Genomic DNA, 144179 nt, shown 5'->3' on the forward strand with positions numbered 1-144179 from the left:
CTATCTTAGTGTTTCATACTCTTCCCACGAGATCGTGCACGGTGGCTATCGCGAAGTCCCAGCTTGATTGGCAGGAAGCGTCCCTGAGCCGATGTTAAGTGGAGGTCAAATTGATTGGTTCCCCCCGTGCTAGCTCGGGGCAATGGAGTGATCACCTCCTTGGGGTTGAGCATTATAAGGGGGAGGAGGCACTCCTTGTAGGTGAGCATCGGAGGTGATAAGGGGTGCTCCCTGTTGCTGAGAGCTCCGTGGTGGTAGGCATGTTTCGACGCCTTGAGAGAGAGTTTGTCGATGTCAACGGGTGTTTGCCATTCTTAAGTTGACTTTTTGTCTTGCATTTCCCACAGACGGCGCCAATTGTTGTCGTCAAAATACAACAATCTTTTTTTAATTGAGGATAGATGCAAGAGTCTCGGGAGTCGTGCCTTCACTGATGAGAATCTTGATAAGCAACTGGATCTAGTAGAGGTTCAGATCTGGTAATCCAATAGAGCTGATGGTCTGACAAGGCTGATGATCTGGTGGCCCAAGATGACCGAATGACCTGAGGCCGACGAGTGGCCTTGATGACCGAGTGACCTAAGGGCGACGAGTGGCCTTAATGATCGAGTGACCTGAGGGCGACGAGTGGCCTTGATGACCGAGTGACCTGAGGGCGACGAGTGGCCTACAAAACGAGAGCACCGTTAGGACGCGGGTGGGGGTCCCCGCGCAAACCCTCCGATGATTAAGTCAGATCTCAAGAAAATACGAAATAATGCTTCAATCACTCAAAATTGCGCACCTCGTGAAGAAAAGGGGAGCTTATATTTATAGCGGAGGGTGACGAAGGCCTCGCGATATTTTCGGCGAGAATCTCGTGGCCCATTCTGGGGATTTCGGAGCTCATTTGGCTGATGAGAGAGGGTCCACTCGGTTGAAACGAGTGGACTGCCAAAAAGTGGCAAATTCGGGGGTCACTGGGCATGACCAAGTGACCCCCCACTCGGTCATGCTCCCGAGTGGGACCTCTTAGCCTAACCAAGTGGACCCCACTCGGCTAGGTCGAGATGGGGCGAGTGGCCACTCGGCACAACCGAGTAGACCCCCACTCGGTTGTGCCGAGGAAGGGGTGGCCACTAGGCTAACCAAGTGGCCTCCACTTGGCTAACTGAGTGGCACCCCCACTTGGTTATGCCGAGTGGGTCTTCTTCGACCCCTTGCCTCTGCTTTTTCCCATCGAATTTAGGTCCACGCTTGATCGAATACCCATTTCACCTTCCTGGGTACATCATAACGTAAATAGATGTTCCATCAGGAATCACATCTAATGCCACAAGCTAAAAGCCTCTACCAGTCCCCACTCTTGGGTCAATAGAATAGGCTCATTCCCGCATTAGCCACCACGTTCACCCAGAACAGGCTTTTAGAGTAGGCTCGTTAGCCACCACGTTCATTTTCTCGAGATGGTACTGGATCACCCAACCACAACCCTTTAAAAACTCTATCCACCGTCGTTACCCTGCATTCGAATCCCTCTAAAGGAACAGGCACCTCAAGCAATTATGAAGACCTCAAACTTTTCACATAGCGCTGCCATAACACGCTCACTACTGCATCCATATCCACATCAACAAGGGCAGAGTTCAAGACAATCAAATCAGAGCCAATTGCTCATAATTTCTGGGGTGTACAACAATTTGCATACCAAGCCGAAGGTTAGGTCAATAACCAGAATAAAATTTCCCTTCCACAAAGGCCAAGTATGGTAACCACAATCCCTTTGCTTGCTATTATGGGAAAACATATTTCCTAAGCAAGCTCACAACACATCACATGCCCACATCGGGAAAATATACCACTCATAGTTACAACCAACCCCGACCCACGTATGACATTACCATTTCATCACCCCCTTTCCAAACCCCTGAATTCCCCAAGCCCACTCAGCACACGATGCAACACTTATACTCCTAGTACCGACACTTTTTCAAGCTCGAATTCTCTCGAGGAGAACAAGTCGGATATTGGTTCATAAATACAATCACAAACTCATATAAGTATGATTTGAACACCTCAATCATTAACTCACAAGGGTACAGGTGCGTTAATCCCAAATACCATCACCAGATACTCATAATAACATGATCTAGAGTAATCTTGTTACATCTTCCTTTCCACTCTTAATTACATTCCTTAAAGTCACAAACCATACTCAAAATTACAACTTCCTACTTAGCATCCATTCTTTTCCAAATTATAGGTTGATACATTTATCATCATACCTTAAATGATGTGAATGGGCTAACCGTTGATCTCATTACCCAAATATCCTCGAGATGGACATAAGAATTCCATGAACTAGACTTACCTCAATTCCGTAATTATTGATTCCAAAGTCCAAAATTCTTAGAATCCTCAAGATTCCCAAATGTATCATGTTCTGGCAAAATAGTTTTTTTTTTTTATACTGGATTTTGATAAACCATTTACAAAAAAATAACCACTAAACTCGGTTAGTCTCCCAAGGCTCCAAATTTATCAACCCTCTACAAAAAGTTGTAGATAAAGAATCATATATGGAAATGTCCCCAAAATCTAGTAAGTCATTCAAGATTTTCTAGCATAGGTTAATTTTGCCAAATAACTAGAATACTTACTCTTCCAAGTCCCGTCTTGTAAGATAATAGGCATCTCCCAAACGATTATTACCTAGAATCCTCGAGATTCCAAATTCATCAACTCCTACAAACTAACCATTGGTATGAGACTCTAATGAACCCTATATGGGAATACTTCCAAATACAATTAGTTTCCCAAGACCTCAAATCCGTCAATTTCCTACAAACAGTTGTTGATAAGAAATTCTAACAAACCATTTATGGAAATGTTTCCAAAAATCTCGTGCATTACCTAAGATTATAACATGGGGTCTTAGAAATACTTGTACTTCATCGTTTGCTTACTTACCCGTTGGACTAACCATAGTCGTCGGGAACAACCTCAAACGTCACGTAACCTATCCTGTCACCAAACAACTTAAAGGTTAGTAACAATGAACACCATCACCCTTATATTATAGACATCTCATATTGCTACTTTATCCTTTTAAATCCCAAAAGTAGCCCTATTACCTATCCTGAAATCCAAAAGTCTGCAAAAGTTAGTAACATCAAATATATCTCTTGAATCCCGAAATTTCTATAGGAAATAAGATAGTTCCCCAAGATCCTCAAATTAACATAGGGTCTTAATGACCTTAATTCCCTACATTCCTCAAGTTTCAAGAATTCTCATAAATAATTTGACTCAAAAAATAACCTCTTGAGATCCTTGAGACTTAGTTCCATCAAGTTTATGCAAAATATTAGTTAATCTTACCTCCCAACAATTCTTTGAAAATCAAATGATCAAACGATCTCCTTAGCACCCAATAAACCTTAAATAAACTTCCATATAAAGGATTCTATCTTCCTTTAATAATTTAATTAGTCTTTCCCAAGATTTATCAAATAACCAAATACTTACTTGCATCTTGCCCAACTTACGTACTTGTCAAATCTTGTTGTCCTTAACAGGGATAACCTCAAACAACGAGTAGCCTATCCTGTCATCAAAACTCGAAGATCAATAATAGGAAAACATCATACAATTCTATTTATGTTTACTCGCATTTATACACTTGAATAGACTCCTCATTTCACTATTTTGTCGATCCGAGCACATCTACATACAATCCTTTGTCTCGCAAAACCAAAAATAATTCTTCCTTGGTTTTTAATCTATACCTGCCATAGATCAAAACATCCTCAAAGTTAGTCAACTCAAATCTAATTCAAAACTGCAAAGCCACCACAACCCATAATATCCTCAAAATTAATCAATCACACTTAAATAAGAACCATATATTCTAGCTCTGATACCAACTGTAACGCCCCACTTTTCCAAATATGCAATAACTTGAAATATAATTAAGACATCATTTACGGGCGTTATGGAAACCCTTACCAACAGAAGCATTGGATTGAACCTGCAAGTTTAACCAGAGCTAAATAAAGGGGTTTGCACTAGATTTCCTTTACAAGTATAAGAAATGCATACAACTTTCAATAAATGCAAAAGACGCAACTCACTACTTGAACTTACAACTGCAACACATGCCCAAACTAGCGAATAAACCCTTATCATGGAAGCCTCCCTATATGACATTCAAAGTGCATCAATTGAGATATTGCCCATGCTCGTACATCAAAGCTACAATCCTTAGTACAACCATCAGACACTCACACACTTATTACAAGCTCGAGCATCCTTATTACAATACACTACTTGGATTACATAGGTACGTAATGAAATAAAAACCCGGATCTAGCCAAGCATCACCTCCTTGCCCACGTTTGAATTGGAACCTGCAACACTTGATACTTTTGATAAAGCTAGGACGTTGAATGTCCCAGGGGTATGAAACACCCAAGTTAGATAATTACATCTAAGTGAGTGACTCAGAAAAGGAAAGTACATGCGTGCAAATGTAATAATGCCATTATGAAATCCACCCCTGTGGTAGCAATGCCAGGGTGTTGCAATCACAATCGTGGTCATCATAGTCACCCCTTAGCTCACCGCAAGAGCACGAGTTCTTCCATGATGGCCCAATAACTAGCCACAGTCACCAACATAAACATGATATGACAAAGCAGAAAGAATATGCATAACCAAGGGAAAATATGACATGTAAACCACCAAGGCATGATATGCAATCCATCATGCATACAAGTGAAGAAAAAAATGCTCAAAGTGTCACAAAATATGCAAGAATCACTCACCTTGATCGTTTCCCTTCGATAGCACTGTTTATAGCCCGGTTTCGAGCACTAGGGTTGTTTCTGCAGAAATCACGGATTTCAATGAACAAAACCTTAAATATTTCTCCATGGGGATTGTAGATAATTAAATTATGAGAATTATGGTAAAAATTACAGGCCAAACAGAGGCCGGACGCACCCTCACGCGCCCCCGGAAGGGTGGTCATGCGCCTTCTCCTTCCTTATTACGGATTTTGCAACCTAAGATTAAAAATGCTATAACTTGCTCATTTTTTATCCGATTTGCTCTCCGTTTGAACCTACAGACTCCTCTTTTCGTGATCTACGACCCTATGGAAAGAAATTAGAATTACCTTTTCGAATTCCCTTCTGTTTTTGCAGCTTTCCGACCAGGTGTCTCTATCTTCCCTTCTTTGCTTTTTCTTTGGATTTCTTTCTTTCCTTGTTTTCTTTCTCACACTTTAGCTTCATGTGGCCTCTCCTCCTCCTCTTTATATAGCTTCTCAAATCCCAAATCTTCAAGATTTCTCTTAGCCCCTAAGTTACCTCATTTTCTACCCTAACAATCATTACATTCTTTGATTTTTCTCCTTCTTTGGTTCTATCTTCCAAAGCAAGCCTCCATTTCTTCCAATCCAAAGCCTCCAAATATACCCTCACATGGCCTTTAGGATAAACACTATTATCTTTTTCTTTTGTAAGCCAATCCTAGTCTTCCAAGTTAAGTCTTCCAAGTTATGTCATCTTAGACTTTTAGAGTAAAATCAATCATTACAACCATTCTTCCTTTCCAAGCTAACCTTACAACTTTCAAGCTAACCCATTCCAAGACTTTTGGTGTAAGATTAATTATTACAACCATAAGACTTTAAGACTTTAGGGAAAATTTCTCAAATCCAATCCCATCTCTCCAACTCATATCTTCTAGGATAAGGAATCATCATTGCAATCATTTCCTTTATTACGTTAATGCCCTGAGTCAAAATACCATTCATTTTGCTACTATAATTTCCATTACAACATCCAAGCTTTATATCAAATTCTAGGGTATTACATTACTTGTCACAATTTACCAAAACAAACTAACATGACGGATTGGGGCTTCATAGGCTCAAGGTCGAAAAAAAGGGTAAACACAAAATTTAACCCACAAAAAATTCAAACTCTAAATCTGAATTGATGCAAATCACCTAAACAATACCCACAAAACATCCAAATCGTGCACAAAAGATTCCTCAATTTTGTTTTAACTTAACAAAACCAAAACCAAAAAATTATTCAAAACAGATTAATCCAAGAAAAAACACACCCAAAATCAATCCAAACACCCAAACCAATTACCCAAAGCCCAAAATTATTACACTAAACTTTGACTAAGAACTAGGGGTGAGCACAACTTCGATTAAACCGAAGTAACTGAACTGAACCGATATTTTTTTCAAAATTATTGCACTAAGCTTTGACCAAGAACTAGAGGTGAGCATAACTTCGGCTAAACTGAAGTAACCGAATCGAACCGATATTTTTTTCAAAATTATTACACTAAACTTTGACCAAAAACTAGGGGTGAGCATAACTTCGGTTGGTTCGGCTATTTTTTTTCAAAATTTCGATTCGGTTAAATTTTTTGGAAAGTTCAATTTTCGGTGTTCAGTTTGATTTTTTGTTTGAAATAATCAAAATAACTGAATCGAACTAAAGTTACAAAAATGATGTCATTTTGGGTTTATTATAAAAGCAAAGTGAAAATATGCCACACAGTCACAAACACAGAAGAGAAGACCTAGATTAAAAGGCGGAAGGACAGAACTGATCCTTCCATTCGCTCAACCCTCACCTTTCTATCGTCTCCGACTCTCCGGCATGGAGGCACCAACACCCTCTCTGATGCTGACGTTAACGTCGCGGCACCTGAGGCAGAGACTCTTATGAAGGATCATGAACGAGGAAACAAAGCATGCAACGGAAGCGTTTTAAAATCAAAAAACGTTCCTCGTATTGATAAGAATCTAGGAGACTTACTTTTGCGGCGGATTACCGGACGGAATGGAGCGATGGGAGCTTCTTCGCGTTGTGGAGACGACGGCTGTCCTGCTAGCCTTCGGCTCCGTCGCATCAGAACTCAAATGCACCCTTTCGATCTTCCGGAGTATGACTCGAACTCGTGGCCTCTCTTCGGTGAAGAAGAATGAAAAACGACTTAGATGAAAAAACAACCAAAGAGAGATATATATAGGGAGAACCCTAGGGTTAAAACCCTAGTGGGCCAAACCCTAATGGGCCAAGATCATTTAATTAATATCTAACTGGGTTAGCCCAATTAATTAATTAAAAACCCTAATGAACTATTATTTTATTCTAGCCCAATGGACCATTCTGAATAAAATAATTCTCTCTCAATGTAATTCATCCAACAAGCCAAATGTATTAAAAAATACATGAGTTACATCGAGCTACCCCGGGGACCAAAAGACAAATTATTCACGGCTACTAAAATGACCAAAATATCCCTGCTACCTAGTAGCTATATTTTGTCATTCTAAGTGTTCCAACTATCACCATATGGTAACACTGACCCCACGAATAATTTTGCATATGCCATGTCTTTGACCTACTAGTGTAATGACGAAAATACCCCTCTGCGTAACACCCATCATTTAGAAAGGAATAATGTACTAACACCTTTCTAAATGACTTCTACCATCCTTAGATCACTAGTCCAATAATCCGTGACTACTCGAATGTACTTGCTTATCACTGGGAGCTACCCAGAAGCACACACTCTTAAGTCATGTTCCCAGGGCCCTGGATTATTCGATTATTCTTGGACAATCACAAGGGGGTGAATCACAGAAACTATCTTGTATTAGTCTGTCTTAGCTAATTAGAAACCATACTCCCAACTCAAAAGGATATTGATCTTTGATAGACCTCACCTACAATGAATCTAAGAATATAGCTTTAGGTTCACTAGACCACCAACTAATACTCAAGTATTAGAGTACTCGTCCACGTAGTAGCAGTGATAGACTAGCTCCATGATAATTAGTACTTTGTCATTAGCTTCTATCACAGGTCCACTCTACGCATTCCAAATGCGCTTGTACAATTAGAGTAAACGGACTGTTTACTGGCTAAGGCAAGCCATCCTCCATTAGGATCTATTGCACAATGATCTTATCATGATAGAATGCCCAGTTCTATCAAAAGATCAAGAGTTATATTTTCTTACTTATTAAGTACCCATGATTCATGCCTAACTGTAAAGAACGACCCATCACATGAATCACTTACTTAATAGCATGGACACCTTTCCAACAATTAAATGCAAATAATATATGTGCCATAAACTGAATAAAAGAAACATCATTACCATAAATTAAACAAAACGTGTCTTTAGGGCATACATTTCCAACATCTTACTCACCTGGAACTTCAAGATTGGACTGATATGGACACGAGATGCCAAGAGAGACCAAGACCGATAGAGAGAGAGACCCTTCGAGTCCATCGCCATCAATGTCACCTCCGCCTTCAATGCCTTTCCCTTTGCCATCACCAGTCGGCCACCCCTCACCTTTCTCTTTGCTGATCGTCATCCCCTTCGTCAGACCTAGACCAATGCCTTTCCCTTCGCCAATCGCCGTCCCTTCGTCTCCTTGTTTCTTCCTTTCTTTGTGCTTGGACGATCGACCCATACCAACGATGACCGATCGTCGACAGAGGTTAGTATTGACAATTAGGTTAGGGTTTTGTAAGATTTTTCAATTTTTTGACTTTCAATGAGATTAGTTTCTTGATGTATTTCTTCATTTGCATTATGCATTTTTTATTTGTATTTCCTTCGTTTGCACAAATGGATTTGTGTTCTCTCAACCTCTCGTTTGTATTTCCTTCAGATCTTTCTCACTGTAAATGGTTTTGCATTTTTCTGTATCAATGGATGTTGTTCTTGTATTTCATTTATGCAAATCTCATTTTTGTAAATTGGTTTGTTTCTATACCAATTTATGGTTTTGCACAATCGATTATCGATTATCGGTTTGATTAACTTAATTTAGATTTTGATTATTTCTGTTTTGGTTAGTTTGGTTAATTGGAATTAATTGACCGATTTGGTTTGATTATTACATACAGTTCAGTTCGATTTGATTAATATTTTTTAATCGATTGCACACCCCTATCAAAAACTAAGAATTGTCCTCTTCCACCCTCAAGCCCAGAATGCGTGACGTCATTTTTTGGAAAGCTCAACTCATGGTTCACAACTTCCTCCTTTAGGCGGCAATCGGCGACAAGCGAGTCAAAATAATCAGTGATATGGCTTTCTGATGGTGTGGACTAATGGCAATAATGCACGGTGACAGTGGTCTGGCTGCAATCATGATGATTTCCTTCCTTCTCAAATCTAATCGGTAGTGAGCAAACAATAGTGGTGGACCTTTCTCATGTAGTTGGCTGTGCAATGATCGTTGGCAAATCAACGACGGTGGTCGACGATCTGGTTGGTCGACAAGTCCTTCCTGCGGTGGCAGCTTCTTCCCTGCGGCGGCTGACGATCCAGTTGGTCAGCAAATCCTTTTCCACAAACCAGCAACAAGGAAACACGATGTTTTCGTGTTCTATACACCACCCTACAATATCTTTCCCCCGCCTTTTTTTTTATATATAATTTTCTCCAACAAACAATTTTTGGAAAAGGGCAATCTCACAACCAAATCCAATCAAGACTTTGATGCCACTTGTTAGGATCAATCGTGCAACTTGACAACAAAAACATAAATCAAATAAAAAAAATAACGATGCCCAAAATATTGATTTTTTTCCATTCAACCTCCAATGTTTATAATTCCTACATAAGAAAAGTTAGGGAAAGCAAATCAATTTTATGACTTTAGATAATTGATTGCACCACACATTGAGATTCTATTTATAGGTAACAAAGCTCGAGTTATGCTGGGATTAGAATTCTTTTAAACCTATCCTAATTCCCTAATTAGACTTCTTATGAAATTAGAATTAATGGGAGAAAAAAAAATTCTATAAAATTATCTCTAATTTAAACTAAAGAGATAAGAATACAATCACAAATAAAAAAGAATTTAAGAAATTATCTCAACAGATTAAAAGTTGAAAAGATGGTAGTAAGCAACACGACTAAGAAGTGGAAAGGACAGAGATTCTTTGGTGGAGGGGTTTTGGTTTAACCATCTCATTGCCATGCGACACTTGCTAGCTACTACTATTCCATATATTATTTTTATTTGAATGCAAGAACCAATAGTTTGTAGTTGGCGAAGTACTAATGTGCCCATGATAATTTGCCCGCTCTGCCACATGTGGGGCGCCGATTGGCCAAGGGAATTAGAGAGGATAATCTCAGTAGCATATAAGAGGATGGATGCCATCTGGCTGTTCTTGATTTGTCTATTTTGAAGAGGACCAGAATATTCACGTGGGGCGGGCAGCCCAAATGGCAAAACCTATAAGACAAGGAAATGGTCGTTCACAAAATCTCCTCTAATCCCTTCTCCACCAATTATCATCTATCTCTCACGTGGGACTGTTTGGCCCACCCCACCATCCCCCTATTTCCTCTCTTTTCCACGGTTATATATTCTGATCTTTCATCCTATTCATCATCATGAATTCATGATCCACGATCATATATATATATATATATATATAATTTTACACCTTCTAGCTCTTCTTCAACAACTTCCTTTAATCTCATCAATATATATCAGTTTCTTCGGTCTCATCAGTTTCTGCTATATATATATATCATATCTCGTTAAATTAAGATCAGAGATATATAGTATAAGCTTATATATATCATGGGAGACTCCTCTGCTAATTCATATATACATATGGTACGCACGTAATTGAAATAAAGTTGTTGTTGTTGTTGTTGTTGTTTCATTTTACTTATTTATTTTTTATGTTTGGCTGGCTATATTTGAACTTAAATATTCTTTTCTACTGTTATTTGTACATGTATATGTATATATGCAGGTGCAACACTTGATAGAGAAGTGCCTGATCTTCCACATGAGCAAAGAGGAGTGCATGGAAGTCCTATCCAAACATGCAAGTATTGAACCGGTCATCACTTCAACAGGTTCCGTTTCTTTTTTCTTTTGTTCTGTTTTTCTCCTATGGAAATTCATTTCGTTTCCAATCACATACTCATACTATTCATGCACATGCACAAACACTCAAGCTTCGTTTTGCTTGGAAACCTAATTACAAGCAAAGCTAGTAGGACAGTGAACGGAAGAAACTTGTACAGAAAGCAATTAAACTCAAATGGAGAAAACCCAACCACCAAATACAATCGTAGATGTATGTGTGTGTGTGTGTGTGTGTGTGTGTGCAAAGAGATGCCGTAGATCATGTTGTATAGTCTGGAAATCATGTTTCCATATTAGGCAAGCTAGCTAGCTAGCTACTTCAGCTGTCAACTAGCAAATTTTATCGAGGCAGTCTCAGATTTAGTTTCTTTTGTACAATAATTCTATCCGTTGGCATACGTACATGGTTCAAGTGCCTTAGCAAGACTAAGAAAGTTGGTCCATGCGGCCTGGGTTAAGATCAAACTAGCTATAAGACTGCAAGCACATATCTATATATATATATATATATATCTATGTATCCGATGCTTCTAATTAGACCAGAAAATTAATGAAGAAAACCTTAATTAGCTATTGGAATGACCTTTTGCTATGAAATTTTATGTGATCATGTTATTGATCAAATTCCCCATGCAGTATGGAACGAGTTAGAGAAAGAGAACAAAGAATTCTTCGAGGCCTACTCCCAATCTCAAACCAAAGAAGACAGGATGTCTGAGGCAGAAGCTAGCGAAATGATTCAGAGAATGATATCCGATCATTCATCAAAAGATTCGAAGGACACCTAAATGTCATGCTGCGTGAATATATTATAGCTAGAAAGAAGATCATATTTGGATTCAACTGGGCTCTCAATTTGTTTTGTAATAAGACATACGTATAGACATGCCTAGTACGATCCTAGTGGTCCTCACCTAGATGATCCAATGGCCAAATGATGATATGGTACTTGGACTAAGCTGTCCAACACCTGGAGAATCTTCCCGTTTCATCGTTATTTGCTGAGAAGTTTGGCTCTAGTGCTGTCTTGTAGCGTTTCATTGCTGAGGATCCAATGTGATGTACGGGCCCAATCGCAATATATATATAAATAAAAAGCATGAAAACGGGGAGTAGCTGTGTGTGTGTGTGTAAACGTCGCAGTCATGCACTTTTTTTTTTCTTGATGTTTTTTGGCCTGTAGAGGAGATGATAGGCAGATGTTTCGTATGGGTAAAACTGGAAGTTAAGAGAGAAAGTAAAGTTGTAAGGAATAAAATTGTTAGAAATTTACGATGATTAAAACTGTAAAGAGATTGAACTTATATATAATATGATGTGTTGGATATAGACTGCTATAAGAGAGTAGATATAAGGAATACATATGCATACAAACTCCTACATTGATCACAGTAAATAATTATTGTTGTTTGAATGCTGCAATAATATTTAAATGTCAAGAACTTATCTTCAAGCCGTTAAGACTATAAAAAATAAAATGATCAAAGAGTACAAGACATTCTTTGTATAAATATTTTGATATTTAAGTCAGATTCTTGAAAATGGTGATGAATTTGCAAAACCTTTGAATCAAAATTAGTACACCTTTCTAAATATAGGTTCACCTATTTATTGGGAGTTTAGACACTTGTGATAAGTATCCCTACATATATATATATATTGGGGTATGTTAGAAAAATTAAAGTCAAAAATTCAAAAAATCCAAGAAATACCCAAGAAAGCTGAAGACCCAGATGGCCTCAAAGAGTCTTTCGGGCAAGAGTCTCCAAAAGACTCTAAAGGGTTTTCGGGCCAACCATACCCCTAAGCTGATCAGACCCCCTAAGCACAAGACTCATTCGGAGTGTGTTCCGTCCCAAAGTCACCTAATGACTCCAAAATGTCTTCGAGAAAGCCAAGCCCTTAACACCACAAAAAAATTAATTTTTTGCGGTGGTTCTTTTGCGGTGGTTTTAAAAATCGCTGCAAAACATGGTGCTTTGCGGCGGTTTCGAAATCGCGGCAAAATATGGTTTTTGCGACGATTTTTTTAAAATTTTGCGGCAGTTTCATAAAATCGTCACAAAATTCAGTAAAACATTTAATTTTGCGACGGTTTTCAAAATACAGTCTCTAAATTTAAAAAATAATTAAATAATTAAAAAATTAAATTCAATTTCGCGGTGATTTTTGAGAAACCGTCGCTAAATTCAAAAAATTAATAATTCAAAATTACAAATAAAATAATATTTGCGGTGGTTTTCAAAAACCGTCGCAAAATTCATTAAAAAATTAAATTTATCAGTGGTTTTCGAAAAATTGTCGATAAATTCAAAAAATTATATAATTCAAAATTAAAATTAAATTAACATTTACGACGATTTTTATAAACCGTCGCAAAATTCATTAAAAAAATTAAATTTTACTTAAGAAAATAATTAAAAATTAAATTAATAAAAATAAATTTAAAATTGATTTAAATTAATAGCAAAATTCATTTAAAATTTAATTTTAAAAAATAAAAATAAATTTAACAAAATTTTAATAATTTTTAAAATATATATAAAATCTTCTTTTTTATTTTTAATCAATTAATTTATTTAATTTAACTCAATTAATTTATTTTTAATTTATTCCATTATTCTTTTAAAAAATAATCAGTCAATAAATGTTTTTAATATATATTAAAAAATATAAAATATAATTCTGAAAATTAATTGTTAGATTAGTATATAATATATATATTTGCATATATGTCAAGGGGTGCTTCGCAGATTAGGAGGTTCGCACGCGCGCGCGTACTTAAGATCTTGGTTCAAAACTTGGGGAGAAGAAGGTGCTGGGATTTAATTTCCAGCATCCCCACGTGGCGCGCAAGGCCAGCGCAAGCAATTAAATTTTTAATTTTAGCGACGGTTTTAAAACCACAGCTAAAATTAAAAAAATTAATTTTTTATTAATTTTCTCGACGGTTTTGAAACCGCCGTTAAAATTAAAAATTTATTTTTTTTTTATTAATTTTCTCGGCTATTTTGAAACCGTCGCTAAAATTAAATTTTTTTTTTTAAATTTTTTGTGGCAGTTTCAAAATTGCCGCTTGATTGATGATGAAAAATGCAAAATTTGTTATGTTCTTATTACCTCCTAATCTATTTGATCGACTTAAAATCTCCAGAATTGCTTGTTGCAGTCCAAAAGAAGGAAAAGAGATGAAAGAATGACTCATACTCTCCAAAGGCATGATTGAAAGAGGAATAAAAAGTCAAGAAATAAAGGTGTTCTAATAAAAGTCAAAGCCATTCGAATGAGTCTTCAAAGGTATTCAAATATCGAGCAAAACAGAAGAAAGCTGCTGTAACGCCCCGCTCCCACTTACGGGTGTTACTCGTGAACAATTACCCGAATTGTCCACCTGCCCGGTCTTTGATGAAGGGTGGACCATGTTTCAAGAAGAAACGCCCTAGGTGGGAACTAGGCTCGTCCTTCCCTTCCCTTAAACCCCAGGATTTACTAGCAAAATTGGGCTTCAAACCACACCGCGTTTGGTTAAAAAGAAACCTCGCGAAGACGCTCAATCATCATTTTCTCATTTGAATTCAATTCTTTTCTGACCAAGAATTTTATCGGGCTCCAAAAATCACCATTTAAACCAAACCATTGATGGATCACCAATTTTGGAGAAAAACTCATCATTTTCAAATTTTCGGCATTAATCTCCAAAATGCCCTAAAATTCCCTTTATTTTGAAAATTCCTCTGGGGCCCAAATTCAATTAAGAAATGCCCCAAAATTTCCCAAAATTTCAAATTTTTTTAAAAGAATTTGGCCAGCGGGGCCCGCTGGCACGCCTGGGGCCCCACTGGGCGCTGGCCGCGCATGCCCCCGCGCGCGCGGCTGCACACCTGCCCACGCGCGACCGCCTGCTCGCACGCGCGATCGCGGCAGCCCGCGCGCGTGCGGCCGCCCATGCGGCCCTGCCCGCGCGCAGGCTGCAGCCTACTACTGCTGATTCAAAAAAAAAACCCTTTTTTTTTTTTTTTTTCTCTTGGGCTTCCCAACCCAATTTTTCCAGAATTTAAATTAAATAAATAAAATTCACTTTCTTTTCATTTTAGCCTCTTTCTTTCAAGATTAAGGCTTAAACCATGCTCTTTGAATATTTCACAACATACACCAAATTTTTCCTTCCATTTCACACATGAGCCTTACACATCCTATTGTCGCTCACATAACAACCTCCAAATAAATCTCACACATGATTAAATACAACAAATGGCTCTCCTAGCCATAAAGTCACAATTAAAATAACCATATGCCTAGGCTTCTTTAAGCCTTAACCTTACAACAAAAATAAATGTAATATACTCCAAGAGCTTCCAATCACAAGCTTGCAACTTTCCCTTTTCTCTTGCCATTAAAACCTACAAGGGGAGGATAAAACCTCATGAGCTCAAAAGCTCAGTAAGGGTGCATATGCAAAGTAAATACAAGCATAACAAATTTATGTAATGGCAAATGTGTACTACCCGGTATTACATGGTGTTGAAATAAATAATTTTTGGATTATTTTGTCAGGACCTCGGGTGGTCAGGAAAGCCAAGGGTCAATCTCGAGAAATTAATTAATAAACTTTGTCGAATTGGCGGCTGGGAGTGCCTCGGGACTTGGATGTACAGGGAAGAAGGCAAGAGATTGACGAGCGTCTCAAGATGAGATTAATGACGCTGGAAGCAGTCCGATCGGGAATAATTTTCGGAATAAATTCTATATAAGCCCGAATGGGTGCCAATATCAAATAGGCGGAGGGGACCTCCTAGAAGCTAAGGGGACCCTAGGGGTGGTTCGATTTTCTGAGTAAGGCAACCCTTAAGCGTTTTCGGGTCAAATTAAGGTCCCATGCAGGCGCAGGGACAAAATTGGCTTTATCGAGTAAAAGTCAAATTATTAATTTTGGAGAATTAATGTTTTAGTGGCTTGTGGGAAATTAATTAAAATCTTGGGAGGGTCCAAGTGTAATTATAAAATCCCCTAAGTGCAATTATCAATTTTCTTAAGTGGAATTAGGGAATAATTGAGGGATTCATGTGTGAATTATATATAAATATATATATATACATATATGGACGTGTGCAGGCGAGGAAGCTTCCTTGAAGCTTCATGAGTCCTCTACCATTTGAAATGGCCGAACAGATGAGAGTGGGGTTAGAGAAGAAATGAGAGAGAGCATTGAGAGAGAGATCGAGGCCGCGAGGGTGGCTGGCCGATGATCGAGCAGCAAGCAACGATTAAAAAGCAGGGGCGCTGCAGGTAGCGGATGGCTGGAAGAGGAAGCCAATGTGATGGCTGCCATGGCCGATGTGAGGCGGAGCAGAGGCAGACCAGCGAGGGAGCGGATGAGCTCGGGAGAGAGCCTTGCCGAGTGTATGTGAGCTTGTGCGAGAGAGAGTGTGTGAGAGAAAAGCTAAATGGCAACCGGTCATGGCAGTCGCTGCCATGGCCAACACTTAAAGCAGCGGTCGTGGCCGAGACAGGGGTAGCCATGGCGCGCTCAGCGGTAGGTGGTGCTGCCAGGAGGAAGAGGGCGGCCAGTAATGGAAGCAGTAGCAGCTCGAGGGCGGCCAATGGCAGTCGACGCTACTACCAGACGTCGCCCATGGTGGCTGGAAGCGACCGAGTAGCAGGAGCTGCTGTGCGCGGCGGTGCTGTGTGCAGGTCGGAGGCGCTCGCGGGGGGAGCCGTGGCTACTCGCAGCGGGAGGCGGCGTTGTCGGCCAATAGCAGCGGCCGGCGAAGCAAGGCAGCAGCTGGAGGAGGCCGCCATGCGTGAGGAAGAAGAAGGGAGACGCGCGCAGAGGAGAGGCGCGGAGAAGAAGATGAACAGGGGAGAAAAGAAAAGAAAAGAAAAGAAAAGAAAAATATGGAAAATGGGAGAAATAGCCAAAAATTCCAGAAAAATTAGGGAAAGTTTTGGAAATAAGTTTGGGGCCCGAGGAACGTGCTGGAAGCCGAGAATGAGGTTTGGGCGCAAGATTTGCGGCCAAAGAAGCAATGCCGGATGAGCTTTTTCTCGATATCTTCTCCAAAATTAATTGAGGTAAATTGAGTTAATTCTTCCTTAACTAATTTCATTAAATGAGATAATGAATTGTGTAGTATTGGTTGGATAAAACCCTGTGTTGGGGTTATTTGAAATCTTGTTGATGGATGATTTTGGCGATGTGCGGCGTAGTTGAGGGCATTGGTTAAATGCCGGATGTTAATGGAGTTGGGGTTTTGTGTGTTTTGCATCTAGGTTTGACCGGGGAGGCAGTGATCCTAGAGGAACTAAAGGTTCGGGCTGGAGTTCGTGCCGAGGCGGAGTTGAGGCTTCGAGCCAGGTAAGGGATGGCCCCATGTGGAGGTGGCCTTGCAAGTTGGTAAATATGTTTGATAATATTTTTATGTTGTATTGGCACGTAGTGGTTATATCTTGTGTGATGCAAGACCTAGTGGACCTATGGCCATATGGAGGACTAGTGAGGTGGGGGCTGATAGGTTGATGCCTCAAACCTTAGTGGGTTGTGAGGATGAATGGACCTAGCCTCATTTGCATGCATTTGGCATACATAAACATGATTATATTCATATTTACATGCATTGCACCCTTACTGAGTCTTTATGACTCATGAGGTTTTACCTCATGTGTAGATGTAGCAAGTCCAGATGCAAGCAGGGACGGTGCTAGGAGGCTGTTGTGGCAATTAGCTTGTTGCCTGAGATGTGTTGTTGTGAAATCTCTTGTAATTTTTATATGTATTCATGTAATTGAATGTAAACGATATTGAGCACTAGATGTATTTAATTGTTGAAATCATCGTAGTGTGATAAATGATTGTGAGATTGTTCGTGGTATATGGCTTAGTTGGAGAAGCCGAGTTTCGGACCGAGTAAGATTAGCAAGGTATGTTCTCATAAATCCCCAATACTCAGCGAAATATTTGTTATGCTAGCCTTGTGCCTGGGTCACCTCTGGCTTGCTATGGGGCGAGCTGAAGAGAGGTGAAGCTCACTCGGGTTTCGGGTCTCGGTCCGCTGAGTTTTTCCTTGTTTGTGTTGAGACCAATTCTTGAGTGGAGCGAAGGGATGGACGAAGCCTAGTTCCCACCTAGGGCGTTTCCTGTTGAAACATAGTCCACCCCTTCAGTTGCGGTTCGTCGGGTGAGTAATCCGATCGATTATTTACCGGTAGCGCCCGTAAGTGGGAGCGGGTCGTTACAAAATGCATGCAAGCATGGTTAGGTTATTCCATCCTCACAACCCAACATGGTTTGAGGCATCAACCTACCACTTTTCCCCACCCCCATGGCCATAGGTCTTATGTACAATAAAACATGCAAAGAGATACATACAAATTTATGCAACCTACTTACAATGCAATGCAAGGCCTCCACCACTTGGGGCCATCCCTTACCTTAACAATCTTCTCTTTGAAGCTTTAAATCTTCTTCTCAAGAGAGCTTCCCCATCCTCTTCTCCCATCTAGGATGACATTAAAACAAAAACTCACTTTCCTTGCATATAAGAACACTAAGTAGAGAAGAGAAGAATGGAACTTACCTTGATTTGATCTTCATTTCTTCTCCATTCTTTCATTTTCTCCCTTTCTTCTTCTTGGAAGACAACTCTTCCTTCCTCTCATTTTCTTTCTCTCTTTGAAATGGCAAAACTTGAGACAAGGGCTTACTTTCCCTTTAAATACTACTCTTATCTTGAAATCTCAATTTCAAGACTTGATCTTAGCCCTTGATTTCCATTTGCTTTTTGAAAGAAAATCCCAACCACACAAGAAAGCACAATCCATGTGCTTTGGTCTTGATTACTCTCATCCATTGGATTTTATTCACTTTATAAGAGAAGATCTCAACCTTAAAATTAAAGCACAATCCAAGTGCCTTTGAAAGATTTAATCTCAACCACTCATCTCTTAAAATTTGGCAATCCATGCCATTTCTTCTCTTTGAATCCTCACCTTTGGATTCATTCTACTTCTCAAGAATGCATCTAAGCCCTTAGATCACTTGCATTTTTCATTTATTTCTCATTTACTTAAATGAGACTATTTTACATGAGAGACCACTTGAAAGACATAATACTTTCTTTTTCATTTAAATAAATCCCACAATTTTCCAAGCATTAATGGGTGACCATTTTCCCATTTTTCATTAGATTTATTTAAATCTCATATTTTCCAAGGCATTAATGGTGACCATTTACCATTTTCTTTTGGATTTACTTTAATCCATATAATTATGCCTCTCATTAAATGCTTACAAGACCAATTATCATATCTTTTGCATTTAATTAATTCCTTCTCCAACTCATAAATCCACATATATAGTTTCTCTTAAATTTCCAAGATTATGCCAAGTGTCACTCTAAGACACAAACTTGGCTTCTAATTCTTGATTTTGGTCATCCATGTGGCATTACCACATTAATTCACCAACTTAGGAAAAATATAATTATTCTCCCCAAATAAATTAATATCCACCATTTTCCCTATTTTCCATAATTAATTTCCTTTATGGAATCACTCCAAATCACCAAAATTCTCATTTCATGAATTATTAATCCCATATCTCCACATAAACACAAATTTGGGATTTAATTCACTTACTCACCTAATTCCACATAGGAATTATTTCTAATTTTCCAAAATACCCTTTTTATTGGATTTTTCTATCCAATTTACCAAAATACCATTCTCATGGGCATTCTCAATCTCAAGGATCATCACTTCCTCAAGGGCATTTTTGAAAGTTTACTTACTTCCTTTCCTGTTCTCTTAACACCGGTTACACCGGGTGTTACAGCTGCTCAAACATTCGAATAAATCATTCAGACATTCGAATATGCAAGATATCGGGTATGTATTCGGATAAGTTTGGCCTAATTCGAATAAGAAGTAACAAAACTCAAGATCTCCAGATAAGATTGTGCATATTCGAATAAAAGCCAAGTCATTCGAATGAGCCGAGCACGAGAAGAAATTCGGATAAGCACATCGTTTGGAAGCAGTGAAGATATATTCGAATAAAAGCCAAGTCATTCGAATGAAGTTGAAGAAGAAAGGAAATCTATTCGAATGAAGGCTGAGTAATTCGAATAAGAAGCAACCCAAGGAATTCCATATTCGAATACTTCCCTGGTCATCCGAATGCAATGAAGAAGTCAAGAGAAAAATTAGAAATTCATTCGAATAAAAGTACTGTTGCATTCGAATGACCGAGAAAATCGCCGTGTAAGGAACAGTAAAGCATGAAATTCATTCGAATAGGACTAAAATTCATTCGAATGACCCGATTAGCCAAAAGAAACTCAGTACGCATTCGAATATCTCTGCTAGTATATTCGAATGAGCATCCGAACAAAAAATTCTGACATGCGCAAATACACGCGATGGCTCTAAGGTAAATTTAACCAACTTTTTGAACAACTTTTGAACAAATGGTCCCCACTTCCATGCGCCATAAGCTTAAAAAGGGACCAACATTCTTTGGAATCAAAGGTTGGAGAGAGCAGAGGATACTAAGAAAAACAACACAAAAAAAGACGAAGATCATTGGAAAGTAGAGAGTTTTTTTTTTCCTTTTGTTTGTTTCTCTCGCTTTTGTTCTTGTCTGTATTTCTTTCTTTGCGAATACCACTTCAGTTACTCTAGTTGTTCTTGCTAATTCTGAGCTTTGTATTACAAGTCCATCTTAATTTCTGTTTCAAGTTGTAATTCGTTTCAGTAATCAATACAGCAGTAGTTTACCAAATTCTTATCTGTTGTCTCAATTTATTTTCTTTACGAATCTCATATTCATCTGTAGAGATTAGTATTAGTCGTGCACTTCCTATGAAGATGTGTGGCTAATTCGATTCTTGGGTTAAGGCAAAGATGGTGCCCAAAGCCATTGATGAATCAATATAGCAGAACTCCATATGTCAAAGTAACCAAAGCAAAAGCAGTTTGGGAAATGTTATTAACGAAAACCTCAGGCTTGGATTGGTTCGTACGCCTAACTTAGAGTCTCCATGCCATGTATGGGGGCTGCTTGACCTGGAAACGTTCTCATACCCAAGCCCCGAGCGATTATTTTGTCAAAACGTTATTTATACACTGATTTATGATAGCTGCTTACCATAGAGTCTCCATGCCATGTATGGAGGTTGTTTGAACAAAGAGTTATCATCATCTCAGTAGTACATTTAACGGTTGAAAACCCGAGCTATGTGAGCTGCTAGTTACATCACAGAAAGCTATATGGTGAATCAGTTGGGTTTGGCACCAGATTTGTCTTGACCCAAGACGTCTCCATTTCCAGATTACAGTTATATCACATTTAGTTTGATCTCATTTTATTATTCCATTAATCAAAAGAACTGGTGTGGTTATCTCCTTCCATGAGTAATCTCCCTGTGAGTTGACCCGGTCTTGCCCGGAAAAATTACATATAAATTTTCTGCTACAATCACACTCGTGCACTGGGGAGTCTAAACGCCTCATCCTATCTGTGAACATAATTAGTTGCTAAATCAGCTGAATTAGTGAAAGAAAAATACGAAAAGTGATAAATGCAGGGTGAGCGATGCAGCAAATTTGGGCGCCGTTGCCGGGGAGATTAAGGTAAGCCAAATAATCATCCCTAGTCCTTTTTTTCTTTTACTTCTGTTCTTTAATTTCCCTTCTCTGTCAGTTTGGTCTGGTGTATGAGACTTAGATCCGGTAGAGTGGTTGAACAAGTGTTACATTCAGAAAGTACTCCATCTGATTTTGAGTTTTCATTGCCACACTTATTTATGGCTCAACCAAACAACATGTCTGAACATGGGAGTGACCATGGTGATCCTGATCCTGTTGATCAGGAATTGATTAGACCTCTTAGAGAGTACCTTCACCCTCCAAGGCAGACAACACCCTCGTGTATCATCCTTCCCATAAATCACCATAGGTTCAATTTCAAACCTGGCACAATCCAATTGTTGCCCACATTCCATGGTATGGATTCTGAAAATCCATATACTCATATGAAAGAATTCGAGGAAGTATGTAGCACTTGCATGGACCATACAGTAAACGAGGATGTTGTAAGGTTAAAACTTTTCCCATTCTCACTGAAAGATAAGGCAAAAATGTGGTTAGGCACTCTCCTACCTAGATCTATAGGAACCTGGAGAGAAATGCAAGCAACTTTCTTAAAAAAATATTTTCCTGCCAATAGAACCGCTACTCTTCAAAGACAAATCATGAACTTTGCCTGTAAATCGAGTGAAAATTTTGCCCAAGCGTGGGATAGATTCAAAGATCTTCTCCACACTTGTCCGCACCACGCCTTTGAGCAATGGCGAGTGGTCAGTTTCTTTTATGACTCACTCACGCCCCAATTAAAAATGTTAGTTTCTACAATGTGTAATGTTAGTTTCTACAATGTGTAATGGAGAATTCTATGAGAAAACTCCAGAAGCAGCTTTTCACTTCTTTGACACATTGGCTAAAAATACAAGAAATTGGGAAGTTGGCCCAACATCTTCATTTGATCTAAGGGAAAATCCACAACAAAGAGGTAGATACCAGTTGAATGAGAATGATGATCTAAATGCAAGACTAACTGCCTTAACAAAAAAAGTTGAAAACATGGAGCCCAAAAAGGTACAATCTGTTAAACAAGTAGAAGTGAAATGTGCTGTGTGTTTAACAATGGATCATGCAACTGAAGAATGCCCTACTCTACCTGCTTTCAAGGAGGTATTGTATGGGCAGACTAATAACAATAATTCACACAATTTTGAGGGAAGACAGAATCAAAATCAAAGTGGAACCTATTACGGGAACAATCAAAACTACAATTCATACCATCCCAATAATAGGAATCACCCCAATTTTTCATGGAGACATGATTCTGGAAGTCATTCTCAAAACTCCTTCCCTACACATCAACAATCCTTCCAACAAAATCAAGGTTCTTCATCCAATACTTACCAACCTCATCACAGGAGATCTTTGGAAGATACCTTGCATCAGTTCATTCAAAATCAAACAGGCATCAACAATCAGGTTGCCCAGCTTACAAAGAATCAAGAGCAAACAAATAGAGCCGTGGAGGATATGAGAAGCCAGATAACAAAGTTAACCCAAACACTAAGTGTGAGAGAACCTGGAAGATTCCCTTCTCAAACCAACCCTAACCCAGTTAGGCAAACAAATCAGGTGGAATCTTCTAGTGGTGAAAGTAATGCACATGAACAAGTCCAATCTGTGACTATCCTAAGAAGTGGAAAGGTGATTGAAAAACCAAATGATCTTAGGATAAGCCAAACTGTTGTTGAGGAAGAGAAAGCAGAAGGACAGGAGCCAACCTTAGAGAAAAATGAAAACAATGAAAAAGAAAAAAACAAGCAAAAACAAAAAGAAGATGGAAAAGGTAAGGACATTGAAAGAGAAAGTCAATATCATCCTAAACCTCCCTTTCCTCAAAGATTGAGTGTTACAAAAAAGCAACAACAAAATGCTGACATATATGAGGTGTTTAAACAAGTAAGGATCAATATTCCACTCTTGGATGCGATCTAACTAACACGCTCATATGCGAAATTCCTAAAAGATCTTTGCACTGTAAAGAGAAAAGTGAACGTGCATGGAAAAGCATTTCTGACTGAGCAAGTGAGCTCCATTTTGCAATTTAAGACTCCTCCCAAATACAAGGACCCAGGCTGTCCAACCATCTCATGCATAATAGGAAGCTAGAAGGTTGATCAGGCACTCTTAGATTTAGGAGCAAGTGTCAACCTATTGCCTTATAGTGTCTATCAACAGTTGGGTTTGGGAGAACTTAAGCCTACCAGAGTCACTCTGCAACTGGTAGACAGATCAATCAAAGTTCCTAGGGGTATTGTGGAAGATGTCTTAGTTCAGGTGGATAAATTCTACTTCCCAGTAGACTTCATAGTTCTAGACACTCAACTCCATCATGGTCCACAACCACCTGTTCCTGTCATCTTGGGGAGACCATTCCTAGCAACTTCCAATGCAATCATTAACTGTAGGAATGGAGTTTTGAAACTGTCGTTTGGAAACATGACTGTGGAGATGAATATTTTCAGAATTTCCAAACAACAGTACACTGAAAGTGAGATAGAAGAGGTAGATTTGATTCAAACTCTGTCTGAAGAGTATTTTGAGAAAGAATTTGTCACTCAAACTGTGAAAGGAGATAATCGTTTGGAGGATATCAGAAAGGAAAGTGAGATGCCCTTGACTCAATGGATTCCTAAGCTAAAGCCTGTAGAACCGTTGAACAAACCATCAACCTCTGTGAGTTATCCACCCATTCCTGAAAAGAAGCCACTGCCATTTGAGTTGAAGTATACCTTTCTAGGAGAAGCAGAGACATACCCAGTAGTCATTTCTTCCAGCCTAAGTACCCAACAAGAAGTGCAGTTGATGAAAGTACTGAGAGCACACAAGAAGGCTTTAGGATGGACCATATCAGACTTGCATGGAATTAGCCCTCTAATTTGCACCCATAGGATCTTCTTAGAAGAAAATTCAAAACCAGTGAGGCAAATACAGAGAAGGCTGAATCCTAATATGAAAGAAGTGCTCAAATTACTGGATGCAGGTATTATTTATCCAATATCTGATTCAAAATGGGTTAGTCCAACTCAGGTCGTTCCTAAATGGTCTGGAGTTACTGTGGTGAAAAATGAGAAGAATGAGTTAGTCCCGATCCGCCTCCAAACAGGTTGGCGTGTGTGCATAGACTATAGAAAACTCAACTCCATGACCAGAAAGGACCATTTTCCTCTCCCGTTTCTGGACCAAACACTTGAAAGGATAGCAGGTCAAGCATTCTACTGTTTTTTGGATGGATATTCAGGATATAATCAGATTGACGTAGCACTGGAAGATCAAGAGAAAACAACCTTCACCTGCCCTTTTGGGACATTTGCATATAAACGTATGCCATTTGGATTATGTAATGCTCCTGCCACCTTTCAAAGGTGTATGATGAGTATCTTTAGTGAAATGGATGAACATATTGTAGAGGTGTTTATGGATGACTTCTCTGTCTATGGAAGTAGCTTTGACTTGTGTTTAAAAAATCTGGAGAAAGTTTTGATTCGTTGTGAGGAGACTCACCTTGTGCTCAATTGGGAAAAATGCCACTTCATGGTTAACTAAGGCATTGTCTTAGGACACATAGTCTCATCTAGGGGTCTAGAAGTGGACAAGGCCAAAGTTGAAGCCATTCAGAAGCTTCCAGCCCCTAGAAATGTCAAGGACATTAGATCTTTTCTTGGTCACGCTGGCTTTTATAGGAAATTTATTGCCTCATTTAGCACAGTAGAAAGACCCTTGTGTTGTCTGTTGTCTCAGGACGTTCCATTCGAGTGGACCCTAAATTGTCAAAGTGCCTTTGAGAAGCTGAAACATGCACTTATCACTGCACCCATCATACATCCTCCTGACTGGACTTTACCTTTCGAACTAATGTGTGATGCGAGTGATTATGCCATAGGGGTTGTGTTAGGACAGAGCAAAGAGAAGAAGCCCCATGTCATTTACTATGCTAGCAGAACCTTAAATGAAGCCCAGAGAAATTACACTACCACAGAAAAAGAATTGTTGGCTGTGGTGTTTGCATTGGATAAATTTAGGTCATATTTGATAGGATCAAAGGTGATTGTGTACACAGATCACGCTACTTTGAAATATCTGCTCACCAAGCAAAATACCAAGCCATGCCTCATTAGGTGGATTCTGCTCCTCCAAGAGTTCCACATAGAAATTAAGGATAAGAAGGGAGTAGAAAATGTTATAGCTGACCATCTGTCTAGAATCCCAGGTCAGGATCTTACTGAGGGTTCCATTCCTGATAATTTTCCTAATGAACATCTTCTTCATGTGAGTACATTGTCTTCTGCCCCTTGGTACGCTGACATAGCTAATTATTTAGCTGTAGGTATAGTTCCCAGTCATTGGACCAAGCCAGATAGACAAAAGTTTTTCAGGAAGGTCAAAACATTTTTCTGGGATGAACCATATCTGTTTAAATATTGTGCTAATCAAATTGTGCGAAGATGCATTCTAGAACATGAGCAACATAGTGTTATGAACTTCTGTCACACCCTTACTTGTGGAGGTCATTTCTCTACCCGGAAAACCATAGCAAAAATCCTACAAAGTGGATTTTACTGGCCTACCATGTTTAGGGGTGTACACCAGTTTTGCTTGTCATGTGATAGATGCCAGAGGTTAGGAAGTCTGACAAAAAAGAGTATGATGCCTTTGCAGCCCATTCTGGTTCTTGAAATTTTTTATTGTTGGGGAATAGATTTTATGGGCCCTTTTGTTAACTCGCTTGGTTATGAATACATCCTTCTTGCTGTAGACTATGTTTCCAAGTGGGTTGAGGCAATCCCAACAAGGACAAATGATCACAGGATAGTGGTAAAATTTTTCAAAGAAAACATTTTCAGTAGGTTTGGAATGCCTCGTGCCATCATCAGTGATGGGGGTTCTCATTTCTGTAACAAGCCAGTGGCAGAATTAATGAAAAAGTATGGGGTAGTTCATAAGGTCTCAACGCCATACCACCCTCAGACAAATGGCCAGGCAGAATTGGCAAATAGGGAGATCAGGCGCATTTTAGAAAAAACTGTCAATTCCAACCGAAAGGATTGGTCTTTGAGGTTGATCGATGCTCTTTGGGCCTATAGGACTGCACATAAAACCATATTGGGCATGTCTCCCTATCGACTGGTTTATGGAAAACCATGTCATCTGCTAGTAGAGGTTGAGCACAAAGCTTACTGGGCCATCAGGAAGATGAATGAAAGTTTAGAAGAGGTGGAACTTAACAGAAAGATGCAACTGAATGAGCTTGAGGAACTTAGAAACGAGGCATTTGAGAATGCCAAGTTTTCTAAGATGCACATGAAGAAATTACATGACCAGCACATTAACAGGAAAAATTTTTGTATAGGTCAACATGTGCTACTTTACGATTCAAGGCTCCATCTGTTTCCTGGAAAACTCAAGTCAAGGTGGACTGGGCCCTTCAAAATTCGTTCCATCTCAGCTCATGGTGTATTTGATATTGAAAATCTCCAATCTGGTCAGATTCTCAAAGTGAATGGACAACGTCTGAAACCATACTATGAATCTTTGAATGAACAGGAGGAGAGAATGGACCTTACAGAACCACCCATTGGGTAGTGGTTAATTAAAAAAAATATATATATATAAAAAAAGGGGGAAATTAATGTTTTGCTTTCATGAACTGTTATCACTCTTTATCTTGATTTTAGTATTGAAGCAAGCTCACGGATCCACACATGCAATGAAGGCTACTAGTAACATCCAAGTAAGCAATTGGACCTTTGTGTTCAAAGTTGTTTATGAAGATCTCCAGGTATTCCTTATATCCTCGTTTTTAAGAATTGTTCAAAGCAAGTTGGGTGGGATAAAGGTATGCCTGAACTGTTGTGTTGATCCTTGCTCATTTAATGACATTCTGTGTGGGTTTGAATTTTGTGTTTAGGTGTTTGGAAATGTATAAAAAAAAAAAAAAATTGGTTTTGTTGTTATTCGAATTCTGTATCCAGATGAGCTTAGTCATTTGAATGCGTTGTAAACCATTCGAATGACCGGTGAGCTGTTAAAGAAAGCAAGAGAGCATTCAAATAGCCTCTGTTGTATTCGAATATGTTCAAAATTCATTCGAATGAAAGTACTGTTGCATTCGAATAGCTGGCCAAATTCCTTCACAAATGAAATTACTGTTTAAAATTCATTCGAATGAATTTCTCTATACTCAAAATTCATTCGAATGAATCTGCTATTTCTTTAAAAAATTGAAGCCAGCATTCGAATATCCTCAAGTTCATTCGAATAACCTACCCTTCATCCGAATCCATTTCTAACATCCGAATATAGTTTCAATTAGTTAATTTGCCCTAAAAAAAATAATAATAAAAAAAATAAAATATATATATATAAAATAATAATAATAATAATAATAAATGTGTTCAAAGTTATTCGAATGAAGATTTTTGCATTCGAATGATCGTTCTATTCAATGCCCTCTTTGAGAGTGTGCTGTCAGATTCATTCGAATGACACTCATAGTTTTTCGAATGACCAAGAAATCCGTTCGAATGAAAGTACTGTTGCATTCGAATGAGTGGCTCAAATCCTTCGATAAGCCAAGTTACTGTTTAAAATTCTTTCGAATGAATTTTTCCACATTCGAATGAGGCGTCTGGCCCTTTAAAAGCTTTCAGCGAACATTCGCATTCTCTCTCTCTCTCTCATTCGAATCCCCTTCTACCCATTGTTCTGAGACCCGAGCTATCATTCGAATTGCCCAGCTTCCATTCGAATATGTCCCTATCATTCGTATAACCCCAGTATCATTCGAATGATGCTCCTGTTAACCTCATAACTATCCCTGAAATCCGAATCGACGCCCCCCCTTTAAAGATGGAAACCTCTCCTTAATCGGTACGATCATTCATTCATCCACCCGAACCCTTCCTATATATCTTGTTACCTTGTTCTAAACGCCTTCATTCATCATCCATTGCATCTATCCGAAGATCAGTCCGGTTTCGTACAAGGAAGAATAGTCCGCAAGCATTCGAATAGGGGGTCGCTGCATTCGAATATTCTAGGAAGAGAACAGCCGAGAGGTAAGAGTTGTTCCCATTGTTTAAATTCGAATTTAATTGATTGGATGAAGGAGTTGTTGTGAAGAGGGAGTGAAGGAGATCAGTGTATCAAAGAAAGGATTGGTTGGGAAGTTGAAAGAAGAAGAAAAGAGAGGAACCAGTTTGTGCCTACCAACTGTTCGATAAAATCCCAGAACCAACTCCCTAGACCAAACAACCCTCAAATTAACATGTCTCCAAAGCAAAAATGCCCCAAGGCCGTAGGAGAAAGCTCTAGGGCCTCAAAGAGGCAGAAAGGAAAAGAACCCGCTGCCACCCCAACCATAGATTTGAACCCTGCATATTCCAATATCAGGTTCATTAGCCCCGCGGCTGAAAAGAATTATGTTGAGAGGTATGCTGAGAGGCCAGTGCTTTGTGAGAGGGGAATTATGCTTGAACGATTTGAAGAACCCCCATGTGATTTGTTGTCATTGATTATTGCCAAAGGATGGCAAACTTGGGTTAAGTTTCAACACAAGGCCATAGTTCCCTTAGTCAAAGAATTTTACTCAAATATAACCAGTGACAGAGATGACTCGGGAAATAGGTGCTTGATCACTGAAGTAAGAAAAGTGAAAATAGAGTTAAAGCCCTCTGATATTTCTGAAACCTTCCAAATCCCAAGAGAGGCATCACCAAGAGACGTTGAGGAGGCAAGTGTAGACTTAGGAAAAGAAAATCTGGCTAGGCTGTTGACAGAGGCAGATGATGCTTTTTGGTTAAGTCCTACCCTCCCAAAGAAGAATTTGTCCCCTAAATGCATCATCCTACATAGGCTTCTGTGTTCTCACTTCATGCCCCACGCATTCACTGGCAGTGTTTCGGTTAAGCAAGCCACATTCATGGGAAAGATGATCCTGGGAGTACACATAGACTTAGCCAAGCACATTTTTGATACCATAAACCTAGTGGCCAAGCATGGACATGGGGGTGGAGGACTACCCTTTGGGGGATTGATTACCTATTTTGTACTAAGGCACGGGGTAAAAGAGAAGGTAACTTTTGAAGTCATCGAGCCAATGGATAGGATCAGCCTAGCATCTACACGAAGGAGCAGTGGGCAGTTAAAGAGGCTTGAAGCAACAACACCCGAGAAAGGAGAGGCATCAGGCAGGCAGGTTGAAGCACAAGAAGGACCAACTCAAGAACCGCCACTACATGAAGATCAGGAAGAGAGACAAGAGGAAGATCATACTCTCAGAGGCTTATGTGAGATAGTCAAGGAAATGCAAGAAAGGCAAGTGAAACATGAAGCCCTAGTGGAGCAATCACTGAAGAAGATCCAAGAGAGACAGGAGGCCATTTATGAGGATCTACATTGGAGGCAGAGAGTCATCTATTCAGGAATAATGACCATGAATGAACGTTACACTGCGATGGACAAGAGAGTAGGTCAGCTTCTGAGCACACCCATAGAAGAGCTTCCACAAAAGTCTTCAAAGAACAAGTTGGCCGATGCTGAGACTTGCATACAGAAGACCATTGACATGTGGCAAGAGGAAGAGGGTGCACCTTCTACATCAGGGGCGCATCCGCAGCCTGAGCATGCAGCACCTTCTCACCCCACCATTCCATCTTCTACCTCTATTCCTCCTGCTGATCCTTCATCAAAGACTCCCTCTGGAAACTCCACTGAGGAGAACTCTACTTCCGATGATGCCACGGATGGCACTGAGTAGTCATAGGATTTAATATTTCATACTTAATTTCTGTACCTATGAACTAGAAAGATTAATCACATCTTCATTTTTTGATAAAAATGACTTTGCTTACTCTATGCTTTAGATTATTGTGCTCAATGCTTTAGATTCACAACTGGTTATTTGAATGATAATCTTTTATTTGAAAACAGAACTGTATGAGATTTAGAACCAGGACCAGGACTACTTAGGGTGCTTTATTTCTGTTCATTTGTTTGGATGGCATACAAAATACGTTGAAATGATTAGCTAATTGCCCAAATTCTCAAATTAAGTGGAGATTTGTTACCAAAGTAAGTGTTAGAGCTTCATAACATTTTATTCCGAGTGAAATAACACCTATTCATGCAATGAAATATTTTGTTGATTCTCTTGTCTTTCAATAGCTTCAAAACAACATTTTGCCTTGAGTGTCTTTAATGATCGCGGCTAATTTTAACTGACTCTAAGCTTGAAACCAGTTGAATGAATAGCACTGATTTATGGAACATCATGGAGGGATCATTCTCTTACTACTTGAGCCAATCAACCTATTGTTTTGATCAACTTCCACTTATAGCCCATTGAAACTCTTCATGACCAGTTGCATCATTCCCTCCGTCTAAGTCATAGCCTTGACATTTTTTTTTCTTATCAATTGATTAGGTCTCGGGAATTACTCAGTAGTTTATTCAAAAAAAAAAAAAAATCGTCTGGGAATCTGACGTTAAAAGACCACTTTACCATTTAAGATAAATGGTTGTCTCTAGGTCTGGGACATTAAAAACACCCCCCGTAGCCATTGAGGGTGAAGCAATGGAAGCTTGCTCATTATCAGTTGGAATAGCAGTTAGATTCAGGTTCGGATACGACCAACTGAATTTAGGTGCCCTGATATGATTTCAGCTATTGATGCATGAATGCATCACATGTGCATTTTATTTTCTGTTTCAAAAAAAAAAAAAAAATCTTCAATTTTTAGTGGAAAATTCCCGAGACCTAATAATTCTTTTGATTTCCATCATCCCCTTTGCTATACCACTTCACCATTTGGCCCCATTTCTTCCCAGAAAGATCCCTCTTGGTTCTATCAATCATGCAATTTCAGGATATAATTTCAAGAGTAAGGAGACTTGGTTAATTTTAAATGTTATTCATTGAGATGCTATTCCAATCATGAAGCTATGTCAGGTCCTTTCCTTCCTTAATAGCATTTTTTATGATTGATGATACCTCTTCGAACTTGATTTGCATCCACTCCAAATTGAGGTACATCCTTGAGAGCAACTTTGAGTGAACATTTTATTGAAGAGAAACATATCCAGTGAAGTTTGCAATCAAAGCTTAGAGAATTGAATGTAATATGCTGATTGATTTAACTTAATATGCCCGAGACAAAAGTTCAAATAATAAACATTCCTTTGATTGTCCGAAGTCCCTATGCTACTGACCATACATTTTTGCTTCACATACGAGATTTGCACTATCAATGAATTTGTGAATGTTGAAGCATTCGTGCATTTAATTTGATTGCTACGGGACTAGCAATGTTTAAGTTGGGGGGGTGTGATTGAAGCTAAAAAATGCAAAATTTGTTATGTTTTTATTACCTCCTAATCCATTTGATCGACTTAAAATCTCCAGAATTGCTTGTTGCAGCCCAAAAGAAGGAAAAGAGATGAAAGAATGACTCATACTCTCCAAAGGCATGATTGAAAGAGGAATAAAAAGTCAAGAAATAAAGGTGTTCTAATAAAAGTCAAAGCCATTCGAATGAGTCTTCAAAGGTATTCAAATATCGAGCAAAACAGAAGAAAGCTGCTCAAACATTCGAATAAATCATTCAGACATTCGAATATGCAAGATATCGGGTATGTATTCGGATAAGCTTGGCCTAATTTGAATAAAAAGTAACAAAAATCAAGATCTCCAGATAAGATTGTGCATATTTGAATAAAAGCCAAGTCATTCGAATGAGCCGAGCACAAGAAGAAATTCGGATAAGCACATCGTTTGGAAGCAGTGAAGATATATTCGAATAAAAGCCAAGTCATTCGAATGAAGTTGAAGAAGAAAGGAAATCTATTCGAATGAAGGCTGAGTAATTCGAATAAGAAGCAACCCAAGGAATTCCATATTCGAATACTTCCCAGGTCATCCGAATGCAATGAAGAAGTCAAGAGAAAAATTAGAAATTCATTCAAATAAAAGTATTGTTGCATTCGAATGACCGAGAAAATCATCGTGTAAGGAACAGTAAAGCATGAAATTCATTCGAATAGGACTAAAATTCATTCGAATGACCCGATCAGCCAAAAGAAACTCAGTACGCATTCGAATATCTCTGCTAGTATATTCGAATGAGCATCCGAACAAAAAGTTCTGACATGCGCAAATACACGCGGTGGCTCTAAGGTAAATTCAACCAACTTTTTGAACAACTTTTCAACAAATGGTCCCCACTTCCATGCCCCATAAGCTTAAAAAGGGACCAACATTCTTTGGAATCAGAGGTTGGAGAGAGCAGAGGATACTAAGAAAAACAACACAAAAAAAGACGAAGATCATTGGAAAGTAGAGAGTTTTTTTTCCCTTTTGTCTGTTTCTCTCTCTTTTGTTCTTGTCTGTATTTCTTTCTTTGCGAATAATACTTCAGTTACTCTAGTTGTTCTTGCTAATTCTGAGCTTTGTATTACAAGTCCATCTTAATTTCTGTTTCAAGTTGTAATTCGTTTCAGTAATCAATACAGCAGTAGTTTACCAAATTCTTATCTGTTGTCTCAATTTATTTTCTTTACCAATCTCGTATTCATCTGTAGAGATTAGTATTAGTCGTGCACTTCCTATGAAGATGTGTAGCTAATTCGATTCTTGGGTTAAGGCAAAGATGGTGCCCAAAGCCACTGATGAATCAATATAGCAGAACTCCATATGTCAAAGTAACCAAAGCAAAAGCAGTTTGGGAAATGTTATTAACGAAAACCTCAGGCTTGGATTGGTTCGTATGCCTAACTTAGAGTCTCCATGCCATGTATGGGGGCTGCTTGACCTGGAAACGTTCTCATACCCAAGCCCCGAGCGATTATTTTGTCAAAACGTTATTTATACACTGATTTATGATAGCTGCTTACCATAGAGTCTCCATGCCATGTATGGAGGTTGTTTGAACAAAGAGTTATCATCATCTCAGTAGTACATTTAACGGTTGAAAACCCGAGCTATGTGAGCTGCTAGTTACATCACAGAAAGCTATATGGTGAATCAGTTGGGTTTGGCACCAGATTTGTCTTGACCCAAGACCTCTCCATTTCCAGATTACAGTTATATCACATTTAGTTTGATCTCATTTTATTATTCCGTTAATCAAAAGAACTGGTGTGGTTATCTCCTTCCATGAGTAATCTCCCTGTGAGTCGACCCGGTCTTGCCCGAAAAAATTACATATAAATTTTCTGCTACAATCACACTCGTGCACTGGCAAGTCTAAATGCCTCATCCTATCTGTGAACATAATTAGTTGCTAAATCAGCTGAATTAGTGAAAGAAAAATACGAAAGTGATAAATGCAGGGTGAGCGATGCAGCACCGCTAAATATTATTGAAACCGTCGTTAAATCACTTATTTTGCAGCGGTTCTGCTGGAATAATCGCCACTAAACGTTCCATGACGACTGACTTAGCGGCGATTTTTAACTACCGCTAAATGTAAAAAAAATCACCGCTAAATGCTGATTTTTTTGTAGTGTAAGATCCTAAGCCCAAAGACTTACTCCTAAGAGTCTTCGGGGAAACCCATCCAAAGGATACTCTTCGTGGCATTCCATCCCCGAAAGTACCTTCAGGCCTTCCGGCCTCATCCGTAACATCTTTTCTCGAAGATTCGGGTCACTTATGCATGAATGCCAAGTGTCACATGGCCCCCACCATTTGTGCCTATAAATATCAAGTATGTGCTAAAAGGGGGAAAAGACCCAGAGTTAGGACCCAAAAACACATACCCAAGTCCAACACTCTAGACCTAAACCCATCAAGAGACTTATCTGGAGACTCCTATTCAAAGACACTCATCCAAAGCCTACACAGCAAACATAAATCTCACTCTGTTGCATGAGAGTTCCCCTTGTGCCTTCTAACTGTGATTGTGTTGCAAACCCATTAAGAGACTCTCCCAACTCTCTCGAAGCCTCCTCATATTCGAAGACTTCCCTTATAGCCAAACCATCTGAAGACCCAAGTCATTGGGGAGCAAGTCGCCCGTTAACACCCCTTACCAGCACGGACCTTACTCCCCACTTCCTCACCAAGCTCTACCAAGTTGTTTCCTATGACATATAAATTTTAATTGTTGTATTCTAGCAAAAAAAAAAAAAAAACATTATAGTATTTCTAGATCAACTAGGATTAATACTCTTTTGGATAAGCCTTATCCTTTACGAGATTCTCAAAGGGATTTTTGGAGTTATCTAGTTTGCACTTGTTCATTGACAATACCTTAAAAGAGGTATTCAAGAGACCTCTAGGTCTCTAAGTCATTTTTTCCACATTCCTTTGCTACGACCTCTCTAAGAGGGACTCTGAAAGATTCCCAAGTGTTCAGAACACCTCTAGGTTTCTTAGGCTTTCTTTTGGCAATCTTCTTGGCCCTTTGGGGTTTCATTTTCTTGGGCTTTGGACTTTTGTTTGGTGGGTCTTGGTTCATGACACATCAATTGCTCTCCACTCTTTCCTCCAGGTTTTCAAGAGGGAAGAGTAACTATTGTTATCATCTTTCCTCCTTGAGTTAGGGTTCGCTTACCATTCTTTTGAGAGGATTTTGCTCATTAAAGAATTCTTGCACCATTTAGCTTCACTGGGCCTTCGTTTTCTATAACCTAATGGCTCAATAGAAATTCATGACCCCTATTTGTATTCGATAGTATTTCAAATAATGGACCATAGATTGTTTTTGCACATTTTTTCGCTTTTGATTCTTGGCTTATCCTAGATCATTCTCGCACTTTTGGTTTTTCAATTTTAATCTGTTTTCAAACTTTTTGCTTTTTTGGTTCTAGGTTTGTTGTTGTGCCAAATAATCAGCCCGGATGTGATAAAATGGGTTTACAACCTAATTCAAACCAAGCTTTTTGCTAAAAAAAATTCATATGGGTGATGTAAAATGGGTTTGTAAACCTAATTGAATCTATAACCAAATTGTATCTCTACAACAACCTAATTTTTCAGCAAAATGGGTTTACATCACTTTGCACAACAGAAACAAAACAATCTTTGCAAGACCCAATATTCATCACCCATATGTAAAAACACAAAACCTGTGTTATTAGGTGTTTATCGGTATACCTTTCCGGATGAAGGTTGGTGTCGGTTGTCCAACGTATTGGCCACTCATTGTTGTCTCATTTACTCCCACGAACTTGCAATGCTGGGTGACTGGCCTACCTCCTTAAATACGGATGACCTAGTCGGTCCACACATGAGATGCCACGGAACCCTCCAACAAAGTCACGCTAGGACTTTCTCAATGAAGGTGACCTGAAGCTATACTGTGGTCCCTTTTTCAGTTGCACCGTGGTTGTCCAATAGCCTATCTAAATAGGAGAAAATGAAGAGGAAGCTACAATAGCCAAGCTTGGAGCAAGAAGAAGAAGCAACCAACAAGCAAGAAGAAAAACGAGAAAATAATAAGCAAGCAAGGGGGATTAGCTCTCAATCCTAGCCTCATCAAAACCCTCCCAAATCTCTCATTTTTCTTTGTTACTTTACGTCCATGCCTCTTCCTTTCCCATGCTCATCCTTATCATTTGCATCAGAGCTTAAATGTTCTAATACGACCAAGAGGTAGAGCATTTATGAGGTAAACAGTCGACCGCATGAAGCACCCAATTCATAGAACGGGATTGGTCGACTGCATGAGAGCACCAGTCAACAGCTCCATGCACTAGTATATCGGTTTCTACCAACAACACTCTAGCTTTATCATATTGCACTTTGGCCCTGCTATTAACTCTTAATAGCCTTTCCACAAACTCTTAATGGAACCAAGGCCCCATTAACTCTTAGTGGTTTCCCATATCCATAGATCCTTAAAGTTCACTCTAATGAGGAACGCCAATAATAGGTGTACTAATGCAAAGGTTTAACCAGTTTTCAAAAATATTTTCCAAAAACACATAAGAAGGTAGCAAAAACATAAACCAAAATCACCTTGCAAGACTCTTTTTCTATGTCCAAATGCAAACCAAAACTAAACCATGCCATAAGGGGTTTAGCAAATATATCTTTTAAAGTTTGAAGGCCGATGTAAAGGCTGAAATACTCACTAGACAACAATGCCTTGCTCCCAAATAGATTTTAGTGAGACCAAACCAACTCCCGAAAACACGGGAGGCCTAGTTAGTCCACGCTCCGGTACATGGCTGAATCCCTCAACTCACTCTATGCTAGATAGAGAGAGTAAGGGAGATTAGGTTGAAAATAGGTTCAAAGGAAAATCTCCAAACCAATATAGACTATCTATATGGTTGGGTTGATACAATAGCAATGGAGAAAACAAAGAGGAGCAATGGAGATAAGGGGAAAGGGTTCTAGATTATCTTGGGGTGAAGAACAACTTAGATCAAGAGAGAATCCCACACACCACACCTCAGCTTGTTCTTCATCTTTATATATCACATATATATACATTCCCAAAATGGAAATCCTAGCCCATTTTCATAAACGGATAAATCATCCATAGGAGAGAGAGAAAGAAGAGACCAAGGGGCGACCAGAAAGACACACGCCTTCGAGTTTCTCGTCCTCCCATGCCACGTGTCTCTCCATTTCGTTGCAAGTATGATAAACGATCAAAGGATTTGTGACCCTCTACAACAGAAGCGGTCAACCATTCACAATGAGCTATCAACTGTTTCTCTTGAACCTATTGACCGGTTCCCAAGGCTGTCAACCGTTTTGGCCCCTTATCCAAAACTTTTAGAAAATTGCATCTAGGCCCCGCCAAAAACACTTAATGACACTTTCACCATCTCATGATGAAACCGAGGCCCCCGTTAACTCTTAACGACATACCTATCAACTCTTGACATATGATCCTTATTAATTTGATCATTGAAGCCTATCCGTTAACTCTTAACGGTAAACATCATTAGCTCTTAATGACGGTTTCAGCTTTAATTACTTAGTTAACCATCACACCCGAATATACGTGTAACCTTCTAGGTTCACTACTAAGTAGCAATCAGGACACGCCAAACTCTTTAACGTTGACTAAACATTTTTGTTCTACAACAAGAATCTCTCTGCCTTCTCGAAGTACCCTGAAAGACCCTAAGTGACAACTAGCATTATGTTAGGGCGATCCTACCAGTAATGAATTCTTACTTCAGTATAGAACTTATTTGGGCTTTCAATTTTCAGGTACTATAATCCCTCCATCAGTTATCATCTCAATCGAGTAAGAGTCATGAACTGATCAAACTCACTAACTCGATGACTATGCCAAAATTAGTGTGGTGAGATTGAGATAACACATCGAAACACTTTCCAATCAAGTATACCCTGGCTAGGGGTTTCTTTAATCACGACCACCACTGATCGTATACGATGTTCACCTCACTCCGAAGGTTGATAGATCCCATTAGCAATCACTTGCCTCCATACGCCACTGTATAGAGACCACACAGTGCATTTCCAACCAGGCAACCAGATGGTTCTTAGCAATGGAAAATCCATAGCACCGACATACAAGACAACTCTGATAGCTCTAGTCTAAGGACTAGTAACACATCGAAGTCTGTGATAGACCATAGATCCTCTCAGCCATGTAATCTATCACATGCGTTACATTTAGTAGATGTTCCACTAGCATCTACCCACATGTATACCATATCCATCTCATGGATTATAGCATGCGACTTTCCATCATTTATCATTAGCATCTCATGCTAATCAAAGGTAGTATCCCATGTGCCAATCCGTAATCGACTAATCATAGTCCCCTTTTGAGAAGTCTAAGGACTGAGAATTATCATTAAGATATCCTTATCACAAAGGTCAATTGTCACATATTCTTAACATTTAAGAATAAGACATTTAACAGGAAATCTAGAGACTCATTCATATATAATGATTGGAGAACTATGAATAAAGATATAACCTTAAGATATGAAAACATATTTTATTACATATTGCAAGAATTACATCATTAGTCCCATAATAATAAATGCCAGATGCTATCTAAATCTAACATGAGGGTACCAACACTAATAATCTCCCACTTGCACTAATGCTAATTTACAAACTACAGGTCCTCATTCTATCGTCTGCTGGTATCTAATAATCATCTTCTTAAGATGGCGATAAAGATGACTTTGTGGTAATGCTTTGGTTAGTGGGTCTGCGACATTCTCTAATGATGGGATCTTCTGCAACTACACGTCCCCACGTGCTATGATCTCTTAGATCAAATGGAAGTGTTGCTCGATGTGTTTGGACTTTTGGTGAGACATAGGCTCCCTTGCCTCTACAATGGCTCCATTGTTATCGCAATACAAGGATATCGGCAACTCAATGGACGGGACCACTTCAAGTTCAACAATGAACTTCCTCATCTAAACGACCTCCTTTGCAGCATCGCATACTACAACATATTCAACTTTCATAGTGGAGTCCGTAGTTTTTTCTTACTTGAAACTCTTCCAGTTAACTACCCCTCCATTACAGATAAATACAAACCCAGATGTAGACTTTCTATCATCCATATCAGATTGAAAATCTGAATTAGTGAACCCGTCAACATGGAGATCACCTTCTCCATACATCAGTAACAAATCCTTAGTCCTTTCAAGTACTTAAGGATACACTTTATTGTTGTCCAGTGTTCCATACCTGGATTGGACTGATATCTGTTCGTGACTCTAATAGCATATGCAATATCAAGTCTTGTACATAGCATAGCATAACATACATAAGACTCCCCACAGCCGAGGCATAAGGGATCTTTTGCATGCTCTCTATCTCTTCGGGTGTCTTGGGAGACATCCCTTTAAAGAGATGTATTCCATCCCCAAAAAGTATAAAACATTTCTTGGAATTTTCCATACTAAACCTCTTTAGCATTTTTCTATGTACAGACTCTGGGAGAGACCTCTTAATCTCCTCACTCTATCTTTATAGATGCAGATTCCTAAGATATAGGTCACATCTCCTAGATCTTCATGGAGAATTTATTGGACAACCACAACTTAATTGACATCAACATGCCAATATCACTCCCCATCAAGAGGATGTCATCCACATACAAGATTAGAAAGGCTCGTGCACTCCCACTGACTTTCTTGTATATATTCATCTGGATTTATAATGAAACAAAATTTTTTTATCTCATTATCAAAATGAATGTTCCAAGACCTTGAGTCTTGTTTAAGACCATAAATAGATCTCTTAAGCTTACGCACCTGATTGGCTTTGGAAGACTCATGAAAACCATGAGGTTACTCCATGAACCTATCTTCCTCAAGATAACCATTTAAGAAAGTCCTTTTGACATCCATTTGCTAATCTTATAATCGTAGTGTGCTGTTATGGCTAGCATCATTTTGATTGATTTAAGCATCACGACTGACGAAAATGTCTCCTTATAATCAATACCATGTTTCTAGCGATATCCTTTCGCCACTAGTCATGCCTTGAAGGTTTGCACTTTCCCATCAGGACCAATCTTTCTCTTGTAGATCCATTTGCACCCTATAAGAACTATTCCTTCAGGTGAATCTACTAAAGTCGAGACTTAGTTGGAATACATAGATTCCATCTCTGACTACATAACCTCTAGCCATTTCTTAGAGTTAATGTCTGACATCGTCTCTTCATAGTTAGTAGGTGACTGCAACACTCACCCAACAATAAGTAACACTATTATCAAAACTAGGGTGAGGTGTTTATACTTGCCATTGTACGAGTGAACGTGTAGCATAAATTTAATTTGTGGATGAGTCCAAGTCGATTCACTAAAAGTTTTTTATGGAAGAAATAATTATTCTAGAACCTTTGGAATTTTTGAATTGAAAATGAGTGTGTTGGAATAGCCTGGAATTTGCAAAATGAAATAATCTGTAACTAAATGTAAGGAGTCTTGAGTCAAGGCAATTCTAATGCCAATCCCATGACTTCCCAATAGATAACTAGATGTTATAAACGTATATATGAATTAATTTTGAGGTTCTTTTATTAAAATGCATCCCAAGATGATGATAATTCTAGATCTAGCAATCTCTATACATGATACAAGAGATTCTAAGTTAAACAATTACCTTGAATTGAGATGTAATTAATATGAAGAATTAGGAGACAGATTACTCATTTGGGTTTGGGTATGATAGCATTTCCAATTCTAGTAACCTTCATACATGATATGGAGACTCTAAGTTAAGCTTATGCTCCAAAGATTCAATATACGCACAATACTCAAATTAAATCAGACTTCGGTTAAAACATTTGAAGTTCGACTATCTTGGAAAATCTATGGCATTGGACATTGTCCTTGCCTTGGCCCAAGCATGAGTATAGCCACACATCTTCAGAAGTTAATTGAACAACTAATCTAGTAAGATAAATGAAATTAAACACAAATTGTAGAGACAACTGATAAGATTACTCTGCTTAATTGAAAACAAAAAGAGATAATAATTGATGCAAATGAAAAAGTACAGTAGTTGATGCAGTAAATAGATTGCAATAAATCATAAACCCTTGTGCTAATTAACAAGGAAATGAGAACATTAAGACAAACAAAAAAAACAATACAAATAGATATTACAAAACAACGTATCATCGATAGAATCTCTAAACAAGAAAGAAGAAATGACGGATGCAATGATAATGATAATAAGTGGGTCTCTGCTTGGAAGGAACATAAATGATAGCCAAAAAAATAATTTTTTTTTCTTCCCCCTTCGTTCCTGCTCGTTTGCTAGTTATATCCCTTTTCTTTTTTAATAGAAACTCTCAATTCAAATCTCCCAACAACTCTTCTGAAACATTCTCCTACATATTCCTTTTAGCCATACTCTTTCCCATTCCTCTACAAAAGTCCTTCTGCCCATCCTCCCTTTTTAGGTGGATGACAGATGTAAAATTAATCTGATCCATCGTGCGAATGTGTGATCTGCTTGGAATTATTTCTCATGCATCTAGATGTGTAATGTGACATTCGGATGTGGCTTCATTAATATCCGGATATGTTGTGTGATATCCGGATGTAACTTTTGAATCTTCTCTCATGTATCTGGATATGTTGTATGATATCCAGATGAGTCACCAAGTCTTGTGTCTTGTATCTAAATGCTATAGTGATGCATTCGGATGAGGTTTCATTGATATTCGGATATGTGGTATGATATCTGGATGCGACTTCTTTGGACTTCACTCTTATATCCGAATGTGATTCATTGATGTTCGGATGCGTTGTACGATATCCGAATATCTCTCTTAGCTACTTCTTTTCTCGTATTCAGATGTGTTGAGAAACATCCAGATATGGTTTCTTCATATCATGATGGCTTTGGATGGCATCTGAATCTGTCTTCTTCATATCCAGATGGCTTTCCCAGATATTCGAATAGCCTTCACTTTTGCCTCAATTCGAATGCATTACATTCAATCCAGATAATTCCTTGCAAAACAAATATATATGCCAATTTATCACATTTATTTGATGGGAAAAGAGTGAAAATATGATAGAATTTGACATATTTAATCATTAATTAGTAGGGTCAACATCTTGACCACTATCTCCATACAGAAATGCTTCTTGTATCTCCTTAATCATGAAACCATATCATTCTAGAGGAGGAGATACTCTACTATATCTGTGTGCCTCATGTGGAATGACAGTACTAGGACCTACTATATTTGGATTGACTTTTTCATCGAGCTGGACTTGTGGCTCAAAAGGCACTTCTTCTAATTTTATCTTCTTCTTCTTCTAATTCTATCTTCTTCCCAATGTCATTCCCTTGAAGAACCTCTTTCTCCAAGAATGTGGCATCCCTACTGACCAACACTCTGTAGTTGTTGGAAAAATAGAAGTAATACCCTTTGTAATGCTTACCCCACAAATCTTCCTTTGCTAGAATGAGATTCTAACTTATCTATCTTGAGTTTATTTACATAGGCAGGACAACCCCATATCCTAATATGCTTAAGACTGGATTGCCTTCCGGTCCACATCTCATATGGTGTACTCTCGACAGACTTATTAGGAACCCTGTTATAAAGATAAATAGTTGTGTATAAAGCATAGCCCCACAGTGAGAATGGTAGATCGACAAAAGTGATCATTGAACGTACCATGTCAAACAAGGTACGATTTTTTCTCTCAGAAACACCAATCAGCTATGGAGTTGCAGAAGGGGTTAACTGGGATATGATACCATTAGCCTTGAGGTACTCATTGAATTTCGTACTTATGTATTCACCACCTTGATCTAATCAAAGTATCTTGATACTCTTTCTAGTCTGGTTTTCTACGTCATCCTTAAACTCCTTGAACTTTTCAAAAGATTCAGACTCGTACTTCATCAAGTACACATAACCATACCGTGACAAGTTATCAGTAAAGGTTATGAAGTAATGATAGCCACCTCTTTCCATTACATAGAACGACCCACACACATCTATGTGGATTAACCTTAATATATCAATGGCTCTCCCATTTGTCCAATAAGGGTGACTTAGCCATTTTCTCGAGAAGACAGGATTCACAAGTTGGCCTTGGTTTATAACCTACTTGATCAATTAATCTTCTTTTGGCCAATTCGCTAATCCTTCTTTCATTTATGTGGCCTAGTCTAAGATGCCATAAGTGTTTAAGGTCAACACCGTCATCACTATAACGCTTTCCGCTGCTAATGGATGCAACATTTACATCCCTTTGTCTAACACTTTCATGCAATTCTAAAATATAAAGACCATTCATCATAATGCTCATGCTAACCACATCATTTCCATAATGAATATGACATACATTAGAAGTAAAAGATAGTTCATAACCATCCCTCACAAGTCTAGGAATGGACACTACATTCCAGAAAACATTAGGTAAATATAAACAGTCTTTAAGAGTTAATATACATGCCTAGAATTAAGAGTAATAAAAGTTGTCCATATTGCTAATGGCTCTACAAGAGCTCTATTTCCCACATGGAGGACAACTTCTCGCTTCTCAAGCAGCCTACTCTCCATGAAATCCTACATACAAACACAAATACGAGAAGTTGCACCTAAATCAAGAATCTAAGAAATAGGAGAATAACCAATCACATTGATCATCTCAATGACATATAAGGAAGATGTACCTGATCCCTGATTCTCATACCGCTTGGCCTTCAAGCTGGTGAGATGTTTTGGGCAGTTCCAATTCCAATGCCCATCTTTTTAGAAGTGGAAACACTTTCCCCTCAATCCCTTCTCTTTGTGCTTACTCTTGGAAACTTTCCTTTTGGGCCCGAGCTTCTTCATCGAAGAAGAACACTTCTTCTTCTTATAAGATCTTAAAGATGAGGTTATCGCAATAACTCATTTTTCATCTTTGCCTCTTTCCTTTGATTTGGGATTGGGCAGTTATAAACATATTTAGCAACTCTAGGAGCAGCCACTCAAGCTTGTTCATGTTAAAATTAAGAATAAATGGAGTGAAAGATTCTGGGAGCAACTGGAAGATAAGGTCAATCTATAGCTCGGGATCCATGGAGAAATCAAGCACTTCAAATTGACTAATCAAATTGATCATCTCGAGTATGTGTTCTCCCACATCAGTGCCTTTTGCCATCTTGGCCTTGAATAGTTGCTTAGATATCTCATATCTAACTGTTCGGTTATGTTCCCTGTAACGCCCCGCTTTTCCCGAGCATTAAATAACTTAAGAATTTGGAGAATTATTATTTTTCAATATAAACCATTTCCCGACAATCCCGTTTTACCTTCCCAACATACTAAACAAGAATCAATAAGAAAAGACAAGTAATCATCATAAATGCGGAAGCTAAAATCGAAACCTGATATAGTACAGAATCGTAATTCACTTTAATCATAAAATAAGAATCCGTACCATTACATCTTCAAATACTTAATTACATGGAGACTCATCATAAAGAGATAATAACTAAGTACCTCAAAAACACATTAAACCATAACAATTATACATGATCATCAATATGATAATATATCCTGAATCTTCATGAGGAAACAAACACCGGGACAACTCGTCAAACCCATCGGCCACATCATCACGTGTCGTTAAGTCTCAATCATCTCCTTGCCATATCTGCAAGTCCTAACTGGAACGTTTGAATGTTCTAGGGGCATAACCCGATTAGAAGATAAATCTTCCAGTGAAGGTTTAAAAACATGATACCTGAATGCATGATGCAAATACATGAACAAACATTGCCCTAGTGTAACTTCCCAGGCTCAGCTCGGTACGGAATCCTAGGCAGAATCTTGGCACCTCCGGCAAGATAATCCTAATGTTATTCCATCAATTGTCCTTAGGGAATTATGGATACACTCTTAGGGTGATATCCTATCCCCATGCACAAATATCAATATGACAATAATGTCGTCTCATGCAAATATCACGACTTTCCATGTAATATGACAACATGAATCATATCTTTCGTAAATATCATGCATATATAAGCAATCATATCTTTCATAAATATCAAGTATAATAAACAATCATATCATAAAAGATAGGACAACTCACAAAACCAGGTTTAGGATAAAACTACTCACCTTTTGAGATAAACTTGATTTTTCTCGAAAAGCGCACATCGCCTCGATATGCATCCCCAACCTCGATTTTCGTGCCAACTCTCAAAAGTTGCACCAATCACATCATCTCGATCACTTCAATCATAAAAATGATATTTAATCACTAAATATCTTAATATTCCATTTTATTTCATTTTCCTTCATTTTTCCTTCTAAAAATCCCAATAAATACCATTGAGACTATTTTCTCAAATCTAATTCCACAATAATTCATCATATACTATGAACTTCAAGGAAAAAATACTGAACTTACCCAGATGTTGCGTTATCACGCAAAATAAGGCTCTTTGATGCTAAAACCGAGATATCGGGAAGTCCAAATCCAAATCTTTTTACACAGACTTCTAGAGCTTGATTTTAGAGGAATTTAGCAATTTTTTTCATAATTTTTGGAGCCCGGACACGCCCTCACTCGCCCAAACAGGTTGGCTCACGCGCGCCCACTTGCGGGGCCTAGCTGGCGCGTGTTCCACACGCGCCGATCATCTTCAACCTCCAGATTTCGGCCAGCTTGCAATGCCTCTGGTTTAATGGCCATATCTCCTTCATCCGACCTCCAATTGACCCCCGATTTGAACCTATGAAGACCTTGACCTTTTCACATAGGGTTGCTGTAACACCCCGCTTTTCTCTTATCGAGCGTGTCACTATGCTGGGGCCCAAAATATACATAAATCATTTTTCTTTCATTCTTTCTCGGTACATAACTTAAACCTTAAGTACCGAGTCCTGAACAAAACCCCCAGCAAATCATTAAAAATGCGGAAGCGATAATCGAAACCTAATATGGTACATAATCAAATCACTTTATTTATAACATAAGAATTCGTACCATAATTAACATCATATCCTCAATATTGAAATACATAAATACATGGAGATTCCATAATATTCTAACAAGGCCAAACATCAATAAAGTATCAGCTAAAACATATCCGAGTCAGCTCGCTGAATCCATCGGCCATGCCATCACGTGCCGTCATATCTCAACCTGTTCCTTGCCTGAGCTGCAAGTCTAAACTGGAATGTGGAATGTACCAGGGGCATAACCCATTAGAAGATGAAACTTCTAGTGTGGGTCCAAAATATATATACGAATGTATGATGCAATAACATGAACAACATTTGCCCTTAGTGTAACTTCCCTGGCCTGCAAGCCCGGCTAGGAATCGTAGGCAAATCCCGAACCTCTACAGGATAAGCCTAACGTTATTCCCTCAACGGTCTTGGGGAATTACGACTACACTCTGGGGGCGACATCCAATTCCCATGCACGAATATCAATGTGACAATAATATCGTGCCATGCAATTATCACGACTTTCCATGCAATATGAATCATATCTTTCGTAAATATTATGCATATATAAGCAATCATATATTTCATAAATATCATGCATAATAAACAATCATATCATGTAGGATAGGAAAACTCACATTTGCCCAAAGATTTAAGACGCCTAGTGTAACGCCTCGCTCCCACCTACAGGTGTTAGTCACGAATAACCAACTTACTATTCACACGCTAGGGCAAAGATGAAAAGACGGCTACGTTTCAACGGGAAACGACCTATGTGGGAACTAGGCTTTGCCCTCTCTTTGCTCCACTCAAGGGTCCAGGAATTATCAAAACGACCCCGCGACAATAAAACCCGAAACCTCACAAGTGTCACCCCTTCTCAAGCTCTTTAATGAAGAGCTAAGGATGACTTCCCAGGATCGAAAGAAATAAGCTAACTCACTAGCTTCAAATAAATTATGGTATAACGCCTTAATTATAAGAAAATAATTTTTTTTTTCTTTGCCCTAACCATTAACCCATTTATCTCACTTCCAATTCCTTTGGAAAATATTTGGATTAATATTTCTTTGAAAAAATTTAAATAAATTTTCCTCATTAAATCTCCATTGATTTTCCCTTTAATTATTTCAAAATACCATAATTTTCCAACCATTAGGAAATTAATTTTTGAAATACAAACCTCAAGGCATCCTCATCCAATTTCAAAATTTAAGGAAATACTCCATTATTTAATTTTCCAAAATATAGAAATTTTTCCCACAATTGCCTCAAATTTATATTAATTTAATAATTAATTTGGATGTTAAAATACTCATTTATTTATTTATTTAAACATGAATTATTTCAGAATTTCCAAAATAACATAATATATTTAAATAAATAGAAAATAAAAATAAAATAAAAATAAAAATCCAAACAGCAGCAAGGGGGGGTGCGGCAGCCAGCCGCGCCCCCCAGCGTGGGCCGCGCGCGGGCGCGCATGCTGGCGCGCAGCCGCACCCGACCGCGCTTAGGCGCGCCCCCAGGGCCAGCACACTGCCACAACTTTTTTTTTAATAAAAAAAATATTTTTTTTCTTTTAAAACCCAAAATTTCCAGAATGCTTTTACACTTCAAATGGCTTCCAAAACATTCAAGTTTGCCACTATTCAACCACATTAAGCATTCATTACATATTTAACAAAATAAATACAACACCAACCACTAAATCCACAAAATACATACAACTACACATGCACTTCCCTTGCTCTATTACCTTCAACCTTGCAAAACTCATTTTTCCTTAGATGATTCTCCACCTACATAGAGGTCAAAGGACCTTATGAGCCAATGCTCAGTAAGGGTGCTATGCAAATGTATTGTAACATGAGAATATAACATGTAATGCAAATGCAATGCATATAATGGGTAGTTCTCCATGCCCTCATAACCACTTAGGTTAAGGCACCAACCAACCCCTCTCTCATCACTAGTCCTCCATATGGCCATAGGTCCACTAGAACATAAAACATGCAATAAGACCATTACATGCAACTCATTAAAAACATGTACAAATGCAAGCAAAACCCCCCACCCACCACTTGGGGTTATCCCTTACCTCTTTCCTTGAAGCTTCAATACTTCCACTTGCCAAGACTCTCTCTTTAGCTTTTAATCACCTTAAGAAAATATCCTTAAAGCATTAGAGATCTTTAAGACTAAAGAATGAATGGAGAATGAAAACTTTCCTACACACTTGAAGAAATTTAAACTAAGGCTTACCTCTTGCTTGCCTTTCTTCTTCCTTCTCCTAACCTTAGCTCTTCTTGCTTTCTTTCTCTTCACAAGTGGGAAAACCTTGAACTAAACTCTCAACTCGCTATTTATAGAGCTTTTCTACTCAATCCATGCAAAAATTCAAGATTACATCTTAGCCATTGGCTTTTCTTTAATTCAAGAGACTCAATCTCAACTCTCCAACACAAGCACAATCCTTGTGCTTCTCCTAATCCTCAATCTTAGCCATTGATTTTAAGAGAGCTCATCTCTAGTCTCTAAAGAAACACAATCCAAAAGACTTAGTCTCTTTAAATCTCAACCTTTGATATTCTTTGGAGATTAAATCCTCAACCATTGGATCAATCTCTAATTCCCATAATTCTCCCATTTTCACAATTAATAAATAATGACTAATTTCAAGATTGACTAATTTCTCCATTTTCCATTTAATTTAAATCCATAACTTTTCAAGCAATTAATGGAGACTATTATCTTTTCGTTTTTATTTAATTTAAATTGCTCTTGAAAGACATAATTCATTTTACTTTGGCATTTAATTAAATCCACCATTTTCCCACATAAATGCATGACTAATTTCCATTTAATATGGATTTTCTTTTAATTCTCTCCATAATGGCTCTCATTTAATGCTTGAGAGACTAATTTCTTTTCTTTTTGAATTTCTTTAAATCCCACTCTTATTTCATAAGATCATGCCAAGTGTCACCAATTACACTTAATTAAATTATTTCTTATTTCCAAATTTAATTAAATCCCAATCCATGAGATTTTGCCAAGTGTCACAAATCCAACCATACTTAGCTTCCATTTTAATTTCCTAATTATCCATACACTTAATCAAGAATTAAATTCTCCAAAAATCAATTCTCCAATATAAATAATTTCTCCAAAAATAATTTATCTTTTTATGGGACGGAACTCCAAATTACTATTTTGCCCCTCCTAAGGCATCCTACATATTATGGGTCTTCTCTTTAATTCAAGGGCAATTATGAAATTTTTCATATACCAATATTCCCTTAATTGATAAAATTTATCATAACTTATCAAAGGTATTACACCTAGAAAAGATTGCATTGCCTTTATATGCGTGCCCGACCTCGATTCTCGTGCCAACTCTCAAAAGTTACACCAATCACATCATCTCGATCACCCCAATCATAAAATAATATTTAATCACTAAATATCCTCAATATTCTATTTATTTCATTTTTCCTCTCTGAAAATTCCAATAAATACCTCGGGACTATTTTCTCAAATCTAATTTCACAACAATTCATTATAGGCTATGACCTTCAAGGGAAAAATACTGAACTTACCCGAATGTTGCGTTTTCATGCAAAACGAGGCTCTTTGGTGCAAAAATCGAGACATCGGGAATCCCAAATCCCAATCTTTTTGCACAAACCTCCATAAAATAACTTTATAGAATTTTCCATGATTTTTCCTGATTTTTCTAGCATAACACGTGCCCGCACGCGCCCCAACATGCTAGGGCGACTGGGCGCTCGTGAAGCACCACGCGTAACCAGCACGCGCCCGTCATCTTCTCTGGCGACGGCCGTGCCGGCGATCTGAGCTACCTCCACCGGATTCTTCCTCTCTTCAAGTCGATCACCATGGGCTATCTTGATTCCCGAAAGGAAAGCCGGAAGGGCCTCAACCGGGCGGCCAAAGCCTCGGCGTGGACGTCCGTCTCATTTTTCGGTGAGGCCTTGAACGACCATCAAATGTACACCAAAATGCTCCAAAGTTTCCAAAATGAAACTACATCTCATGGGATTCAAAAGCCCTTTATTCTTGAGCCTCAATTTGTTCAAAACAACGGCCGATTTGAAGCTTCCACTTCTCGAAAATTTGGCTATTAAGAACCCCTATTTATAGGCATCCTCGATGCCTCAAATGCCTTTGGTCGACCTACCCACGCCTCTTAGAGTCTCAACCTTCCTTAGATGGCCCTCGATTGAGCCTTATCCGACAACAAATGCAAATTGCCGGCGCACGAAAAATTCGGCCACTTTTTCTTCGAAATTCGGCCACCACGATGGCTTTTGTCAGATCTTCCTTTGCAAAAGTTGCTCCTCTGATTATTCCTCGTGCTATCCTTATGGCCGAAATCGGCCATGGCCAACCAGCCATGTGCTGGTCATTGGCCAACTTTGAAAAATAACATTTAACCCCTCAACTTTTGATCTTTCTCATTTTGGCTCATTTTCACTTAACCCCTAAACTTTCCAATATTGCCATTAAGCCCTTCAAGTCCTAAAACATTCATTTGGCCCTTGAACATTCCGAAAAAATATCGTTTCAGCCTCCCTCTAGCAATTTTCAAAAACTGCAGTTAGGCCCGAATCTTAGTTTTGGCCTCAAACCCTCTTGTTTCTTCCTGAAACCATTGAAGGGTTGTTCCTTATGAAGAATTGAAGCCCCCTCAAGATTCCGTTGACTTCTCGAAAGTCGTCTATAACAATTCGGTATTGCAGCCTAATTGGCAACTGTATTTGAGCTATACCAAAAATTATTCCCGATCTGATTTCTTTCAGCACCATAAATCCTATCTCGGGGTGCTCGTTAATGCCATATTATTTTCCTTTGGCATCTCGGCTCCTGGGCACTCCCAGCAGTCGATTCAGTCATCCATACGGTAATAAATTATCGTTATATCCTCAATTTATCCTTAAATTTCATTTTTTCCCCAAGATAAATTACCCTTGAGTCCTTTTAAAATTTCTCGGGTATTATAGTTGCCAAAGCATGCCCACTATTGCATTATATTTGCGTTACAAGGGCTGAATTCAAGATAATCAAGCTAAAGCTACTTGCTCACAATTGCTAGGGTGTATAACAATTTGCATACTAAACCGAAGGCTAGGTCTGTAACTAGAATAAAATTTCCCTTCCCCTAAGGCCAAGTATGGGAACCGCAATCCCATTGCTTGTTATTATGGGAAAACACATTTCCTAAGCAAGCTCACAACACGACACATGCCCACATCAGGGGAAAACATTCCATTTGTAATACCCATGTTTGTATAAAGTTGCCACATAATTTCGATGAGTTTAGAATACCGAAAAATTGGTTTGATAGCAGTTATAAGTATCGAGTTGACTGCCCATGCCTCGGAGTGAAATTATCTAAGGAAAATTATATGGTCTCGACGAGCATATCGAGATAGGATTTATGGTATCGAAAGAAATTAGATCGGAAACAGTTTTTGGTACAGCTAAAATATAGCTATTGATTAGGCTGTAAAATCGAATCGTTGTAAGAGACTCCCAAAAATTCAACGAAACCCTAGGAGGGCTCCGATTTTGCGTAATGAGAAACCCTTCAGTGGTTTCGGGATTAAACGATAGCCCGGTGAGGACACTGGGGCGAAATCGTCATTTTTAGCTAAGATTTGGATTATTAATTGTGGAATTTCAGTATTATAATGCAAATTAATTTGAGGTTTAAGGCCGTAGCTTCAATTAGAGATATGCACTAGTGTAATAAGGATGAAATTTAGGGTTTAATGTATAATTTTTAAATTAATTATGTAATTTTATATATATATATTAATGTAGTTATATATATATATAAATTGCGTGTGTGTGTGCATGTATGGCAGCCGTCCCCTGCAACTTGCCATGCCCTGCAAATCTGATTGCTAAAGAAATTGTGTGATTTACACGCCAAGAGGGATGGTTGAGGCAGACGCGAGGCTGTGGCGTGGGCCTATAAATAAGGAGCAAATAGAGAAGAAGAAGCACAAGAGCTTCGGCCAAGAGCTTCGGATAGAGGGGGGCCGAGTGATACGAGATCAAAAAGTAGAACGCGCGCGCGAGAGAGAGGCCGAGACTGCAAGAGGGATTGGAGGCAGCAGCTTGCGGTAGCCATGGCCGCAAGCCCGAGAAATGAAGGGGCGGCCAGCGATCAAGGGCGGAGCTGCATCAGGGAAGGAGAATACGGGTGGCGATCAAGGGAGGTCGGCGAGGTCGGTGGCGGCAAGCGGAGGCCGGAGGAGCGGCTGGAAGCAGCAAATCGCGGCCATGGCAGCCATGGTCGCGAGCTCCAGCTGCAACAAGGCCGCACCAACGGCGGCCAACGGCGGCCGCGGGCAGCTCTAGTGGCGGTGCTGCGATTGGAGAGGCCGGAGTTAGGCGGTAAGGGTGGCAGCAGGCCGGAAGGCATGCGGGTAGCGATGGGCATGGCGGTTCGCGCGCAGGCGGGAAGCAGGGGAGAGAAGAAGAAGAAAAAGATGAAGAAGAGAAGAAAAAAGAAAAAAAGAAAAAGAAAAAAAGAAAAAGGAAAGAAAAGGAAAAATAAATGGGAAAAATGTCAAAAAATCCCAGACAAATTCTAGAAAATAGGGAATTATATTTCGGTAATATCCTAGAGATTTTTGACGAGAAAACGGCCTGGACACGCGTTTCGAGGATATGGCACGCATACCGAGGAAACTGGAGAGGTTAAGTTAAGGTATGTAAAATTCCCTAAAAATTCCAAAAATTCAAGAATATTATTTTATGAATTGTTGTAGAGAAATATTTGAGAAAATAGTTTAGAAATATTTAGTTTGGATTTATTGAGGAAAATTAGGAAGAAATAGAAAGAAAATTGAAGAAAATGATAGAAATTATGGAAAAATAGGTTTTAATGTTTATTTAAATAATTATGGTGATTAAGATACTTTGAGGCTGCAGTTGAAAAGACTCGTGCAAATTTTGAGATTGGCACGCAAATCGAGGCAAGACACGGATATTGAGGTAGCCCGATAAGCTTGAGAAGGTAAGTGGTACTCTCCAATTAAAGTTAGTTTTATGGAAAATGCTTGGTTTATGTTCCTCGAAAATATTTTCATCATATTGACATGCCCTGATATGAATTCATCACGTAGACTGCATACATGACATGACTATGAAATGCATAAATACACGTTGATATCATTGATCACTCGCATTTGAGGCCGTAAGGAGTACGAACTGGCACCGCTGCTTTACCAAGGGTGCACCCATATACCTCGGCTTCAAAAAAGGGGGCCAAAAAAATGGTAGGTAGCATGAGGGGTGCAGTTGACACCTACGATGAAAGACATTGCATACACTCATGATATAGCATTATGTACCCTTACTTAGATGATTCATCATCTAACTTGGACTTTGCCCCAGGAATATTCAAACGTTCGAGGTGGAGATTGTAGCAGATACAAGGATAAATGAGGCATGATAAGACACTTAGCAAAGTGCATGAAGAATGAAATGTATGTTATGTAGCCCATGTATTTAAGTTCTGCTACTTTAAACTCTGAACGTTTTGAGGAATGTTGAAGATGTAAGAATTTATTTATGATTAATGTTAAGATATCAGGTTTCGATCTTTGCTTCCACATTTGATGTATATAATGATTCTCTTTCGAGAAAAATGATTGGGAATTCTGGGACGGATTCGAGGTATGATGTGATTTAGAATTAAGTTTGAAAAGAAAAAATTTATTGTCCCAGAATTGTCCCAATTTATAACGCGCCTGGGAAAGCGGGGCGTTACACTTGGTATCAGAGCCTAAGGTTTTCGGAAGCCCTAAGTGACTCGGATATAGTTAATATCAGAGTTAAACCCTATTTGGAGATTAGGGAATAACAATTTGGAGACTTAAGATGATCCGATATTGATAAAACCAATTAATAGGACCCCCAAGTGGAGGCCTACGGGAAAGAGATTAATTGTTCGTAAGACGAAATCCCTATTTAGGAGAGTCGAGAATTGTCAGTTGAAGGTTTAGAGGTTATTGGATTTAAGTGTTGTGTAGTGGAAGTGCATGTCTAGGCAAGTTCTGGCTAAGGAAAGACTTGGTACTTAAGTGTGTCCATTTGTGACCCACCTCTCTTTCTTGGGAACTTACCTGGTGTACTATTCACATACAAACACTATTCCAGTATACGATTACTATTCTCGATGAATAGTAAAAGCCTGATGGAAGCTAATACAATGATCTGGCTATTGAAGTGAGGATCTGATGATATGATTCGGGACTAAGGTTAACTCGGTAAACCATGATTATGGATCCGAGAGATTTAGAGACTGTTGATTTGAGGTCATTAGTCGAAATCATGGCGAGAAATGATAGGGTAATTGTGGTTATTAAGGATGATCGAATCATGGATGATTAGTCTAATGTGGCATAACCTAGTCAAAAAGTTTGGATCAAATGATAAGTTTTTCGAGGATCATTTAAATGGGATGTGTAGATCAGAGATCCAATGGATTGAATCAAATGAGGGACCGAAGATGGCCAAGTGATGGCATATGGGTTGTGTCAATTAATGAGGTGATAGTGGTGCAACCGATGTAACTCACAGAGACGGGACAAGGAACCCTAAGAGTGTCTAGGGTCCAAGTCCCAATGGTCTAGGATGCAAGGTGTGCCACTAGTTGTGATTGATTGAGGCCAGAGAATTAACCCGAAATGAAATGGATTGAGTATGGACTGAGTGTCCTATTTAAGGAATTGTACCAGGGTTCGCGGTCATCTTGGGAGTAGGTGACACGACGAACAGTATGAAGCTCAAGGAATAGAATACCGCGATATTTAGTATGACAATGGGATCATGAGATGGTAGCCTCGGTTCAAAGTAGAGTTTGGGTACCAAAAAAAAAAAAAAAAAGGTTGCTTAATAGGTCGTATCAACCCTAAATGAATGATGAGAGACCTAGTCAATAGAGGTTGTGACTATGGTTCAGTGTGCCAAGTGGGTTTGAGGATTCGAAAGTTTGTGAGAAGGGACATGTGAATGGGTTGTGTGTGGACCTGAATCATTATTTGAGGTTTAAGGTATCCTTAGGTAAAGAGTCGCGGGAAGTTTTTGAGGCTCGGTTCTTTTAAGAAATTATTGGAGCCAATTAACGCGATCTGATCTGGGATCTTCAAAGATGAATCGATTTGGGATTTTCGAGGAATTTCCCCTAAGGGATGAGAATCGAAGGATTTGTGATGAGACTTTAAAGTTTTCCAAAAAAGATTTGGAAGGTCCTTAGGTAATCTCGTTAAGGAAATAGTGATTGATTTTCTTAAGTTGTGAAAGTTATGAATCAGTAAGAATCGGGGTACCATGGGAGACGTAAGTACCTACCCACTCCAGTTAGCGGGATGGTTACGGATTGATGTCTTTGAAAATCTTTGGTGTGTTTGAGAGAGACAGGTAATGATAGATGTGTCAGGATGTTAGTAATAGATCAAAATCTATTGGAGAGCTAGAATTTTCGATTTTGGGAGAATGGAACTCCTGTTGGGCTAAACGGTTAGTCTAGATAACCCTGATGAGCAAATCGGGAGATGTGTAGCTAAACGATCACTAAAATGATGTAAGCAAGTTATGAAAATAAGGAGCCTGTCAATATGTGGTACGGGCACCTGTGGTCAATGAAAAGCCGTGAGAAAGTTAAGGAAGTGAGAGAAATATCAGAATGTGCTCTCGGAAGATTTATCGGGATTATTTCTTAATTGCCAATAAATAGCTTGAGATTATTGGATGCTTAGCTATAAGTGGCTTGATTGAAGACGTAAATTATCAAAGATGTGATAATTAAGAGTAGATATATTTACCTCAAATTTGGTGAATTATAAAACAGCTGCAAGAGGCTATGGTATTTTCTATGATTGATGCACAATCGAAGAGTAAAGTAAACCCTTGCAATATTAAGGTTACGTGTGACGCTTTTCATTGTGATGCTTGAGGGTAAATGGTTTCGAGATTTTAATTGGATGATAATGATGTCACAGATTGATAGACAATAGAGTTGATAAGCAAGTCTAGTGATTGTAAGTTGGTAAGTGAACTTGTGCTACGATTGACTCGGAAGTCAAAAAAAAAAAAAAAAATCGATGGTCAAATGCTAGGAAAGAAATTAGGTGATTTCCGTATTGGCATGAGATGGTATCTTAAGGATCGAGCAGGACTAGAGTTAATTGATATGAGATGTTATTACTCGAGGATTAGTTCAAGCAAATTTGAGGATCAAATAATTAATCTGATGTTATCTGAGGATCACTTTGAAAAGTGCGATGAGTTATTTAAGTTATGGGTATATGGATGAATGGGTATTAGTTGGCGTCTAAGTAACAAATGAGCAAACAATGCAAGGATATTAATATTGCTAGATTTGGAAGACATTGTTTGATGTCAGTTGATATTAAAAGTTAAGTTACGGAAAGAAGTTTTGGAGATAGATAGAATCTATTAATAAAGATTTTTTAAAGTTACATGACATGATTAGAAGATGATTGTGGCCAATTGGCAAAACCTTGAGATTATATTGGGTGATGAATGTCTATAAGAATGAGGAAACAAATCTCGAATAGATTAGCACAAAGATTAAGAAATGACTAAGTTTGAGATGACCTAAGGTGAGGCATAGCTATTTTTAAGGACATGTGATGACGTATATTTGTGATATTTTTGAATCCAAGGGTATGTGAAATAGTTTGATGACATAAAAATATTTCTTTGAGAATCAATTTGATAGAAGTCAAGATGTATTAAGATCAAGGATTTTTGTGTTAAGGTTGGACGATTATCGAAGCATGATTGATTAGTTCAAGATAAAAGACATCGTAGGAAATCGGAATTAGGAAAGTGCCATGATTAAGGATATCGATTGGATGACTGAAAAATTTATGTGGATATGAGAGTTGCAAGCCCATTACGATGATATGTGTATCGACTTGGATAGGAGTTCAGGTTAAGATTCGTGGCCCAAGAACCGAGTTATGTAGTAGAAGGTATGCATGGTTGACAGGTGTATTTGTCTAGGGATTGATAAGTGTGGTCAGCCCAAGAGTTCTAATTTGGAGATTTAAGACATATGGCAAATTTCAAGGATAAAATTTTTGTGGCAAATCGAATCGTTGCAGAAGACTCCTGAAAAATCAACGGAACCCTAGGGGGGCTCCGATTTTGCGTAATGAGCAACCCTTCAGTGGTTTCGGGATTAAACGATAGCCCGGTGAGGACACTGGGGCGAAATCATCATTTTCAACTAAGATTTGGATTATTAATTGTGGAATTTTAATATTATAATGCAAATTAATTTGAGGTTTAAGGCTGTAGCTTCAATTAGAGATATGCACTAGTGTAATAAGGATGAAATTTAGGGTTTAATGTATAATTTTTAAATTAATTATGTAATTTTTTATATATATTAATGTAGTTATATATATATATATAAATTGCGTGTGTGTGTGCGTGTATGGCAGTCGTCCCCTGCAACTTGCCATGCCCTGCAAATCTGATTGCTGAAGAAATGGTGTGATTTACACGCCAAAAGAGATGGTTGAGGCAGACGCGAGGCTGTGGCGTGGGCCTATAAATAAGGAGCAATTAGAGAAGAAGAAGCACAGGAGCTTCGGCCAAGAGCTTCGGATAGAGGGGGGCCGAGTGATGCGAGATCAAAAAGTAGAACGCGCGCGCGAGAGAGAGAGAGAGAGAGGCCGAGACTGCAAGAGGGATTGGAGGTAGCAGCTTGCGGTAGCCATGGCCGCAAGCCCGAGAAATGAAGGGGCGGCCAACGATCAAGGGCGGAGCTGCATCAGGGAAGGAGAATACGGGTGGCGATCAAGGGAGGTCGGCGAGGTCGGTGGCGACAAGCGGAGGCCGGAGGAGCGGCTGGAAGCAGCAAATCGCGGCCATGGCAGCCATGGCCGCGAGCTCCAGCTGCAACAAGGCCGCACCAACCGCGGCCAACGGCGGCCGCGGGCAGCTCTAGTGGCGGTGCTGCGATTGGAGAGGCCGGAGTTAGGCGGTAAGGGTGGCAGCAGGCCGGAAGGCATGCGGGCAGCGATGGGCATGGTGGTTTGTGCGCAGGCGGGAAGCAGGGGAGAGAAGAAGAAGAAGAAGAAGAAGAAGGGAAGAAAAAAAAAAAGAAAAAAGAAAAAAAAAAGAAAAAGGAAAAATAAATGGAAAAAATGTCGAAAAAATCCTAAAAAAATTTTAGAAAATAGGGAATTATATTTCGGTAAAATCCCAGAGATTTTTGGCGAGAAAACGGCATGGACACGCATTTCGAGGATATGGAACGCATACCGAGGAAACTAAAGAGGTTAAGTCAAGGTAAGTAAAATTCCCTAAAAATTCTAGAAATTCAATAATATTATTTTATGAATTTTCGTAGAGAAATATTTGGGAAAATAGTTTAAAAATATTTAGTTTGGATTTATTGAGGAAAATTAGGAAGAAATAGAAAGAAAATTAAAGAAAATGTCAGAAATTATGGAGAAATAGGTTTTAATGTTTATTTAAATAATTATGGTGATTAAGATACTTTGAGGCTGAAGTTGAAAAGACTCGTGTAAATTTTGAGGTTAGCACGCAAATCGAGGCAAGACACGGATATTAAGGTAGCCCGATAAGCTTGAGAAGGTAAGTGGTACTCCCGAATTAAAGTTAGTTTTATGGAAAATGCTTGGTTTATGTTCCTCGAAAATGTTTTCATCATATTGACATGCCCTGATATGAATTCATCACGTAGACTGCATACATGACATGACTATGAAATGCATAAATACACGTTGATATCATTGATCACTCGCATTTGAGGCCGTAGGGAGTACGAACTGGCACCGCTGCTTTACCAAGGGTGCACCCATACACCTCGGCTTCGAAAAAGGGGGCCGAAAAAATGGTAGGTAGCATGAGGGGTGCAGTTGACACCTACGATGAAAGACATTGCATACACTCATGACATAGCATTATGTACCCTTACTTAGATGATTCATCATCTAACTTGGGCTTTGCCCCTGGAATATTCAAACATTCCAGGTGGAGATTGTAGCAGATACAAGGATAAATGAGGTATGATAAGACACTTAGCAGAGTGCATGAAGAATGAAATGTATGTTATGTAGCCCATGTATTTAAGTTCTGCTACTTTAAATTTTGAACGTTTTGAGGAATGTTGAAGATATAATAATTTATTTATGATTAATGTTAAGATATCAGGTTTCGATCTTTGCTTTTGCATTTGATGTATATAATGATTCTCTTTTGAGAAAAATGATTGGGAATTCTGGGACGGATTCGAGGTATGATGTGATTTAGAATTAAGTTTGAAAAGAAAAAATTTATTGTCCCGAAATTGTCCCAATTTATAACGCGCCCGGGAAAGCGGGGTGTTACACCATTCACAGTTACGACCTACCCCGACCCATGTATGCAATCTCAATTCCCATCACCCCTGAATTCCCAAGCCCACACAACATATTGCATAATAGTCATACCCCTAATACTACCACTTCCTCATCCTCGAATCTTTTTAGAAGAACAAGTTAGATATAAGTCCACAAATGCAACCACAACTTTATATTTTGAATCCCCTTATTCGTTAAATTCGTAAGGGTTGGTTAACTCAAACGTCATCACTAGACACAATAATTCATAACAAGTTCTAAAGCAACCTTACCACGCCTTCCTTTTGCTCCTCAATTACATTTCTTAAAATCACAACCCATAACCAAAGTTACAATTAACACACATTAACTAACAATATTCCTCAACTCATAACTACCCAACTTACTATTCGACATCCCTTATTCTGCCAAAATATAGGTTGACACGTTATATCACCATTCCCTATGTGATGTGCCAATGCATGTGAATGGCTAGACTTGGGTTTGACTAACACTCGCACTAATGCATCAAAGAGAAATCAATGTACCTTGAACGACCGTTGGATTGGTATCGACACCTTCTCCTGTCAGATTGAACACACGACCCTGCTGTGGTTTTCGGCCCCCCTGGTTCATCCGAGATTGATTGACTTCTCTTCTTTACGGGTAGTCCTTAGAGATATGGCCCATACACTGGCAATTAAAGCACACGAGTCCTTTAGGGTAATCCCGAGACATATGGTCCTTTCCTCCACAAGTATAACATTTTAATTCCCTCGATCACAAGGTTTCCCGGGATGAAACTTTTGACATCTGGGACAGTTTTCTTTGTGTTTGAAATTTTCTCCTCGAACCCCAAGATCATGCCTTTTCCCAAGTTTCTTGTCCTCAAGTTCCTGAAATTCTGTCTTTAAGGTGTTCATTCGATGGAGGTTGCTTTCCACAATTAGGGCTTGTAGGACCACTTCCGAATATCTGCGGGCTCCTAAAGAGCTCAATGCTAGCTGAATTTCCAACTTTAGTCCACTAAGAAATTTTTGGGCCTTTGCCTCCTCATCCAAATTGTAAATGCGCATATACTTGATCAACCGAGTAAAACTATCTTCATACTGGGCGACGGACATGTCCCCAGTTTGTTTTAGGTTCATAAATTCTCGGCCTTTTTCCAACTTCTTACATAAGGGAAAATATTTAGTATTGAAAAGTTCCTTAAATTGCACCCATGTAACACCAGGCGTACCTTGCCCTTAGGATCTTGCTGGGTCCTTTGCATGGTTTTCCACCATTGATCAGCCTCATCCCGAAGCATGAATGTAGCACAACCAACCTTGTCTGCCTCCTCGCATTTAATGAAATCAAGGATCTTTTCAATCTGTTCCAACCAATACTCACTCTCACAGGGGTCGATTCTTGCCTTTCCTAGAAATATGGGCGGGTTTAACCGCTGGAACCTATCACTAACATCAGAGTTTTGGGGATTAACCTGACCTGCTGGTCGTATCCCCTGCATGAGAGTGACCATACTCCCTAGGACTCGTTCCATCTGGTCCATACGGTTACTTCCTCTTTGGTTTCCTTCTGGCAGTGGATTCTCTGGGGATGTTTCTATCCTTTAGTCATGGTGGTCTGGCATCTCCTCTTCTTGGGTGTTGTTCCTGCGCCCAAAGTTTTGGGTTCGACGAGTGTTTACCATCTACAAATAATAACGCTATAAAATTATGAGTTTAACATGTAAACTTTTGTAGTAAAATGATCCTGAAATAATCATAACCAATTAAGATGAAAACTCAAGGTTCATAAATTCTCGACTTCCCTGACTCACGCGGATTTAGCTGACCACAAATACAACCAATCCCACATACCCACATGTAGAACCCTGCACAAGGATTTCATGAGCTAGGTACCTACTAAACCTTTATCACGTCAATACTTAACTCAGGAAAATTCCCAAATTCCAAATCTCTATGGAACATTAAATTAGAAAGATAGTCTCTCACCACCTGCAATCATTTAGTAATTCTAATGAACCTCAATTTAAGTATTTACTCATACCATTCTCTAGCCTACTCATCCCATCAAATCCTCTATGTTCTTCAAGCTATCATCTACTCTTTTTTTTTTCACCATAAAGCCTTCATGGTTAGTTCTTCTAATATAGTAACAAATACAGCTCGTAGAAAACTTTCACTATTACATATGTACATAGCCACTTCTAGTGCACCACTTTATTTGCACATGCCTAAACACTATCTTGTTTCTTTCATACATATCCACAAGTCTACTTCCTCAAACAAAACTTGTTCCATAGGACAAAGTTACTCTTCCTCGTTTTTTGATCCTGGGGGTGGTGCAAGATCTTGTTCTTCAGGTTCCTCTTGGCAACTCTAGTTTGTCGCTTCCCCCACAGGGTCTAGGTATGCCTCTACCTTGCGTAGGTGGGTAATAAAAGTTACAAAATCATCTTAGGGTCCTAAAATGCGAAGATCATTTCCAGCATCCTGCCACCCTGGGTTAGTAAGGAAATCAAATAGAATATTTGTAAGTCCACCATATAGGGATTCATCACATAGGTTGGAAACTGTTGTAAAATAGGGGTAACTAAATTTAGAAAATCTCCTAACTTCTCCCCTGGATACATATATCGTCCTTCTAGCAACGCAGTCCATCCTCCCATGATAGCACGCTGAAATTAGTTTTCTTCTATCCGCGGATCCATTCCTGTCACAGACCAAGATATCTTCCAAAATTAGTCATATCATAACTCAAATCACTATTGCATCTTCAAAGTTAATTAACTCAAACACAAACCAAACTATTTATTCTAGCTCTGATACCAACTATAACGCCCCACTTTTCCAAATACATAACATCGTGAAATGTAAGAAAACATCTCCCACGGGCGTTATGGAAACCCTTACCAACGAAAGCGTTGGATCGAACCTAAAAGCTTAACCAAAGCTAAATAAATGGGGTTTCCACTATAGTTACTTACAAGAATGAGAAATGCTCATGACCTCCAATACTCCAAAAGACAATACATCACTGAAGGTACAATTGCAGGACACCTACACACACACTTCTTACAACCTTGAGTATCCTAACTACTAATCACAATGCATCATTCGAAGACTTCCAAAATCCAACAAACAACCCTTACCATGTTCATAGTACATAGTAACCCCGACTTACACCCTTAACAACATAAAAGGTAAATCTAAGCCTTACATAACCCCTATTTATACAATTGCGATACATAATGCTCAAACAAAACCAAAGGTTACATAGGATCCATAGTACATGAAGTTAAACTAAACATCGGCCTCCTCATAGCCTCTTCTCTTGCTTGTTTTTGGGGTACCTGGCATGCTAATATACCTGGGACGTTGAATGTCCCAGGGGCATCAACCTAAGTTAGATATTGACATCTAAGTGAGTGAATCAAATAATAAAGTACATGCGTACAGATGCAATAAGGTCATTATGAAATCCATCCCTGTGGTAGCAATGCCAAGGTATTGCAATCACCTTTGCGGTCATCATAGTCACTCTTTGGCTCATCGTAAGAGCACGAGATCACCCATGATGTCCCAACAACTAGCCACAGTCACCACAACGAACATGATATATGATAAAGTAGAAGGAAATGCATAAACAAGGGAAAATATGACATGTAAGCCACAAAAGCATGATATGCAAGCCAACACCCACACCCAATGAAGCCAAAATGATAGGGATGTAGCAAAAGGATGCAAAAAACACTCACCTTGCTGGTTCAGAAGCGTTAAGGTACTGTTCACAGGGTTCGAGAATGCTTTTCTGTAAAAATAACATACTTTTGAAACTCAAACCTAAAATATTTTTATATGGGGTCCTAGGGATAAATTTAAGGACCATGACTACAAAATTTGGGGCCAGGGCGGCCCCTCACGTGCCCTCACGCGTTGGGGGAAGGATCCCCATGCGCTACACTCGCAGCAATCAGGTGGCGCGTGAGCTGCACGCGCCGCCCCTCCTATTTTGACCTTTTAGGGTTTTTCGGCCCGTTCTCCCTCGTCCGAACTCCGATTTGACCTCCGTTTGAAGCCACGGGCTCCTTATTCAATTCTATATCAAACATGGAAAGAAATTAGAATTAACTTACTGTTTCGATGCTGTTTGGCTCCTTTTACAGTGGCGGTCCAAATTTTTTGACGAAGCGTTTCTCCACTATATTTTTGGGCAGAACTTTTCCTCTCAAACTCACTTCCTTTTTGCTCTTGATTAATGGTGAGATTGTCTCTTCTAAGGCCTTAGTATTTATAGGCATCTATGGCCAATCCGAATGTGCCATGTGTCGCTTGCCATGTGTCACTTGGATAAGGTTGTAATCATTGCTTTCGTAGGATCGCGCCACGTGTCCCTACAGATTTGTGCCATTTCTCCCCCTTGCAACATGTGTCCATTGAAACATGTGCCACCACATGTTAATTAGGTTTTTCAAGATTCCTCATAATTGCTCATGATTATGTTTCCTAACTATTAGTTAACTCATTTGGTTCCTTTAACTAACTAGTCACAAGATATTTTTAACTTCTTCAAATAACTCCTTAGCCCAAAACTTCTTTATACTTATATCACTTGAGTCCTAGAACTCCTTAAACCTCTCCAAAATACCTTAGGATGATGCCCCCTTGTGGTAGTTTCCATGATCTTTCAGAAATCCTTCATTTATTCCTCGGCGATTACCCAGGAACTTCACATGTACCAACCGTATCCTTCGATTTCCAAGAAAATGTTGTATTTCTTGAACAATAATGCCTAGAAAAACTTGGGGTATTATAGTCCCTACCGCTACTCCTAGATCTGGGTCGATCCGACCCGACCAGGTCCGACCCAACCCGACCCGATTCAGGTTCGACCCATCCTTGATTCGACCCATTAGATCTGACCCATATCTGATTTGACCCATCTATTTAAATCCGAACCATATCTGATTTATTTAGATTTAGCTAGATCTAGATCTATCATGCCAAGGCGCAACATACCAAGACCCTGGTCTCGATGCGGTGCCTGCGTAGTCTTAAATAGAGGATGCAATCCACAATGCCTCTTTTCTCCTTACTTCTGTTGTGAGAATGGTATTACTCGTTTTATCGCCATCCGTGATATTTTTACGGATAGAAATGTTGTCAACCTCCTAGCTCCACTTTCGGTCAGTGACCTATTTTGGGCTTTCGATACACTCCTATTTGAAGCTTAAGCCCGGGTTCAATTTGCAAGCTTATTGAGCCTATTTGCAAGATTTACTCCTTGCTACCTGTCCTGCACATTCCCAACCTGTCACAGATTGGTCTCTCCTACAACTAGATCAAAACCTAAACTGGAGCTCTGATCTTCCCATTATCCCAGAGGACATCTCACTCCCAAGTTTCCCCAATGCTACTTCCCTACCTCATCCTGATGACACTAGCAGCAGCCAGATGCCACCCCCAAATGAGCTGGGACCCGTCGTGTTTGGCAACCGTCATCGTCATTTAGCATCAACACATTATTTGTTCTACGGTTTGCCTTTTTCTTTTGAATAATTGTATAGCTTGATCTCCTGTAACTGTTTGAACATATGGAATGAATATTATGTTTTGGATACTTTAACGTTTCATTCCCTTGTCTTACCCTCGATTGTATATTGGTCATAAAATATCTCAGCATCTTGCAGTTGTTTTAATAATTCATCAAATCGAGGTAAAAATATCGACTCTTAATTATCACCTGATAATTCATGTCCTTAATCAAGTCACACATAGCTAAGCATCCAATAACCTCAAGCTATCATTGGCAATTTCATCATTAAGAAATAATCCCGTTAAATCTTCCGAGAATATATCCTGGCATTTCCCATTTTTCTTATGGCTTTTCACTGACCACAAGTGCTTATACCTCCTATCAATAGGCTCCTTATTTTCATAACTTGTTGACATCATTTTAATGATTGTCTAACTATGCACCTCTCAATTTTCCTATCAGGGCTACCGAGACTAACTGTCTAGCTATATGACAGTTCCATTCTTCCAAAATTTTGAAAATCTCGGATCTCTTAATCGATTTAGGTCTGCAACTTCCCCTACTACGACCCGTCATCCTGGCACATCTGCCATCACTTGATTCTCTCGATCCCGTCATCCAATCCTTACTGGATTTCTTCATGAAACTCTAAAGTTCCATCACAAATCCCTAGATCCTCAATCAATTCTTTCAAGAAATTCCTCAAGAATCTCAAATCGTTTTATCTCCGAAAATCCCTAATCAGATTACGATATCTGGTTCTAATCACTTTTCGTGAACTCAATTTCTTTGCAATCATGGTTCCCAATCCACCATTCATCATGACGCTTTTAAGTTCTCCTCGTCGGTTTGACTACCGACAACTTTACCTAATTTCGCAGCTCTAGTAGGCACACTGAACCATAGTCACAACCTCTGTTGACTAGGTCTCCTTATAAGTCCTTTTTTGGTCAATACGACCTATCAATCAATTATTTCCTTTTTGGTACCCGATCTCTACCTTGAGTTGAGACTTCCATCTCACAACTCATCGTTAAGGTTTTAGACTAGCCATGCTCCACTACCTGAAATCTTATTTACCAAGAATCCACTAACTCTCGTATTTTGTTCTTCAGATCCAGTTGACTATCGGCACACGACCATTAAATTAGTTCTTCCTATGCACTACACTTATCGCCAGTCAGCACACAAGCTGTCATCATCACCCCGATCACATAGTAGGCTTACTCCCACATCATACGTTGGCCCTCACATGGGTCTGTCCCAGGTGAAAACTACACGGTCTCGTCGTAGTTCTCCCAAAACTATCATTTCTTGTCGTTGCTATGAGTCTAACTCCTTTTACAAGAACATTCCTTCTAGGCCCTCATCATGGCTGGTGATTTCATCACCTCGTAGGTAGCACCTACACGGCTCACGAGCATGCATCTTTCCTTTCCATTTCATACGTCAAGTAGCCTTTCTTTCAGCAACCCAACCCTTTCCTTAAGGCAATCGCAAATACAACCACCTCATGATCTCATTGCCATATCGAGGTATTCTATTCCTTGAGTCTCACACTGTTCGTTGTGTCACCCACTCCCAAGATGACCACGAACTTCGATGCAATCCTTTAAATAGAACACTCGGTCCATATTCAATCCCTATTACCTTAGGTTGATTCCCTAGGCTTCCCGCCTCGATCAACAATAACTAGCGGCATACCTCGCATCCTAGACCATTGGAACTTGGAATTCTCTACAAGGTATAGACCCTATTGTGTTGCCCTAGATTTTCAGCATCTAATCGTCTCCTCGGTAGTTCACCAAGAACCTTAGACCCTATGTCCCAAACCCATACCGCGAGACAGTTTACAACCTTTCTCGGTACGTTGATCATAAGCTCATTACAAGCTTTCTTCCTTGGTCCCTAGATTTAAATCTTTTACTGTAAACACCGACCAGTAGTGTCGTCACGCTGTTAGGGTTTCTTCATCCAGTCTTTGCGAGTCACATCGGTTGCACTACTTTCAGCTCCACAATTGACGCACTCACGCGCCATCATTTACCTATCTTTAGCCTCTCATTCAATCCAATCTGATGGATCCATTATCTTTACATCTATTTCTAAGAAACTAAATGATTCTCGAAAATCCTTATCATTTGATACTTAACTTGACAGTTAGGCCATCAGACTAATCTTGCGCTAGCTTCTATCGAGCATTTAACTATTCACCGAGAATAGTAGTTGTCTACTAAAATAGTGTCTACTCGTGAATAGTACACCAGCTAAGTTCCCAAGAAAGAAAGGTGGGTCACAATGGACACACTTAAATACCAAGTCTTTCCTTAGCCAGAACTTTCCTAGACATGCACTTCCACTACACCACACTTATCCAGTAACCATCAATACCCAAATCTTACGGTGGCTGTGCTAATCTAGCCACACACGACCTTTTCCTTAGGTTCGCTCTAATATCGACTATACTAGAGTCACTTAAGGCTCAGACATTTCCAATGTCTTCAACAATTCCACTTGGATACCAACTGTAATGCCCTCTTTTCCCGAGCATTAAATAACTTAGGAATTTTTGGGAATATTTTTTTTCAATATAAACCATTTCCCGACAATCCCGTTTTACCTTCCTAGCATACTAAACAAGAATCAATAGCTAAGAAAGGTAATCATCATAAATACGGAAGCTAAAACTGAAACCTAATATGGTACAGAATCATAATACACTTTAATCATAAAATAAAAATTCGTACCATTACATCTTCAAATACTTAATTACATGGAGACTCATCATAAAGAGATAACAACTAAGTACCTTAAAAATACATTAAACTATAAAAATTATACATGATCATCAAAATGATAATATATCCTGAATCCTCATGCGGAAACAAACACCGGGACAACTCGCCAAACCCATCGGCCACATCATCACATGCCATTACGTCTCAATCATCTCCTTGCCATATCTGCAAGTCCTAACTAGAACGTTTGAATGTTCTAGGGGTATAACCCGATTAGAAGATGAATCTTCTAGTGACAGTTTAAAAACATGATACCTGAATGCATGATACAAATACATGAACAAGCATTGCCCTAGTGTAACCTCCCAAGCCCAGCCCGGCATGAAATCTTAGGCAGAATCTTGGCACCTCCAGTAAGATAATCCTAACATTATTCCATCAATTGCCCTTAGGGAATTACGGCTACACTCTTAGGGTGACATCCTATCCCCATGCACAAATATCAATATGACATTAATGTCGTCTCATGCAAATATCACGACTTTCCATGCAATATGACAACATGAATCATATCTTTCGTAAATATCATGCATTTATAAGCAATCATATCTTTCATAAATATCATGCATAATAAAAAATCATATTATATAGGATAGGACAACTCACAAAATAGGTTTAGGATAAAACTACTCACCTTTTGAGATAAACTCAATTTTTCTCGAAAAGCGCGCATCGCATCGATATGCATGTCTGACCTCGATTTTCGTGCCAACTCTCAAAAGTTGCACCAATCACATCATCTCAATCACCTCAATCATAAAAATGATATTTAATTGCTAAATATCTTAATATTCCATTTTATTTCATTTTCCTTCATTTTTCCTTCTAAAAATCCCAATAAATACCATTGAGACTATTTTCTCAAATCTAATTCCACAACAATTTATCATATACTATGAACTTCAAGGGAAAAATACTAAAGTTACTCGGATGTTGCATTTTCACGCAAAATGAGGCTCTCTAATGCTAAAATCGAGACATCGGGAATTCCAAATCCAAATCTTTTTACACAGACCTCTAAAGCTTGATTTTAGAGGAACTTAGAAATTTTTTGGAGGCCAGACACGCCCTCACTCGCGCAAACAGGTTGGCTCACACGCGCCCACTCGGGGGGCCCAGCTGGTGTAACACCCGGTGTTACCAGTGTTAAGAGAATGAGAAAGGAAGTAGGAAAACTTTCAAAAACGCCTGAGAAGGCGTTATATCCTTGAGAATATTGGTGCCCTATGAGAGGGGCATTTTAGTAATTTGGATAGTGAAGTCCAATAAAGGGTATTTTGGTAAATTGGAAATAATTCCTATGTGGAATTAGGTGAGTAAGTGAATTAAATCCCAATTTTGTATTTATGTGGAGATATGGGATTAATAATTCATAAAAGGGTATTTTTGGTAATTTGGAGCAAATTCCATAAAGGAATTTAATAATGGAAAATGGGAAAAATGGTAGATATTCAATTATGTGGTAAAGTAATTAATTTTTCCTATATTGGAGAATAAATGTGGTGGTGCCACATGGATGGATGAGATTAGAACTTGGAAGCCAATGTTAGTGTCTTGGAATGACACATGGCTTAATGTGGTCTAAGTTAAATGAGAGATTAAATTAAATGCAAAAGAAATGCTAATTAGTCTTTTAAGCATTTAATGTTGAACATGATTATGGTGAATTATATAAATCCAAATGAAATGGGAAATTAGTCACCTATTAATGCTTTGGAAAATATGGGATTTATTTAAATGCATAAGGATTTATGTCTCTCATGTGATGGTTGGAAAATAGTCAAATTAAATTAATTGGAAATAAAAAAAAAATTTCCAAGTGATCCAATGGTTGTGCTTGAGTCTTGGAAGTAGAATGAATCCAAAGGTAGGGATTCAAAGAGAAGAAATGGCATGGATTTTTTAATATTAAAGAGATGAGTGGTTGAGATTAAAGCTTTCAAAAGCACTTGGATTGTGCTTTTTAATTGAAGGTTGAGATCTTCTCTTGAAAAGTGAATAAAATCCAATGGATGAGATTAATCAAGATAAAGAGCATGGATTGTGCTTTATCCTAGAGAGGAGATTTGTTTATTTGAAATGGAAGGTGGAGATTTAATTCTCCTTAAGCACATGGATTGTGCTTTTAATGAATGGTGGAGATCCATTCTTGAAATTGGAAAATGGTAGTATATAAGGCCAAGTAAGGAAGACTTGTTTTCCCTTTGGCCATTTGAAGAAAGAAAGAGAGAAGATGAAAGAAATTAAGAAGAAAGGGAAGAATGGAGAAGAAATGAAGAAGGAATCAAGGTAAGTTTCCTTCTTCTTCTCTTTATTTAGTGTTCTTGTATGCAAAGTAAGTGACATGTTGGAATGTCATCTTAGATGGGAGAGGATGATGGTGGGAGCTTTCTTGAGAAGAGGATTTAAAGCTTCAAAGAGAAGAATGAGGTAAGGGATGGCCCCATGGGAGGATGGCCTTGCAATGTGTTGTAAGTATGGTTCATAAATGTATATGTTGCATTTGACATGTTATATTGTGTTCATGAGACTTATGGCCATATAGGGTAGTTTGGGAACATGGTTGAAATGGTGGATTGATGCCTCTAACCTTGGTGGGTTGTGAGGACAAAGAGACCTAGCCACACTTGCATGCATTTGGCATCATATAATCTTGTTATGTTCATATTTATTTTGCATTGCACCCTTATTGAGCTTAATGGCTCATGAGGTTTTACCCTCACATATAGGTTGTGGAAGCATGGGAAAAATCAAGACAAGGTGGAATGGCATGTGGAGGCATGGAAATGAAGATTCAAGTGTATTATATGGCTTAGGGTAGCCTATTTTGTTGCATTTGATTTATGCAATGTAATGTAGTTGGTTGGTAATGGCTTGTTAAAGCCTAAGATCATGTGTGTATTTTATATTTTGGGAGTGTTTTGATTTTATTTTAAAATGAGATATTGGCTTATGGCATGTTGAAGCCTAAGTTGTGGTGAAAATCTCATTTTTGGGTGTGTGTTGTGGGAAGCACCAAAGAAGTAAAATAATATGAATTTTTGTTGTTTAATGAGGCTTTGGAATGAGAAAAGTGGAGGTTTTGATGCAATTTAGAGGTGTGTAAATTTCTGGAAAATTTGGGGTTTAAAGCCCAAGAAAAAAAAAAGAAAAGAAAAGAAGTGAAGATGGCAGCAGCAGCAGGTGCTGGGGACGCCCTGGGCCGCACAGAGGCGCGCGCGCTGACACGCTACCTGCAGCCAGTGCGCGTTGCCAGCGCGCAGCTGGGCCCCGCCGACCGAATTTTTTAAAAATTCCAAAAAATTGAGAAATTTTGGGGCAATTCTTAATTGATTTTGGGCCCTGGAAGAATTTTCAAAATAAAGGGATTTTTCGGGCATTTTGGAGAAAAATGCCGAAATTTTAGAAAATTGAAAATAGTGAGTTTTTTCCTCCAAAATTGGTAAAATCAATGTATTGATTGAGCTTGTGAATTTCAAGGAGCCCGGTGAACTTCTTGGAAAGAAGAAAAATTAAAACAAGTAAGAAAATGGCGATTGGGCATCTTAATGAAATTTGTTTAGCCAATGTGGTGTGGTTAAAGCCCAGTTCCGCTAGTGAATCCTGGGGTTGAGAGAAGGGAAAGACGAGCCTAGTTCCCACCTAGGACATTTCGTCTTGAAACATGGTCCGCCCTTCACCAAAGGCCGAGCAAGTGGATAATTCAAGTAATTGGTCACGAGTGTAAGTGGGCATGGGGCGTCACAGTTGGCGCATGTTCCACACACACCGATCGTCTTCAACCTCCAGATTTCGGCCAGCTCGCTACGCCTCTGGTTTAATGGCCATATCTCCTTCATCCGACCTCCAATTGACCCCCCCTCCCCCCGTTTAAACCTATGGCTTCCTCTTTTCGCCCTCTATCGGATAATAGCAAAAAACCCCACAAACCGAGCCATTTTCAGACTGCTTAAAGCTATTTTCCTGCGAAACTCATTTTTTCGATGAGGCTTCGGATCACTATCATCTCTCAACCAAAATAGCTCAAATTGCACAGGAATGAAGATCTAGACATGGGAAACAAAATCTCCTTATTTGATTCTCCCAATTTATTCACGAATTTGCAGATCTAAGAAAACTAATTTTTCAAAGCTTTCGACTATTTCTATTTATAGGTAACCCAAGCTTTCCAAATGCCCAAAGCTTGCTAAATCGACGTCTCCAAGGCCTCTACCGCCCCTGGATCAACCTATTTGCTTCAAAAAATTACTACAATGATGACTTGCATTGCTTCCCAAATTTGGCTGAAAAATTGGTCGGCTTTTCTTCAAATTCTAGCGACCCTCGTGGCTGTTGTCGCCCAAGCTTGATCCTCAAGCATCCCCAACCAACCCCCATGCAATCCCATACCTCAGATGTGGCTGTTCGGTGACCAGAAGATGCTGGTCGTCCATCGTAAGAAGCTTCCTAGTTTCAAGTTTGAAATATTACACTTTCACCCATTTATTTTTGTCTCTTATGCTGTGGCCCATTTTCACAAAGCCCCTCAACTTTTTAATATTGCATTTAAGACCCTCAAGTCCTAAAACATCCCTTTGACCCCTGAAGATTCCGAAACAACATCGTTTCGACCTCCCTCTAGTAATTTCAGAAAACTGCACTTAGGCCTGAATCTTTGTTTTGGTCCTAAACCCTCTCGTTTCTTCCTGAAACAACTGAATGGTTGTTCCTTATGAAAAACCGAAGCCCCCTCAAGCTTTTGTTGACTTCCTGGAAGTCATCTATAACAATTCAGTATTGCAGCCTAATTAGCAGCTGCATTTTAGTTGTACCAAAAACTATTCCTGATCTCATTTCATTCAATGCCATAAATCATGCCTCAAAATACTCATCACGGTCATATCATTTTCCTTTGGTATCTCGGCTCCAAGGCACTCCTTGCAATTGATTCGGTCAATTTTTTGGGCTATTTAGATACCAATTTTCCCCGAAATTTTGTTTTTCTAATAAAATGCTTATTTTCAAATAATCCAAATTTCTTGGGTATTACATTCACCCCTCCTTAAAGAAATTTTGTCCTCGAAATTTTCATCTGACCGTTCAGGTAACTAAGATAATACACAGCTTATTACCCGAATACTTCAAATCAAATATCCATATTGGGGTTGTGAAGCTTATGTCAAGAGTGTTGACAGTAATAAGCTAGAACCCAAATCAATGAGATGTCTATTTGTGGGATATCCAAAAGAAAACAAATGGATGTTACGTTTACCACCCACAAGAACAAAAGGTGTTTGTTGTCAAGCATTCGATATTCCTTGAGAATGAATTCTTAGATGTTGTGGCTAGTGGGAGGAATGTTGAGTTTGAGGAGATTCAAGGTGAACCACAAACAAAAAAATACTCCACTCCAGGAACTCGAGAAAGATCAGACACAAGATGTTGTGTCAATTCCCTAATCTTCCACACAAGGACTTTGTAGGTCAATGAGAGTTCGTTATGAGCTTGGGAGATATGGATTTTTCATCTTGACACATGAAGATGTACTTCTAGTTGAGAATGACGAACCAAACACCTATGAAGAAGTAATGTCAGACATTGACTCTAGGAAATGGCTTGATGCCATGAAATCCGAAATGGATTCTATGTACATTAACCAAGTATGGACTTTGGTGGATCCACTCGAGGGTATTAGACCTATTGGGTGTAAGTGGGTCTTCAAAAATAAGACTGACATGGAAGGTAACACACAAACCTACAAAGCCAGGCTCATGACCAAAGGTTTCAGTCAAAGACAAAGAGTTGACTATGACAAAAACTTCTCACATATGGCAATGATAAAATCCATTCGGATTCTGCTTGCAATAGCTGCCTATCATGATTATGAGATTTAGCAGATGAATGTCAAAACAGCTTTCTTTAATGGAAACCTAGTTGGGGATGTGTATATGATGCAACCCGATGATTTTATCATCTAAGAACATGCAAATAAGATTTGTAAGTTACAAAGGGTCATTTATGGTCTAAAGTAAGCATCCTAGAGTTGGAATCAACGTTTTGATGAAACAATCAAAAAGTTTGATTTTTCACAAAACCAATATGATCCTTATGTTTACAAGAAGATTAGTGGAAGTGCGGTGGTCTTTTTAGTCCTATATGTGGATGATATATTACTCATAGGGAATGATGTTCCCATGTTGCAATCAATTAAAAGAAAGCTTTTAGAAAATTTCTCCATGAAGGATTTGGGAGAAGTAGCCTATATTCTGGGAATAAGGATCTATAGAGATAGATCCATGAGGTTGCTAGGACCCTCCCAAAGCACATACATTGACAAGGTGCTAAAGAAGTTTAGCATGAAAGATTCTAAGAGGAGAAATATTCTCATGTCACATGAAATACATCTCTTCAAAGCTATGTGTCCAAAGACACAAGATGAGAGAGATAGAATGAATCGAGCACTATATGCCTCGGCCATTGGTTCAATCATGTATGTCATATTATGTACGAAGCCTAGTGTCGCATATGCTTTAAGCATATGTAGTAGATATTAAGCTAATCCAGGTGAGAAACACTAGATTGCAGTGAAGAACATCCTTAAGTACTTAAGAAGGATTAAAAAGATGTTCTTGGTATATGGAGAATGAGAGCTTACCGTTAAGGGGTTCACAGAAGCCAGTTTTAAGTCCAACCATGATGATTTTAAGTCACAGTCGGGATTCACATTCTACCTAAACGACGAGGCTATTTGTTGGAAGATTTCCAAATAGGAGACAGTTGCAGATTCAACAACTGATTGAGGTAGAATACATAGCAGTTGCCGAAACAGCTAAGGAGGTTGTGTGGATTCGTAAGTTCATTGGTGAACTTAGAGTGGTGTCCATCATTGTTAATCTAATAAAAGTGTATTGTGATGACAATGGATCCATCGCGCAAGCGAAGGAACCACAGTCTCATCAACAGACCAGACATGTATTACGGCATCACCATCTAATAAGAGAAGTTATCAGTCGAGGTGACATGCGTATAGAGAAAGTACCGACAGACGACAACGTCGCGATCCCTTAACTAAAGCTCTATTCTAGGAGAAACATGAAAGTCATGTTCAATCATCAGGTATGAGATACATGAGTGATTGACTCTAGTGCAAGTGAGAGATTGTTAGTATAGGTCATCTAGACCCAATCAGATTAGTCATGTTATACACTGACAATTGCAATTATATTTATTATTAAATAAAGAGTTATTCAATTTCACAAGAAGTTGTTTTATTAGTGTAACGGCCCGCCTCCGGGAGCCTCCCCGTGCACAAAGAGGATCTGTGAGAGGGTCATTATTGGAATGATATCAAACAATAACGCAAACTGAAAACTCAGACACCACCCTTACTAAAACCATATCTTTTTAATTACATAGCATCTCATAGTCATTTTTACATAAACATTCATATCGTGAGCCCACCTAGCTTATATAACATATATCCATCTCAAAATTATAAAACATTACTCTAACATAAGCACAATGACACCCAAGACCTAGTTTCGGGAGGACTTTACACTTGCTATCATGACTCGACAATCTAAACCCAACTCTGTCAAACGCACCTGTGATCTCAGGATACTCTTACCTGGAATAATGGAAAGCAAACGTGAGTCACAAGACTCAGCAAGCTCATGAAAGAAAAGTTGTGGGTTAAAGATAGGACTCTTCCCATGACACCCCATGCAATTCATGCCAATGCAACCATACCATGTCATGATCCATACATGCCTTACTTCCAAATGCATAACATAAAGTTAACTGCACATAAAGGTCCTTGGGGCCCACATAAGCCACACATTGGCACCCAAGTCCTGCATACAAACCTGTTGCAGCCTAACATAGGCTACCATATCATCATTCATAAAGACCCACCTTTTCCTGACCTTGGTCGGCTTTTCCTGATACTCATAACATTAACATCATTTCCTATCATCCATCATATCATTCCATCGTGTTGTGGTCCACTGCCACGGCCTAGATTTGTGGTGAGCGCCACCCATCCTCATACTCATCACTTATAACAACACATCCTTACCATGCAATGCAACAAATAGGAAATGCAATGGCTTTGGTAGCATAAACATGATGACAAGGCCCCCATAAACCAAACATTAGGCCATGCTACGCCCACATAGGAATTCATACATGCGATATACTCTGAATGCACCAGCTCACCTAGAGTACCCAAGTTGGCTCTTAGACTAACCGGGTCATGTAAATGCTCACACATCCCATCACACACAAAGCATGTCCCCCAAATGAATGCAACACAGTCCCTGCGCAGCACACACATCATGATATGCACAAACCAAGGTTGGAATCTGGCAGTACCATCTCTTCTAGCCCGTCTAGCGCTTATCATAATAGCCGATGACTGGCGCCCATACATCCAACCATCAACTGCCACAACCCACGGTCGACAGTCAATTGCTTTGTACCCCATACCCTTAGACACCCATAGACAACATTAAACTTAGTCACTTAAGCTTATCATTTCGCACATTTTATCCATGACAACATAGACTCCATTATGTCGTTCACATTCTCATCTCTTCTCATACACAGGAAATCATCTCCACATTCATAATAAATTATTAACATAACTCCATAATCTTGACCATAGCCACTTTCTAAGAACCTAGTCCCAACGGGTTCGGCATCATTCCTAAGGAAAGCGGAGCGATACAAAGCTTCATAACAGTCGAAATGAATGACACCGAGACATCATTGCTTAACTCATTCCATTAACAGTAAACTCATTAATAAAATATAAGTCATAGGGTGGTTACCACGTGGATTATTATTATTTATACGTGGAATCGAGTCACGGTGAGGGAGGGAATAAAATACAAGAAGCCATAGAGACTTTTGCAGGAAATAAAGAACATGAGGAGAGGGTTAGGAGCTTGCTTTTATTCGCCTGATTCTTGCCTTTATGGAGCTCCCGCTGCAAAGTAAAATGTTTCCTAGCAATTAATACAATCGTGACTTAAATTAATTAATTCTAACCGCCTAATCCACATAATCTAATTGTGAAAAACCCATAAGTTAAATATATAGTGCCTATAACAATTTTATCCACTTACCAAAATATTTTAGACACAAAATAACCTCCAAAATCCCTTAATTTTCCCTCATCTCTTCCTTTCCTTTGCTGCAGTCACGCTCTTTTTTCTTCCTCTCGTTTTCTCCTCTACCTCCTGCTTCAAGAAAGGCCAAAATCAGCCTTAAAATGGCCAAAATTTGGCCAAAAATGGCCTTAAATACACCAAGCAGCAAAGCTTAGCTGCCAAGGCGGGAGGAAGCGGCTGAGGGCGCGCCACATGCGCGTCTCGTGCCTACAGCGTGGCACCCCCTTCTCCCCCAAAATGACATCGTTTCAGGGGCTCCTTGCGCTGGAAAAATCCCAACAATTTTCCTCGCGCGCTCTGCACCCGCCCATCCTCGAACCCGTGCCTCACCCACAGAAATCGTTGCGCGCGACTACCTGGCTGTCACTTGCCCTCAACCTATTTGCACACGCGATTAAATTTAAAGTAGCCCTGGCACCTCTTTGTCGAATTACACCAACACCCCAAACTTTCTAAAAACTCCACTTACCTCCTAAACCATAATTTCTACTTATTCCACTTGTACCCCGATAATTCTGGAAAATCCCAAATTCACCCAAATTGATAATTTCATAATTACTCCCAAGTAAAATAATTAATTACCCTAATTACTTATTTCCTCAAAATAACATCAATTATTATTTTCCCTTAAATTTCCAAATATTCAATAATGATCTCAAATACCAAAATTAATAATTGTTATTCGTCTCCAAAATTTCGAGATGCTACAATTAGTTTCTTGTTATTATTGTAATGATTGGATGATACTAGATAGAAGTCCATATGATGTATATTATGATTAATCTATATTGATTGGAGATAATGTATCATAGTTTGAAGACATCATTAAATATCCCAAGTCGTAACAATGTCACGAATAGACATTGACAATTGCGATAAGACTTGTATGTGCTATGTTTTTGTTATCTAATAGCATTGGGGGTCTCACACCCATAGGCATGGGGATGTGTAACGACCCGCTCCCACTTACGGGCGTCACCGGTAAATAATCGACCGGATTACTCACCCGACAAACCACGACTGAAGGGTTGGACTATGTTTCAACAGGAAACGCCCTAGGTGGGAACTAGGTTTTGTCCTTCCCTTCGCTCCACTCAGGAATCGGTCCCAACTCAATCAAGAAAACACAGCGGACTGAGACCCGAAACCCGAGTGAGTTTCACCTCTCTTCAGCTCGCCCCATAGCAAGCCAGAGGTGACCCAGGCACAAAGCTAGCATACAAACACTTCGCTGAGTATTGGGGATTTATGAGAACGTACCTTGCTGATCTTTACTTGGCCCGAAACTCATCTTGGCCAGCTAAGCCATATCCAAAGAACCCTCTCACAATCATTTATCACACTATGATGATTATAACAATTAAATACATCTAATGCTCAACATCGCTTACACTCAATTACATGAATACGTATAAAAATTTACAAGGGAATACACCACCACACATCTCAGGCAACAAATTTAATTGCCACAACAGCCTCCCGGCGCCATCCCTGCTTGCATCCGAACTTGCATCATCTACACATGAGGCAAAACCTCATGAGTCATAAAGACTCAGTAAGGGTGCAATGCATGTAAATATGAATATAACGATGTTTATGTATGCCAATGCATGCAAATGAGGCTAGGCTCACACGTCCTCACAACCCACTAAGGTTTGAGGCATCAACCTATCAGCCCCCCCACCACTAGTCCTCCTTATGGCCACAGGTCCACTAGAGCTTGCATCACACAAGATATAACCACTACATGCCAATGCAACATAAAAACATTATCAAATGTATTTACTGACTTGCAAAGCCACCTCCACATGGGGCTATCCCCTTACCTGGCTCAAAGCCTCGTCCCTGCCTCGACGAGAACGCCAGCCTGAACTCCGAGCTCTTCTAGGATCACCGCCTTCTCATTCGAACCTAGAGGCAAACACACAAAAACCTAACTCCATTAACATTCGGCATTAACCCAATGCCCTCGATTTCGCCACATTGCAAAATCACCATCAACATTATTTCCAAACAACCCGACATAGGGTTTAATCCAACAATTAACTATTTTACATTAACTCGCTTAATGCAAATAACTGGGGAAGAAAATACTAATTTACCTCGACCCATTTGGAGAGAATTTCAAAAAACACCCACACCGGTGTTGCCTCACGAGCTGCCATTTGCGCCCAAGATCCCATTTTCGATCTTCCGACACGCTCTTCAAGCCCCAATTTAATTTTCAGAACTTTCCCCACCTTTTCTGAAATTTTTCGGGATTTTCTCCTTTTTTTTTCCAGTTTTTCCTTATTTCTTTATTTTTTTATTTTTTTTCCTTTTTCTCTTATTTTTCTCTTCTTCTCCGTGCCTCCCCTACGCGCGCACTGTTCATGCTTCTTCAACCTCGCGCCTTCTTCGTTGCATCTTCTTCCCCGCGCGCGCATACCACCTGCGCGCGCGGCTGCTCATCGCCGCAGCTGGCTTCGCCAGCCACCTCCAGCACCGCCTCTCCCGACCGCTGCTTGTCGCAATGCCACCGCTGCCACCGGAACCGACCCCCTTCGTGCGCCTTTGCCGCTGCAATTGTTGGCCTCCCCTGCGCAACATGCTCCCATGGCTGACAGCACTGCTTCCGGCCGCCATTGCTGGTCATGCTTCACCCGTCGGTCGCCGCCACAAACCATCGTTGCAGTAGCACCGCCCGCGTCCCTACGCGTTGCCATGGCCGCTGCTACCTCTGGCTCCCCTTGCCAATGCCGCCGGCGCACCATGCCCGCCACCTCGAGCTGCCGAGGGCCGCCTCTGCCTCGGCCATGGCCGTCGCTGGCCGCTGCCCGACACCGCTCCAGCTTCATTCGTCGGGTTCAATGGCAGCTTCTCCCATAGCCGAACTCGGCCGGCTCTCTCTTACTCTCTCTCGATCTCTATCTCGCACTCTCACTCGATCTCTCTCTCTCAATCGCTCGATCGCTCTCTTCCGAGTTCTCTGTTTTTGAATTCAAATTTAAATTTTTTATAGCAGTGAACTCGCGGGTCTCCTATATATATATATATTCACGCCCATATATATATCCATATATATAATTACATATATAAAGCTTTTAATCCCCTTATTTTATCAAAATTCCTTTTTAAGGAATATAAAATTACACTTGAGACTTTTAATAATAACACTTTAACCCTCCAAAGCTTAATTAAATTATTATCAAGCCACACCATATCTCGATTTATCAAAAATTAATAGCCGACCGTTACTCGGGAATACCGACCTCATCCCTGCGCTTGCACGGGACTTTTATTCGACCCGAAAACACTTAAGGGTTGCCTTACTCAGAAATCCGAACCACCCCTAGGGTCCCCTCAGCGTCCAGGAGGTCCCCTCCGATTATTCGGTAATGGCACCCACTCGGGCTTATACGGAATTTATTCCAAAAATTATTCTCGGTCGGAACGCTTTTAGCGCCATTATCTTCATCCCGAGATGCTCATCAATCTCTTGTCCTCTTCCCTGGACATCCAAGTCCCGAGGCACTCCCGACCGCCAATTCGGCAAATTTCATTAATAAATTACTCGAATTTGACCTTTGGCCTTCCCGGACCACCCGAGGTTCTACCCAAAAATAATCAACATTATTTATTTTTAATAACATGTAATACCGGGTATTACAGGATGCCTAGACAAGTACATAGGTGACTTATGTTGGAGAACATATCAATGGACGCGACTCACCATGAGGATTCATTTTGATTATATGTTGATGGAATTCTCATACGAGATGGGTGTAACTAATCCGTGGACCTAAGGTTGTCATGATCATCTTATAAGAAGACTTGTATGTTTTGACATCATTATGATGGGCCTAAACAAAGGCTACACATGGGCGATCGTTGGGCATGTTGTGAGGCTTGTGGAGATGGGTGCATAACCAAGATGGGACTCGTCTATCCCTTGATAGAGGATGATGTATCTAAGGCGTCTTCGGTGGATATTCACTTTAAATCCATGGACATGGTGAAAGAGATCAATAAGGAGTTATTAATTCACTTTCTATTAAGTGAAGATATCCAAAGAACCAAAGAAAATTCATGTGATCGTAATCAAGCAACACATCGCCAGACTTGAGATCACAAAATATATATTGACGAGATGATCAAATTACACAGTAACTGATTAGTGATCAATTTTGTAAAAATTTTATTATAATTTCACCCTTATTTTGATCTTAAAATGGTTTAAATTGAATATTATTATGCATTTTGTAATTTTGTGCATGTTTAAAAATATTAATATAAAAATATAAAAAATATAAAAAAAATTAAATATAATATATATAATAATATAATATATATAATAATATAAATATGGAAAGCTCAGGCCCAAGCCCAACACATGGAAAGCCCAGGCCCAAGCCCAACACAAGGAAGGCCCAACACAAGCCCAAAACAAGGAAGGCCCAAGCCCAACACAAGGAAGGCCCAAGCCCAAAAATATGAAAAGCCCAAGTCCCACAAATTGATGACATCATCGCTTACATCATGGGTTGGAGTGACATCATTGCTTACATCATGAGTTGGAATGACATCATCGCTTACATCATGTGTTAGATATTTTATTTATCTTTGTATTTTTAAATTAGTTATTTTATTTTTCTTTAGATATTTTGTATTATTAAATTATATAATTGAGTGGTCTCTATTGCATCTTTTAGCCTATAAATAGAGCACTTGGGGTGCATTTGTAACCATTCAATTTTCCTATAATGAAAGTATAGTTGTGTTCTTGAGATTTATCTCTCAAAATTTTCACTTTAGTTTCAATATGATTTCGTTCTTAGAATTTCTCTCTTAAATCTTCAACCTTTGTTTCCATATAGTTGCATTATGTTATTCATATTATCTTTTTATTATATACCGCCTATATGGTCGGTTAAAAAATAGTCTTTCAATTCTTGTCTTTTCATTATATACCGCCTATATGGTCGGTTAAAAAATAGTCTTTTAAATACTGTCTTTTAATTCCCATCATTTAAATTCCTGCCAATTTATTTTAAAAAATGAAGATGAGTAGCTAAATCCGATCTTGGGTTAAGACAAGGACAGTGTCCAACGCCAATGATTCCCAAAGAAAGCTGCGCTTCAATTGTGTAATATTAATCTGATTTAATTTGAGCAATGTGCGTATCGTGTATCTTTGAGTTTGGATTGGAGCATAAGCCTAACTTAGAGTTTCCATGCCACGTATGGAGATTGCTAGACCTGGAAATGTTTTCATACCCAAGCCCAAATGATTAATCTGTACCTATAAATTCTATCTGTGGGATATAATTCAATTTATGATAATTGCTTAACTTAGAATTTCCATGCCATGTATGGAGATTGCTTAAACAAGAATTATCATTATCTTGAACTAAAATTACTCATAGATCTGCAAAACTTAATTCAGATGAATATTATTAATCTTTTCTATTAAGTTGGGAATTAATTGGTTTTGACACTGAAATTGTCTTGACCCAAGCTACTTAAACTCATTGTTAATTTAGTTTTAATCATTTCCTTTAGATTATCTTAATCACCTCTTAAAATCAAATATTCAGTGATTTCTGTTTTCATCCAAAATAATCTCCCTGTGAACCGACTCGGACTCACCGAATTATAAATTTAAAATTGTACTACACGCACACTCGCACACTGGCGAGTATAATTGCCCTATACCTGCTTTAACAAAAGGATTAATGTTTGATAAATTTGGTTGTTGTTTTGATAAATAAATGTGCAGGGTAGCGTAGCAGTTAGTAACCATGCTCATGAAAGGTTGTTTACGGGTTATAAATCCTTTTGAATAATTAGGTAGGCATGATGCCTTACTAGAGGTCAATCTTGTCTTATGTGTTAGTACCGACATATTGATAACATATTTGGAAGCCGCAATTTGTGAAATTTCTAGCTTATCACTAAAAGCCGCAAATAGAAATCAAGTTCTATCACTAGTCGATTTTACTTTATGGTGTATAGTACTTACGAAGCAATCCCCAACCTATCTCCTCTTGGTCTCAAGATTAGACATCAAATCATGTAAATAGTAGTCAATTATTCATAAGCATTAAATTCAATACCACACAACTCAACATAACCCAAATTATTCAATCATATAAAATTATAAAAAATGCACCATCATAGTTTTGCCCAATACATGGCCTTAGCTTAACAAATTAGTTCATAGAAGAATTAATTAAAACCCAAAATAACAATAGATACATATGAAAATCAATTAAAAAATGACAAAGAAAAAGAAGTTCCTTTGTCCAGATCTGTTCAGATCTGGGTTAAACAAATATGTCGCCTGCTGCGTGCGCCACTTCTGTCTCCAATCTCTCATCTGTTTGCCACTTCCCAGCTTCCAATCTCCTTCCCTTAGCCTTTATTATGCACACTGCTGCAACACTAACCCAGTATTGTCACTTTTTTATATTGTTTTTAGTTATAATGAAGATTATTTAGCAATTCAAATCATCAAAGAAAATGGTGAGGCGTTTAGACTCGCCAGTGCACAAGTGTAATCGTAGCAGAAATTTATATTTTTTGGGTAAGTCTGGGTTGATTCACAGGGAGATTACTCATGGAATGAGATAATCACGCCAAATCAATCAGATTAAAGAATATGACAATTGTTTGAACTGATAGGAATTATCTAGTATTTGGATATGGAGAAATCTTGGGTCAAGACAATTCAAGTGCCAGGCTCAACTGATCCCCTATAGCTTTCTTAAGAATAACAGTTTATTTAGTTTGCTTGACGTTTAGTCATTAAATGCACGACTGAGATAATGATAACTCTAGTTTAAGCAATCCCCATACATGGCAAGGAGGATTCTATATTAAGCAGCTATCATAAATCAGTGTGTAAATAATGTTTGCAAAGATAATCATTTGGGCTTGGGTATGAGGACGTTTTCAGGTTAAGTAACCTTCATACATGGCATGAAGACTCTAGGTTATGCATACGAACCAATCCAAGCCTAAAGTTTTAAATGAAGAATAATTTTCAAGCTCCCTAAGTTCTGTTATTGAACATCTGAAGTTCGGCTATCTCGGGTAATCAAAGGCTTTGGACACTATCCTTGCCTTGCCCCAAGTTTAAAGTTAGCCACACATCTTCATGGAAAAAACAACTTAAACTAAACTCAACTGGTAAGTAATGAATAGAAAATGAAAATGAACGACGAGGATAACTGTAAAATAAACTACTATTATATTGAATGTTGAATGAAAGAAGAGAACTACAACTGATTATGAACTTGTAGTAAACTTGAAGAATAAAATGAAGAACAAGAATTAAAGTACATGTTTAAAGGTATAAACAATCATGCAGAATGTAAATACTACTCTACTGATTCTAGCTGATTCTAAGCACAAAAAGAGACTTCTATTTTTATCTCTATTGTCTTGATTCCGAGGAGGATCATCCCTTTTTAAGCTTGTTTGACCAGTATATTTTGCACTCTTATTTAGTTGTCCAAGCTTAGCATTTAAGTATTCAATGAACATGATTGCTACTCATTTTGGGCTCAATATTGTCAATATAGGTACACATCACATGCAAAGCGAACATGGAACAAAAAGAAACGATTTTGGTGCAGGATAGGAGTGGAAATAAAACTTGAAGGCATGGTTAGCTATCAACTTGAAATGAGATGGAGAAAGTGGAAACAGAACAAGAGTGAAAAGTGAAAAGCGAAGAAGAAAGAGGCTAAGGAAGAAATCTAGTGGCTTACAACGGTATGCATTCTGCTGTAGGACCACTATAAGAATTAGTTTCTGAAGCTCACGGTCTTACAGTGGAATGCATACCTCTGTAATACCACTTTAGGAATTGCTATCTGGATAGCGTTCTGAACTTCAATTTAAAGCGCAATTTCGACCTGTCTCCATCCAAATCAATGGGAAACGAGAGTTTTCACTGTGCACGACTTTAATAACCTAAAAATCACTATATAAAAACTTATTCTTGAGGGATTTGGGGAGTTTTGGGATGGAAGAGAAGCGGACGGAAGATTGAAGACTATACTCTTGGGTTGTATTTTTCTTTTCTTTCTCAATTCTTTGCTATGGATTCCAACTCTTTTCTTTTTCTTTTGATTGCAAGAATGCATTGCTAAGTGTTTATAGCTAGGGTGAATGATGAAACCTCGACTTCTAATGGTTTGATTTAAAGTTATTCGATTTGCTATTTTCTTATCCATTCGGGTTGATTGTTTGTTATGTTCATAATATCGTTTTGATGCTTGATCACCATTGAAACATATTTGTGATTTGTATTGCTTTCGAGAGATTCAAAATGGATTAGACATGGTAGCAAACAACGTAGGGTCCTATAATAGGTAGAGATACCATTATGTCCTATGAAATCATTTTGTGATTAACTCCGTGATTGAATGCATGTTTATATGTTCGAAGGTTGACTAGAGATAGTTAATCTCATATATATACATAGAACTGAATGACCATCAAGAGAGACTTTTGGTTGTAATTGGATCATCGATTTTCAGCTTAAGATAAGGAATAGTAAGACCCAAGTAATGAATAATTGAATCATAGAAAGCTGACAGTGGATTCACGAACCCTAGTGCCTTAGTCTTGTGAGTTTTAAATCAAAGAAATTGTTTTAGTTGCATCTTTTATTAGTGAATTAGTTTTCATTGCAATTGAAGTCATTGTTAATGTAACACCCCCTTCTCCTAGAACTGCCCGAGAAGAGGTGCTATGGGAAATAAAATAAAACTAACTGATAAACTGAAATCTGATACCATAAATGAATATCTCAATCAATAAAACTCTGAGTCAACATAATTTGAAAACCATAAACTCTGTCTAAGGGAAGATCCCTCAACTGAAATGTAAACTAATACTAAACTGACAAACACTATAAACTAATAAACTCCCAGACATCTTTGGTCTTGAATGGCTCCACGTACACACACTACTAAACACTGCTACTAGGCCCCACATCTGGTACTCTCCCGTTAGGACCTGGAATGGTGAAGAGTACAAGGTGAGCTACAAAGCTCAGCAAGTAATAAACTGGAAAGAATAACTGGAGCTGAATCGAAAAATATCGATACTGATAAATACTTACTGAACTTGTACTGAGAGATATAATAATTACTGAATTCCATTTACAAGATGTAATGCACATAAACTGTAAACTAAATGTAGGTATGCAACTTTGGCACGTAGGCCCACATAATTGTAATACATACGTGACTGATCTGAATCCTGTAAACATAAAAACTGTAAGCACATACTATGGGCAACATGCCCCTAGCCCCTAGTCGACATCAGGCGAGCAACTCATAACTGAGATATAACTGAACTGATACTAGTGGGATCCTCGCGGACAAGCCGCCTGGCGCACATAATGCAATACTCATATAAATGCTGGCACACGATATGTAGTGTTCCATATAAAGTCATGCTCGATGCTCATACAAATATGTATGCACATAATCTCACATAATAATGCTGATCATGTCATAATTAATTGCTAAATATGGTATATGATTTTTACCAGCTATATTGAGATACAAACATTCTGAAATTTCTGAGTATAGGCATGGCATATTGGATTTTATCATATCTTGGAATAAAAATTCAATATTTGAATAATTGAATATTTATATTAAATTTAAGACTTGCATCAAGAATTTATTGGAAGCCATTCGGATGCCATATGATACTATTTGGATAATTGAGGAAGTATAAGGAGCAATTCGAATGACGCAGCAGCCCATTCGAATGAAAAAAATAGACTACAACAAGCTCATTCGAATCGCAGACACTCATTCGAATGACAGAGGCTCATTCGAATGACAGAGGTTCATTCAAATGACAGAGGCTCATTCGAATGATAGATGATATATAACAAAGGCTATTCGGATCTGATCAATGACTCATTCGAATGACTCACAAATTCATTCGAATGAATTTGACAATTTTTCAACTTTTGAACTGGTAAAAAGTGACTCATTCGAATGCAACAGTACCCTCATTCAAATGAATTAATGGGATACTCACAGGTCATTCGAATGACGGAGAAACTTATTCAAATGCTAGACTATACAAAGCAATAACTTATTCAAATCTTCAAGGACTCATTCAAATGACAAGAAAACTCATTCGAATGACAGACTCAAAACTTCAAAAATACATACAAATGATACGATAACACATGACTCATTCGAATGACTGATACATTACAAGGGAAAAACTTACGATAACGCTGAGAATTCATTCGGATGCATCAAAACTCATTCGAATGACACAAGACTCATTCGAATGACTGGAATCTCATCAGACATAAAACTCATGATAACAGAGACGATACCTTGAATCAAAAACTTAACATTACTATACCATTCCAAAAGAAATCTTGGGAGAACAATCCCAATCAATATAGAATAATATCAAGATGGATAAATCAATCATTTATGAAAGAAAACACTGAAAAGAATTGTGCATGGCTTATCATATCTCACTGGATAATGATATATCGCATGAATATATATACATATACATGAACATACCATCTGATTAAACTGGGAACCCAAAACAAAGAGTCTTGGTATTCTGAGATCACTGCTAATATGATTTGAAGATCATATTTAAAAGATTCACTATAAAGAATCCCACATAACTTCCTCATGCACTCACTGTTCTACGCATATATATATATACACTGGAACTGATATAAATCTGAGAACTCAATGAAGCGCTGGAATAAACTGAGAACAAACTATTATGAATCTGTAATGAAAGGAATCACAGATAAGATACTTGCCTTCTGCTAACTCTGATTGGATCAAATGATTGTAATGGAAGATCTAAACACTGCAATGCTTCTCAAACTCTATGTTCTTCACAAACTTCTTCTCTTTCCGCGGCGTGAGAAAATTAACTTATGAAACTATATATATACACTGATCTGAGAAGCCCTAACGCCATAACTCATTCTCCTATTATAACCAGGAGACTTCACAAACCCAAAACCTTCTCAAGCTCGGATACCTCAATCCCTTAAGAATAATAACTCTAATAAATTAATTAAATTCTAATCACAAATTGCTAAATAACTCTCATGTCCTTGCATTTAATTTCCCATAAAAAGTAAATATAATTAAATGCTATTTCCTCAATCAAAATCTCTAAATGGCCATATTAAATAATTAATTGGCCAAATCTCTGAAACAAAACTTAAATAAGAAACTAAATAATTTCTAAATAAATTCTAGACCCTCTAATGGGTCGCTACAGTTAATGTGTGTGTTAGGTTAAGGTCAAATCAATTAGAGTAAACGTCAAAAGTTAGTCCTCGTGGGTACGACACTCTATTCATCGCTATATTACTTGTCACGATCTGTCCACTTATGGGATAGAATAGGCAGACAAGTTTTTGGCGCCGTTGTCAGGGACTAGCTCTTTTGATTACTACTTTGATTGATATTAGCTTTAACTGTTAAATTTTGTTTTCATTATTTTTTTGGGTTGAGCTATTTCAATTTGTGTGTGTGTAGGGATTGAGATAATGCATGAGCCGTTCAGAACATTCAGATATTTGTGAGTTCGATCCTGAGATAGAAAGAACGTTCCATCAAAGACGTCATGAACAAAGAGCAAAGAAGGAAGAGCAACTGAATAATATGGGTGACAACACCAATAAACTCATTCAAATGGCACAGGTCGTTGAAGTCAACGAAAGAGACATTCTGATGGGGGACTTCATGATGCCTCCAGTGAATGAAAACTGGTCAAGATGCGAGGAAATTCCACACTATCACTTGTCTCGGTTTCTGGAGTATTATGGGAATTTCAAGTATCAAGGAATTAATGAAGAGGCACTCAAGATGCGCCTTTTCCCTCACAATCTGAAGGATAGGGCTCGAGAGTGGTTAGATTCACCACCGGGTAGTATTACTACATGCACAAATTTGCTACAAAAGTTCACACTCAAATACTTCCCACTGGCTAAAATTAACAAGCTTAAGCATGAGATTTCAGCTTTTTAGCAAAATGAGTCTGAAAATTTTCATGAAGCATGGGAGAGGTTCAAGGAGTTATTGAGGAAGTTTCCTAGTCATGGTTTTTCACTACCAACTCAAAATCACTTTTTCTATGCTAGACTCACTCCTCACAGCTGCTCTACAGTTGATTCTACAGCAGGAGGATCAATTCAAAACAAATCAGCCGGGGAACTTCATAACTTGTTCAAGACAATGAGTGAGCAGTTAGTGATGTGACCAGATAGGAACTCACATAAAAGAATAGCTAGAGTGCATGAGGTGGATGTTAACACGTTGATGTTGGCTAAGATTGATGCACTATCAAAGCAGATGGAAGCCTTAAAGTATACTTTGAATGTTAATATGGTGCAAGGATCACTCCCCATATGTGAAACTTTTAGAGCAACTCATCCATCATCTGAATGTCCGCTGCTCATAAATCCACCATTCACAAAGCAAGCTGCCTATGCTCAAAATTTCCAACATTAGCAAAATTTCCAAAGGTAACAAAATAACCCATTCTCACAGACATACAATATGGGTTGGAGGAATCATCCTCATTTCTCTTATGGTAATATTCAGAACATCCAAAATCCACCAAAAGAAGGGCGGCCACAAGGGGAAAAAGGAGGATGGGAATAAGCGATTTTAAAGCTTCAAGAATGAAGTGATCGGACTAACACAGCTATTAAGAATATTAAAAATCAGATTGGGCAACTAGCAAAAATCCTAAAAGAAAGGCAACCGGGCACATGGCCTAGCAACACCGAGGTGAACTCAAAGGAGCAAGTAAATGCGACCACAACAAGGAGCGGGGTACAACTCCCAGAAATTCATGCTAAGAGGCCCGAAGTTGCTAAAGAGACTAAAAAAGTTCAAGACATACTAGCCGAATTAGATGAGTCTGAGGCTCCAAATAATCAAGAGGAACAAGAAGCTTCAACTAAACAAGAGCTCCAACAGAAGGTGATGCCACCACCGGTAAGGCCATATGTCCCTCCAATTCCATTCCCTCAAAGGTTGTGCAACCACAAGTTAGATAAACAATTTGAGAAGTTTTTAGAGGTATTCAAGAAACTTCATATTAATATACCATTTGTGGAAGCCTTAGCCCAAATGCCTATCTATGCAAAGTTCATGAAGTAGATCCTTTCGAATAATAGAAGGATGGATAAGAATGAGACTATCATGTTGATGGAGGAGAGTAGTGCCATATTGCAAAATAAGATACCACCAAAATTGAAGGATCCAGGGAGTTTCACTATCCCTTATACCGTTGGTAGTTTATATTTTGAACAACCTTTATGTGATTTGGGTGCTAGTATTAATTTAATACCTCATTCTATTTTCAAGGAACTCAGGATAGGAGAAGCAAAGCCTACAAGGATGCCATTGCAACTGGAAGATAGATCGATGAAACATCCATGTGGAATTATCGAAGACCTCTTAGTGAAAGTGGATAAATTCATATTCCCTCCTGACTTTGTCATTTTGGATATGGGAGAAGATAGGGATGTTCCACTCATATTGGGGTGACCTTTCCTAGCCATGGGATGAGCCCTCATTGATGTGTGGAAGGGATAATTAATGTTAAGGCTGAATGAGGAGCAAATCACTTTCGATGTGTTTAAGGCACTCAAACTACCCAGCTCATCAGATTCGTGCTTCCGAATAGATATTGTGGATAGAGAAGTAGAGGAATTTTTTAAATTAGAGCATCCAGCAGATCCTTGGGAGGCATGCATCATGCACTCACATGATGAAAATTTAGTTCCAGCGACCATTGAAGAGTGTGTGCAGTATTTGTAAGGCTCGGAACCCATGAGAAGAGGGAGACAGTACATGGAATTGGGTATCAGTCCTTCTCAGCCACTCCTTTCAATTTAGCAAGCACCAAAACTTAAGTTAAAGCAACTGCCCTCACATCTTCGTTACGCTTATTTGGGGGAATCCTCTACTCTTCCGATTATCATTGCCAATTCTATCAATAAAGACGAATAGGATAAATTACTTCGGGTGCTTCGGGAATACAAATCGGCTATTGGATGGACTATAGCGGATATCAAAGGCATTAGTCCTTCCCTTTGCATGCACAAGATCCTAATGGAAGAAACTTATAAGCCAGTAGTGCAACATCAATGTCGACTAAACCCTCATCTTCAAGATGTGGTCAGAGCTGAGGTATTGAAATTGCTTGATGCTGGGATTATTTACTCCATATCGAATAGTGCATAGGTTAGTCCTGTTCAGGTTGTGTCGAAAAAAGAAGGAATCATAGTGGAAAAAAATGAACAGAACGAGATTATTCCAGTCCAACCAACTACAGGATGGCGGGTTTGCATAGATTATCGCAAGTTGAATAATGCAACCTGAAAAATCACTTTCCCCTACCATTCATTGATCAATTGTTGGAGCGCCTAGCAAGCAATTCCCACTATTGTTTCCTTGACGACTACTCGGGATACAATCAAATTCCAATAGCCCCGGAAGATCAGGAGAAAACAACATTGACTTGTCCATATGACACATTTTCATACCAAAGGATGCCTTTTAGTTTATGTAATGCACCTGCTACGTTTCAACGCTGCATGATGTCAATTTTTTCAGACATGGTGGAGAGATTTATTGAAGTATTCATGGATGATTTCTCAATTTTTGGTTCATCATTTGATGAGTGTTTAAAGAACTTGACTCATGTTCTAAGGCGCTGTGAAGAAACAAATCTCATGCTTAACTAGGAGAAGTGTCACTTCATGGTCCAAGAAGAAATTATGTTAGGACACCGGATTTTAGTTAGGGGCATAAAGGTCAACAAAGCAAAGATTCAAGTAATTGAGAAACTCCCTCCACCAATGTCAGTCAAGGGCATCAAAAGTTTCTTAGGGCACGCTAGTTTTTATAGAAGATTCATCAAGGATTTCTCCAAGATTACAAAGCCATTGTGCAACTTGTTGGAGAAGGATGCCAAATTTGAGTTCTCGAAGGAATGCCTAAAGTCTTTCAACATGATCAAGGAGAAGTTGATCTCAGCACCTGTGGTTGTGGCACCAGATTGGGACTTTCCATTTGAACTCATGTGTGACACTAGTGATTATGTAGTGGGGGCAGTTTTAGGACAACGGAGGGATAAGATCTTCCATGTTATTTACTATGCTAGTTGGATTCTCAATGATGCTCAGTTGAATTATGCTACTATAGAGAAAGAGTTACTAGCAGTGGTTTTTGCGTTTGAGAAGTTTCGATCTTATCTCATTGGGTCTAAGGTGATTGTCTACACTGATCACGCAGCCTTAAGGTATTTGTTTGCAAAGAAAGATGCGAAACCAAGGCTGATCAAATGGATACTATTGCTTCAAGAGTTTGATCTTGAGATAAGGGATAAGAAAGGATATGAGAATGTGGTGGCCGACCAACTTTCTAGAATGGAAAATTTCAAGCAAACAGCAATTGCAGACACAAATGAAAATTTTCCAGATGAACAACTTTTTATGGTTGAAAGAAAGGCCAATGACATAGAGGCACCTTGGTTTGTTGATTATGTGAATTATCTTACAAGTAATATTATGCCACCAGATTTTAACTACCATCAACGCAAAAAGTTCTTTTCATATCTCAAGTATTACTTTTGGGAGGATCCTATTCTTTACCAACGAGGTGCTGACCAAGTAATTCGAAGGTGTGTCCCGGAAGAAGAAATGGAACTGATCCTAGAGTAATGCCATGCTTCACCATATGGTGGCCATTTTGGGGCAATAAAGACAGTAACGAAGGTTCTTCAATCTGGATTTTATTGGCCTACTCTTTTTAGAGATGCTCAGACATTGGTAAAGAAGTGTGACCAATGCCAACGGACGAGAAACATATCAAGGAAGAAAGAAATGCCTCTTCATGGAATTCTTGAAGTTGAGTTATTTGATGTTTGGGGCATTGATTTCATGAGCCCATTCCCACCCTCATTTGCCAATGTTTATATCTTGGTAGCAGTGGACTACGTCTCCAAGTGGGTCGAGGCTGTTGCATTACCCACTAATGATGGTCGAGCCGTGGTGAGTTTCCTCAAGAAAAATATTTTTACTCGTTTTGGTACTCCTCGGGCCATAATAAGTGATGGGGGAAGCATTTTTGTAACCGGTACTTTGACGCTCTTTTAGCCAAATATGGGGTGAAACACAAGGTTGCTACTCCCTATCACCCCCAAACAAGTAGGCAAGTGGAGATTTCAAATAGAGAGCTGAAGAGGATCTTGGAGCTCACAGTGAATGCATCTCATAAAGATTGGTCGAAAAAACTTGACAATGCGCTATGGGCTTACCGCACTACATTTAAGACGCCTATTGGGATGTCACCATATCGTCTTGTCTTTGGAAAAGCATGTCACTTACTAGTTGAGTTGGAGCATCAAGCCTTTTAGGCAGTGTAAAAGCTAAATTTTGATTTAAAGAAGGCCAATGAAAAAAGGTTGTTGCAGCTAAATGAATTAGATGAATTTCAGTTGGAGGCACATGAAAGTGCCAGGTTATATAAGGAGAGAACTAAAAAATGACATGATAATCACATTCATAGGAAGCAATTTGAGGTGGGGCACAAAGTGTTTCTATTCAACTCACGCCTCAAGTTATTTCAAGGCAAGTTGCACTCAAGGGGGTTTGGGTCGTTCACTGTTGTCAAAGTTTATCCACACGGCGCCGTTGATGTCACTCATGACACCAAGGGTACAATCAAGGTGAATGGACAGCAACTCAAGCCCTATCTAGGGGATAAATATGCCAAGGAAAAGGCATCCACCAAGTTAGGCAATTCGGAATGAGTAGCAGCATAGTCGAGCTAATGACTCTAAACAAACTTTTTTGGGAGGCAACCCAATTTTCTATCCTTTCATCTTTATTTGCTGATGTGTTTCTTTTATTTTCTCTATCTTGCATTTGTTTTAGAGTGTTGGGTACTAGGTTAGAGAGTGCCTTGGTTAGGAGAGTTCATCATTTAGAGCCTAGGCTATAACAATGAAAATTACAAAAAATAATAATAATAATGCTAATAATAATACCAAAACAAAAAAAAAAAAAAAAGTTGGATAGCTCCACTAGCAATGATGAACACTACATGGTATTTTTATGATTCATAGAGTAGTTGATAGTGATGCCCCTCACATTGGTTGAATTACTCATATGTCCATGTAATGACTTCTATTGAGCACGTGTGTTGGGTTACACATTGCATAGGTTGAATACACTTACCTAGATGGCTAGTGGACTCTCCCCTTTGACTTAGTATTGTAACTCACTAAAAAAAAAAAAAAAGAGTTTGGAGAAGGTCAAGCTGTGGTAGTGTCTACTGAGGAATGTGTTGATTCCGTGCATGTTTAAAATTTGTGTGGAATGTGTAGACAAACTAACAGAAACTAAGCAATAACCAAAGGCTAGAAATCTTATCCTCGTATTATTATGTCATGCACACTATATCAATCATCCTATATATGTTATGCACCTCTCTTTGTAGCCTAGTTGAATCGGGTGACTAAGTCCGTAGGGGTGTCTCAACACCTGGTGCCCTAAGGTCATCTGACTTGGGAGTCATCGGTTGAAAGCTCGCTACAAGGTTCTTCTAGAAAGCTTAATGGGGAGAGGCTTTGTTAAAAAAAAAATAAAAAAAAAGGATGATTGTGCTAACACTTATATTGTGAGGGATGAAGAAGACTAGTGGGTTTGACTACAGGTAGGGGTTGGAATGTCAAAACACTCAAAATTAAGGAGAATTTTCACAGACCAAGGTAGCATTATCTCTAGCTAGACCCAACTAGATTTAAAAAAAATAAAAAATAAAAAAATGAAATAAAAAATGAAAAAATAAAAAAAAAATAAAAGAGAAGTAATTGAGAGTAACCATATGATACCTATGGATTGAATAAAAGTATTAAGTTTGGGGGTGGAGTGCAAGTCAAACGAGGGAAAAGAAAACATGACCATTGAAGGGTTGGGTAGTAATAACCTGATGCGTGATAAAGAATCCGACTATGCACACACACACGTCAAGCATGGAATGAGTCCAAAACTATGGTGGAGCATTACTTGATAACTCATTGTGAGTTTTAAAAGATACCAAAATCTGAGACTAATGGGAAGGTATCCAACGTGTGCGTGATTGATAATCTTGTTCGGGACGACCAAGAGGCTAAGTTTGGGGGTGTTTGATCAGTATATTTTGCACTCTTATTTAGTTGTTCAAGATTAGCATTTAAGTATTCAATGAATATAATTGCTACCTATTTTGGGCTTAATATTGTCAATATAGGTACACATCACATGCAAAGCGAGCACGGAATAAAAAGAAATGATTTTGATGCAGGATAGGAGTGGAAATAAAACTTGAAAGCATGGTTAGCTATCAACTTGAAATGAGATGCATAAAGTGGAAGCGGAACAAGAGTTAAAAGTGAAAAGTGAAGAAGAAAGAGGCTAAGGAAGAAATCTAGTGGCCCACAGCGCTATGCATTCCGCTGTAGGACCACTGTAAGAATTAGTTTCTGGAGCTCACGGTCTTACAACTAAATGCATACCGCTATAAGACCACTTTAGGAATTGGTATCTGGAGCTCACGGGTCTACAGCAACAAGCATACCGCGGTAGCTGATCGGGCTATCGAACACCGATAGATTAGATGAATAATGATTCAGATTTGCAATAAGGGTGAAACCCAAAGTCGTCTCCCAACGAACCTCAAACGGATCTGTCAAAACAAGACTAAATGGGGGGGGGGTTTATGAAAAAATAGAAAACAAAATAAACAAGAACACAGTAAACCGAGATGCAACCAGTTGCAACCTTTCCTCCCTACCCGAGTATCATCATCCACCATATAAAGAACCTATTTATCTTTAATCCCCAGATCTAAAGAAAATGCTTGACAATCACCGAAGACTAAATCGAAACAAATATAAAAATCACAGAAGATCTTCTTAATCAATATACAAGTTTCAATTTTTTTAGCACACAGATCTGAAACCGACATGAATAATCGCCCACTAAGTTTATGTTGTTTCTTGCAAACCAATACCCCAATCGAGCCTATTAGTCAAATCTACCCAAGCATCATGCATGCATTCATAAGATCGCATAAAATACATACACACTTGAGAAGAAGCAAAGAAACAAAACCATAAGAGTAAAGATGAAAACAGATATACAAAAACGTCCAAAGATTCAAACCGGATAAGGAGTATGGAATGCAACCGGTTACAAAATCCTTAGCCTTCCATCTTGACAAGAACAGTGGAGAAAAGGAAAATTGGCTACTGTTCACGTGAGAAAAGAATTGTTTTTCCCTAATGGTCTCTTAATGTGCTTAAATAGAGCTTAGGGAGGAAACCCTAGGTTACCAAAACTTCACAGCTGATTTCGAATAAGATAACGTGCATTATGGGCTTTGGCCCCTTCATAAAAATTGTAGATCAGGAAGAGTAGATGAATTTTGGATTTTTAATCACTTGATTTGGATATCGGACGCCCAAATTATGGCCTTTTAAAGATTCAGCGTCTGTGCAGCTCTCCTAATTTAACCCAGCTATCTGGTCCCGACTTTGAAGCGATGTTTGGAGGCCCAAACGAACTCTGATTTGGACAAACCATATCATTACAGAAAGCGTAAGAAGTCCTCTACAATATCTATGAATACATAATTCACGTTCTGGGATTATAACTTGGCCAAAAATTTGAAAGAATCACAGAAGGTCAAATCTGTCAGCACACTTTTTGCTTCTTTGTCTCCAATCTCCTTGTTTCCCTTCTTGCCATCAAAATTCCTTATGACCCAGGAAGCCCAAATCTGTCCAAAATAAAATAAAATAGTGTGAAGCTCAATTCCTGTAAAATAAAATAAAACAAAATCAAGATGAATAAAATGACACAACTGACGTGCAAAAAGACTAAATATGAGGGCTAAATAATATGAAAATATGCGCTCTATCAGTAGCATTCTGAACTTCAATTCAAAATGCGATTTCGGCCCATCTCCGTCCAAATCAATGGGAAACGAGAGTTTTCACTGTGCACGACTTTAATAACCTAAAAAGCACTATATAAAAACTTATTCTTGAGGGATTTGGGGAGTTTTTGGATGAAAGAGAAGCTGACGGAAGATTGAAGACTTCTTGGGTTGTATTTTTATTTTCTTTCTCAATTCTTTGCTATGGATTCCAACTCTTTTCTTTTTCTTTTGATTGCAAGAATTCATTACTAAGTGTTTATAGCTAGGGTGAGTGATGAAACCTCGACTTCTAATGGTTTGATTTAAAGTTATTCGATTTGCTATTTTCTTATCCATTCGGGTTGATTGTTTGTTATGTTCATAATGTCGTTTTGATGCTTGATCACCATTGAAACATATTTGTGATTTGTATTGCTTTCGAGAGATTCAATATGGATTAGACATGGTAGCAAACAACGTAGGGTCCTATAATAGGTAGAGATACCGTTATGCCCTATGAAATCATTTTGTGATGATCTCCTTGATTGAATGCATGTTTATATGTTCAAAGGTTAACAAGAGATAGTTAATCTCATATATATACATAGAATTGAATGATCATCGAGAGAGGCTTTTGGTTGTAATTGGATCATCAATTGTCAACTTAAGATAAGGAATAGTAAGACCCGAGTAATGAATAATTGAATCATAGAAGGTCGACGGTGGATTCACGAACCCTAATGCCTTAGTCTTGTGAGTTTTAAATCAAAAAAATTGTTTTAGTTGCATCTTTTATTAGTGAATTAGTTTTCATTGCAATTGAAGTCATTGTTAATGTGTGTGTTAGGTTAAGGTCAAATTAGTTAGAGTAACGTCAAAAGTTAGTCCTCATGGGTACGATACTCTATTCATCACTATATTACTTGCAGGATAGAATAGGCAGACACTTGTCGCACATGGAGGAGGGGGACCACTTGTTGAAAAGCTATAAAAAAAGTTAAATGACTTTACCGCTTGTGCCACTGCGTTCATTTGAGCATCTGAAGGCTTTTTTGGGGGTGTCATTCAAATGAATGGGAGAAGACATTCGAATAACCGGCTTGATTTGCTTGCATCATTCAAATGAGTGCAAGGCTCATTCAAATGAATTTCCTTTTACTGCTCATTTGCATGTTGATTTTCTTCATCATTCGAATGCAACAATCACCATATTCGAATGAATTTCTGATTTTTGCTCACGATTTTCTTCTATGCATTCGAATGAGCTTGGCTATATCCGAATGGGCTTGTTTTCATCCGAATGACTTGACTTATTCAAATGACCTTGACTTCACTGCTTCATATCTAAATTGCTCTATCCTCATTCGAATAAGCACTCGGTGGTCTTCTCATTCGAATGACTGCAAGGTTCATTTGAATGTCTTTGATTTTCTCGATTCACTGCCTTTCATCCGAATTGGGCTAACCTCATTCGAATGGTCTTCTTATTCGAATGAATGCAGAGTTCATTCGAATGACTTGCCTTGGCTGCTTCTTTTTCTTTTCTTCTTGGATCACTCATCTTCATTTGATTATGCTCGATCATGCCCCAAATGAACTATTTTTTATCATTGATCCATACCCATTGAATCCTACAAACAAGTATTTTATTATATTTTAGTTCATTAAATTGATTATGGATCAATAAAATTATGGCAAAATATTGATATTTTTTATCATCAATCAACCTTTCCAATTCTGCCTTTACTGTGCATCGCTTTCTTCCCCAAGTCCTTGTTGTTCCGCTGCACCAAACTTCTCCAATTACTTCCTTGCCAAATCCCACATATCATTATTATATATACATGCATATGCATATGGCTACCCTACTTCACACATCAACCCCATTATATTTAGTATAATAATATATAATATATATATACATAATATATATAATATGTAATATATGATATAATAAAATATAATATTTATTTTTTATTTATATTATAATATTAATTTTGAAATTAAATTTATAATATTTTTTTTCTTTTTTCCTCACCCAAACACCAATTAGTATTCCTGTAAAATAACAAAAAGTACTAAAAATTAAATGTATGTAAAGAAAACTCAAAATACTAGACAATTATAGGTAAAACACATATAAAATACAAAAAATACTACTCAATTATGACCAATAAATATGTGAATAAATTCTCACATTAGCTACATAGCTATGGACTTGGAAAGTCACACGCACATTGAGTGTTGTGCTGATTAGTGATCCTTTATTGCAAGCATGTTCCACTTCATTAAAGTGTTAATGATACTGGTTACGGTTATTCAGTTAGATCCAATTATATGGGAGATCGCTAAATGTTAGCGGGGCACACCATTAATTGTTGACAGGGCCTTGGTTTACTAAGTGGTAGTGAAAAGGTTATTATTAGATAATAATGGGCCAAAGTGCAAGATCTAAAAGCTATAGGCATAATTGTCGATCATTGGACAAAGAGCTGTCAACTGATTGAAAACGATCAACTGTTTCTTGTATGCTGTTGACAGTTCCTGCCAGGCTTAGCTTCCCAAGCCACTCACTATATATCAAGTGGGACTTAGTGGAGCCCTTGTGGATTCTGGAAGCTTGAAAATTTTTTAGAGAAATCTAGAAGCTCTCGATAGCTTCTTCCTCCTCCTTCTTCCTTCTTCCTTCTTATTCTTGCTTCTTCTTGTTCCTCCTCCATAGCCACAAGCTTGAAGTTGGGTTCTTGCTCCTTTCCTTCTTGGTAGCTTGCTCTCTCTTCTTGGAATCAAGTTGTTGGACAGCAAGATATCTTCCCGTGGAACTGCTCCAGCTTCGGGTCACCTTCACCAAGAAGGCCCTAGTTGTACTCTAGTGAAGGGGTCAATGGTAGCTCAGACGTGGATGGACTAGGACCTCTACGTTTGTGGAGGCAGGCTAGTCACCTGGTTTGCAGGCTCAAGGGAGCTTCTTTGAAGCAACCTGGAGTTGGCTTCGTGGACAACCGGAAGCAACAAAAGCTTTCTCAAATGTATTTCTAAAACCTTCTATGCATGGTTTTTTGTTTTCTACATATGAATGCTTTACCGAGTCTTGCGAGGGGTGTTGTTTTCACTTCCGTTGTGCATGTGGTTTTTCAAATCTTTTAAGATCCCTTACCCCTTGCATTATCCAGCAAGAGTTGGTTTTTCAGGCCTCACACTTTCAGCTGAAGCCTCCTTTTTCTCAATCCTTTAATCAGGCTCCCAATCTCTATGGACCTCGGCAGTCTTCTCATCTTTCTCAAGGGACTCTACTTTGTCTGTTCCCAAGACAAATAAATTTAATTGTTGTAGTTTGGCAACCTCACCCATTAAGGGTCAATGAATCATCTCTAGATCACTCACAACCTTCATATGCTTCATGACTTACCCAATCACCACCGAGTTCACCCTCTTTACTAGATCCTTTCATAACGGAGTCAAAGTATGCGAATCCACATACAAGATACTATGGTGACCACAAGTTAAATGATGACTTTATACAGCTGCCACCAGGGTTTCCATAGATATACTTGTAAACCTTATGGAATCCCATGCCGGGTCATGTCCAGTGAACTTTTTCTCAAATAAGCTCCAATACATTTGCCTTGGATCCCATACCACCAGCCTTGTAAGATTGGTTGTTATCTTCCTTAAGATATAGGCAACATGTATACCAATCTCACATGCATCATTAACATTCTTTCTCAATGATACCTTGACCAAGGACTATGTTTTAAGGTTCTAACCTTTTGGTGTATGTGTTGAGTGTTTTTACACTTAAACTCACACGTTAACCACTCTCCACACATGTTAGTCCTCGAGACTTCATCCTTAGGTATTTATATACAAATAAGTACAAAGGATGAATTGTGCTTAATTTATTTTATCATTGCAACAATCATTGTGTATTTGTCACCAAACCACCACACTTGGTTCCTGAAGCGTACATTGGCTTAAGTCTTAGTGTATTATTTATGAGCTCACCACACTTGGCTCATAGGCTATATATGTAATACCCCATATTTCTGTTAGGTTGTCACGTAATTTAGATGAGTTTAAAATACCAAAAAATTAGTTTGATAATAAAATAAAACATCGAATCAACGGCACGGAGTACCTCAAAACTTATATGTCTAAAGATAAGGGTATAACATCGACAAAGGCCTCGATTCGGGATTTATGACGCTGAAAAAAATCAAATCCAAGACAGTTTTCGATACAACTAAGTAATAGCCTAAAAGATTGATCGGTGCTATCGAACAACGATAGATTAGATGAAATATAGATTCGGATTTGCAATAAGGGTGCAACCCAAAGTCGTCTCCCAACGAACCTCAAACGGATCTGTCAAAACAAGACTAAACGAGGGGGGTTGTGATGAAAACTGAAATATAAACGTTCAAGAATGAAACAACGATGAAGTAAAACGTAACCCGCTACAAACCATACCTCCTTACCACGGTAATCCTCGTCTCATTTATGAAAACAATCTGTTTTGGTTTGATTTTCTTTTGATTTGAAAAACTCTTCTACAACCGTAAAAGATGAAATCCAATCGAGCAATCGCTCATATAAATATACCGTTTCTTTCTAATCAAAGCCTCAATCGAGTACGTCAATTAAAACCATCCAAATATCATGCATTCATTCACACAATCGCATAAAAGAAACATACATAAACTTAGAGAAGGAAAGAAACAGAATCATCAATTAAAACATGAAAATCGAGTTCCAAATCGGATTCAACAATATGACCGAGACTCAAACCGGGCAAGGGGTACGAGAATGTAACAAATCAAAAACGAATTAGCCTTCCATCTTCTTGGCTGAAATCGTGAGAATTCCCCCAAAATCGGCCACATAATGTGCTTAAATAGAGCTTAGGGAGGAAACCCTAGGTTACCGCAACTTCACAGCCGATTTCGAATAGAATAAATTGCGTTCTGGGCTTCGGCCCCTTCATCAAAATTGTATATCAGGAAGAGTAGATGAATTTGGGATTTTAAATCACTTGATTTGGATATCGTACGCCCAAGTTATGGCCTTTTAAAGATTCAGCATCTGTGCAGCTTTCCTAATTTGACCCAACTTTCTGGTCGCGACTTTGAAGCGGTGTTTGGAGGCCCAAACGAACTTGGATTTGGACAAACCATACCATTACAGAAATCCCAAGAAGTCCTCTACAATATCTATGAAGACATAATTCACGTTCTGGGATTTTAACTTGGCCAAAAACTTGAAAGAAGCATAGAAGGTCAAATTTGTCAACACACTTTTGCTTCTTTGTCTCCAATCTCCTTGTTTCCCTTCTTGCCATCAAAATTCCTCATGACCTAGGAAGCCCTAATCTGTTCAAAATAAGAAAAAATAGTGTGAAGCCCAATTCCTATAAAATAAAATGAAACAAAATCAAGATGAATAAAATGACACAACTAACGTGCAAAAAGACTAAATATGAGGGCTAAATAATATGAAAATATGCGCTCTATCAGATTCCCCCACACTTAGACTTTTGCACTCTGGCCAGCGGCTGTCGAACCACTCCAGAATTAGATATCTCTTCTCTAGTTTGCAGCAAAGTGCACCCTAGGTCGTCTCTCACAAGGAGCCTCACCTTCTTCTACCAACAAGGAGAACCAATATAAACAACAGTTTGTTTAGGGGGGGGTTTGACAGAAAACTAAGTAACAAAACAGAAACAAAATGATAGATGAAAATCAGTAAATGAAATGCAACCGGTTGTGTATTTGTCCCCTATGTGAAATCTTCCTTGTCCAACCTATAAATCTTGGCTTGTTAGATGTTTTAATCTCTGGATATCAAACTTAAAGCATCCCCAACAACTGTCCAAGGATTAGAATGATTGGAATAACAAAATGAATACAGAAATCTCTTATAAACAAAATGCAACCATTCACTCTCTATTCAACCTATCCGGAGCTATGCAAGAACAACCATTCAAGAACATTATATTCACTTCCGAGATGTTATACCAACCGGCTACAACATTCTGCTCTCTTAAGCATTTAACAGAAAATGAATCCATGCAAATTCACACAAACCTGCCATGAACTCCATGCATTCACAAATCTGCTCAAACTAAACCAAATGGAAATGAATAAGAAACAAACAACAAACCAGGTTTTTGTAGCTCATCCGGGACTCGGATTCCACATGGGTTCAAGATACACAACCAGTTACAATAGCTCTAGCCTTTCATTACAGCAAGGAAGACAAAATGGAGACAAAAAAATGAAGAAAAACAGAAAATGCTAACAACAATAAAAACGGCCAGAATCTCTTCTCCTTCTCTCCTCCCTCCACTCCAATCCCCCAGAAATAAGTGCTAAGAGGCCTTAAATACATGGCTAAGAAAGGAAGAGCTAAGAAGGCTAGGATTGGGCCTAGCCCAAAAGAAAAGCAAAGAAATAAGTCAGCCCAAAATAGCAAAATTGAGCAGCCCAAATCTGCTCCTTGAAAGTGAGCCCAAGCTCCTTTAGATGAGTCCCACAATTGCCCAAAGCCGGCCTACCCTCATGAAGTCTGAAATGAGCTACTTCAAGTCTTTTCCAGCTGCTTCTCTAGCCCATCCAATATTCCCTAAAGCTAAGCAAGCTTGGATCCATAGAAGTAAGATAGAAAATAGTGTAAGGATGATTTGAAGTATAATAAAATAGAAACAATGAAAGATCAGCAAAAATTACTTCAAATGGCGTAATAATACTAAGGTGAAATGCCAAAATATAGCATAAATATGCATGCTATCACACTCTTGGGCAAAACACTAGACCCTAACACTCAATAACAAAAAGATGTGGAATGGTGCAAAGTTACATGCGAGGCAAGTCTTCAAGAATTCAGCATTCGAATATCATCTCTCCTAAACTTCCAAGAAAACAAGTAGTATGGCAATTCATTCAATAGGACAAATCAAAAGAAGCAGTCTCTCACAGGACAAGTGTATGCTCTCAAATCTCTCAAGAGGTGGTGGTAACTATTTCGCTCAAATTCACCCAATCACAATTCCACTACCATAAGCTTGTTTATCTTCTCAATCTCCACTATCCATGTCACATGCATACCACAAATCAAAAAGAACTTTATTCAAGGGTACTAATGTGGGGAAGAAAGAAATGGAAAGATAACAATAAAGGAAAACATGCCTTAGGTTGAGAAAATACTTCATGCAACTCCAAGATCAAGAGATAGAATTTCCAAGCATAGACATTATGAAAAACTTTGCATCTTTATTTGGTTGAGTGCGTTTTACGCTCCGTCTCAACTTTGCTTTCTTCTTTTTCTCATCAATTTTTGTTTTTTTTAAGCAAAGAAACAAAGAGGTGAGTGCGTTTTACGCTTCTTCTCACCATTTTATCCTTTTGCTTGCTTTTCTTTTTCTCCTTTTTTTTTTTTTTCGTAGATGCAAATGGCCTTTGGCCTTATAACTTGCTTGATAAATTCAATCTCTCTCTCTAGAATGCATTTAATGTCTTTTTCCTAAGATTGGAAGGCTCAAAAGGGAAAAGAAAAAAAAAATATGATGGGTAAAAAGAATGGCTCAAAGGGGCAAGCAAAGGGAAAACAATGGTTTTTTTTTTTTTTTTTGGATTCAATTGGGTTAACCAAATGGCCGATTGGGTTTGAAAGAAAATAATGCCTTAATCATATTTGGGTCGTGCATGAACAAATATAGCCTCAACCAAGAATCAAAACAAGTTCTAAAGTGGAGATCATGACAGGTGAATGCACACACAAGAAAGACAATAGGCTCAAAATCCTCACGGTTGTAGACTACCCAATCAATCTATCAAATCAAACTCATTGCCAAGTCACTTGAAATCAAGGAAGATAAGATTGAAGTTCTAATCATGCTAGGTTCTTTTAGACTTAATTGCTTAACTTGCATTTCCATGCAAAACAGACTCAACTAGACCCAAAGAAAAAGAAATATGAAAAGATAAAGAAAATGCTGCTAAAATAAGAAATTGCTGCCCCCCCCCCCCCCCCACACACACACACACTTAGACTTTACATTGCCCTCAATGTAAACATGCAATTTCAATTAAGAATAGGACAAGTAAGTATAAAAGATTAGGGAGAGAGAAACAGCCTGATGTATCAAATGGAGGTGGCGTTGAGGAGATGCAACTCTTCCACAATGTGCTCCTGAAAGTCCTCATGGAATGATTTAGGCGATGCCCGTTCACTGTGAATTGCTTCGCATTGGACGCATCCTTGATTTCAATTGCACCAAAGGGAAAAACATGAGTAACTATGAAAGGACCAGTCCAACGGGAACGTAACTTACCTGGCATCAACTTAAGACGGGAATTGTATAGCAGAACTTTCTGACCGACTTGAAACTCCTTCCTCATGATCAGCTTATCATGTGCAACCTTTGTTTTCGCCTTGTAGATCCTTGAGTTCTCATATGCTTTCAGTCGAATCTCTTCAAGTTCCTGGAGTTGGAGCTTCCTTTGGGACCCCGCTTGACTGATGTCCATATTGCATTGCTTCACCGCCCAATATGCCTTATGCTCCACTTCCACCGGCAAGTGACAAGCTTTTCCAAAAACCAACCTGTAGGGGGATATGCCAATGGGAGTCTTGAATGTGGTACGGTAAGCCCATAATGCATCCTCCAATCTCTTGGACCAATCTTTCCTATTGGGCTGGACTGTCTTCTCCAAGATGTGCTTGATCTCTCTGTTGGACACTTCAGCTTGCCCATTAGTCTGTGGATGATAAGGAGTCACCACTTTGTGTATAACCCCATACTTACGAAGTAGGGTGTCCATCTTTCTATTGCAAAAGTGGGATCCTTGGTCGCTGATGATGGCCCTGGGCATGCCAAACCTGCAAAAAATATGAGATCTAACAAAATCTGCAACCACAGAAGAATCATTAGTCCCGGTGGCTTTAGCTTCCACCCACTTAGAAACATAATCCACAGCTAACAGAATGTACACATAACCAAATGACACAGGAAATGGACCCATGAAGTCAATGCCCCAAACATCAAAGATTTCACAAAACAATAAGGGTTGTTGAGGCATTTCATTCCTACGTGATATAGTGCCTGTGTGTTGGCAAAGTGTACAATTCTTACAGAACTCATATGAATCCTTAAAGAGTGAAGGCTAATATAATCCAGAATCTAGGACTTTCCTATCTGTACGTTGGGCACCAAAGTGACCACCACATGCAAGTGTGTGACAAAATTTTAAGACAGAAGCAAACTCATGGTTAGGCACACATCTCCTTATGACCTGGTCACTACACATGCACCACAGATATGGATCATCCCACACATAGTACCTAGCCTGACTCTTAAATTTATTTAGTTGTTCTTTCTTAAGATATGCAGGTAATTCAGAAGCAACTAAATAGTTTACCAAATCAGCATACCAAGGCTCAGCACCATGAATGTGGTAGAGTAACTCATTTGGAAAATCATCTCTGATGGGTTGGGAGTCCATGACTGTGGAATCTGAAGAAGGGATGCGACTGAGGTGATCGGCTACCAAGTTCTCTACTCCACTTCTATCCTTGATCTCAATGTCAAATTCTTGGAGCAAAAGCATCCACCTTATCAAACGAGGTTTGGCATCAGGCTTCTTCAAGAGGTACCTAAGAGCTGCATGGTCAGAAAAGACAATAACTTTAGAACCAAGTAAATAGGATCTAAATTTATCCAATGCAAAAATAATAGACAAGAGCTCTTTTTCCGTAGTGGTATAATTAGCCTGTGCCGCATCCAATGTACGCGAAGCGTAGACTATGACATGGGATTTCTTCTCTACACGCTGGGAAATGACGGCACCCACTGCAAAGTTGGAGGCGTCGCACATCAACTCGAAGGGTAACTCCCAGTCGAGTGGCTATATGATGGGTGGAGAAATCAATCGGCTCTTCAGTTCCTCAAATGCCCACTTGCAGGGCTCATCGAAGTGGAAATTCACATCTTTCTGGAGTAGGTGGGAAAGTGGAAGTGCAACTTTGCTGAAATCCTTGATGAATGATTGATGTAAAAAAAATGCAATATTTGTTATGTTTTTATTACCTCCTAACCCATTTGATCGACTTAAAATCTCCAGAATTGCTTGTTGCAGCCCAAAAGAAGGAAAAGAGATGAAAGAATGACTCATACTCTCTAAAAGCATGATTGAAAGAGGAATAAAAAGTCAAGAAATAAAAGTGTCCTAATGAAAGCCAAAGCCATTCGAATAAGTCTTCAAAGGTATTCAAATATGGAGCAAAACAGAAGAGAGCTGCTCAAACATTCGAATAAATCATTCAGACATTCGAATATGCAAGATATCGGGTATGTATTCAGATGAGCTTGGCCTAATTCGAATAAGAAGTAACAAAAATCAAGATCTCCAGATTGTGCATATTCGAATGAAATCCAAGTCATTCGAATGAGCCGAGCATGAGGAGAAATTCGGATGAGCATATCGTTTGGAAGCAGTGAAGACATATTCGAATGAGATCCAAGTCATTTGAATGAGCCGAGCATAAGAAGAAATTCGGATGAGCACATCGTTTGGAAGCAGTGAAGACATATTCGAATGAAATCCAAGTCATTCGAATGAAGTTGAAGAAGAAAGGAAATCTATTCGAATGAAGGCTGAGTAATTCGAATGAGAAGCAACCCAAGGAACGCCATATTCGAATGCTCTCCAGTTCATCCGAATGCAATGAAGAAGTCAAGAGAAAAATTAGAAATTCATTCGAATGAAAGTACTGTTGCATTCGAATGACCGAGAAAATCGCCGTGTAAGGAACAGTAAAGCATGAAATTCATTCGAATGGGACTAAAATTCATTCGAATGAGTCGATCAGCCAAAAGAAACTCAGCAAGTATTCGAATGTCTCTGCTAGTCATTCGAATGAACAGCCGAACAAAAATTCTGACATGCGCAAATACACGAGCAATTATTTTGTCAAAACATTATTTATACACTGATTTATGATAGCTTCTTACCATAGAGTCTCCATGTCATGTATGGAGGTTGCTTGAACAAAGAGTTATCATCATCTCAGTAGTACATTTAATGGTTGAAAACCCAAGCTATTTGAGCTGCTAGTTACATCACAGAAAGCTATATGGTGAATCAGTTGGGTTTGGCACCAGATTTGTCTTGACCCAAGATCTCTCCATTTCCAGATTACAGTTATATCACATTTAGTTTGATCTCATTTCATTATTCCGTTAATCAAAAGAACTGGTGTGGTTATCTCCTTCCATGAGTAATCTCCCTGTGAGTCGACCCGGTCTTGCCCGAAAAAATTACATATAAATTTTCTGCTACAATCACACTCGTGCACTGGCGAGTCTAAACGCCTCATCCTATCTGTGAACATAATTAGTTGCTAAATCAGCTGAATTAGTGAAAGAAAAATACAAAAAGTGACAAATGCAGGGTGAGTGATGCAGCAAATTTTGGCGCCGTTGCCGGGGAGATTAAGGTAAGCCAAATAATCATCCCTAGTCCTTTTTCTTTTTACTTCTGTTCTTTAATTTCTCTTCTCTGTCTGTTTGGTCTGGTGTATGAGACTTAGATCCGGTAGAGTGGTTGAACAAGTGTTACATTCAGAAAGTACTCCATCTGATTTTGAGTTTTCATTGCCACACTCATTTATGGCTCAACCAAACAACATGTCCGAACATGGGAGTGACCATGGCGATCCTAATCCTGTTGATCAGGAATTGATTAGACCTCTTAGAGAGTACCTTCACCCTCCAAGGCAGACAACACCCTCGTGTATCATCCTTCCCATAAATCACCATAGGTTCAATTTTAAACCTGGCACAATCCAATTGTTGCCTACATTTCATGGTATGGATTCTGAAAATCCATACACTCATATGAAGGAATTCGAGGAAGTGTGTAGCACTTGCATGGATCATACAGTAAATGAGGATGTTGTAAGGTTAAAACTTTTCCCATTCTCACTAAAAGATAAGGCAAAAATGTGGTTAGGCACTCTCCTACCTAGATCTATAGGAACTTGGAGAGAAATGCAAGCAACTTTTTTGAAAAAATATTTTCCTGCCAACAGAACCGCTACTCTTCAAAGACAAATCATGAACTTCGCCTGTAAATCAACTGAAAATTTTGCCCAAGCATGGGAAAGATTCAAAGATCTTCTCCACACTTGTCCGCACCATGCCTTTGAGCAATGGCGAGTGGTCAGTTTCTTTTATGACTCACTCACGCCCCAATTAAAAATGTTGGTTTCTACAATGTGTAATGGAGAATTCTATGAGAAAACTCCAGAAGAAGCGTTTCACTTCTTTGACACATTGGCTGAAAATACAAGAAATTGGGAAGCTGGCCCTACATCTTCATTTGATCTAAGGGAAAATCCACAACCGAGAGGTAGATACCAGTTGAGTGAGAATGATGATCTAAATGCAAGACTAACTGCCTTAACAAAAAAGGTTGAAAATCTGGAGCCCAAAAAGGTACAATCTGTTAAACAAGTGGAAGTGAAATGTGCTGTGTGTGAAACAATGGATCATGCAACTGAAGAATGCCCTACTCTACCTGCTTTCAAGGAGGTATTGTATGGGCAGACTAACAACAATAATTCACACAATTTTGAGGGAAGACAGAATCAAAATCAAAGTGGAACCTATTACGGGAACAATCAAAACTACAACTCCTACCATCCCAATAATAGGAATCACCCCAATTTTTCATGGAGACATGATGCTGGGAGTCATTCTCAAAACTCCTTCCCTGCACATCAACAATCCTTCCAACAGAATCAAGGTTCTTCATCCAATACCTACCAACCTCCTCATAGGAGATCTTTTGAAGACACCTTGCATCAGTTCATTCAAAATCAAACGGGCATCAACAATCAGGTTGCCCAGCTTACAAAGAATCAAGAGCAAACAAATAGAGCCGTGGAGGATATGAGAAGCCAAATAACAAAGTTGACCCAAACACTAAGTGTGAGAGAACCTGGAAGATTCCCTTCACAAACCAACCCTAACCCAGTTAGGCAAACAAATCAGGTGGAATCTTCTAGTGGTGAAAGCAATGCACATGAACAAGTCCAATCTGTAACTATCCTAAGAAGTGGAAAGGTGATTGAAAAACCAAATGATCTTAGGATAAGCCAAACTGTTGTTGAGAAAGAGAAAGCAGAAGGACAGGAGCCAATCTTAGAAAAAAATGAAAACAATGAAGAAAAAAACAAGCAAAAACAAAAAGAAGATGGAAAAGGTAAGAACATTGAAAGAGAAATTCAATATCATCCTAAACCTCCTTTTCCTCAAAGACTGAGTGTTACAAAAAAAGAACAACAAAATGCTGACATATATGAGGTGTTTAAACAAGTAAGGATCAATATTCCACTCTTGGATGCGATCAAACAAACACCCTCATATGCAAAATTCCTAAAAGATCTTTGCACTGTAAAGAGAAAAGTGAACGTGCATGGAAAAGCATTTCTGACTGAGCAAGTGAGCTCCATTTTGCAATTTAAGACTCCTCCCAAATACAAGGACCCAGGTTGTCCAACCATCTCATGCATAATAGGAAGCCAGAAGGTTGACCAGGCGCTCTTAGATTTAGGAGCAAGTGTCAACCTATTGCCTTATAGTGTCTATCAACAGTTGGGTTTGGGAGAACTTAAGCCTACCAGAGTCACTCTGCAGCTGGCAGACAGATCAGTCAAGGTTCCTAGGGGTATTGTGGAAGATGTCTTAGTTCAGGTGGATAAATTCTACTTCCCAGTAGACTTCATAGTTCTAGACACTCAACCCCATCATGGTCCACAACCACCAGTTCCAGTCATCTTGGGAAGACCATTCCTAGCAACTTCCAATGCAATCATTAACTGTAGGAATGGAGTTTTGAAACTGTCGTTTGGAAATATGACTGTGGAGATGAATATCTTCAGAATTTCCAAACAACAAAACACTGAAAGTGAGATAGAAGAGGTGGATTTGATTCAAACTCTGTCTGAAGAGTATTTTGAGAAAGAGCTTGTCACTCAAACTGTGAAAGGAGATAATTGTTTGGAAGATATCAAAAAGGAAAGTGAGATGCCTTTGACTCAATGGATTCCTAAGCTAGAACCTGTAGAACCTTTGCATAAACCATCAACCTCTGTGAGTCATCCACTCATTCCTGAAAAGAAGCCACTGCCGAATGAGTTGAAGTATGCTTTTCTAGGAGAAGGAGAGACATACCCAGTAGTCATTTCTTCCAGCCTAACTACCCAACAAGAAGTGCAGTTAATGTAAGTACTAAGAGCACACAAGAAGGATTTAGGATGGACCATATCAAACTTACATGGAATTAGCCCTCTAATTTGCACCCATAGGATCTTCTTAGAAGAAAATTCAAAACCAGTGAGGCAAATGCAGAGAAGGCTAAATCCCAATATGAAAGAAGTGGTTCGAAAAGAGGTGCTCAAATTGCTGGATGCAGGTATTATTTATCCAATATCTGATTCAAAATGGGTTAGTCCAACTCAGGTCGTTCCTAAACGGTCCGGAGTTACTGTGGTGAAAAATGAGAAGAATGAGTTAGTCCCAATCCGCCTCCAAACAGGTTGGCGTGTGTGCATAGACTATAGAAAACTTAACTCCATGACTAGAAAGGACCATTTTCCCCTCCCGTTTCTAGATCAAACACTTGAAAGGATAGCAGGTCAAGCATTCTACTGCTTTTTGGATGGATATTCAGGATATAATCAGATTGATGTAGCACTAGAAGATCAAGAGAAAACAACCTTCACCTGCCCTTTTGGGACATTTGCATATAAACGTATGCCATTTGGGTTGTGTAATGCTCCTGCCACCTTTCAAAGGTGTATGATGAGTATCTTCAGTGAAATGGCTGAACATATTGTGGAGGTGTTTATGGATGACTTCTCTGTTTATGGAAGTAGTTTTGACTTGTGTTTAAAGAATCTGGAGAAGGTTTTGATTCGTTGTGAGGAGACTCATCTTGTGCTCAATTGGGAAAAATGCCACTTTATGGTTAACCAAGGCATTGTCCTAGGACACATAGTCTCATCTAGGGGTCTAGAAGTAGACAAGGCCAAAGTTGAAGCCATTCAGAAGCTTCCAGCCCCTAGAAATGTCAAGGACATTAGATCTTTTCTTGGTCACGCTGGCTTTTACAGGAGATTTATTGCCTCATTTAGCACAATAGCAAGACCTTTGTATTGTCTGTTGTCTCAGGACGTTCCATTCGAGTGGACCCCAAATTGTCAAAGTGCCTTTGAGAAGCAACATGCACTTATCACTGCACCCATCATACAACCTCCTGATTGGACTTTACCTTTTGAACTAATGTGTGATGCGAGTGATTATGCCATAGGGGCTGTGTTAGGACAGAGCAAAGAGAAGAAGCCCCATGTCATTTACTATGCTAGCAGAACCTTAAATGAAGCCCAGAGAAATTACACTACCACAGAAAAAGAATTGTTGGCTGTGGTGTTTGCATTGGATAAATTTAGGTCATACCTGATAGGTTCAAAGATGATTGTGTACACAGATCACGCTGCTTTGAAATACCTGCTCACTAAGCAAAACACCAAGCCACGCCTCATTAGGTGGATTCTGCTCCTCCAAGAGTTCCACATAGAAATCAAGGATAAAAAAGGAGTAGAAAATGTTGTAGCTGACCATCTGTCTAGAATCCCAGGTCAGGATCTTACTGAGGGTTCCATTCCTGATAACTTTCCTGATGAACATCTTCTTCATGTGAGTACATTGACTTCTGCCCCTTGGTACGCTGACATAGCTAATTATTTAGCTGTAGGTACAGTTCCCAGTCATTGGAATAAGCCAGATAGACAAAAGTTTTTCAGGAAGGTCAGAACATTTTTCTGGGATGAACCATATCTGTTTAAATATTGTGCTGATCAAATTGTGAGAAGATGCATTCCAGAACATGAGCAACATAGTGTTATGAACTTCTGTCACACCCTTGCTTGTGGAGGTCATTTCTCTACTCGGAAAACCATAGCAAAAATCCTACAAAGTGGATTTTACTGGCCTACCATGTTTAGAGAAGTACACCAGTTTTGCTTGTCATGTGACAGATGCCAGAGGTTAGGAAGTCTGACAAAAAAGAGTATGATGCCTTTGCAGCCCATTCTGGTTCTTGAAATTTTCGATTGTTGGGGAATAGATTTTATGGGCCCTTTTGTTAACTCGCTTGGTCATGAATACATCCTTCTTGCTGTAGACTATGTTTCCAAGTGGGTTGAGGCAATTCCAACAAGGACAAATGATCACAGGATAGTGGTAAAATTTTTCAAAGAAAACATTTTCAGTAGGTTTGGAATGCCTCGTGCCATCATCAGTGATGGGGGTTCTCATTTCTGTAACAAGCCAGTGGCAGAACTAATGAAAAAATATGGGGTAGTTCATAAAGTCTCAACCCCATACCACCCTCAGACAAATGGCCAGGCAGAATTGGCAAATAGGGAGATCAAGCGCATTTTAGAAAAAACTGTCAATTCCAACCAAAAGGATTGGTCTTTAAGGTTGATTGATGCTCTTTGGGCCTATAGGACTGCACATAAAACCATATTGGGCATGTCTCCCTATCGACTGGTTTATGGAAAACCATGTCATCTGCCAGTAGAGGTTGAGCACAAAGCTTACTGGGCCATCAGGAAGATGAATGAAAGTTTAGAAGATGTGGAACTCAACAGAAAGTTGCAACTGAATGAGCTTGAGGAACTTAGAAATGAGGCATTTGAGAATGCCAAGTTTTCTAAGATGCACATGAAGAAATTACATGACCAGCATATTAACAGGAAAATTCTTTGTATAGGTCAACATGTGTTACTTTACGATTCAAGGCTCCATCTGTTTCCTGGAAAACTCAAGTCAAGGTGGACAGGGCCTTTCAAAATTCGTTCCATCTCAGCTCATGGTGTATGTGATATTGAAAATCTTCAATCTGGTCAAATTCTCAAAGTGAATGGACAACGCCTGAAACCATACTATGAATTTTTGAATAAACAGGAAGAGAGCATGGATCTTACAGATCCACCCATTGGGTAGTGGTCAGTAATAATAATAAAAAAAGAAAAAGAAAAAGAAAATATATATATATAATAATTTAATTAGTGTTCTGCTTTCATAAACTGTTATCACCCTTTATTTTGATTTAAAGTACTGAAGCAAGCTCACGGATCCACCCATGCAATGAAGGCTACCAGCAACATCCAAGTAAGCAATTGGACCTTTGTGTTCAAAGTCATTTCTGAAGATCTCCAGGTATCCCTTATATCCTTGTTTTTAAGAATTGTTCAAAGCAAGTTGGGTGGGATAAAGGTATGCCTGAACTGTTGTGTTGATCCTTGCTCATTTAATGACATTCTGTGTGGGTTTGAATTTTGTGTTTAGGTGTTTGGAAATGTAAAAAAAAAAAAAAAAAAAAAATTTCTTTACTGTTATTCGAATTCTGTATCCGGATGGAGCTTAGTCATTCGAATGAGTTGTAAACCATTCGAATGACCGGTGAGCTGTTAAAAGAAAGCAAGAAAGCATTCAAATAGCCTCTGTTATATTCGAATATGTTCAAAATTCATTCGAATGAAAGTACTGTTGCATTCGAATGACCGGCCAATTCCCTTCACAAATGAAATTACTGTTTAAAATTCATTCGAATGAATTTCTCCATACTCAAAAGTCATTCGAATGAATCTGCTATTTCTTAAAAAAATTGAAGCCAGCATTCGAATATCCTCAAGTTCATTCGAATAACCTACCCTTCATCCGAATCCATTTCTAACATCCGAATATAGTTTCAATTAGTTAATTTGCGTAATAAAAAAAAATAAAAAAATAAAAAAAAATAAAAAAATAAAAATAAAAATAAAAAATATATATATAAAAAAAAAAAAAAAGTGTGTTCAAGGTTATTCGAATGAAGATTTTTGCATTCGAATGATCATTCTATTCAATACCCTCTTTGAGAGTGTGCTGCCAGATTCATTCGAATGACACTCATAGTCATTCGAATGAACAAGAAATCCATTCGAATGAAAGTACTGTTGCATTCGAATGAGTGGCTCAAATCCTTTGATAAGCCAAGTTACTGTTTAAAATTCATTCGAATGAATTTTTCCACATTCGAATGAGGCGTCTGGCCCTTTAAAAACTTTCAGCGAACATTCGCATTCTCTCTCTCTCATTCGAATCCTCTTCTACCCATTGTTCTAAGACCCGAGCTATCATTCGAATTGCTTAACCTCCATTCGAATCTTCCTCTATCATTCGTATAACCCCAGTATCATTCGAATGATGCTCCTCTTAACCGCATAACCGTCCCTGAAATCCGAATCGACGCCCCCCCCTTTAAAGATCGAAACCCCTCCTTAAGCGGTGCGATTATTCATTCATCCACCCGAACCCTTCCTATAAATCTTGTTACCTTGTTCTAACCACCCTCATTCATCATTCATTCATCCACCCGAAGATCAATCCGGTTTCGTACATTGAAGAATAGTCCGCTCGCATTCGAATAGGGGGCCGCTTCATTCGAATATTCTGGGAAGAGAACAGCCGAGAGGTAAGAGTTGTTCCCATTGTTTAAATTCGAATTTAATTGATTGGATGAAGGAGTTGTTGTGAAGAGGGGGTAAAGGAGTTCAGTGTGTCAAAGAGAGGATTGGTTGGGAAGTTGAAAGAAGAAGAAAAGAGAGGAACCTGTTTGTGCCTACCAACTGTTCGATAAAATCCCCGAACCAACTCCCTAGACCAAACACTCCTCAAATCAACATGTCTCCAAAGCAAAAACGCCCCAAGGTCGTAGGAGAAAGCTCTAGGGCCTCGAAGAGGCAGAAAGGAAAAGAACCCGCTACCATCCCAACCATTGATTTGAACCCTCCCTATTCCAATATCAGGTTCATTAGCCCCGCGGCTGAAAAGAACTATGTTGAGGGGTATGCTAAGAGGCCAGTACTTTGTGAGAGGGGAATTATGCTTGAACGATTTGAAGAACCACCATGTGATTTGTTGTCATTGATTATTGCCAAAGGATGGCAAACTTGGGTTAAGTTTCAACACAAGGCCATAGTTCCCTTAGTCAAAGAATTTTACTCAAATATAACCAGTGACAGAGATGACTCGGGGAATAGGTGCTTGATCACTGAAGTAAGAAAGGTGAAAATAGAGTTGAAGCCCTCTGATATTGTTGAAACATTCCAAATCCCAAGAGAGGCATCACCAAGAGACATTGAGGAGGCAAGTGCAGACTTAGGAAAAGAAAACTTGGCTAGGTTGTTGACAGAAGCAGATGATGTTTTGTGGTTAGCGCCTACCCTCCCAAAGAAGAATTTGTCCCCTAAATGCATCATCTTACATAGGCTTCTTTGTTCTCATTTCATGCCCCACGCATTCACTGGCAGTGTCTCGGTTAAGCAAGCCACATTCATGGGAAAGATGATCCTGGGAGTACACATAGACTTGGCCAAGCACATTTTTGACACCATCGACTTAGTGGCCAAGCATGCACAAGGGGGCGGAGGACTACCCTTTGGAGGGTTGATTACCTATTTTGTACTAAGGCACGGGGTAAAAGAAAAGGCAACTTTTGAAGTCATCAAGCCAATGGAAAGGATCAGCCCAGCATCTACACGAAGGAGCAGTGGGCAGTTAAAGAGGCTTGAAGCAACAACACCTGAGAAGGGAGAAGCATCAGGCAGGCAGGTTGAAGCACAAGAAGAACCAACTCAAGAACTGCCACTACATGAAGACCAGGAAGAGAGACAAGAGGAGGGTCACACTATCAGAGGCTTATATGAGATAGTCAAGGAAATGCACGATAGGCAAGTAAAACATGAAGCCCTAGTAGAGCAATCACTGAAGAAGATCCAAGAGAGACAGGAGGCCATTTATGAAGATCTACATTGGAGGCAGAGAGTCATCTATTCAGGAATAATGACCATGAATGAATGTTACACTGCGATGGATAAGAGAGTAGGTCAATTTCTGAGCACACCCATAGAAGAGCTTCCTCAAAAGTCTTCAAAGGACAAGTTGGCCGATGCTGAGACTTGCATACAGAAGACCATTGACATGTGGCGAGAGGAAGAGGGTGCACCTTCTACATCAGGGGCACAGCCGCAGCCGGAGCATGCAGCACCTTCTCACCCTACCATTCCATCTTCTACCTCTATTCCTCCTGCTGATCCTTCATCAAAGACCCCCTCTGGAAACTCCACTGAGGAGAACTCTACTTCTGACGATGCCACGGATGGCACTGAGTAGTCATAGGATTTGATGCTTCATGTTTAATTTCTGTACCTATGAACTACAAAGTTTAATCACATTTTCATTTGTCAATAAAAATGATTTTGCTTACTCTATGCTTCAAATTATTGTGCTCGATGCTTTAGATTCACAACTGGTTACTTGAATGATAATCTTTTATTTGAAAACAGAACTGTATGAGCTTTAGAACCAGGACCAGGACTACTTAGGGTGCTTTATTTCTGTTCATTTGTTTGAATGTCATACAAAACATGTGAAATAATCAGCAAATTGCCCAAATTCTCAAATTAAGTGGAGATTTGTTACCAAAGTAAGTGTTAGAGCTTCATAACATTTTATTCTGAGTGAAATAACATATATTCATGCAATAAAATATTTTGTTGATTCTCTTGTCTTTCAATAGCTTCAAAACAACATTTTGCTTTGAGTGTCTTTAATGATCGCGGCTAATTTTAACTGACTCTAAGCTTGAAACCAGTTGAATGAATAAGGCTGATTTATGAAATATCATAGAGGGATCATTTTCCTATTACTTGAGCCAATCAACCTATTGTTTTGATCAGTTTCCACTTATAGCCCATTAAAACTCTTCATGACCAGTTGCATCATTCCCTCTGTCCAAGTCATAGCCTTGACATTTTCTTATCCATTGATTAGGTCTCAGGAATTACTCAGTAGTTTACCAAAAAAAAAAAAAAATCGTCTGGGAATCTGACGTTAAAAGACCACTTTACCATTTAAGATAAATGGTTGTCTCTAGGTCTGGGACATTAAAAACACCCCCCGTAGCCATTGAGGGTGAAGCAATGGAAGCTTGTTCACTATCAGTTGGAATAGCAGTTAGATTCAGGTTCGGATACGACCAACTGGATTTAGGTGCCCTGATATGATTTCAGCTATTGATGCATGAATGCATAACATGTGCAGTTTATTTTCTCTGATACCAACAAAAAAAAAAAAAAATTCAGTTCTTAGTAGAAAATTCCCGGGACCTAATAACTCTCTTGATTTCCATCATCCCCTTTGCTATACCACATTACCTTATGGCCCCATTTCTTCCCAGAAAGATCCCTCTTTGTTTTATCAATCATGCAATTTCAAGATACAATTTCAAGAGTAAGGAGACTTAGTTAAATTTAAATGCTATTCATTGAGATGCTATTCTAATCATGAAGCTATGTCAGGTCCTTTCCTTCCTTAATAGCATTTTTTATGATTGATGATACCTCTTCGAACTTGATTTACATCCACTACAAATTGAGGTACATCCTTGAGAGCAACTTTGAGTGAACATTTTATTGAAGAGAAACATATCCAGTGAAACTTGCAATCAAAGCTTAGAGAATTGAATGCAATATGCTGATTGATTTAACTTAATATGCCTGAGACAAAAGTTCAAATAATAAACATTCCTTTGATTGTCCGAAGTCCCTATGCTACTGACCATACATTTTTGCTTCACATACGAGATTTGCACTATCAATGAATTTGTGAATGTTGAAGCATTCGTGCATTTAATTTGATTGCTAAGGGACTAGCAATGTTTAAGTTGGGGGGTGTGATTGATGTAAAAAAAATGCAATATTTGTTATGTTTTTATTACCTCCTAACCCATTTGATCGACTTAAAATCTCCAGAATTGCTTGTTGCAGCCCAAAAGAAGGAAAAGAGATGAAAGAATGACTCATACTCTCTAAAAGCATGATTGAAAGAGGAATAAAAAGTCAAGAAATAAAAGTGTCCTAATGAAAGCCAAAGCCATTCGAATAAGTCTTCAAAGGTATTCAAATATGGAGCAAAACAGAAGAGAGCTGCTCAAACATTCGAATAAATCATTCAGACATTCGAATATGCAAGATATCGGGTATGTATTCAGATGAGCTTGGCCTAATTCGAATAAGAAGTAACAAAAATCAAGATCTCCAGATTGTGCATATTCGAATGAAATCCAAGTCATTCGAATGAGCCGAGCATGAGGAGAAATTCGGATGAGCATATCGTTTGGAAGCAGTGAAGACATATTCGAATGAGATCCAAGTCATTCGAATGAGCCGAGCATAAGAAGAAATTCGGATGAGCACATCGTTTGGAAGCAGTGAAGACATATTCGAATGAAATCCAAGTCATTCGAATGAAGTTGAAGAAGAAAGGAAATCTATTCGAATGAAGGCTGAGTAATTCGAATGAGAAGCAACCCAAGGAACGCCATATTCGAATGCTCTCCAGTTCATCCGAATGCAATGAAGAAGTCAAGAGAAAAATTAGAAATTCATTCGAATGAAAGTACTGTTGCATTCGAATGACCGAGAAAATCGCCGTGTAAGGAACAGTAAAGCATGAAATTCATTCGAATGGGACTAAAATTCATTCGAATGAGCCGATCAGCCAAAAGAAACTCAGCAAGTATTCGAATGTCTCTGCTAGTCATTCGAATGAACAGCCGAACAAAAATTCTGACATGCGCAAATACACGCGGTGGCTCTAAGGTAAATTCAACCAACTTTTTCAACAACTTTTCAACAAATGGTCTCCACTTCCATGCGCCATAAGCTTAAAAAGGGACCAACATTCTTTGGAATCAGAAGTTGGCGAGTGCAGAAGATACTAAGAAAAACAATACAAGAAAGAAGAAGATCATTTTGGAAGCGCAGATTTATTTTCCTTTCCTTTTGTCTGTTTCTCCTATTTTTGTTCTTGTTTGTATCTCTTTCTTTGCGAATAGCACTTCAGTTACACTAGTTGTTCTTGCTAATTCTGAGTTCTGTATTACAAGTTCATTTTAATTTCTGCTTCATGTGGTAGTTCGTTTCAGCAATCAATACAGCAGTAGTTTACCAAGTTCTTATCTGTTGTCTCAGTTATTTCCTTTACGAATCGTGTATTCATCTGTAGAGATTAGTTTTAGTCGTGCACTTCCTATGAAGATGTGTGGCTAATTCGATTCTTGGGTTAAGGCAAAGATGGTGCCCAAAGCCACTGATGAATCAATATAACAGAACTCCATATGTCAAAGTAACAAAAGCAAAAGCAGTTTGGGAAATATTATTAACGAAAACCTCAGGCTTGGATTGGTTCGTACGCCTAACTTAGAGTCTCCATGCCATGTATGGAGGCTGCTTGACCTGGAAACGTTCTCATACCCAAGCCCCGAGCAATTATTTTGTCAAAACATTATTTATACACTGATTTATGATAGCTTCTTACCATAGAGTCTCCATGTCATGTATGGAGGTTGCTTGAACAAAGAGTTATCATCATCTCAGTAGTACATTTAATGGTTGAAAACCCAAGCTATTTGAGCTGCTAGTTACATCATAGAAAGCTATATGGTGAATCAGTTGGGTTTGGCACCAGATTTGTCTTGACCCAAGATCTCTCCATTTCCAGATTACAGTTATATCACATTTAGTTTGATCTCATTTCATTATTCCGTTAATCAAAAGAACTGGTGTGGTTATCTCCTTCCATGAGTAATCTCCCTGTGAGTCGACCCGGTCTTGCCCGGAAAAATTACATATAAATTTTCTGCTACAATCACACTCGTGCACTGGCGAGTCTAAACGCCTCATCCTATCTGTGAACATAATTAGTTGCTAAATCAGCTGAATTAGTGAAAGAAAAATACAAAAAGTGACAAATGCAGGGTGAGTGATGCAGCAATGAACATTCGGTAGAATCCTGCATGTCCGAGGAAGGAACGCACCTCTCGTACAGAAGTGGGGTAAGGCAAAGAAGCAATAATATCAACCTTAGACCGATCCACTTCTATACCCTTCTTAGACAGAACATGCCCTAAAACAATGCCTTGTTCTACCATGAAATGACATTTTTCAAAATTTAAAACAAGGTTCTTTTCAATGCACCTCTCTAGGACTCTACCCAAGCTAACCAAGCAATCATCAAAAGATGAGCCATAAACTGAAAAATCATCCATGAACACTTCAATGCAATCCTCTAGAAATCTGAAAATATACTTACCATGCATCGCTGAAAGGTACCTGGAGCATTACAAAGACCAAATGGCATCCTCTTATAGGCAAATGTGCCGAAGGGGCAGGTAAAGGTGGTCTTTTCCTGATCCTCCGGTGCTATGAAAATCTGAAAATATCTAGAGAAACCATCAAGAAAACAATAGTGTGACTTACCTGCCAGCCGCTCCAACATTTGGTCAATAAATGGGAGAAAGAAGTGATCCTTCTTCGTGGCGAGGTTGAGTCTCCTATAATCAATGCACACTCTCCAACTATTTTGTACTCGCATCGGAACAAGCTCATTCCTCTTATTAGGCACCACTGTGATGCCCGTCTTCTTGGGAACTACCTGCACTGGACTCACCCACTGGCTATCAGAGATAGGATAAATGATACCAACTGAGAGTAGTTTACTTACCTCTTTCTTTACCACATCCAAGATGGTGGGGTTGAGTCTCCTTTGGGGCTGTCTCACAGGTTTAGCTCCTTCCTCTAGATGAATCCTATGCATGCATATGGAAGGGCTAATCCCAGGTATGTCTGCCAATGTCCAACCTATGGCCTGCTTGTTCCTCCTCAGCACATCCAATAACCTTTTCTCTTGGTCAGGCTGCAAGTTATTGGCGATGATGACTGGCAGCTTCTCGCCATCCCCCAAGAAGGCATACTTGAGATGCTCGGGCAAAGGCTTGCACTCAAGGGATGGTGGCTGCTGCAATGAAGGGACTAACCTGCTTGCCTTTATCTCAAGGGTACTGTCTACTTGTTCAACATGGTTAGCAGAAACACTATCCTCCCCATGAGAAGTATAAGAATCAGATTGTGCATGCTCAATATGAATATCAGAATCATGGCTATTCAAAAATGCAGCAATCTCAGAACATGCATCACATGGATCACTCTCATTACTATAATCAGGATAGATGAAGGAATCTGGAAGGTCATGAATAGTGGGGAATGCATCAATCAAATCACAAGACTTAGTGCATGCTTCATCAACCAACAATTGAATCAAGTTAACTTGCAAAGTGGAATGATCTTCAGGGGGACATTTCATGGCATCAAGTATGTTAAAATGAATGGTGCTACCAGCAAATTCCATGGAAAGTGTACCCTCATGCACATTGATGATAGTCCTTGCAGTTTTTAAAAATGGCCTACCTAATATAAGAGGTGCATGCTCATGCAAATTGTCATCTTCCATATTTAAAACATAAAAATCAGCAGGGAAAATACAATCCTTAACCTTAACCAGGACATCCTCCAAGACTCCAGAGGGGTAGGTTGTGCTTCTATTAGCTAGCTGGACAACCACTCCTGTTGGCTTCAAAGGACCACACTGCAAAGAAGCATAGATAGAGTTAGGCATAACATTAATGGATGCACCTAAATCTAGCAAAGCATTACTAAATTGCATGTCTCCTATAGTACAAGGAATGGAAAACGTCCCTGGATCTTTGCACTTCCTTGGCATGGCAGGTTGTATGAGAGCTAAAACATTCCTCCCAAGGTTGACTTGTTCGTTCCCTCTTAATCTCCTCTTGTGCGTACACAAATCTTTAAGAAATTTTGCATACTTGGGGATCTGTCTGATGGCTTCAAGGAGGGGTATATTGACTTCCACTTTCTGGAATGTCTCCAGAATCTCTTTATCTAATTCGGCCTCTACTCTTTTCTTGTTTTGTGTTGCTCGATGTGGGAATGGCAGGGGCTGGTTGTTGGAAGACTCTCCTTGTTCTTGATAGTTGGAGTTGGGCTGCTTGGCTTCTTGGATTGAGGAGGGCTGCTGCTCATTGCTACCCTCTACATGCTGCTTCATATTTGATGATGGTGGAGGGGTTGGGACGATCACTTCTTTCCCACTTCGAAGCATGATGGCACTAACATTACCCCTCGGATTGGCAACTGGTTGTGAAGGAAGCTGCCCCGAACCTTGACTCCTTAACTCATTGATGTTTGTTGCTAGCTGGCCTATTTGGGTCTCCAAATTTTGAATTGTGGTTTCTGTTTTTTGCTAGAATTGGAGTGTATTGGCTGCTAGTTACTTAACAAGATCATCCAAGCTAGGTTCTGACTTGGGCCTTGGTGGGGCATGGTTGCTGGAACTTGGACCTTGAGAATGATTTAATCTTTGTGGCTGCTGAAATTGTTGCTGCTGCAAGTTGTGATTCTGGTATGGATGTTGCTGGAATGACTGGTTTGAAGACCCTCCATATCTGAAATTTGGGTGATCCCTTCATCCGGGATTATATGTGGCTGAGTATGGATCATACTTATGTTGTGGCTGGTGCTGAAACGGTCTTCCAGGGAAGATTCCATTGCATGATTCTGTGTTATCCTGTAATTGTGGGCACTGATCAGTTACATGTGAAGATAATAAACAAATGCCACATACCTGTTGGGGCTAGTTTCGATCAAGGGCTAACTAGCGAACCATTGAAGTGAGTTCCTCCAGCCTATTTTCTATTCTTCTTTGGTCCATAGGTGCAGCAAAACCAACCTCATTGACAGTCTTCACGGGAGTGTTCAACCTGGTACCAAATTGTTGTGCATTTTGAGCCATCTTTGAAATTAAGTCCCAGGCTGCAGCTGGTGTCTTTTCCACTAAGGCTCCTCCAGATGTAGCATCCACTAAGTACCTGTCCATGGGGAGCAAACCTTCATAAAAATATTGAATGAGGAGCTGGTCACTTATCTGATGATGAGGACAACTAGCACATAGCTTCTTGAATCTCTCCCAATACTCATGCAAGCTTTCTCCATCTATCTGTCGAATGCCACAAATGTCCTTCCGGATGGCTGCTGTCCTAGAAGCAGGGAAGAACTTCTCCAGAAATATTCTCCTCAGGCCATCCCAATTGGTAATGGCAGCAGGTGGCAAGCAATACAACCAGTCTTTGGTAGCTCCATCAAGAGAGAAAAGGAATGCCCTTAGCTTTATTTGTTCTTCATCAACCCCTTGCGGCCTCATGGTGGAGCATACCACATGAAACTCCTTCAGATGCTTGTGTGGATCTTCACCTACAAGACCATGAAACTTAGGAAGCAAATGTATCAATCCAGATTTCAGTTCAAAGTTTGCCTCCAATTGAGGATACTGAATACACAAAGGTTGATAATGCACATCAGGGGCAGCCAATTCTCTAATACTTCTGTTAGCATTATTCCCATTATTTCTATTCTCATTGCCATTGTTTTCATTGGCGGCCATATTGATCAGTTTAGGTTGGAACTCAAACACAGTATCAGAAACAATGGGAAAGACACTATTAGTCACTGCCCTATCTTGGGATCTAAGTTCTCTTGCTTGTCGCCTAAGGGTTCTATCAATTTCTGGATCTAAATCAATTAGGTCACCCTTAGATGATCTGGTCATGCATTAAATATCAACAAGAACAAAAACAAAACAAAACACACAAGGAAAAATCACATAAACACACCAAGAAAACACAAAATGGCCTAAAAGGTGGTCTAAAAATTGGATTTTGGCCAAAATACGCCCTCCTCACTGAAAAGCAGTGACTATTTCTTCCCACACCCCCATTCCTTTGGACACCAAGTTTCGGGGCATTCCAAGATAGTCATCGACGGTGAACAGTGCTGGTTATGGCAAAAACAGAAAACAAGAAAACTGAGAACAAAAAAGAAGAGAAGAACAAAGAAAATCGAAAAGGATGAACAAATAAATAAGAGAACAGATAAACAAAAGAAGAAAAAACAAAGAACAGAAAGAAAACCAAAAACAGAACAGCAAACACAAAGAACAAAACGAAAAAGACAGAAAACAGAAAACAAAGAAAACAGGAAATAGAAAAGAAGAGAACCGAAAAGAAAAACAGGAAGAATCAACAAAGAACCAAAAGGAAAGAGAAACCAACGAGCAGGACACAAAGAAGCAACAAAGAATGAAAGAGAATTAAAAAGAAAAAGAAAGACAGAAAACAAATCTTGTTATGGCAGAAAAGATTGACGGTTCCCCGGCAATGGCGCCAAAATCTGATCGGTGCTGTCAAACAACGATAGATTAGATGAAATCTAGATTCGGATTTGCAATAAGGGTGCAACCCAAAGTCGTCTCCCAACGAACCTCAAACGGATCTGTCAAAACAAGACTAAACGAGGGGGGTTGTGATGAAAACTGAAATATAAACGTTCAAGAATGAAACAACAATAAAGTAAAACGTAACCCACTACAAACCCTACCTCCTTACCACTGTAATCCTCGTCTCATTTATGAAAACAATCTGTTTTGGTTTGATTTTCTTTTGATTTGAAAAACTCTTCTACAACCGTAAAAAGATTAAATCCAATCGAGCAATCGCTCATACAAATATACCGTTTCTTTCTAATCAAAGCCTCAACCGAGTACGTCAATTAAAACCATCCAAAGATCATGCATGCATTCACACAATCGCATAAAAGAAACATACATAAACTTAGAGAAGGAAAGAAACAGAATCATCAATTAAAACATGAAAATCGAGTTCCAAACCGGATTCAACAATATGACCGAGACTCAAACCGGGCAAGGGGTACGAGAATGTAGTGAATCAAAAACGAATTATCCATCCATCTTCTTGGTTGAAATCGTGAGAATTCCCCCAAAATCGGCCACTTAATGTGCTTAAATAGAGCTTAGGGAGGAAACCCTAGGTTACCGCAACTTCACAGCCGATTTCGAATAGGATAAAGTGCGTTCTGGGCTTCGTCCCCTTCATCAAAATTGTATATCAGAAAGAGTATATGAATTTGGAATTTTAAATCACTTTATTTGGATATCGGACGCCCAAGTTATGGCCTTTTAAAGATTCAGCATCTGTGCAGCTTTCCTAATTTGACCCAACTTTCTGGTCCCGAATTTGAAGCGATGTTTGGAGGCCCAAACGAACTTGGATTTGGACAAACCATACCATTACAGAAATCCCAAGAAGTACTCTACAATATCTCTGAAGACATCATTCACGTTCTGGGATTTTAACTTGGCCAAAAACTTGAAAGAAGCATAGAAGGTCAAATCTGTCAGCACACTTTTGCTTCTTTGTCTCCAATCTCCTTGTTTCCCTTCTTGCCATCAAAATTCCTCATGACCCAGGAAGCCCTAATCTGTTCAAAATAAGAAAAAATAGTGTGAAGCCCAATTTCTATAAAATAAAATAAAACAAAATCAAGATGAATAAAATGACACAACTAACGTGCAAAAAGACTAAATATGAGGGCTAAATAATATGAAAATATGCGCTCTATCAAAGATCAAATGATGGTAAGGGGTTTCTGGGAAATCCACAGAACCCTGTAAAGGTTTTAATTTTGTGATTATAAAAACCTTTAAGTGGTTTCAGGATGAAACAAAAAGGTTTGCGGTCAAAACACACATTTGGGGGCCTGAGTGTAATTTTCAATTCTAGTTGAAAAGAGGTTGAAAATAATATTTTTCCAAATTTGTCAGAAAAATTGAGAAGCATGGAACTTAGGGGTTCATGTGGTGAAATATCAAAATCTAACGACTTGAGGAAGAGGGTTAAAATGCAAAAAGGAAATTTAAATAAGGTAAAAGTACAAATTTTGAAATTTTTGCCAGAGGCATGGCTAAACTGCCACCGCTCGCAGGAGCCAAAATCGGTGATAGGATTACCGCATCTTGTCAAATCATGGCCACCATCATTCTAGGAAGCTTGTAGGCTACGCAAAGGCCAGTGATTGGCCAAAGAGCGGCCAGATTTCACCTATAAATACGCAAGAGTTTCAGCCGATTTTAAAGCATCCCATTTCTCGAGTTTTGGTGAGTTTTTTAGAGTTTGGATAGAGGGATTTCGCTCTAGAGGTCTTGGGAATCAATTCTAGAGATTTTGGGACATTTTCGTGTTGATTTGAAGTCGTTTCGAGGGGTGGCCAGAATCGCGCATCTTTCCAGAAATCAGATTGGTTTTGCTCGATTTGGAGGCCTTCTAGTGGTTGTTTCGGGAACCCAAAGGTGCCAAGGTGATTGTGTAATATCCGGGAATGATTTGAGGTCATAAATAATATTTGGTGAAGGGTACAAGTGGAATTTTCAGAAAAATGAGGCTACAGGGTACACTATCGCAGTTTCAGGTATAACTATCTACCACGTTGAGAAAATCAACTGATCATAAGAGATGTAATACTCGAAATTTTTATATTCAAATACTTGAGGAAATAGGATACTTTAAGGGATTGTAGATGTTTGGAGATAAAAGTTCAATTTCTGAGCCAAGGGCAAAATCGTAATTTTTGAGGTTCGGGTAAAAGTGTAATTTACCTAAAAATTAGGGGTATTAGCGTAATTAGCCCATTCTTCAGGGACTAAAATGCAATTAAAAAATAGTTCGGGGACTATGTTGAAAAGGGTCAAAGTGCAATTATCCAAAAGTTTGGGCCAAAGTGTAATTCTTGAAACCTTTTTATTAGGGGCATTTGGGAGATTCAAGAAAATCCTCATAAATGACTTTAGAGATAAGAATGAAGTGTTATGATGACATTAGAGATAAGATGAAGTCTCACGATGACGTTAGAGATAAAATGAAGGCTCATGATGACTTTAAGGATAAGATTTGGACAAGATTTGATAAGATTTGATTGGATAAGATTTTGTTGGATATGATTTGATTTGAATAAAGATTTGATTTGGATAAGATTTAATTCAGATAACAATGATTGCAAAAGATCTTAGGAGATTTAGAATGATTACAAAATATCTTAGAAGATTTGGAATGATTGCAAAATATCTTAGAAGATTTGGTAATGATTATATAAAATTTTAGAAGATTTGGAATGATTGCAGAATATCTTAGAAAATTTGGTAATGATTATATAATATCTTGGAAGATTTAAAATGATTGTAGAAGATCTTTAGAAGATTTGGAATGATTGTAAAAGATTTTGAAAGATTTGAAATGATTGCAGAATATATATTTCTTGGTGGCTAAGTTTTCCAAAACCTATAAATAGGGGTTTATAGCCAAAGGTTTCTCATTCAAAATTGTGAGAAGTTCGTGCTAGACAAGAGTGCTTCAGGTTTAGTGGATAGAGGGCTTTTTAAGCATACGCGAAGCATCACACGCGCAGAGCACTTGGGCAATGCGTAAGGACGTGTAAGGAGGTGGTTTGGTTAAAAAACTTGAGGAGTTGCACGAAAATCAAGGTTGAGCACAAGATTCGAGGTGTTCTGAGTTTCGTTCAAGGTGAGTGTTCACCCCCAAAACTTTGTGTTGACTTGTTCATGCAAATGATTTTTGTTGCATTCAAATGATAACCGGTGACAGTTGGTTCTTATGAGGGAGGTTCGTCCCTAAACATTTTGAACTTGTGCATTGCATTTTATAAAATGTTGTTTATATGATGCATTGATGAGGGGTTAATATTTCCTAAATCTTAACGAATTATATCACCATTTTGACTTTATAATTATGCTTAAAATAAATAATTATTTGCATTACATATTATTGCAGGATGAAGCAAGGAAGCTGACTTCTACAATTAATTAGGGGCATAAATCGAAGACGTTGGATTACCCATTATTGTTGCTCAAAATCATGGGCCAACTATGGAGTCTAGAGGATGTTTCAAGTGCAATTGGCCCAACTATCAAATAGAATCCAACATAAGAAAGGCCCAAGACCAATCAAAGGCCCAACAAAGCCCAATTTGTAGAAAACTTTTCTTTGTTTTGAATTTTTATAAGTGTTTTATCACCTAAAGTCTTTTGTATTCTTATGAGAAGTCCACCACCTAAAGTCTTTTGTATTCTTATGAGAAGTCCACCACACAAAGTCTTTTGTATTTTTTGTCTTTTACCTAATTTTCTTCCACTAGTTAGGTGAATGTTTTGTTGAATAATTGTGTGGTTTGTATTGCATCTTGTGAGCTATAAATAGCTCACTTTGGTGCATTTGTGAGGAGGTGGTTATTACTTGAATCAAAGTTTAGTTTTGTTCTTAGAGTTTCTCTTAGAGAATTGCTCTTATTCTCTCTCTTGTTTTCTCTTGTAATCTTACTTCCTTTCTTTCTTCTTTTAAATTCTTATGCCATTTATTGTTACTTTATTATCCACCGCCTAAATGGCTGGTTAATTTCTGCCTTTAAATTTCTGCAATTTTAATTCTTGTCTTTTAATTATCCACCGCCTAAATGGCCGGTTAGTTTATGCTATCTTAATTCCTGTCATTTAAATTCTATTATTTAAATTATGCCATTTAAATTCTTGTTAATTAACTTTTAAATAGAAATGAGTAGCTAAATCTAATCTTGGGTTAAGGCGAGGACAGTGTCCAATGTTCTTGAATCTCAAGATAAGCCAAACCTCGATGAATGCAAGATTTATCTAAGTTAAACTCGAGTTGAGTGTGTAAATGGTTTTGTGAGTTTGGATTGGGTCATCATCCTAACTTAGAACTCTCATGCCATGTATGAGAGTTGCTAGAATTGGAGATGAGATATACCCAAGCTCAGACGATCAAATCATAGTCTGTAGTATAATACAATTTACAGTGACATCTTAACCTAGAACCCTCATATCATGTATGAAGGTTGCTTAGCTGAGAATCATTCGTATCTTGAATTATAACTACCAAACGATCCTCTGTTTATTTCAGATTAATAATACTGTAACACCCCCTCTCCTAGAACTGCCCGAGAAGAGGTGCTACTGGAGAAAATAAAATAAACTGAGTGATAAACTGAAATCTGATACCAAAATGAACATCTCAATCAACTGAAATAAAACTCTGAGTCAATAACTGAAAACCATAAAATACATCTAAGGGAAAATCCCTAAACTGGAATATAAAATAAATCTCTTTGATCAAGCACTAACTAATAAACTAACAACTCCCAGACATCTTTGATCTTGAGCGGCTCCACGTACACACACTACCGGACACTGCCGCTAGGCCCCACATCTGGTACTCCCCCACTAGGACCTGGAATGGTGAAGAGTACAAGGTGAGCTACAAAGCTCAGCAAGTAATAAACTGGAAAGAATAACTGAAGCTGAATCGAAAAATATCGATACTGATAAAAATACTTACTGAACTTGTACTGAGAGATATAATAATCACTGGATAGCATTTATAAGATGTAATGCACATAAGCTGTAAACTAAATGCAGGTATGCAACTTTGGTTCATAGGCCCACATAACTGTAACACATACCTGACTGATCTGAGTCCTGCAAACATAAAAACTGTAAGCAAATACTTTGGGCAATATGCCCCTAGCTCCCTGGTCGACATCAGGCGAGAAACTCATAACTGAGATATAATTGAACTGATACTAATGGGATCCCCATGGACAAGCCGCCTGGCGCGCATAATGCAATGCTCATATAAATGCTGGCACACGATATGTAGTGCTCCATATAAAGTCATGCTCAATGCTCATACAAATATGTATGCACATAATCTCACAAAATAATGCTGATTATGTCATAATTAACTGCTAAACATGCTATATGATTTTTATCAACTATATTGAGATTCAAATATTCTGAAATTTCTGAGTATAGGCATGGCATATTGGATTTTATCATATCTTGACATAAAAATTTAATATTTGAATAATTGAATATTTATATTAAATTTAAGACTTGAATCAAGAATTTATTGGAAGCCATTCGGATGCCATTTGATACTATTTGGATGATTGAGGAAGTAAAAGGAAGCAATTTGAATGAAAAAGCAGCCCATTCGAATGGAAAAGAAAAACGGATTTCAGCAATCTCATTCGAATGGCAGAAAACTCATTTGAATGACAGAGACTCATTCGAATGACAGAGGCTTTATTCGAATGATAGATGATTTTCAAAGGCTATTCAGATCTGATCAGGGACTCATTCGAATGACTCACAAATTCATTCGAATGAATTTTGAAAATTTCCAACTTTTGAACTGGCAAAAAGCAACTCATTCGAATGCTACAGTACCCTCATTCGAATGAATTTATGGGGTACTCACGGGTCATTCAAATGACAAGGAAGCTCATTCGAATTACAGACCAACAACACATACAACTGATACGATAACACATGACTCATTCGAATGACCAAAAACTCATTCGAATGATTGGAATATTATAAGGGAAAAGCTTACGATAGCACTGAGAATTCATTCGGATGTCTCAAAACTTATTCAAATGACACAACACTCATTCGAATGACTGGAGTCTCAATAGAAACAAACTTACGATAACAGAGACGATACTTTGATTTAAAAAAATTAACATTACTACACCATTCCGAAAGAAATCTTGAGAGATCAATCCCAATTGATATATAAACAACTTTAGGGATGATTTACTGATCATAACTAATGAGAACATTGCAAGGAACATGCATGAACTGGCTGGTACTCACTGTAATGCATATATACGTATACATAATCATAAACATACCATTTGATTAAACTGGAAACCCAAAGCAAAGGACCCTGGTATTCGGAGATCACTGTTAATACGATTTGACGATCATATTTAAAAGATTAACTATCAAGAATCACACGATCTTCTTCATGCACTCACCGTTCTACGTATATATATATATATACATACACACTGGAACTGATATAATTACGAAACTCAATGTAGGACTGGAATAACTGAGAACGAACTTACTTGAATCTGTAATGAAAGGAATTACAGATAGGATACTTGCCTTGATATTGATCGGATCAATGCTTTCAACGAAGATCTCCTTATGCCAAGACACTGATGCAACTTCTTCCTTCTTCTGTTCTTCACGCGGCGTGAAGAAAGGCTAATGAGGCTATACATATATACATATGTCTATAGGAAACCTAATGCCCTTCTCTCACTCTCCTACTTGAACTTGGATTCCTTCTCCTGCCTTATCTTGGAGACTTCCAACTCTCGTGCACGCTCGGTTTCCCTCAATTCCCTTAATTACAATAACTCCATTTAATAATTAAATGTTAATATCAAGTCCTTAAATGACCAACATGTCCTTGCATTTAATCTTCACAATAATTAAATATAATTAAATGCTATTTTCTCAATTAAAATCTCTAAATTGCCACTTTGAAAAATTAAATGGCAAATTCTCTTAATTAATTACTTCAACAATTAATTAACTAATTCCGAATAAATACTAGGCCCTCTAATGGGTCGTTACAATTTCTCCCCTCCTTAAAAGAATTTGGTCCTCCAAATTCGTAATTGGTTACTCGAACAATGAGGGGTAAAGACGCCTCATCTCTTCTTCTAGCTCCCACATTGCCTGTTCTGCCGAGTGACGCTGCCATTGCACTTTCACAAAAGGAATTGATCGATTCCTCAAATTTTTCTCTTTACGCTCTAGAATACTGATAGGCATCTCTTCATAAGATACGTCTTCTCTAACTTCAAGAGTCTGAAAATCGATCACATGCTGAGGATCTGGCACATACTTCCTCAACATCGAAACATGGAACACATTGTGGACATGGGACAACTGAGCTGGCAAAGCTAACTCATATGCCAAAGTCCCAGACATCTTTGGTCTTGAACGGCTCCATGTACACACACTACTGGACACTGCTGCTAGGCCCCACATCTGGTACTCCCCCATTAGGACCTGGAATGGTGAAGAGTACAAGGTGAGCTACAAAGCTCAACAAGTAAAAAATTGGAAAGAATAACTGAAGCTGAATCGAAGAATATCGATACTGATAAAAGTACTTACTAAACTTGTACTGAGAGATATAATAATCACTGGATAGCATCTATAAGATGTAATGCACATAAGCTGTAAACTAAATGCAGGTATGCAACTTTGGCTCATAGACCCACATAACTGTAACACATACCTGACTGATCTGAGTCCTGCAAACATAAAAACTATAAGCACATACTTTGGGCAATATGCCCCTAGCTCCCTAGTCGACATCAGGCGAGCAACTCATAACTGAGATATAATTAAATGGATACTAGTGGGATCCCCGCGGATAAGCCGCCTGGCGCGCATAATGCAATGCTCATATAAATGCTGGCACACGATATGTAGTGCTCCACATAAAGTCATGCTCAATGCTCATACAAATATATATGCACATAATCTCACAAAATAATGCTGATTATGTCATAATTAACTGCTAAACATGGTATATGATTTTTATCAACTATATTGGGATTCAAATATTCTGAAATTTCTGAGTATAGGCATGATATATTTGATTTTATCATATCTTGGCATAAAAATTCAATATTTGAATAATTAAATATTTATATTAAATTTAAGACTTGAATCAAGAATTTATTGGAAGCCATTCGGATGCCATTTGATACTATTTTGATGATTGAGGAAGGAAAATGAGACAATTTGAATGAAAAAGCAGCCCATTCGAATGAAAAAAACGGATTTCAGCAAGCTCATTCGAATGGGAGAAAACTCATTCGAATGACAGAGACTCATTCGATTGACAGAAGGCTCATTCGAATGATAGATGATATATAACAAGGCTATTCGGATCTGATCAGGGACTCATTCGAATGACTTACAAATTCATTCAAATGAATTTTGAAAATTTCTAACTTTTGAACTGGCAAAAAGCGACTCATTCGAATGCAACAGTAACTTTATTCGAATCAATTTATGGATCATTCGAATGACAAGAAGGCTCATTCGAATGCTAGACTATACAAAGCAACAGCTTACTCGCATATTCAAGGACTCATTCGAATGACAAGGAAGCTCATTCGAATGACAAACCAAAAACACATACGAATGATATGATAACACATGACTCATTCGAATGGCCAAAAAAAACTCATTCGAATGACTAGAATATTATAAGGGAAAAGCTTACGATAGCACTGAGAATTCATTCGGATGTCTCAAAACTTATTCAAATGACACAACACTCATTCGAATGACTGGAGTCTCAACAGAAACAAACTTACGATAACAGAGACGATACTTTGATTTAAAAACTTAACATTACTACACCATTCCGAAAGAAATCTTGAGAGATCAATCCCAATTGATATATAAACAACTTTAGGGATGATTTACTGATCATAACTAATGAGAACATTGCAAGGAACATGCATGAACTGGCTGGTACTCACTGTAATGCATATATACGTATACATAATCATAAACATACCATTTGATTAAACTAGAAACCCAAAGCAAAGGACCCTGGTATTCGGAGATCACTGTTAATATGATTTGACAATCATATTTAAAAGATTAACTATCAAGAATCACACAATCTTCTTCATGCACTCACCGTTCTACGTATATATATATATATATATACACACTGGAACTGATATAATTACGAAACTCAATGTAGGACTGGAATAACTGAGAACGAACTTACTTGAATCTGTAATGAAAGGAATTACAGATAGGATACTTGCCTTGATATTGATCGGATCAATGCTTTCAACGAAGATCTCCTTATGCCAATACACTGATGCAACTTCTTCCTTCTTCTGTTCTTCACGCGGCGTGAAGAAAGGCTAATGAGGTTATACATATATACATATGTCTATAGGAAACCTAATGCCCTTCTCTCACTCTCCTACTTGAACTTGGATTCCTTCTCCTGCCTTATCTTGGAGACTTCCAACTCTCGTGCACGCTCGGTTTCCCTCAATTCCCTTAATTACAATAACTCCATTTAATAATTAAATGCTAATATCAAATCCTTAAATGACCAACATGTCCTTGCATTTAATCTTTACAATAATTAAATATAATTAAATGCTATTTTCTCAATTAAAATCTCTAAATTGCCACATTGAAAATTAAATGGCAAATTCTCTTAATTAATTACTTCAACAATTAATTAACTAATTATGAATAAATACTAGGCCCTCTAATGGGTCGTTACATTAATGTTGCTGTTTAAATTGCTATAAGAGATTTATTAAGCATTGGTTCTAAACTCGCCTCAACCCAAGACCTTTTTAATATTCCAAAAAACCTTTTCACAATCAAGAAAACTTAGCTCTCTTTGGATAAATCAACCCGAATAAACAATTCTTTTGTTAAATAAACCTCCCAGTGAATCGACCCGGACTTGTCCAAAATTTATATTTGTGCTACAACTACACTCACACACTGGTGAGTTTAAACCTCCTCACCATTTCAACACTGAACATCCAAACTGATTAAGGCTATCTAAATTGTAGGGTGAGGAGTGCAGTCATGCATTGAATTGTGAAATGTGGCATTGTCTTGCGTTTTGTGCGTACGTATGGAATGTCAGCCAAAGATGTTATCTGGATAGTGTAGTCATAATTCTCCAAGGACGTGACGGAATAATAGGGGTATCTGATGCTGGTGTGCATGTCAGGATAGCCGCCTTGGTTTTTGTGCCAGACCGTTTGGTCAGAGAAGTTGCACTAGGATGACTAGGTGGTCCATACTGTGTTGTTCACGTCGGATGTCAGCCTAAGATGTTGTCTGGATAGTGTTGCCGTAATTCTCCAAGGGTGTGACGGAATAATAGGGGTATATGATGCTGGTGTGCATGTCAGGATAGCCGCCTTGATTTTCGTGCTAAGCTGCTTGGCCAGGGAAGTTGCACTAGGATGACTAGGTGGTCCATGTGAAATTTTGAAGTTGGGATTGTATGGTGGTTCCTGGATGCTTAAGGTGGGAACGTAACCTGGTGAGATGCGTTGGCAACCCTATTTAAGCTAGAATCGCGTCACGTCGTCATGTCGTCAAGTCGGTATGGTGGCATAGCTTTTAGAGAGATTGCTCTTTTCCCGTGGTAGGGTTAAGCGCTGGGGATTCTCTTGGGCTAGGGCTTACCGGGTGTATTGGTTTATTTCATGTCTTGCATTCATTCATGAAAAATGTGTTTTGAACTCTCACTTAGATGATTCATCATCTAATTTGGACTTTGTCCCTGGAATATTCAAACATTCCAGGTGAAGGCAGCGGTGCGAAAGGAAAGGGAATTGCCAAGGAGTGACGACGATTAGTTGATAGCTTGTAATATGTCGCTTTCAATAATGTTGTTTATTTTGAGGACATCTTGTAAGTGTTGGTTTGACTTTATATTATTAATAAAGTGATTTCGGTTATGACCTGTTAAGGTTTCGATCTAGCTTCCGCATTTGTGTTGGTGAACTTGTCTTAGTTTATTGATGGTTCATAATTGATATACTGAGAAGGTGTAACGGGATCTTCGGGGAATGATTTTTGTGATGGGTTTTTATTTGGAAAAAAATTTATATCCCTGAAATCTTATGTTACGTAACGCCCTCCTGGAGAGCGGGGTGTTACAGATTGATTGGAAGATGGCTTCGAGGTGGTGAAGTCGAAAAAATTTTCGATTGCCGAGTAGCTCGTTGAAGAAGAAGACGCACGTGGCCTACACGCGCACAGTCCACACGTCATCACGTTGGGGCTCGTGCCAAGGTATATTTTTTTAATTTTTATTTTAAAATTTTTAAAAAAATCATTTATGATTTTTGGTGGAGAAAAATTTGGGAAAAACTTTGAAGAGGTATTTATTTTGGAATTTTTAAGGAGAAAATAGGAAGAAAATAGAGGAAAACTATGAAAAAAATAGAGAAAATAGATATTGATAATCCTTTGGATAAATATTATGGCTAGGGATCGTTGAGGCTTATAGTTGAGCAATAATACCCCTAGCATGAGAATCAAGGTCAGGCACAAATTTCGAGGAATCTCGAATTAAGTTCGATATGAGATTCCGGTACTCAAACTCCTATTTTGTGTAGCGTTATTGTACGCAAAATCATGTTGTTCTCTTGCATGAAATCATATTGCATATATGTATTGTGTTTTCCTTGGAAAATATATGCCATTGGTTTTCAATTGTTACAATTATAAAATTCGTGTGATCATACTATTATATCTATCTGTTGTTGCCCGAGGGTAAAAGTTTGGATATCCCCCGAGAGGCACCTAAAAGTCAAGCAATATCGCTATAGGGCAAGCAGCGTAGTTCAAAATTTTTTAACATTACCACGATCCCAGCGATTGGATCAGCGTCAAAATCAAATCATTCACATACAAAATAAAATAAATCTAACATTTAGATTTTCGAGTCGTTTGCAGATCCGAGCCGTCCAAGCATTCGGCCTCTAAGTCGTGATATGTGGCACGTATCTGTTGGTAAGGAGAGCAGAATATAAGTGCTAGCTCCTTCTCCTTTTCTCGGCTTGTGTATGGACGGAAAGAACCTTCCATTTTGAATCGATGTGGAATAGAAACAGGAGAGAATATTGTATGACAAATTTTCAACTCTTGAAAAATCATAAAATAAAATCTTAATTTGGGCAACCCTTAAAGGGGCATTTATAGAGAAGCCTTCCAGAGTTTCTTAAACTCTAATGGATTGGGCCAGCCATTTATTCTAGTCCAACTAGGAATTTAATTAAATGGATTTATTCTAGTCTAACTAGAAGTTTAATTAAATAATCCAAATCCAATTATAAGTTTAAATAAAAAATATTTGACACAAATCTAATACAAGCCCAAATATAATATTTAATTTAATATTTTGCCCAAATCTAATTTAAGACCAAATATTAATTTAATTTAATATTTGTCCCAAATACTTTATTTAGACCAAATATTAATTTAAGCCCAAATATATTTTATTTCCTATTTGCTACTCCAATAAATAGAAAATTATTAAATTAGAAACTCCTTCCTAATTTAATCAATTGTCATTTTAAGGAACTTTTTCCTTTATGATGACCCCTCGTCATATTAACGTCATTACGTTTATTTGTTCTTTTTCCGTGAAAACCTACGATGGCACAACTTCTTGCCGAAGTGTCCCACTTAACCATATGTCCACTCTCCTAGGTTAAGGCAAGGATCATGCCTATTGTGTATGACTTATTAGGCTTCCGAATATGTTGGCAATGTGTCGGTACAAACACATAAAACAAGATTGACCTCTAGCAAGGAGTCATGCCTACCCAATTATTCAAAAGGATTCATAATCCGCAAATAACCTTTTACAAGCATGGTTACCATGTAATTTGATCCTCTTGTCAATGTATCTTATGTGATCTCAAGTCTGGCGATGTGTTGCTTGATTACGATCACATGAGTTTTCTTCGGTCTTCTGGATATCCTCACTTAATAGAAAGTGAATCAATAACTCTTTATTGATCTCTTTCACCATTGCCATGGATTTAAAGTGAATATCCATCGAATGCGCCTTAGATACATCTTCCTCTATCCAGGGATAGACGAGTAACATCTTGGTTGTGCACCCATCTCCATAAGCCTCACGATATGCCCAACGATCGCCCACATGCAGCCTTTATCTAGGCCCATAGAAATGATGTCAAAGCATATCGATTTTCTTATGAGATGACTGTAACAACCTCAGATCCAAGGATTAGTTACACTCATCTCGTATGAGAATTCCATCAACATATAATCAAAATGGATTCTCATGACGAGTCATGTCTAGTGACACATTCTCCAACATTGGTCACCTATGTACTTGTCTAGGCATCCCCATGTCTATGGGTGTGAGACCCCCATTGCTATCACATAGCAAAAATATAGCACATACAAGTCTCACTGCAATTGCTAATGTCCATTCTTAACATTGCTACAACTTGGGACATTTAATGATATCTAGAAACTGTGATGCATCATCTCACATCTTTATAGATTAATCACAGTATACATCATATGGACTTCTATTTAGTTCATTCGGTTATTACAATAATAACAAGAAACTAATAGAATGACGTCTTGTGAATTTAACTAACTCCTTATTCAATAATAAATATGATTGCAATTGTCAGTGTACAACATACCCAATCTGATTGGGTTTAGAGCACCTATACTAACTGTAACGCCCCGCTCCCACCTACGGGTGTTACTCACGAATAATCAGCTTATTATTCACACGCTAGGGCAAAGATGAAGAGATGGCTACGTTTCAACGGGAAATGACCTAGGTGGGAACTAGGCTTTGCCCTCTCTTCGCTCCACTCGAGGGTCCAAAAATTATCAAAACGATCCATTAAAACCCGAAACCTCGCAATCGTCACCCCTTCTCAAGCTCTTTAATGAAGAGCTAAGGGTGACCTCCTAGGATTGAAAGAAATAAACTAACTCCCATGCTTCATATAAATTATGGCATAACGCCTTAATTATAAGAAAATAAATTTTCTTTTCTTTGCCCCAACCATTACCCCATTTATCTCACTTCCAATTCCTTTCGAAAATATTTGGATTAATATTTCTTTGGAAAAATTTAATAAAATTTTCCTTATTAAATCTCCATTGATTTTTCCCTTTAATTATTTTAAAATACCATAATTTTTCAACCATTAGGAAATTAATTTTTGAAATACAAACCTCAAGGCATCCTCATCCAATTTCAAAATTTAAGGAAAATACTCCATTATTTAATTTCCCAAAATATAGAAATTTTTTTCACAATTGCCTCAATTTTATATTAATTTAATAATTAATTTGGAGGCTAAAATACTCCTTTATTTATTTATTTAAACATAAATTATTTCAAAATTTTCAAAATAACATATTATATTTAAATAAATGGAAAATGAAAATAAAATAAAAACCAAACAGTAGCAGGGGGGCATGTGGCAGCCAACCGCGCCCCCCAGCGCGAGCTGCGCGCGCGCACGGCCGCATGCCATGTGCGCGCATGCTGGCACGCGGCCGCACCCAGGCGCGCCCTCTTGGATTAGCACACTGCCTCAACCTTTTTTCAAAAATATATATATATTTTTTTTTTTAAAACCCAAAATTTCCAGAATGGTTTTACACTACAAAAGGCTTCCAAAACATTCAAGTTTACCACAATACATCCATATTAAGCATTCATTACATATTTAACAAAATAAATACAACATTTCTCACTAAACTCACAAAATACATACACTTCACATGCATTTCTCCTTTCTTCATTACGTTCAACCTTGCAAAACTCCTTTTCCCTTAGATGATTCTCCACCTACATAGAGGTCAAAGGACCTTATGAGCCAATGCTCAGTAAGGGTGCTATGCAAATGTATATGAAACATGAGAATATGAACATGTAATGCAAATGCAATGCATATAATGGGTAGTCCTCCATGCCTTCATAACCACTTAGGTTAAGGCACCAACTAACCCCTCTCTCATCACTAGTCCTCCTTATGGCCATAGGTCCACTAGAACAAAAAACATGCAATAAGACCATTACATGCAACTCATTAAAAACATGTACAAATGCAAGCAAAACCCCCACCACTTGGGGTTATCCCTTACCTCTTTACTTCTTGAAACTTCAAGCCTCCACTTGCCAAGACTCTCTCTTTGGTTCAAGCCACCTTAGAAGAAAGAACACAACCTTAACTCTTATACACAAAAATTAAAGGCTACTTCATGAGAGGGAAAAAAGGCTTACCTCTCTTGCCTTTCTTCTTCCTTCTCCCAACCTTAGCTCTTCTTGCTTTCTTTCTCTTCACAAGTGGGAAAACCTTGAACTAAATTCTCAACTCCCTATTTATAGAGCTTTTCTACTCAATCCATGCCAAAATTCAAGATTACATCTTAGCCATTGATTTTTCTTTAATTCAAGAGACTCAATCTCAACTCTCCAACACAAGCACAATCCTTGTGCTTCTCCTAATCTTCAATCTTAGCCCTTGATTTTAAGAGAACTCATCTCTAGTCTCTAAAGAAACACAATCCAAGAGACTTAGTCTCTTTAAATCTCAACCTTTGATTTTCTTCGGAGATTAAATCCTCAACCATTGGATCAATCTCTAATTCCCATAATTCTCCCATTTTCACAATTAATAAATAATGACTAATTTCAAGATTGACTAATTTCTCTATTTTCCATTTAATTTAAATCCATAACTTTTCAAGCAATTAATGGAGACTATTTTCTTTTCTTTTTGATTTAATTTAAATTGCTCTCGAAAGATATAATTCAATTTACTTTGGCATTTAATTAAATCCACCATTTTCCCACATAAATGCATGATTATTTTCCATTTAATATGAAATTTCTTTTAATTCTCTCCATAATGGCTCTCATTAATGCTTGAGAGACTAATTTCTTTTCTTTTTGCATTTCTTTAAATCCCATTGTTGCTTCACAAGATCATGCCAAGTGTCACCAATTACACTTAATCAAATTATTTCTTATTTCCAAATTAAATTAAATCTCATTCCATGAGATCTTGCCAAGTGTCACAAATCTAACCATACTTGGCTTCCATTTCAATTTCCTAATTATCCATACACTTAATCAAGAATTAAATTCTCCAAAAAAATCAATTCTCCAATATAAATAATTTCTCCAAAAATAATTTACCCTTTTTATAGGACGGAACTCCAAATTACCATTTTGCCCCTCCTAAGGCATCCTACATATTATGAGCCTTCTCTTTAATTCAAGGGCAATTATGAAAATTTTTATATACCAATATTCCCTTAATTGATAAAATTTATCATAACTTATCAAGGGTATTACACTAACAGCACTATGCGTGAACCATCGAGAAAACTCTCATGGGGAAGATCGTGAGTCTAAGGGACAACGGATGTGGTGTTGCATGAGTTCTATGAGGTCGGGCCAATGTGACATTGTTAGGGACCTCCCAAGAGACGTTATGTGTGCGCCGTTGAGAAAGCCCTCTTTGGAGGAGGCTGACATGTTCACGAGGCACTTCGGAGTAGTCCTCGTTGTTTCGTCATACATTTTATACCTGTCCATGTATTGATATAAACTGTTTTGGAGTTCTCACTGGAAGATTCATCTTCTAATTAATTGGACTATATCCCTAAAATATTCAAACGTTCCAGGTTTGACAAGCTGTTCTATAGGAAAGGAGATAGCTGAGGAATAATCTTATTTTGTCGCATGTAGCATGTTTAGTGTGTCTTTGATTTTGTGCGAACCTATGTAAACTTTAGTATGTTCTAGTTATGTTTGAGACATTCGGTTATCGTTCCAAGAGATGATATCCATGTAGTTCATTTTGTAAATGTCTTGAACGGTTTCTTATAAGATAAATAAAGCACTATGATTATGTACCATATCAGGTTCGATCTAGCTTCCACATCTAAAATTTTAACACCTATCTTATAACTATTCAATTATTGGGATTGTTAGGTTGAGAATGTGAAAATTAAGGTTTCTATGAATTTTTGTGATGTATGTCAATGATTGTAGTATGGAAAAAAAATTATGTTCCTGAAATCAAAAGTTATAACATGCCCGGAATTCAGGGTGTTAATATATACTAACATCCGGGTGTTTCTTCGGGAAGATTTCCATATGACCCATAGGGAGACTCTTAAGAAAGGTCGCGTGGAAGCACTCCGAAGGGTTCTCTAGCTACAATGGATCCCAACTGTGGATGAGTCTTGCTTTTCTCACCATACCATTCTTTTTGACATTTTGTTCATTTCCCAAAGACGACACCAAATTATTTTTTCCAAAATACAGCAATTAGAATTTGTTTGGATCGAGAGCTTAGAAAATAGTTGGCAAGGCCCAGCGAGAATTTAGTTTGGAAAAATCCTCTAATTCTTAAATTAAGAAAGACTTAGGAAGAAAATATGCAAGTTAACTGTCCTAAAAAAATAATAGAGGGAGAGACCATTATGAGTAAACAACATGCTAGTGTATATAGTAGTGACAGTAGCTATTGGTTTCTATGTGTTGAATCTTTTATCTTGTGAGATAAATGCTAAATTAAGATAATATTTGTTGCGAAAATGATTATTTGAAATCCTCAATAAAAAATTAATATTAAAACAATTTATAAAATTAATATTAAAATAATTTAAATTATAATTTGTAATAATCATGTAGAATATGATAATAAAATAATTTAAATTATTGTATCAAATTAATATTTATTTTAATTTAGGAATTTTAAAATAAATTAATCGGGTAGGAATTTTATTTTATGGAAGGCAGAATTTTAGTATAGAGATTTAGTTTTAGGTTTATTATTTGTATTTGTAAATAAAATAAAAAATAAATTATTTAAATTATTATAAAAATCAAAACGATGTAGTTTTGTAATTTAAATATAAAATCATAGATATGTGGATACCCACACATACATAAAATTTATTAATATATGTAGGCAATAAAATTTAAAAAACTGTCACATCAACTAATACGTGGATACCCACACATATATAATATTTGTAATTATGTGTGGGTAAATTTATAAATAATTACCCACACATGCATAATATTTATTAATATGTGTGGGTAATATAATTCAAAAAAAAATGCCACATCAGCTCAAATTTTACCAAAAAATATCCAACCAACTTCTAAAAGTGAAAGGAATTTTTTCTACCAGAATAACCGTGGGTATATAAATGTACCCACATATAATAAATCCGGATACTGTAACGAGTTTGTCTAATTTAATCACCCACACATATTACCGTTATGTGTGGGTAAATATCCACATATAATATGTGTCAGTAATTTAAGTGTGGATAACTTTATAAATAATTTTCCACATATACGTAACATTTATTAATATGTGTGGGCAATATAATCCAAAAAATTGACATATCTGCTAATGTGTGGATACCCACACATATATAACATTTATAATTATGTGTGGGTAAGTTTATAAACAATTACCTACACATGCCTAACATTTATTAATATGTGTGGGTAATATAATCCAAAATAAATGCCACGTCAGCTAAAATTTTATCGAAAACTATCCCACCAATCTCTAAAAATGGAGGAAACTTTTTCTGCCAAAATAAATGTGGGTATATTAATTTACCCACACATAATAAATGTGGATAATATAACAAATTTATCTAATTTAATTACCCACACATATTACTATTATGTGTGGGTAAATACCTATGTATAATATGTGTGGCTAATTTATGTGTGGGTAAAACCCTCAAATTCTTGTAGTGGAAGGGCAAGGATCAATCGAAAAGGAGAAGTAGATGGTAACGAGACTTGATGTAACGCCCCACTTTCTAATATATAATGATGATAAATATAAGCTATTCAGGCTACTTACAACACACGGGCGTTGTTGAAAATCCTTTATCAACAAA

At 38.4% G+C, this 144179-nt stretch overlaps 1 protein-coding gene, 1 non-coding gene and 1 pseudogene across 2 annotated transcripts; 2 read left to right on the forward strand and 1 right to left on the reverse strand.

Moving 5' to 3' along the window:
- Positions 1–10440: 10440 nt before the first annotated feature.
- LOC127800070 (uncharacterized) lies at positions 10441–12074 on the forward strand. The gene is made up of 3 exons (XM_052334477.1): positions 10441–10678; positions 10821–10926; positions 11576–12074. The coding sequence occupies exons 1-3, from the start codon at positions 10643–10645 to the stop codon at positions 11725–11727; spliced, it is 294 nt and encodes a 97-aa protein (XP_052190437.1). The 5' UTR covers positions 10441–10642; the 3' UTR covers positions 11728–12074.
- A 12455-nt stretch (positions 12075–24529) lies between these two features.
- LOC127799764 (uncharacterized) lies at positions 24530–112466 on the forward strand (annotated as a pseudogene).
- Positions 88889–88995, reverse strand: LOC127800836 (small nucleolar RNA R71). The gene has a single exon (XR_008022865.1). It is a non-coding gene; the product is annotated as a small nucleolar RNA R71 (small nucleolar RNA).
- Positions 112467–144179: the final 31713 nt, after the last annotated feature.

Source organism: Diospyros lotus, chromosome 4 (genome assembly GCF_014633365.1).
Source record: "Diospyros lotus cultivar Yz01 chromosome 4, ASM1463336v1, whole genome shotgun sequence".
Lineage (NCBI taxonomy): Eukaryota > Viridiplantae > Streptophyta > Magnoliopsida > Ericales > Ebenaceae > Diospyros > Diospyros lotus.

Bases quoted from the DNA above. Each gene is read 5' to 3' on its own strand.
- LOC127800070 (XM_052334477.1), top strand. From the start codon at position 10,643: ATGGGAGACTCCTCTGCTAATTCATATATACATATG. The intron at 10,679-10,820 runs GTACGCACGTAA...GTATATATGCAG, and splicing joins CTAATTCATATATACATATG to GTGCAACACTTGATAGAGAA. The intron at 10,927-11,575 runs GTTCCGTTTCTT...TTCCCCATGCAG, and splicing joins ACCGGTCATCACTTCAACAG to TATGGAACGAGTTAGAGAAA.